Source organism: Asterias amurensis, chromosome 13 (assembly GCF_032118995.1).
Source record: "Asterias amurensis chromosome 13, ASM3211899v1".
Taxonomy (NCBI): domain Eukaryota; kingdom Metazoa; phylum Echinodermata; class Asteroidea; order Forcipulatida; family Asteriidae; genus Asterias; species Asterias amurensis.
In genome coordinates, this window is record NC_092660.1 from 10,625,732 (window position 1) to 10,769,910 (window position 144,179).

At 37.7% G+C, this 144,179-nt stretch overlaps 2 protein-coding genes across 4 annotated transcripts; one reads left to right on the top strand and one right to left on the bottom strand.

Annotated features, from left to right (window-relative positions):
• Positions 1–251: 251 nt before the first annotated feature.
• LOC139945741 (cAMP-dependent protein kinase catalytic subunit alpha-like) lies at positions 252–97,744 on the top strand. 3 transcript variants are annotated; one of them, XM_071943123.1, is made up of 11 exons: positions 252–399; positions 820–907; positions 60,920–60,981; positions 61,950–62,078; positions 63,852–63,950; positions 75,539–75,621; positions 77,778–77,904; positions 80,056–80,151; positions 86,463–86,585; positions 87,973–88,137; positions 90,345–97,744. In XM_071943123.1, exons 1-11 carry the CDS (start codon positions 382–384, stop codon positions 90,468–90,470), a joined length of 1,116 nt encoding a protein of 371 aa, XP_071799224.1. In that variant the 5' UTR covers positions 252–381; the 3' UTR covers positions 90,471–97,744. The 3 variants fall into 3 exon arrangements, with proteins under 3 accessions (XP_071799224.1, XP_071799225.1, XP_071799226.1); XM_071943124.1 differs by lacking the exons at positions 252–399; positions 820–907 and adding exons at positions 35,648–35,854; positions 51,960–51,983; XM_071943125.1 differs by lacking the exons at positions 252–399; positions 820–907 and adding an exon at positions 35,648–35,854.
• A 23,771-nt stretch (positions 97,745–121,515) lies between these two features.
• Positions 121,516–137,606, bottom strand: LOC139945838 (sodium- and chloride-dependent neutral and basic amino acid transporter B(0+)-like). The gene is made up of 12 exons (XM_071943319.1): positions 137,205–137,606; positions 133,818–134,046; positions 131,757–131,888; positions 130,298–130,640; positions 129,863–129,995; positions 129,304–129,438; positions 128,842–128,945; positions 128,212–128,336; positions 127,715–127,827; positions 126,940–127,287; positions 126,459–126,626; positions 121,516–126,158 (listed from the first exon to the last, which is right to left on the bottom strand). Exons 1-12 carry the CDS (start codon positions 137,241–137,243, stop codon positions 125,895–125,897), a joined length of 2,133 nt encoding a protein of 710 aa, XP_071799420.1. The 5' UTR covers positions 137,244–137,606; the 3' UTR covers positions 121,516–125,894.
• Between the last annotated feature and the right edge of the window lie 6,573 nt (positions 137,607–144,179).

Below are 144,179 nucleotides of genomic sequence, written 5' to 3' on the forward strand. Positions count from 1 at the left end.
CAGTATCTTCCTCGTTTCTAAACACTCGTAACCTCTGACTCTGTCATCGAGGTCTGGAGGAAGAAAATTAAAATAGTTTGGGGAAACTGTCGTCGGCATTCAGAGCCGTCTGGGAGTTTGGTTAACCCGGGGAAAGAGTGACTCGGCCAATCATAATCGTTGTTGATCTGGTGTGTACAGGGTATAGGGAAACCGTGCTTAGGCAGGCAGTGCGGTCGGCATGTGGTGGAGATCTGTGTACACGTACTCATGCGTTGGTACATTGATGATCACACAACAATAATAATAGCTCTCTAGCCGTGTCAATTCGTGCGCTATCTTGGATCGTGTGGAGTACGCGCCTTGAATTGGAGTAGTTGGCTATTCATATGTATATCAGCCATGTCGGTTATAGACAAGGTTTGTATGCTTTTCTTTCAAAGTTTATTGGAGGGGAAAGTTGGATGTCAGTCAACTAGTTTTTATGAGGATCCCTTTTGACGTGGTGGTGGTGGCCCCCTTCATTATTGATATACGGGCTGGGTGTGCGCTGGGTGTCGAGTGTGTTTTACACCGAGCGTTCACCGTGATTCTACCCCTGGTGACAGCCCCGCTGTCCCGCTGCGATTTACCCACGGTGTGGTCCGTCTCGGATGTCTTCCACCAGCAGAAAAAAAATATATATATTAAGTGTAGCATCACCAAGCTCGTCTCTTCTTCATCTTGGAGTATAATCAAAGTGATCATTTTCCCTCTCACTCTCACTGGGTGAGCTTCTCCTATCTACGTCTTGGATTTATATAACCCCAAATCGGATATACCTCTTTCTACCTACCTCAGATACGCTTCCGTGTGACGCGGGATTCCGGCAGCGATATGTCCAAGGGGAAATCCAGCAAATCGGGCGGCTCGGATCACGCCGACTTCAGTAAGTTTTTAAAATATTATTTTTGTTGGCATGCTTTAAAATATTTTACTCAGAAAACATCTGTTCTAAATACCACAAAATAAAATAACAAATCAGTAGGGATGTGATTATTTAATACAATGCATTGGTCTAAGTAATTAAACAAAAGAGTTTTGGTCTTTTATTCTAAGAAACAAAAAAACTAAATTAAAAATTATTTGTCTATTTGCATGGATTTTCCTTGGCCTGCTTTGAACGATTTTCAAAACAAATTGAGGTCCAAATCCCACAGAACAAAATAAATATTAAATAATTATGTGCGATTTAAAGTAATACAACTGCATGGGTCAAAATAAAAATAAAAAAAAAACAATTCAATTTCAAACTTATTTTTCAATAAGTCTGTGTGTCTGGCTGTCGCGTGTGCACAAGGCCTACTTCACGGCAATTTCAGAACAGGTGTAGATACTCGAGTAAAATCTTTCATGGATGATTTCGTTATAGTTTGTTATTATTTTGTTCACAGGTATCTTGATCTTGAGTGTATTTTGGGTTTGATGCGAGAGAATATGCTTTGGATTTTATTTCATTCAGCATTTTCATTGATGATGGTTGTGTGATACTCAAACGGTCTTGGAGTTTTGAGAATACGCGGTTAGTGCATGCAACAAACTGAATACGGTTTACCGTTAAACCGGTTTGGATATTATTATAATCATGGAGTAAACCATGCTTGAAGGTTGTTGTTGTTCTTTTGGATTGATGGAGCTTTGGAGAGTACGTGGTTGCATGCATGCAGTTTTGTCTGGTATTGCAAAACCCGATTACGAGTAAGGGATTAATTAAACTGGTTTTAAGATGTTAAATTAATTTGCATCGGGGATAAAGAATATTAATTGTTTATATTATTTACCCATACACCGGTGTGTTAGCGCTGTATACTCAGTACTTTCCCGAGTCCTGTGAACAAATCTCACAGGCATATTACTCGGGTGGGATTCGAACCCCCGACCCTTGCAATTGTTGTATAGCAGAATCTTGTTTTAATAATCATGGAGTAAACAATTATTGAATGTTTATTGTTCTTTTGGCGAATTATTGAATTAAAGGAACTGGACACTATTGGTAATTACTCAAAATAATTTTTAGGACAAACAACTTACTTGGTTACAAGCAGTGGAGAACTGTTGATAGTATAAAACATTGTGATAAACGGCTCCCTCTGAAGTAACGTAGTTTTCGAGAGAGAAGTCATTTTTCCATTACAATAATTATTTGATTTGATTTCGAGAACTTACAATTTGATTTTGAGGTCCCGAAATCAAGCATCTGAAAGCAGACAACTTCGTGTGATAAGGGTGTTCTTTCTTTCAATATTATCTCGCAACTTCGACGACCAATTGAGTTCAAATTTTCACAGGTTGTCATTTATATGCATATGTTGAGATACACCAAGTTAGAAGACTGTCTTTGACAATTAGGCCTTCCGTTAGTGTCCAGTGTCTTTAAATCAAAAGTAAATAAGCCATTATTAGTTGCTTGCGCTTGAGTCAGCTAAACCATGACAGCATCAACTGAGATTCATGGATGTGGTTTGAGGAATAAATTAGGGACCGAAATTGTGTTAAGATAATCCAATTGATTTAAGCCAATGTGATTTTCTTGATTAATATTTGGGCTAAGACTCCAAGAGCAACCTTTAACATATCACCCTCTTTTCAACCTTATCTTGGTTCAAATATATGTTGATGGATGGAACTGATAACCTGCTCATTTAGGTTATCTTACCCCAGTAAAAACATAACTATTACTAGGTTGTCTTATAACCAATAGTGAATGGTTTATCCAATAATATTCATGTCATCAAGTGGTCTAAATCTTTCATCGATGATAGTTTAAACATGGATTGAGAGAAAAATCAAATGGTCCTCATTGGGATTTGAACCCAAGACCCCTACCACTCCGGGCAGATGATAGTTGACATTCCACCCCCCCCCCCCCCCGGGTCAACTGTGAATGTTCCCCCACAAAACCTGTACAACACACGTACATTTTAAATACATTGTATTTAGGCAATAAATTGTGAATTAGTTTGGCAGTATTGGACATTGTAAATGCAGTTACTTTTAATGTCAGAATGTCAGCACGTCACGATGAGATTTCAGTTGTAGAAGAGGAGGTTTGTTGTTGGAAGTTGGAGACCATGGAATGTGGTGTTTACTCTGGAAATGGATTTTGCTCCACTGTTTCAACCCATCATACACCGTACATCCCAATTGTGTAGTATACTTTATTTCAGTGTATGCGATGCATAGTTCATGGGGGGGGGGGTAGTATTTGATTTGTTTTGTGATAATATTCATCAATGGTTGTGTGTGGTGTTCACTTCATTAGAATTATATCAGTGCTTTAGGAAGAGGTAATGCCACGATGTCACTCCAGGATTGCACTTTGAAACCATCGACTAAAGATTAGGGTCAATTGAAACCGCCATTTATTGACTTAATGAAATCCATTGGAGGGGATTGTGTATTGTATATCTGACTGCAATACTGTGGGTCCCAGCTATTAAAGCTCGCGAGTGTCCTAAAGTTTAGATTTGTGGTGATCTTGAGCATAGACAACGTTTTGTGTCTCCGAGGTTTGATAGTTACTACAGTGTATAGTGCCAAAGTTAAAGGAACACGTTGCCTTGGATCGGACGAGTTGGTCTATAAAAAGCGTTTGAAACCGTTCGTTATGAAATGGTTAGAAAGATGTTTTAAAAGTAGAATATAATGATCCACACAAGTATCTCTCAAAATTGCACGGTTTTCTTTTTACGTCGCGAGCTATCACGGTCGGCCATTTATGGGGGTCAAAATTTTGACCCCCATAAATGGCCGACCGTGTCTTTGGACGAGGTAAAAAGAAAACCACGCAATTTCGAGGCATATTTGTGTAGATCATTGTATTCTACTTTTACATCATCTTTCTAACCATATGCATTTTATAATAAACGGTCAAAAACGGTCAAAAAAGACCAACTCGACCGATCCAAGGCAACGTGTTCCTTTAAGTAATACCGTTCTGCAAAATTTAATACAGCTGAGGACCTGTATCGCGTAGGGAAGTGTGAGCAGTCTGGTTCCAATTGCATTGCTTTTTACCGCGGAAATCTGCGCTTATAACGGCACCATACCATAATAAAGCACATAGCTATCGGCATTGATAAAGCACAACGTTCTCTGTAACTGTGTAAGCAGATATTAAAGCCATTGGACCCTTTCGGAACAGAAAAAAAAATAAAAGTTCACAGATTTACAAATAATTTACAGGGTTTACAGAAAGCAATGGTGAAAGACTTCTCTTGAAATATTATTCCATGAAATGCTTTACTTTTTGAGCAAACAGCAAAGCAATATAAATTCTCGTTAACGAGAATTACGGATTTTTTTGAAACACATGTCATAACACGGCGAAACGCGCGGAAACAAGGGTGGGTTTTTCCGTTATTTTCTCCCGACACCGATGACTGATTGAGCCAAAATTTTCACAGGTTTGTTGTTTTATGTATAAGTTGTGATACACGAAGTGTGGGCCTTGGACAATACTGTTTACCGAAAGTGTATAATGGCTTTAATAGAGAACCGTGTCATGTGATTTCCTCCAACTAAACACAAACTTACGAAAAACATTCACTTTTTACGTAATGTGATTTTCTTAAAAAGTGGTTTTGTGTTGCCTTTACATTGAAGTAGCCCTATATTAAACTGACAATTTTTTATTTGTTGTGAATATTTTGCGACCATGGCCATGTCAAGAGACTTTTGATTATTGTCAACTTGATATGTTATATAATGACGGATAACATTGTTTAACCCATTGACATATAGATCTATTACAGAGGAAGGAAACGCCTTCCGATATTCGTTTTCACTTTGTGCAAGGATTCTGCGAAATAATAACAACCACAGCCCATTTGAACCACAGTAGCAAAATTACCTGTTGTACTTCATGGCCAACTGCAAGCATGATAGTGCATTATTTTACCCCAACAAATTAAGGAAGTCAGCACTCGGCAGCACTCGGCAAATGATTTGTTAAAACCCTAAATTACCCCATAATCCAAATAATTCTTGCACCCTTTTTGACCGAGAACCGACAAGACTTTAAAAACGTCCGGGTCAGTTTTTAGCCGGATTAGGATCCTTCTTGGATATGACCCATATCCAGGTCAGTCATGACTCAGAAATGGGTCAAACTGACCCAGACATGGGTCAATATGACACATAACTCAGGGTTACATATCATTTTGAACAACCCTTTTCTGGGACAGCAGCCTGACCCTGAAGTGCCCCTCTGGGACCAGTAATCCAGAATTCAGTTCAGGCACGGAAGTTTTTAAAGTGCTGTATAAGCTATTGGGGCGATAAGTCCATAAGTATAAGCTAATGCGCTTTACATGTACAATAGTTTAGACCCAACAATGATTTAGGTGTCGAGTTAGCATACGGTGTAGGATTTTGTTAGACTTACTTAGAGTTAGAGTGAGTAATGATCAGTGCCAAGGAGCATGTTTACATGGATAGGCGCTATATAAATTTCCATTATTATTATTATTATTTTTGATCCTAAATATCTCAAGGGATTTATAGAGTTAAATGTTGAGAAAAACAAATTGGTAAACATGAGAAAACATTCTCATGCAAGAAGATTATCCGCCACAAGTGGAATTTTTTCTTCTTCAACATATCGTTCAAGTCTAAATTAATATAATGTCAACAAAATCCCTTTCAAAACATCGTTGTTATCTCAAAATGTGATAATGTGATTATTTGAAGTAAAAGGTTGATTATGGAGGCCGGGCATGGATCCGCTCATGTATAATGTATACATAACTTAACTATGCTTACTATCTTACATTTAGGTAACTAAACGGCTTGCTGTTAAATGGGGAGTGTACTAATTCGGTAATTGTTGCAATACCTAGTGTCCGACTGGTATGGGAGCCTCTGGGTTTTTCACGAAGGTACAAAAGGATTACCGTGTCAACGACAACAAGAGACATATGGCATGTCTCGAGCGGTGTCTTGGCCAATTGTTGTGGGTCTCTAAGCTCTTTGACTCCCCACGAAATGTCTGCTGTCCGCATCGAATAGTACAAAGTTACGGCCGCTGCGTTTATGGTTATCATTATTAGAGTTGCCAGTCCCCATTTGTAACTGTTTTAAACTTTGCTGGGACGTTTTTTTCCGCATGAGAAGTCCTTTCTAGAGATCGTCTTTATTTTGAAGCTTTGATTTTCTTAAGTCAACCCTCATTCCAACCACGTTCCCTAACATATACTATCCTAGCCCTAATGTCGGATTGGTAGAGCCAATCAAACCAACCAGTGAAATGACAAATCTGTGCCGGAAAAAAGTGATTTAATAGTCCTTCGTGTGAGTCCGGAGAAAATAGTTGGGGAAAAAATACACGAACAATTTTCAGCATTTTAAACGCATTGATGCGTTGTTTTTTTTCTTCTCGGATTTACATTTTTAGAGAAAAATATTTCACAGGAAAAATTGTTTTGGTATGAACTTCATAATCAGTAAGCTTTCAGACCAAAACTGAATGATGATGTTTTTATCCTCTGCATAATACCTCTATAACTTGCATCTTTTGTCGCTTTCCTTTTTGAAATAACCTGACCAAGTAAAATCGTTACATTACTTACAGTCGATAAAACCAATAGTCACTTCTTTTCAGAACCACCTCTTATTCCTCTCAGAAAAGTACAAATCATTACATTAAAAGAACTGCCGAATCCCCACGCAGAGTACAGCCTATACTAAATTTAACATGTTGTTTTTCTGTGCTTGATATAGTAGAAGTTTTGAATGATGATTCTCTGCTCGTAAAAATATCCAAATGAAAATATGTATGTAATAAATCGGGGCTACTTCTCCGGCTCTCGCTGAGTGTGGCCTGGGTTAGTTCGGTAGCCCTCTTGCCCCCCCCCCCCCCCCCCCCCCAATGATTCTATTCGCTTGACAAGGCCCTATAGCAACATGCACTAATCGATGTCTACGTATTGTCACCAGCTAAACGACTGTGGATAAATGATAATAGACGTCAAAACCCACAATGAAAAGACCTTGGTGTTTGGACAAAGTGTTTGCTTTGACGAGTGGAGAATCAAAAACAGCTCGCATATAAACGGTTTGACTGTTTCAATAAGGGTGGGCTTCCAACAAATGGCCATTGACTGGAAGCGGCCATTTTGTTTGTCACCCTGATGCAGTCTAGTGTTAGGGTGCACCCGACTAAATAATGGAGAAAACGGAGCGTCAAGCTCATTAGTTTTGTCTAGAGGCCTCAAAATATTCGATATTTTGACAGATTTTGAGAGCCCCCTAAAGGGGTTCAATGCACAATCGTGATCTGGGGGTTGTTTAATTCCAACCTTGATGTATTTTGGATGACATAGGTCCGGCCAAATTTGTCCTATAAGCCTTTTTGAGGTATGGCGGACGTGATTGGAGTGTACTGTTTGGTTTGGGTGTATACACACAAATTTTCCCAAACCTTATAGTGATGTAGCATGAGATTTGTATAGTTTTCAAGATTGATGCTCTAGTCTAACGTTTGCAAAATTACAATGGTGTGTTTTAGGGGTGTTTTGACTTTGAGGGGGAATGACTCGACGGGCCCAGTGAAAAGAGAAAATTGAACGGAATTGAACTCGTCTTAAGTCCTATAAGATTAATCCTCAGTTAGGAAGAGTTTGGTGAAATCGACGGCTGGACACTTTGGTAATTGTCAAAGATAAATCTTCTCACTTCGTGTATCCCATCGAAATGCACACAATAACAAACCTGTGAAATTTTGAACTCAAACGGTCGTCGAAGTTGCGAGATAATAATGGGGGGAAAACACCCTTGTCACACGAAGTTGTGTGCCTTCAGACTGACGCTTGATTTCGAGACCTCAAAATCAAGTTCTGAGGTGTCGAAATCACACTTAAATGTTTTAGTGGGAAATAATTTCTTTCCGAAAACTACGTTACTTCAGATGGAGCCGTTTCAATGTTCAATTCTATCAACAGCTCTCCATTTATCGTGAACACGTAAGTTTGTATGCTATTGTTATGTGATCACCAATAGTGCCCAGTGCCTTTGCACCATAAAGTACTTTTGGCTGGTACTAAGCAGTTTGCATTCGCTATACTGTTTCCTCAATTTTTATTAGTACAACGTATTGTACCATTATGTGCGTGAAAATATAAAAACAGCACACCATGACCCTTTTAAAGGCAGTGGACACTATTGGTAATTACTCAAAATAATTATTAGCATAAAACCTTTCTTGGTGACGAGTAATGGGGAGAGGTTGATGGTATAAAACATTGTGGGAAAAGGCTCCCTCTGAAGTGGCATTATAGTTTCTGAGAAAGAAGTAATTTTCCACGAATTTGATTTCGAGACCTCCAATTTAGAACTTGAGGTCTCGAAATCAACCATCTAAACGCACACAACTTCGTGTGACAAGGGTGTTTTCTTCTTGCATTATTATCTCGCAACTTTGAAGACCGATTGAGCTCAAATTTTCATAGGTTAATTATGTTATGCATGTGTTGAGATACACCAACTTTGAAGGCTAGTCTTTGATAGTGTCCACTGCCTTTAAATGCACGCCGAGGGAAATACGTGTATCCTTGATTGGGTATCATAATGGACTAGCATTATCAACATCATGTTTTATCATTACGCGTTGATATACAGTGTCATACTAATATATCACGGTTCCAATCGTGCGTGACTGTTTTGTCCCACGATACGGGAATATTCCTAGCTGTATTAAAGCTTACTCTATGATTAACGGCATTTGACACTATTGGTAATTACTCCAAAAATATATTAGCATAAAACCTTACTTGGTAACAAGCAATAGTGAGCTGTTGACAGTATAAAGCATTGTGAGAAACGGCTCCCTCTGAAGTAATAGTAGTTTTCGAGAAAGAAGGTAGTTTTCCACGAATTTGATTTCGAGAACTCAGATTTAGAAGCTGAGGTCCCGAAATTGAGCATCTGAAAGCACACAACTTCGTGTGACAAGGGTGTTTTTCTTTCATTATACTATCTTGCAACTTTGACGACCATTTGGGTTCAAATTTTCACAGGTTTGTTATTTTGTGCATGTGTTGAGATACCACCAAGTGAGAAGAATGGTCTTTGACAATTACCAGTAGTGTTAATAGTGTCTTTAAAACGGAGTTCCAAACGTGAAACAAAAATAGCCAGATGGCATACCATATTAACATGTTCATATATAATGTATTTTTAATGACGAGCTGTTCTTTGTGACCACACAGTCCAACTGTGGCATCCTTCCACAAATGAGGGCATCAATGTTGTATCAACCGTTAGATTAGAGAGAGGGTATTTGGTGATTACTCCATCAATTAAAGGGAAGGTACACGTTTGGTAATTACTGAAAACAAATATACTTAAAGGAACACGTTGCCTTGGATCAGTCGAGTTGGCCTTTTGAAAAGCGTTCTGTAACTGTTGGGTATAAAATCGATATGGTTAGAAAGATGTTGTAAAAGTAGAATACAATGATCTACACAAATATGACTCGAAATTGCGTGGTTTTGGTTTTACCTCGTTGAATAACACGGTCGGCCATTCATGGGAGGCAAAAATTTGACTCCCATAAATGGCCGACCGTGTTAGTTCGCGACGTAAATGAAAACCGTGCAATTTTGAGTACTACTTGTGTGGATCATTATATTCTACTTTTAAAACATCTTTCTAACCATATGCATTTCATAACAAACGGTTTCAAACGCTTTTTATAGACCAACTCGTCCGGTCCGAGGCAACGTATTCCTTTAAAAACTGACTTGGTATAACGAGCATTGGAGAGCTGTTGATAGTATAAAACATTGTGATAAACAACTACCTCTGAAGTAACGTAATTTTTGAGAAAGAGGTAATTTCTCACGAAATTAATAAAAGACTTCTAGCTAGAAGTATTTTATTCCTATCTGAAAGAACACAAATTCGTCCAACAAGGGTGGTTTTTCTTTCATCATTTTCTCGAACTTCGATGACCGATCGAGTCAAATTTTCACAGGCTTGTGATTTTATGCTGATGATGGGATACACCAAGTGAGGAAACTGGTCTTTGACAATTACCAAACGTGAACCTTCCCTTTAAAGACCACACAAACTTGATAAAGAGCGCTGGAGAGTTGTTGATATTGTAAACAGTATTGTTAGAAACAACACCCACCCTTTGAAGTTACGTTACTTCATAGAAAGGGTTGATATTTCAATACAAAATGTGAATAGGGTGGGAAATGTTTCAGACTTGAAGCCATTCTCAGGCATCTGAAGAAACACAATTTTATGCAACGAGGATGTTTTTTCTTTCATTGTTTTCTTGTATCTTCTATGACCAATTGAGCCTAAATTTCCGCATGCATATATTGGGCTGGGCTGACAATATTAATATCAAAAGTAAACCCTCACCTTGCCTTTAATGTTATTTGTCTCTGGCGTTTCAAAATGTAAGTCAGTGTATGCATTCGACAAACTAGCAACGGGATGTTTGGAATTTAAAGGCGTGCATACATAATTATAAATTAGTTTTTGAACGTTTCCTTGTTTCGTTTTCACTTTGGTAAACCGTCATCTGTTGGCGGGGGTGGTGGGGGGGGGGGGGAGGGGGTCATAAATAGCAACACACTGTAAATCTAAACTCCTATTTACGGGTTTTCTTTTAGTTTTGATGCTGATTCGATCCTCTGCTCAAAATATATATCTAATGTTGTGATCGCCTGCCAATTGCCATCATATCATGCGAGGCCACGTCCTACGCCCTTTGCTTGTAGAGTATGTTCTGTGTTGAAACATAAGTCAGTATTGATGCTCTAAACTCCGCAGGCCTACATTGCGACAATAACATAGTAGCAAGTCTTTAAAGGTACTTGACACGTTTGGTAATTTTACTCTAATGTATTGTGAGCATTTAAAATTACTTGGTAACGAGCAATGGAGAGCTGTTGCGACAATTAACACTGCGAGAAACGGCTTTTTCATTTCATTTTGTCTGAAGTAAACGTAGTTTTTGAGAAAAATTTCGAAAGAGGTAATTTTTCACTCAAATATGAAAAAGACTTCACTCTGACGCTTTTTATTAGGTATCTGAAAGCACACAAATTTGTGCAATTAGTGTAATTGTCTTTCATTGTTCTCTTGCAACTTCGATGAGACAAATTTATCACATGTGTTTAAAAACTGTTATTTTATGCAAACTACCCATTACCAATCGTGTCAAGTGCCATGGTGTATCAATACTTGTTTTAACCGAATCAAAAAGCGTCTGGAATAGAGCTATGCCTATTATACAGAGCTGACAAGTAAGTTTTTTTAAGCTAACTTTTAATAAATTGAGTAAATACCATTAGTGTCCAATGCCTTTAAGACTTACATTCTGTATTGATTATATAAAACAACCACACACTGAATAGTGTGTACAATGCCTTTAATGTACACCGTCACTGGAAACATGGCATAATGCAATCATGGCGCTCGAGCCCCCTGGTGCAATCTGACGTGTTATTGAATGTACCTTAGTTTTCCCCTGGGGACGAGTACCTGCAACATTATCGAAATACAAGTCTGGTACCCTGGCTCACCATACCTTCTTCACACAAGGATATCAATTCATCACCATTTGTTTCATCAATCACAGGCTCTTACTCGCTTTGCATGCCAAACATTACTTGAATTCTGGTATTGGGCTCCATGGAATCTACTGCATAAATATACACGCCGAGTTTGTTTTCCCCGCTGCAAACATTAAAGGAACACGTTGCCTTGGATCGGTCGAGTTGGTCTTTGAAAAGCGTTTGTAACCATTTATTATAAAATGCATATGGCTAGAAAGATGATGCAAAAGTAGAATACAATGATCTACACAAATATGCCTCGAAATTGCGTGGTTTTCCTTTTACCTCGTTGACTAACACGTCGGCATTTATGGGAGTCAAAATTTTGACTCCTATAAATGACCGATCATGTTAGTTCGCACAGTAGAAGGAAAACCACGCAATTTCGAGGCAAACTTGTGTGGATCATTGTATTCTACTTATATAACATCTTTCCAACATATGCATTTTATAAAAAAAACGGTTACAAAGGCTTTTGTTTTGACCAACTCGTCCGATCCATGGCAACGTGTTCCTTTAAAGACGTACATACTATGCGGCAGGCCTAAACTTCGTGCCAAATCATCTCATCAAAAGACAATTAAACTGGTCATTATCTTAAATGGGATTCACAAGTCTGTATATCGCCGTTAGGAGAAATAATGCATGGGTTTTGTAATCAATAATTAAGCGCTGTTTAGACTAGGAGAAATGTACGGGAGGCAAAACAAATTAAAAAGTCGACGTACATTATAAGCATTTTTGAGATATGGCGGACACATTGCTACAACACATTGGGTTTGGATAAATTTGTCTGTATATGGGACCTACTACACCCAAACCAAACAGTGCGTCAAAAGGGATAAAATACATATTTTTTTATCAGATGATCGGTTATGTTATAGAACTTACCGCTCCAAGATTTTCGGCAATATCTGAAAAACTCTGCCCCATTTTGAAACGACTTAGTTTTATGGTTTATTATCTACAATTATAGGATTGGAACAAACAGTTGATTTCAATTACCAATAGCAGCCTACAATCCCGTTAAAGGCACTGCACAAAAAAAATATTACGAGCATTGGAGAGCTGTTGGATAGTGTAAAACATTGTGAGACACAGCTCCCTCTGAAATAATGCAGTTTTTAAACAGAGGTAATTTCTCACTCAAAATGATACAAAAAACTTCAGCTGAAGCCTTCTAATAATTATGCATATGAAACCCCACACATTGTAAAACTAGGGTGTTTTTTCGTTCATTTTTCTCTTGCAACTTCGATGAGCAATTGAGCCCAAATTTTCACAGATTTGTTGTTTCATGCATTATGTTGGGATGCATCGATTGAGAATACAAATAATTTACAGGGTTTACAGAAGGTAATGGTTAAAGACTTCTCTTGAAATATTGTTCCATGAAATGCTTTATTTTTTGAGAAAACATCAAAACAATATCAATTCTCGATAGCGAGAATTACGGATTTATTTTAAATAGCATGTCATGACACGGCGAAACGCGCGAAATCAAGAGTGGGGTTCCCCGTTGTTTTCTCCCGACTCCGATGACTGATTGAGCCTAAATTTTCACAGGTTTGTTATTTTATATATAAGTTGTGATACACGAAGTGTGGGCCTTGAACGATACTGTTTACCAAAAGTGTCAAATGGCTTTAAAATGGTTTTAAAAACTTCAGCTGAAGCCTTTTATCATGTATCTGAAAGCAAACAAATTGTGTAACGAGGGTGTTTTTTCTGACATTGTGCTCTTGCAACTTGAATGACCAATTGAACCCAAATATCCACAGATTTGTTATTTTATGCATGGGATATAAATCTCCAATTCCGAAGGTGTGCAGTACATTTAAGAACTCTTGATGGGTTGTTTCCGTACGATGTCTCATAACGTTTATTCTAGATCATGTCTCTTGACAATGTTCAGCATGTGATAAAAAAAGAAGTTTCTTCAACATTTGCTGTGAAAAGCCTCGGGATGTTACAAGAAAATGACGTGACCTCCCAAAAGTTTCCGGTGACTCAAGTTGACTGTTTCTGTGTACATTTCCTTTCGTTCTCATGGCAGCAATCTCTACATCTGTTAAAGGTGCCAACGGGATGTGTGACTAAATGTAGAAACACTTGTATATTTGTGACTGTACACCTTTCGCCTTCATAACGTCACAAGTACGTCATGCTTACGTCAGCGGTTTTCGATAATATCGTGGGTCTGTTCGTATGTTTTCTATGCGTTTTTGAAAGAGTGGCTTACCATGTGCCGACTCTTGCTCCGGCATTTAGTTAGATCCCGTCCGCCATTTTGAAAGTATGTACCAAAAATGGCGCCCGGTTTCGGCCTGTGCCCACTTTCATAAAACAAAGTTAGTGGGTTAGCACAACACAATAATGCTAGCTAGAGTATGGTTACCAGCCAAAATACCACAACAATCATAATATTACTTGGGTGGGATTCGAACCGAGTTTGCCCTGTAGCTAGAGGCAGGTCGTATACTTTAAAGCGACGTTATCTGGACTCCGAAACTGCAATGTTGCCCAGGCGTACAGCACCTCTCTAATATACGCGCTTCCAAAAGATGGTAATAAGGGCATGGTATTTTGACGTGCACTCGTTGTTTCCCTTTAAAACGCGACCATGCGAGAGGGACGGTATATCCTCCAAAAGCAGCAATTTCGTGGAAACCGAGTTGTGTGACTGGGGGATGAGGCCGCAAACCCTTAATCCGCGACGTGTCTCCCGGGTGCATGACCTCGTTCCCATGGATTTTGCCTTGAGGGGTTTAAGACGCTGAATTTCACGACCAGGTAGGCGCGAAATCGAAAGGCATGATGACATCGCTGAAACTGAAAGGGGCTTACTGAAGGCCTATTTTTTTTTTACCCTTGCGTTTTCTTGGACATGTCCTGGTGAGGTGATTGGCTTAAGGTCATCTTAGAAGCAGGTCAGCTGAAAACCTGTACAGTGCTCCAAAGAACTGAAGAAGCTATTCATCCCATCTCATGTGTTTTATAATATCTACTTTATGCTGTCAGATAATTAAAAAATTAGAGACCGTTTGTTGAAGAGGTCTACTACAGGAGCAGGTTTTTTGAAAAGCAGAACAGCAAAGCGTCGCCTTGATGAATGAATAGGCGGTTGGTGGGCCTAAAACAGGCTTACGTTTTACCATGGAGCTATCCCCCGCACAACAACCAGTTTTGGTTTTTATTTCCATCATAAATTCGAATCCGAGAACTTCGGTTTTGTTGTTGCAAGATATTTCAAGTCGTCAGGTTTACACCGTAGCATACAGAGCAAAGGGGACCTTGCTCTATATAGACCAACTCATTCAATACAAAGATGAAACAATGTCAAATTTGCTAATAAAAAAAATAAAAAATCGAAATTTACAAAACTGAAAGTGCACAGCTTTAACCGATAGATATTAATTCTCCCTGCGAAATCAATTTATTGACACAAGCAGTTCTGTTCGGTCGTAGTTTTATAAGATGTACAGTGACAGACACGTCAGTCGATTAACTTCTATTCTGCGCGACAAGTGCAGCATGCGAGCTCCATTAGTCCCCAAACCAGCGGGAAGCTAGCTTAGGCTATAAATAGAACAAGTATTGGCGGGAAACAGGGCCATAAGAACGAAGTGTAGTTTTCCTTCCCGGCGTTCTATTATAGCATTGGCCTCCTATGATAGGGTGCACGCCATAAGGGTACCACGTTAATACTTTATAGCAGTATTAACGTTACTATTCCGATCAAGCTGAACCAGCAATCGATTGATGTAAAAACCGAATTACCGACGGCCGTTTTCGGTTTGGATGGAATTATAATAGGTATAACTAAAAACCTTGTTAGCGGACGGTTTTAAAGGCACTGGTCGTTGTCAACGACAGGGACGTTCTCACTTGATATATCCCAACATAATATTGTATAAAATAACAAATCTGTACAAATTTGGACTCAATAAAATTGATCATCGAAGTTGCAAGAGAATAATGAAGAAACCCTTGTTGCACAATTTGTGTGTGCTTTCAGATGCCTAAAAAGGCTCCAGAACTAAAGTCCTTTATAATATTTGAGTGAGAAATTACCTCTTTCTCAAAAACTACGTTACTTCATAGGGAGTTGTTTCTCACAAATGTTTTGTGTGCCAAGTAAATAAAAATAATCGTTCTGCGTTCATGATTATCTATTAATTGTACATTGATCCTCTTTCAGAACAACACAAAGTCCAAGCGATAAATGACATAGAGTAATAATATATCTTAATCTGTCCCCACTGATTAACACATTGAGTAATTTGCTCAATTTTGTTTGCGTTTAAAAGTAATTACAAACTTTTATCGAAACAACAAAAGTTTAATGCGATTATGCGCATTGTTGCTGAGAAGTTCAAAGGTCAAAGTCAAATTGTGCGGCTTGTGTGTTTTTTTGAAATAAAATCAAGCGTCTTGCCTTGTATATATAGAAATACTTTAAACATAAATTGCTTCTCTTCTCCTGATGTATAAGTGCGTTGCCATGCAAGGTTTTGAGAAACACTAAGTGAGAAGACTGGTCTTTGACAATTACCAATGGTGTCCAGTGTCTTTAAAAGCCATACGCGCGCCGTTTTATCTAGGTCGAATTGGAGACATACTGCTTTATTTGATAATTTATTTGCCAAGCAAAAAGTGAGTGGGGCACCAGTCGCAACAATGTAAACGTTATGCCCTGATGACTGGTAACCTGACTCTTCTAAGCAAGTTCGTGTGCTTTCAGGCCGTATTGTATAATGCGTGTTTTTCAAAATGTTGACTTTTACCAATGATATCAATAATGAATCATCAATGATTTGTATAAAAACAAATTCTCTAAACAAAATGGCTCTCCAAGTCTTTTCCTGCCTGGATAACGATGGTTATTCAAAATAATAAAAAGGACATTGCACACGGGCCAGCGTTTCTAACACGAAGTGGTGAACACATCTTTCCTCAGGTGTGTAGAAATCGAAGTGGTTAATTCAGTTTTGAAAATGTGGCTTCTGCACATTTTCATGTAGACCTATCAACCGTGACGGTTCCACGTGAGGAACTCTGAAAATTAAAATAATTGAAAATGACATTGCCAGTTGTTATATTACGCCAACAAGAAAGCACTTTGACATGAAACCAATGGGCGAAATGTTACAAATCATAAACTATCCATTTGGAAATAGTGGAGTGAAACTGGGCTTTCTAGGTCGACCCTGGTGTGTGGCGGGTTTTTTTTTCCCCTGGACGAACGTGGGTTATTATCTGCACACGGTCTTCCTGGGGAAAAAACACGCCACACACCGGGCCAGCGTTTCTAACACCGTGTAACGGTTGTTGTTCAGCCGGGTCTGACGCGCTGTCCCTTCGGCGACGTTTCACGCTTCGATTCCCCTTACGAGCGGTCATTTTAGATTATGATGGTGAGGTGTAATAATTCTTAAAGGCAGTGGATATTATCCATATAACTCCTCAAAAAAATTATTAGCATAAAAACTTACTTCGTAACAAACAATGGAGAGCTGTTGATGTGTAAAACATTGTGAGAAACGTCTTCCTCTGAGGTAACGTATAGTTTTGAGAAAGATCTCAATCAAGACTTCAGCTGAAGCCTTTTGTTACGCAACTGAAAGCACTCATATAGTAATGCAACAAGGGTATTTTTCTTTCATCATCCTCTTGCAAACCCAATATTATTGAGCCCAAGTTTTCACAGATTTGTTATTTTGTGCATATTATGTTGAAACGTACCAAGTGAGAATATGCTATTTGACAAGTTAATAACAAAGGTATCCAGTGGCTTTAAAGGCAGTGGACACTATTGGTAATTGTCAAAGACTAGTCTTCTCACTTGGTGCATCTCCACATATGCATAAAATAACAAACCTGTGGAAATTTGAGCTTAATTGGTCGTCGGAGTTGCGAGATAACTATGAAAGAAGAAAACAAAATGTCATACGAAGTTGTGTGCTTTCAAAATATGCTTGATTTCGAGACCTCAAATTCTAAACCTGATGTCTCGAAATCAAATTCGTGGAAAACTGCTTCTTTCTCGAGAACTACGTCACTTCTGAGGGAGCCGTTTCTTACAATGTTTTATACCATCAACTTCACCCCATTACTCCTTACCAAGTGAGGTTTTTTGATAATAATTATTTTGAGTATTTACCAATAGTGTCCACTGCCTTTAAGAAGATACGTCACGACGCGTCGCTTCTCGGTGCACCAGAATGACTCGAGTTATCAAGCGAGGGTAAATTAACACCAAGTACCGTAAATGTTTTATGGTTGAGTAGATAATTATATGGAATGATTCTGATGAATAAAAATAAAAGCCTAATACACTTTCGGTAAAAAAAAAATAACAATAAAAAAAAATGTTCACAGATTTACAAATTACTTACAGGGTTTACAGAAGGTAATGGTGAAAGACTTCTCTTGAAATATTATTCCATGAAATGCTTTACTTTTTGAGAAAACATCAAAACATTTATCAATTCTCGATATCGAGAATTATGGATTTATTTTAAACACATGTCGTGACACGGCGAAACGTGCGGAAACAAGGGTGGGTTTTCCCGTTATTTTCTCCCGACTCCAATGACCGATTGAGCCTAAATTTTCACAGATTGTTATTTTATATGTAGGTTGTGATACACGAAGTGTGGGCCCTTGGACAATACTGCTTACCGAAAGTGTCCAATGGCTTTAAAGAATAACTTACCGTGTACTTCAAAAAGTAATAAATATCAGTAGGATTTGCAACTATGCAAGGTGGAAATACGATATAGGAAGGTTCGCGGTAACACCGTGTAATGACTATCTCTAATGAGTTTCTGAAAAGGACCGTTGGTTTCAACTCACCGGTTCTTTTCAGAACCACCTCATTTAGAGATAGTCATTACATGGTGTTACCGCAAACCTTTCCATATAATAAATTATCACAAATTTACGTGTGAAATTTTATGAGGGGATCCATATTCCGCAATGACTAATATTATGTAGTTAATTATTTACAAGAAAAAAATATTTGAATTCAGATATCACATGGGTTCGTGAGTAGAAGTGGTATGAGGCCTATAATCAAAATATGCAAATTTATTCCAAACCTACAGGAACGGGTTGGCTGACACACTTAGGAGATGTTTAGCTTTTGTAAAATTTGCCGCGCTAATTTTACATGATAACAACAGCTTTATGAAATTGATGGGGTCAAATTAAAATTGTAAAAAAAAAAATCGCCGTCAAAGAATTTGATGAAGTGGTGAACACATTTTTCCTCAGGTGTGTAGAAATCGAAGTGGTAAATTCAATGGCTTTCGCTCATTTTCATGTAGACCAATCAACCGTGACGGTTCCACGTGAGGAACTCTGAAAATTAAAATAATTGAAAATGACATTGCCAGTTGTTATATTACGCCAACAAGAAAGCACGTTGACATGAAACCAATGGGCGAAATGTTACAAATCATAAACTATCCATTTGGAAATAGTGGAGTGAAACTGGGCTTTCTAGGTCGACCCTGGTGTGTGGCGGTTTTTTTTCTTCCCCTGGACGAACGTGGGTTATTATCTGCACACGTTTCTTCCTGGGGAAAAAAACACGCCGCACACCGGGGTCGACCCAGGGAAGCTTCACGAACGCACCCACTGTATAGCCGACACATTACCCCACCTGGATGCTTGTAGCCTCTTTCGCATGCATTGAAGCATTATTGGAGTCACTATAATATAGACGACACGTTAGTATACTTTTTTTTTAACCGTTCGACTGTTTTTAACCCAACAATTATCTCTATACAATAAAAACTAACCTTACAAATTTTCAGCTACATAGTTGTAGCATTTGTGAGAAATCTGGAGTGGGTATGTTTTATCATGTCGACGTTGGACGAATAACCCGTATTGGATTATACAATCTGAGAAACACAAACGTTTTTTCATATTGAATTTTGTGAAGAAACCAAGTTCTTTAGGTAGAAGGGAACTGTTTTCAACAAAATTAAGTATACTTTAACAACAACTGCAGTGCTTCTTTACCTACAGTAATTTTTTATAGTTTTTTGTGTGTGTGTGTTTTTTTTTTTTTTTTTTTTGGGGGGGGGGGAGGGAGTAATATAGAATCATACACGTCTTTAAAACCGCCTCACCACTGAAAGTAATCTGACGTTATGTTAATTACCACTCCCTTCAAACCGACATACCGCAGTGCTTTTGACGTGGATATTGGGTCACTCCCCTCGTGTATATGCTTTATACATTTCAATAGTACTGTTATTTGACTTCACATGACAACCTTATTACGTAGTGGAACTGTAACATTATTGCATTATTTTAAGCATTATTTTTATGTCAGGGTATGGTATAGGTTTCATCTATTGAAGCCACTGGCTGACATGATACCACACTCTCATCGTATTTCAACGCAAAGTAATTGGATGGATCAACCACTCATCAGTTTGAGGGAGTGCAGAGAGTACGACCTGTTCGCAATCAATGGAACACACTTCATACGGTTGCTTCTCGGCTATTAAAGACACTGGGCACTATTGGTAATTGTCAAAGACCAGTGTTCTCACTTGGTGTATATCAACAAAACATATGCATAAAATAACAAAACCTGTGAAAATTTGAGCTCAATTGGTCCTTCGAAGTTGCAAGATAATACTGAAAGAAAAAAACACCATTGCCACACGAAGTTGTGTGCTTTCAGGTGCTTGATTTCGAGACCTCAAATTCTAAACTTGAGGTCTCGAAATCAAATTCGTGGAAAATTACTTCTTTCTCGTAAACTACGTCACTTCAGAGGAACCCGTTTCTCACAATGTTTTTGTACCATCAACCTCTCTCCATTACTCGCTACCAAGTAAGGTTTGATGCTAATAATTATTTTGAGTAATATTACCAATAGTGTCCACTGCCTCAAAATACCGAAACCAAATAATGCTAAGCATAACTTTGCTCAGGAAACACTCACGACCAACGCTACTGTTTTGTAATTTGCCTGGTATACTTCTACTGACCGCGGTTTGTCTGTAAATGTAGGTCTTACTTAGCGAGATTGTATTAGGTATTATGTTTAGTTTCAAAGTGTATACGAATGTGAACGTTATAGCAAAGGGGATCAAGTTGGCTCAGTGGTTTCATACCCTGCCTTTCACCTCTGTGGACCCCTGTTCGAATCCCACCTCATACTGGATCCTTGTATAGGTGGATTGGGTTTTCAGTCCATACCTGTTGTGTGTGTTTTTTTTTCCATTGAGGTTATCCGCCCACATCTGAGCACTTCTCGTTTCCTATTCGTCATGTTCTGGCGCTAATTGTGCTGGTGCTGTTGGATGACGTGTATTTAAAAACATTAACTTGTGGACTTGAGTTTATAAAGGACGTTTATCAAGTTAAAAATAATAACAGAATGACTGGCCCCGACTACCTGTCATCAATGCATAGTTCAATTCACTTAATAATATATAATGCCACATTGAACTATAATCCACGCCATCTTGACCCATTTTCGAAGCTACTTGGGGAATGGGACCCTCTGACGTTTACTGAGTCCAAACTTCATAGTCAGGGGGCCCGTGGATAAATATTTTCACTGAACTACATGCAAGGCCTTCTCTTTACCCCCATAGTGTTTGAGCAAGTTGTTGAGTCAGCAGTCCCCCACGACATCCACTGTAGATTTGTGTTGAGGGATTAAGCAAATAGTGCCGGGAGCGATGTTTGGAAACCCTATTGTACGATGTGGATCGTCTCTCCTGCCCTATTGGACTCTGTTTGCAATACCTTGGGGTTGTTGAAAAGTTCATTATTATGGCAGTCAGAACCAAAACCAACGTGAGATACTTGATATGAAAGTGTATAGACCTTCCTGAAGAATTAACCGAAATTACTAAAACTGTCCAAATTTAACTCAGAATTTGCCCATGCTGCTTTTTGAAGCAGAATCGTAATTATTGCCAAGTGTTTAACCAGTTTCCCCCGTCAGCACTATGAGCCAGAATTGGTCAGGCGCTGACAGGGACCCACAATCCCACTCAATTCTGACTCGGGAAACTTTAGACTGCCCCCTCCAAACCGCCCAAATAAACGGCACTCTCTGACTCTCTGACGCCCCCCCCCCCCCCCCGCCTAACCAAAAAGCACCACAACAATCACAAACAAACAAACAACCAAACAAAAGACACCACAAAACCGCAGTGTATTGCCACTTTTTGTTTTATGCTCGTCTAAAACGCTTTTTTAAAACAGCTTGCGTCCGCATTTCAAAATGCTTGATAGCCTTTATGATAAAACACTCCCTTTCCAAGTAGAAAGATTAGGAGTTATTTTGTATTGATCTTACTATGGGGTTTCCCACATTACTCAGTGGCTTACCCAAATTAATGCTGACAGTAAAAGAGTGTTTGGTTTACTTTTTTTATGATAATGTTCATCTGTCATGTAATTATTGGCTTGTGTTGCAGACGACAACGGTGCCATTTAATCTGGTACCCAGACGTCCGTCCAATCTCAGTGGATATATCATGTTAAGCTCAGTACAAGTGATTTAGTCTGGTCCACTCCTCTGTCTAATGTTTCGCAGTAATTATGATAACGGATGCTAGATCTTTGATTTAATTTCCATGGTCGAGATAATGGTTTGTTTTTGTCGTCTCAGCGTTTACTTTGATCCAGACGGACGTTTCATAACAGAGAAAATCAAAGAACCCTAAACATAAAACAGTCGTGTATAATTTTGCCTGGTTACCAACCGATACACTAGTGTCATAATACATATTCAGTGACTGGTTTTCTGCTCAGAGCGGACGATGTAATCAGATCATCTTCTTAGCATGCAATCCATTTTAGTGATGGCCGCGAGCTCGGGTTAGCATAAGAGGATACACGAACCGCGAACGCCGTCTTTTTGGATGTCACTGACGCACAGCGAATGTGTTTCTTATTGGCGGATGCTCAAAAAAGGAGATCAACAAATACTCTCAATTAAGTTATTTACGTGCATCACTGTTCTGACATCTTGTTTTAACTCTCTGTTAAAAATGGTGAAGCTTTGCAGCAAAAGGTAGCCTTGCCAAAACGTAAGTGTGGGTTGAAGCACTTTCGTTTCTCTTCTGTTCGAAAGAGACATAATGATGATGAGGTCAACAAGATGCGATAGTGAAAGATGAGATAGGCCTACTCTCTGATGCAGAAGTTCACTGCAATATGCCCCATGGCACGCCGCCACCAGTTTTGTCTTGTTTAAAAGTATGATTCGTATGGCAACTCAGCGGTGTTCGACTTTAATGCCCTCCCGGCAGCAATTGTTTATCTGCACTTCGAAGTTGCCATTGTCGTATTGCTTTTCAATGGGGAATCGGTTCAAATAAGAGAATCCTTCGAGAAAAAAAATAGGACCTTTTTTGAGGGTGGCAATTTTTAAGTGCAGAAAAAAATGCCCTCTGGTCTCGGTTTGATATACATTTAAATGGATGGCAGAACAAAAATTGCTTCATCGTGATTGCCTGGATTGCCTAAACCCTAGCGGAGCAACCACACAAAAGTAACGATGAGTTATTCTTTCTGCAGACATTGTCTTTTATAAACTGACCTTTAATCTGACTTGAAAGTTCGGGCTTGACGTTAGATTTGAGGACCTTTTCTTCCATCCTCGTTCTCATCACTCCAAAGGCAATCTGTCGTATCATCACCATCGCGTTTCTTTGTCACACGCAACATCCACTTTATTAGCCGATACCGTTCCGTTCTATTTTTGGCGCGAAAATCTCCAACAGCTCCCGTGTAACATAATTATTTCGATATGACGCCCGGGGCCACTGTGGAGTATATTTTGCGCGGGGAAACGAAACCCAAAGCTAGCGCGTGGTGGATCGAGCGATCGTCTGCCAGTTTCTACTGAACTTTTATTTTTAAGCAAAAGGTGTCACCGCGGCCTCGTGTTGTTCTTGAAGGAAGTGGATCCTACAAGTAATATTTTGAGGCCATCGGATAAAGTGTTGGCAAACACGAACACTGAAGAAGGGTGTTCTCTCTGTGTTGTTTTAGGCCCTACAGACATAGTAACAGAAGGCAGTGTGTTTTGTCCTTCTTCCAGCTCTTTGTGTTAAGACTATACCCAGCACTAACCACTGATAACTTGTCTGTCCTAGTCTTACATTTAAGGACAGACAAATTGTTCTGTACTCATTTAGGAATTTAGTGTTGGCTGGGTTAAAACTCAACAAATCCATCAGAACCCTTCCCCTCCCCCAATGAGATCAACAACTCAACCAAGAGTGAAGGGTTCGATACATCCAAAAGGCCCAATCCATAGTCTGCTTGACACCCAGCCTACCCCCCCCCCCATGAAAATGTATGGTTTATCCACTACATTCATGGATCAAATAGAAATACTGTGGGTGTTCGTGTAGTTCATGTCCATGTAATAAAATCAAGAATTGCGAATTCGCCTGTTGGTTCAGACGTACTGTCCGGATGAGTTCGGAAATTATGGCAGCCTTTGAAAACAAAATGGCGGATGGACTTCGGGTGACATGGTCACGGAAAAATCTTGACTATGAATGTATTGATGTTTTCTGCTGTATGTCTTTTGGTTCTGTAGGTCGTTCTGAAATGCCAATTTAATGTTGCCGCTGCACATCAATCAAATTGCCAAAAAGCATTTATTTCAGACGCGACTATCCACAATATTGGTACAAAATGGGCGCCTTTTACAACTCAAATAGCTGCATTCTGCCGTATTATTGTACGGTTTGTCACCCGATAATTTGGGCTGAATGGAGGTGCCTCAACAGACTTAGAACATCAACTGGCCGGTGCAGGGTGTCTCTCAAGAAGTGGGGATATCTAGACTCTGAAGATGTGACCTGCATTATGAGGAACGGAGCCACAAACCATGGATCACCTCCTGAGATGCCCCCTACTCGAGCAAGAATGCAGAATTGAGGACCTTGCAGAGTATAATGATAATGCAAGGAGTTGGGTTTAGTCCTGGCTGAAACACAACATCTAGTGTGTGGACACGATAAGAAGAAGACTGATAATTTGGGCCTTGTACGTAATTTCAACTGAGTTGTTATAGCATCCGGTATGTGTATTTCAAGTGAGAGTTTACATAATACTTATAATGTTCTTATCACCATGCAGCTTTCTTGACGATGCAGAGGGGAATGTCAAGCGCGAGTTGTATCCATAATTAATAAACTGATTTTAATGGAACACCAAATATTGCACGTTGGTTCTCGTTGTATATCACTTTGGGTTCGTATAATTCTTTCCTCTTAGGTCGAGTTGACCTGCACAGTCCCTCCGTATATCACACTCAAAACCTGTGGAAATTTGATAGGTGGCTTCTTACAGCTCTCCATGGTTAAATATGCATCTGACTTTGTAATGTAAACCCCTAAAGGTCAAAAACACGAGGCAGCCTACCGTTGTGATGACAAAAGTCACGCTACATACAAGTTGTTCTACGGACACTCAAGAGGTGCGTGTGGACCCATCAACCTTCTCAGTTTACTACTTGTGAAAAATTAAGATTTGAAAATTAAGGGGCAGTGTGACCATGGTTTGTTTATGACATGATTGTTAGTTACTCCAATAACTGATCCTTGTATGCGAACAGCGAACAGTCTGCATTGCTGACACCGTGTGCAGTACATTTTATAGGGAGTGTTTCTTGGCTCTTGTCCTTTCTGTTGGAGGTATGATCATGGAGGTAGCTACCTCCATAGACCTTATCGCAAATACCAATGCGCAAGCGCAGACTGTTGAATGAGGTGCATTGTGGGATAGATATGAATCAAATTTGTAACAAGCTAGACCACAGTGCACCTAATTCCAAGCTTTACGCGCGCGCCCCAGTATTTGCGAAAAGGTCTATGGTATGATAGATACTTCACGGAGGCAACGAAGGCGATTTCTTCCACTGCCCTTAGTGCCCTAAAAATTCACCAGTAGTAAGATTACACATTCCTGTTAGGGTGCCCTTTACCAAGCCGAATATGCCTTGGTGCCTTTGCCCTTAAAAAAACAAAACGAGTGGTGGTGCTATAGTTTTTCAGGCGTAATTGTTTGCCATCGTCACAACTTCTCGCTGCTGTAGTTTGGTTTATTCATGGAGGAAGCATGGAGAAAGGAACCCCATGGTTTATTGAATACTGCTGTTAGTTGATTCCAACCGTTGATTGAGGCTTTTGAAAGAAGGTGTTTGGGATAACGTCTGGTCGATTTGTTATTAGGCCTAACTGTCATGTTCTTTTCTGATACGAGTGTTTGCCAAAGAAAACTTCGTTCATTCAAACTGATGATCAAGCAGCAATTAATTTGCCATTGTACTCGTACGGCCACAACAATCAAAGACCATTATTACAATATGCTTTCTCCTCAAGACGAGTTCGGAAATCGATGCTGGTGTACCATACCAACCACCACACACACTCCCGTTAAATCTCAGTATACTGAACAATATAATGACCACTTTCCTCCGTAGGGATCCAATGTGTAATGTTGAAACTTCTACTGGATGGTTTTAATGCATTTGCCATATTTTTGAACCCACGAACCAACAGAACTAAGCTTTAAAACAGATGTAATTTTAGTACATAAAACCACGGAGCACGGATACTTAATAATGCTGGCATAATAGTCACAGGCCAGGGTGAGTCTCGTGGCCTCATCCCCAGAGACCCAATTGCTAAAAATAGACCGCGGTTAGGATATTTTATTACGCCATAAAAAAAACACACAGCTATATGCGTCCTTCTGGATTCAGACTCAAGGATACCTGTGAATTTATACAGGACACATCATGTTCGTTTGTGGTGACGGTTTTTGCTGGTATACCACGCCCTAATTTGGCCTTCACTCAGAAAAACAATACACTATTTTCGCATTCAAAGACATAATTTACAAATTTAATTATCTCTTTGCAAGCATGCACTATGGTATACTAACTCAGACATGGCTACATCGAACAGCTTGATTTCGTATCTTCTCTACTCCAAGTTCAATTTCAAAGTTGTCCAATGATGAATTCAAGCCAAGGTATACATTCGGTGTGTGGAACTGGTATAATGTTTAATCCTAAATGTAAATATTATGTACAATAAAACTAATTATGAGAAAGTTTAATTCTTTTAAAATAGCGTTTTTAGGATATTGCCGAAACTCTGGAGCGGTAAATGTCCACGCTGGCAGAATAATTCGTGGTTGGAATGCACAATCTGAAAAACGTTTCCCAGTTCGAAATGTATTCCCTCTCTGTAAAAGTTATAAAACTACATTCCTCTCCAGTGGAATTTTCTCAAACTGTTATACAATCATCAGCTGCAGTGTTTCTTGTCGTGTCAGTTTTATGGTAAATATCTTTTGGAGTAATTAGAAGAGGTTATATGCTATAGAAACCTTTCCCTTGTTTCGCAAAAGTGGGATCTGACAAATTTCGAGAATGTAGCAAAGTAACACCGTTTAACAAAGACACTTTTATACAAGTTGCGCCGTATCCGTACACACCTTGTGTCTATTGTTAAATTTATGCAATTCAGCTATAAAATAGCTCTACTTTCAATTCATACATCTATTGTCATCTCACCAAAACTAAATTCATACTATGCCATCTCCCCACAATAGCTTGGCCAGGATTGTCGTTAATTCCCAGTAAAATTGCTTTAAATTGCATCCCCATGGAGGAAGTCTATTGTATAAGACAATATTTCCATATTGATTTGGGACCCCCCCCCCCCCCCCAATATAACCGTCTTCTTCCGCAAATATCAACATTGCAAATAATATTTCTTATCTTTAAATAATTACAACAAGTCACCTTCTTCTTTAAAGTTGTACTCTTCTTACGGCGAAATGAACATCCTTCAGACAGAGTGAAGACTTGTTGATTGGGGGTTGATGGAATCTTTTCATACTGCCCAGACAGGCAGATAATAACCCCATGAACTGCAAGGACGTTATAGTCACGATCGAATACCATTGACTCCGAATAACCCCGTGGATGCTTAAAGGCAGTGGACACTATTGGTAATTACTCAAAATAATTATCATCACAAAACCTTTCTTGATTACCAGAATAGGGAGATGTTGATAGTATAAAACATTGTTAGAAACAGCTCCCTATGAAGTGACGTAGTTTTCGAGAAAGAAGTAATTTTCCACGAATCTGACTTCGAGACCTCAGATTTAGAACTTGAGGTCTCGAAATCAAACATCAGAAAGCACACAACTTCGTGTCACAATGGTGTTTTTTTCTTTCATTATTATCTCGCAATTTCTACAACTGATTGAGCTCAAATTTTTCACAGTTTTTTTTTATATGCATAATATGTTGAGATACATCAAGTGAGAAGACTGGTCTTTGACAATTACCAATAGTGTCTAGTGTCTTTAAAGACGAAGAAGAATCAAAGGCAAATGTCATTCGGTACCCAACAGCATTTTGTAACATTTTGTATGGTGTCAACTTCTTGTTCAGGGATACCACCCTATTTGCGTCACATCAGATCCACCACTCGGACACAATTTGCCCATTGGATATTAGTGTTCAAATGAATTAAAGATTGGATAAAATGGCCGCTGGACTGTTCATTACTTTACCATCTCTCTTTTTTTCAAAAATAAAGTCTCTGAGAAAAAAAATACTGCCTGCATGATCTTATTCGTTTCACCGCACCCTTTTTTATTTGATTTCGTCTATTTTTAGTTAGGAAATCCAGTAATACTTTATCTATTTTTGGCATCGGTTTTTTTTTTCCGGGCACGGTACGTTTTGGGGTGACGGTATATCGTGATAATAATCAACGTCAGCAGTTGTGGTTCCCTCGGGGCCTTCTTTCGTATCATGTTTATTGGAAACTAACAATGTTGCCGGGAAAGAACTCGGAGATGTGGCGTTCCTCACCATCAGGAAGCGATTTGTGTGTGTGTTGGAAAACCAGCCACGAATAGAATTATTAAAGGCATCTTTGGTAACTGTTAAAGCCATTGGACCCTTTCGGTACAGGAAGGAAAAAAGTTCACAGATTTACAAACAGGGTTTACAGAAGGTAGTGGTGAAAGACTTCTCTTGAAATATTATTTCATGAAATGCTTTACTTGGGTCCAAGTCAGTTGTTCAGACTTAAATGGTTTTGATACCTAACCGAGTTTCAGGCCGTGGCATGAATCTCTACTCACTGTGAATGAAGATTTATGTAATATTGTTTACATTGTTAAAGGCAGTGGACGCTATTGCTAATCAGTCAAAATAGTTATTAGCATAAAACCTTACTTGGTAACGAGTAATGGGGAGATGTTGATAGTATAAAACATTGTGAGAAACGGCTCCCTCTGAAGTGACATAGTTTTCGAGAAGGAAGTTATTTTCCATGAATTTGATTTCGAAACCTCAAGTTTAGAACTTAAAGTCTCGAAATCAAGCATCTGAAAGCACACAGCTTCGTGTGACAAGGCGATGTTTTCTTTCATTATTATCTCGCAACTTTGACGCGTCGACCGACTGAGCTAAAATTTTCACAGGTTTGTTATGTTATGTATATTATTGAGATATACGACGTGAGAAGACTAGTCTTTGACAATTACCAGTAGTGTCCAGTGCCTTTAAAGTTTGAGCTTCATTATAAATAGTCGTCGCTAGTTTTTTTTTTTTTTTATCACAGAGAGATTTTTTCTGGAGAGTCGCGCAAAAATTAACCGGATATGCCTACAAATACATTGTACATGCTGAAATAATGTTCGTCTCCTGAGACGAAAATGATGTTGTAACCCATTTCTCAAAAGCTACAGCACCCAAGCAAGAAATAAAGGGAGCTTTCAGAAATCATTATAATTATTTATAATTCAAATCGTGTAGGTGAGAGGTAGTCATTACGTGGTGTTACCGCAAACCTGTCCATATATTAATCTGTGGAAATTGTGTTTTGTGTCGTGTCATACAGAAAGTGCCCGTGCACTAGCCCTTTAAAACCACAGCACGTTGTTCGTGAGCAGGAATTAGTTTGGTCAAATCTCTTAATTTCGGTACAGCTCGTCTAGCACAAAATAAATTAATAAAACATGATAAAAATAGTTGTTTTTCAGGACGCTGTCAAATTAAAAGAAAACAAAAAATACTAGAAGTTGAATAACCGTGGGATGGTGACCTTTTTAGGTATTCTCTTTCGAAGGACTCGAGTTACGTAGTTTTTTTTATAATAGTATTTTACGAAAGCGTAAAACTTTTCTAGGCAATGTGTAGGATTGGATTGTGTAAAACTTTAATTGTGGATACAGAAGCGACATTTTGGATGCTGTTGGGAGACTTTGAAACGCTAGGTGGCAGCAGACTTACCAGGTAAATTCCCATTGTTTACGTGGTTCTGGTCGTGTGCACATTACCGAGAACAATGGATTTGACCCGGTATGTCTGCTGCCCCCTACTGTCACCTAGCGTTTCCCATGGGTTGTACCTTATCTTGGTTCAACAGGGGGCAGACATACTAGTTGCAATTTGCCACTCCTAATAACAATTCAATGAAAATTAGCTTAGGATAGCAGAAGTTTACCAATGTCATTAATTTTTTGATTTCATTTATTGTGGTTGTGAGGCCATGGACTCTCAGAAAAGCAAGAACCCAAGAAACCAATGTAGAGAACAGAGGGACAACATTAGGGTTTTCAGTTTTAGTTTTTGGAAGAAAACTCCTAGAGAACGTTCATGGGAATTTCCACACATCAGTTAACCCAATCCACGTAGTGCCCCGTAGACAACATGAGTGGAAGACAATCAAGACATTGACTTTTAAGTGGGACAAAAAAACGAAAACAAGAAGTATTACATGGAAAAACCCACACAGTCAGATAGACTTAAAACCCAATCCACATGCCCCCGGTAGGTTTTGAACCCGACGCCCAAACCGGAAATTGTATCTTTGATTCAAAGAGAGTCGAGCACAGCCACTTTGCCAGCAGAAACAGTGCTATGCAGACTGGTAAGTTCACGCTGTTGCTATGTTGGTCATTATGCTGTATTCAGCGAGTGTATCACTAATCAACTGCTAGACTCATCATTCACTCGCTGAGTGAAGATGGCAAACAGATAACACTATGCATCAGGCGTGTTTGCTGACAACAAGTCGCTAGAAATTTAAATAAACGTCTGGAAATGAGACTATCTCCCAAATAATGTGTTTACGTGATGTTGACACTTTGATTTTTGATCTCCTGTCTGCAAATTAAAAGTTCGCCCGATCGTCATTAGAATTTAAGCTGAAATCATAGAGCAAGGAACTTGTACATCATTTACGATTCAGGGTTGTTGTTTGTCCGAGCTTTATTTAGGTACAGCCTTAATAACTTCAACTCATGTAATTACAATAAAGTTCTTGCTCCCCAAAACAATCATGGAGGGAGATTTTGATCTATCCGCGAACCATGCGACTTTTGAAACCGGTTCCTGTCGGCGTTAGTGCAGTGCAAACTTGACGCATGACTTTCCAAGGAGCTTAAAATTAGCCACTTCACACATGTCAATAATTCGGACTGCCTGGTACTACACAGCCACTCTATCGAAATTCTGTTTGTGATTTTGAATTTAGCATGTTAAGGAGTTGAGAAATGTTGACCATAATAAAAATTGCTGTATCCTTAGAATTCAGGAGCAATATTGAAAGATGTGCATGTACATGGTATGAGCCGTTTAATGGGTTGTGAGGGAAAAGGTACATCAGGCAGGCAAGGCCGATACCGGGTATTATTCACGAGCCTCGAACTGTGATAGCGGCAGCTATCTTGTTTTGAGAACACACGAGGGCGCCCTTCATAATATTTTGTATAGTCAATAATAATAGATCACCGAGTTTCACCGGGAGAGTGCAATTTCTGTCTGCTGCCCAACATGCTAAGCTGAAAACAACAAGCAAACAAATTTAAGCCGTATAGTTTCTTAATTTTAAACAATGTAAAGAGAAAACAGCTTAGCCAATGCTTTACTTTATCGTGTACAGTTACCTAGATCAACTTTGCTATAACAACCACCAACGATGAACCTTGTCTTTATTCAAAAACAGTAACATGCATCACTTTAGTACCAGCTGGGCCCAATTATTTCAAAGAGCTGTTATAGCGTAAAAAGTACAAGCACATAATTAACTACTCTAACAGAATAAGGTTACCAACCAAAATACAATTTCGCATGTACTATCTGTGGCTGGTACCCTGCTTATGTTTGCTAAGCAGAAGTCTATCAGCAGTATAGCCTATTTTCTGTTTATGCAGCTCTCTCAAATTGGGCTCACTATACTTGGTACCTTACATTACCTTACACGCGATCCAATCGATGATGCATTACCAACAACAAACAGACCATGATACACGAACATACACTCACCTCATTAATTATTAGACTAACCTCCCGTGTTCGTCCGCTTTTGGCTCAGTTGCCATATCAACGCATCAATATAGCTGTCTCTGAGAAAGTGTGGATTTAACCTGTTGCATGCGTCGTCAGGTTTAAGACCATAGGTTTATATAGAGGACGAGATGCGTCATTGTGTATGCGGTTCTTGGAAACATGGGGGAGTAATGCAATCGGTTGAAAGGGAAAAATACTACTCTTGATGTTTCCAATGTAATAATTTACATGTTTAGTCATTAACTTTTGCTATTTTAAGCGGGAGACCATAGTGTCTTTCCTTTTTAAAAATATTTTGATGGTTTGGTAATATTATGTTATGTTTGTTCACTAATAAAAAAAAACTGTACTGATGGCTTCCATGGAAAGCAGTTCGTGATAATTTCCCTTTTTTTTGAATCGGTAAATAATGGTGCCAAATATCGCAAGTGACGTAAGTTATTAATTGGCTCAACATTTTTGTCTGAACACATTCAAACAAAAACACAGATCGCCGCCTCCGTATTTACGTCAATGTCATCAGTATACCATCCAAAATGATCGAAGGGGGCGTTAAATTAAAAACGCCTAGAAGTTTGAAAGAATTAGACCTAATGAAAACCAACAACTGTTATTCTATAAAATGAACGGTTCTGGTTGGAGTCCAATGGTTAGATTATTTAAACTCCGTTCACCATGGGGCTCCAAAATCTGTTATGGAATTTTATAAAAATCCATACAAACTGCAATAACGACAATGGCAGTCCTGAGCCAAAAACACATTTCAGTTTCTCAAATTAATACGCAGTTTTGATTAGCGGCATCACTACGAAGTGACCGAACCCCCACCCCCCCCCCCCCACCCTCCCCTAGCCTAAACCCAAGACAAAGGACCCACGGACCGTTATTGAACACACTATTGACAGAAGTAGTTAGTAGGTCCAGCACTCACAATCTACCTTTGTTTTCGTCTAAATATAGCCACCATCTTATTTTGTGAATAATTAAAACGGTCGCATACAGCGGGATTCATGATGATTCGCCACGGTTGGGGACACTTTGTGTGTAATTGTGTCTGATAATAATAGTGCAAGGCTGTTATGACCGTGGGGAAACAATGCTTTGCATATTATTGAAGACGATTTAATAGTAGTGATTGAAACGTTGAGTCACTAAGCACCGTGTATTTTATATTCACATGGTGTTACGCAAGCTTCTCTTGGGTTTACCTTGCGTAGACATAGTTGTTTGGAACCTTTGCGCAACACAGTCTTTGAATTTAAGGTTTGTGTACTGTTATTCTGGCCAAAGACCGGGGCCCAATTTCATGGCTCTGCTTACCGCCGAATTCTGCGCTTACGATCACGATTCCCCGCTTACGTGCAAGTGCCGAATTTCTGCGCTAGCCTTGTAAGCGTAGAATGCCTAGTAACGTGGAGTACGCACACAGAAGTCAAAATTCGCCGCTTACCCGTGAAATACGCATGCCGGTAGCACAGAATTTCCTGCTTCCGTAAGCGCAGATTCCGTGCTTACGGTAAGCAGAGCCATGAAATTGGGCCCAGTATCCTCGTATACCAACACTTTTGCATCAAATAACAATCCTGTGAAAATGTTGGCTCATTGGTTGGGCGAAGTTGCAAGAAAATAAAGAAAGATCAAACGCCCTTGTTGCAAAGAATATTGTGTGCTTTCAGATACGTTTGAGAAAGGAATCATCCTCCTGCATGAAACACTTCAAATTGCTGTGTGAAAATTACCTCTTTCTCTATTGAGAGTCGTTTCTAACAATGTTTTATATTAAAATCGACATCTCTCCAAGTATTTTATGCTCATTAAGATGTGGAGAAATCACCCGAATTACACACGGCTTATAGTAATACCTATTTCATCTTTTTTTATAATGTTTATATATCGTGTTTGTGTTCCCTGTGTACGTGTAGGCCTACTGCTTGTAAAAAAGGGCAATGTTTAATCCTTTCCCATTCTCAGTTTACGGTTTACATTGTGTTCAAATTGGTTTACGAATTAATGAATAATGTTAAAAGGAAGTAAATGTCACTGTCTGACTCATGGAAAACAGTCTAGTCCTCTTGAGTTTGAAAAGACCTATCGTTTATTTTGCCCAAAATGCGATTAAGCTGCAGTCTTTTGTCGAAAATGGAGAGACAAGCAAACAGGCCAACAAGTGCTATAGGCCTACAATGTTTTATTGTCAGGAAATTATTTTTGGCGATACACAGTCGCTATGTATGCCATTGAGCCGATTTTCTCGATTTCGGATTGCCCCACCCATGATATCATCCAGGAGATTTCAAGCAATAAAGGGTTGGATGGGCGTTTTATTATTGCACCACTTGGAATCAGTGGACCAGTGACTTCTACCTCTTCGGTCGAACGCAATTTTGATAGAGCGCCCTCGCTCGACAGAGTGAAGACTGTCCGGGGAAAAGGTAAACTTATGGTCAGCGCCCTCTATCTCTCTGGCCATTATTTTAATGGTGCACCACCCATGCAAATGTACGATTTGCTAATGATAATGTAACAACTTTTACGTCAAAGAAAGGGGCAGTAAAAACAGGTGAGACTTTGACCCTTTGCATGCTCATTAAATCAGTGCACTGCGATTGCAATGACCCGGAAGCAGACCAAAGAGCTGCTTAATAATCTGTTTAAAAAGATTTTATCAAATAATGGCGGGTAAAATTAAAAAACAATTTATCTGAACAACTCAAAGTTTCCCTGTGCATGATTATTGGCACCAACACAGTCCACGTTCTATTTTATAAGCCTGCCAAAATTACAGGTGGCTGATGAAATTTTCTCAGCTCGTTTAAAGTTTAACGTTTTCTGGGTTTAAAGTTAGGCTCTAAGCCTAGAGGTCTTAATATTAATTTTGCACCAGTAGCGCGCGCACGCTCACCTTTGCCGGACTAGGGTATTTATCTCAACATAAATAGTTCAAAGTATCTATTGAACTCGGCTTTCAAGGATAACTTCTTATATATAGCAACTCTTCCCCCTTCACACATAAACAATGCATTTTTTTCAAACACGTCCAGAACTATTCGTCCAGCCAGAAATTCTCGATTTTGAAGACGCTGAACTGCATGCATAGACCCGCAATATTATTTTCCCGCTCAAACGTCTCAACTTTGTAAATTGCAATCGAATCACACAATCTTAAAACCAAATAAATTCTGCCATTGGTAACCATATTTATGCTCTGACGCAAAACTCACACCCAAGAAAAACAAAACAAGTTTTCATCTGCAAAATTGAGACGAATAATCAAATTATTTTGTCTTATTTAGTGCCGCCGATGAAAAGTTTGACCTACATCATGACATGCGCGGACGTAAACTTTCTCTCGTCCGGGAGTTCAATCCCTAGCCCCATAATGCTAAGCTAACATCCGGCGGTTTGTATGAACAGACTCCCCGATTGCCTTCGCGCTGTAAAAAGTAGACTCTAAAACCAAATAATAATTCCTCAAAAGCTGTAAAAATGTCGAATTTTAAGAAATATATTATCTACTGTTCGTATTTATGTGTTGTTTTATGAGAGACATGTGTATAAATTTGTCTGGGAAAGGTAAACTTTACCGCGGAAGGATAATGGAGGGATCTGACTGTAATGCGCTGATGCAGTACACGGTAAATGCATAATACATGTAACATCATGGGGTTTGTCGGCTGACGTTTTGCTAGCGGTCGATACTGTTACTCACAGAATTTATGGGATTATAGCAACGTTGTCTACTCGCACAGGGTGAAACATTTTCGTGGATTTCCCCACCATTAACTTGCTGAAGGATCTGTCTTCCAGCGAACCATAATGGGGAACACTCCTACATCAAAACAAGGGCCGAACCAGGATATAAGTGGTTGGTGTTTTTGTCGTCTGTTGCACTACTGCAGTGCATGTGTGTTGTGTGTTGTCGTAGTTAACGTACGGTGTGCATTTTTAAGCAGTAGACCGCAGTGTCAAAATGTCAGTGTCATTTTATTTTGTCTGTTTCGATAAATATTGTTGAAGGGTCCATGACAGTGCACAATTTTATGTACATGGTGTTTTAACATTATTAATGACCCCCAAAGTCATACCACATCTATGTGTATAGTATAGTGTAAAGCAATTGCCTTAGGTTAGCTGTCATTTTCTTATGTTTTTAATTAAAATAAATATTAATTTTAAATAAAAAATGATTGATGGGTGGTGCTTTGTATGAAATGAATTTTTACAAGTTTCCATCCATGTGGTCATCCATGGTTGGATCGTTGCATGATTTATGCATATGAAGGGAGTCCTTTTATAGCTCCAGATTCTATGAGGATCAACATGTATGTAAACATCCTAAATAAAAACAACAACCAGGTACACAACCAATCAAAACAAAAATTACATTTTTTGGGAAGTAATAATAATATAAATATTTTGTTTCTATCTAAAAATTAACAATGTCTGAATGTGTTGCTTTAGTGTTTAGGTTAGAACATGAATGACACTAGGACCTACTTATGTGACACCTTTGCACTGACTCTTATATGGGATAACTTTCCGTATGGCGCCACCACCTTTTCACTCATTTTTACAAAAAGGGATATATCAATCAGGTAAATTAGATACTATATTATTTTATTTCGAACGAAAAAGTGGTGGCGCCATACGGAAACTTTTCCCTTATATGTTGGTACACGCCAAGAATACCAGCATAAAACATTAGCACTCAGCTCAGGATTGGATAGCGATAGGGCTGCAGAATCGTAACAATTTTACGCTTGGATTCAAACGATCATAATTTATACATCAATAAATTTTTATTAATAAATAAATAACTAAATAAATAGTAATAAAAGTACTACTGTGGGGGTCTACACCAGCTTCATTTTACCTCCTTGTTCGTATACTATCACTAGCTTAGTATCAGTATAAAATAGTTAGGCACCCTAACAAAACTTTTTAATTTTTTTTTTTTTTAGTAGAATACTAACAAAATAGTCAAATAGGAAACAAATTGCTGCACTTTCTTGCCACATAATTATATTTGACCAGATATCTCTTGTCAAATATTATCCTTTCTGGTTTGAAACTTTGAGTTTACATTAATTAAGAATGTTACAAGTAGGGCGGTTTTGTTTTGCAGCCGCAACACAAATAGCTGGTGATAATTATTATTGTGCCTACATGTACCACCTATCAGGGATAGTCCATGTATGTTGCCAACAATCAAAACAGTTGTTTCTATTGATAGACCACCATCATCCTGCCGCCATCTTTGTTGGATTCCCTGTCTTCAACAAATTCAGTGAAAACACACTTTTAGACTCATTAACACCAAAAAGGCACCAGACTATTTTGCCAAAAATTGGATTGGCCACATCATTATAAGTTATAACATAACAACACGGGACCTACAGCTTTAAATCCCATCCGAAGGACGAAGCAGTGGTTAAGTGTGTTGCCACGACTCCCGAACCCACACTCCCTTGAACAGGTCAGAACTTGAGTTCGGTGGCAGTGCTCTCAACCGCTCGGCCACGACACATCCTTGCGGTCCTTGCTCTATATTGTTACGACTACAGCTGGGTCATCGCATCTTTGTGTGTCTAGTATGTAGACCTTAATTCGGATACAACCTTTACAATACACTGATCTTGGTGGGAGAAAAACAAAAATGGCTGTGAACATGATAATGGTCTATTACATTGTTGGAACGCATCTTAACAAAGTAAATTGCCACCTTTGGCATTTTCTGGTAATCTGTATTCTATTTACTGTAGTTGACATTTTGTTAGAATCATGTCATCAAAGGAATGGACAGATCATCTTTAATACACTACATTGCAATGTTTATAATTTTGCAATATTAGGGTTAGTACAATGACCTGAATTAGTAACGCTACTAATGGAATAAGGATTATTTGTGAAGAGAATGGATTCTGGTGACGGCTGAATAGCTGATGCAATGTACAAGAGGCCTTAATCACTTTCTGCTGTCTCAAATTTAACTTGACCTTTAGCAATCGCTCTGCATGTTTTAGCTTTAACCATGACTGCCTGCTTCATTGCTACATGTTGTACATATAGTTTTTGGTTTCAAGCTCCATTGTGTAGCTTTAAGACTGTACATTATAGAATCAGGCTTGCATCATCAACTTTTGTTTGTCTATTTAATTTTCATTTGTCGCATAAAATTTTCCAAAAATGGCAGGATCATGTCAGACCTGTACATGTGCTATAGATCTATTTGCCTTCATCCGTGTTTTTCATCCTTGTCCAGCGTGCTTCAGCTAAACTTCCACAAAATTGGGGTAGAATGCACCATTGTTTGGAAAAATCCTGGGAGGCGTAAATTCTGTCAAGTCAAAATGACAGCCAAGTTGTTTGTCACATTGTCTCATTTTTATATCATGATTTTCATTCAGCGTATGTATTGCCATGCGCTGAAATGTAATGTAGTCAAGTCTTTACTACATGTACTGACAATACATTGTCGAACGTATTGTGTACTTTTAAATTGGGGTATTTGTCTACTTGCCTGTGGTCTTGGTCTCTGCGCCCCAGATGTAGTAGGACTTAATTTTGTTCCAATAGAAATTGATGCATTTCCCCTTACACAGGCTGAAATTTAAGCTCAAGACAGACCTGTCTGCTCCCTCAGGGGAACAACGTTCAAGCAAGGCCTGAATTACCATGCATCCTATCATCGCAGCCGATCAATGCTGACCAATCCACTCATGTCTCTTAACTGTGGTTTCATTAATCAGCTCACTTATCATTAACCATAAGTCCTTGTTTGTCTCATTTTTCATTTACATGTTAATATCCAAACTGAGGGTCGACATTTTGTAAATGTCATGTATTTTATTCATTTTTTGGTAGGTGAATTGTAAGTCACATACAAAGTCACGCATTTTTTTTTTTAAATGTCATTCTTAAAGTATTTTAGTTGTTGCCCTGAGATGAGAAGAAAATTTGATATATAATTTTTTTCAAGATGGCTGTGGCTATTTTATGGAATGTAGTTTACAATATTTTATGTACTATTTCCTCTTCGCTTTTCTCAAATTGTACATTTTTTTACCTATTCACATTTTGAATGCTTGAGTGATTCCTTTTCAAAGTGTTTTTAGGTCTGTGGTAGGGGCCTATATGAAAAAGCCCCACTGCCTTTGTGAACAAAAGTTGTGACAACAGAAGTTTGGGTTATTTATAGGGGGTGGGAAATATTGATTTCAAATGGTTGGTACTTTTCAGTTGAATAATTCCGGTGAAAGCATTCACCTGGTACAATGTATTGTTAATGTTACCTGATATACAAATGGTATAAGGTTGCGAAACGATAAAACAGTTTAGCGTTTGCCATTTTGGCTGGTACGGTGTTGAACGTGTCCTGGTTCCTGAAAGCTAGTGCGCTTGATGATTATAAGTTTGAACTTGTCGTTTCCACTAAAACAGTGATTTCTCAGTTTGAAACATCAGTTTAGACGCTACCCAGTAATAAGGAAGAGAAATTTCGAAAGACCCAGTCGTAATGTAGGCCCTAACTTTGATGTTGTTATTATCCTTGCAAAATGGGCTGCACAGTCAGCACTCGAAAATTACATGTTGTTGTACATAATTGGAATGCATGCTCTACAGATATAAGACCAAAGCCAGTGAATTTTAGCGGAGGAAATAATACTACCTCACTGTTTGACTGTACATGTAAGTTAAAATATTGACTTTATTCTGATAAATTCTTTCTGCTCTATGACTTTTGAAGTAATTACCCATTTTAGCACAAGTGTGATCAATATTTTTGCCATGCTTGTCAATTTAAGGTTGGGTCCTTAATTGGGTAAAGACCAGGCCTTGAACTTCGCTCTTACATGTAAAGGGGCACAGCAGTTTTCTTATTGAATAGTTACTTCTACAATCTACATGTTTTAATGACGAAATTTGCAAAGGGCACTAAAAAGCAAAGGGCAGTACAGCAATTGCTGTTGTTGCTGTGGGTTCATTTAACGCCTGAATGACCCTGAACTTTTGTTTGTATTTTTTATCCAAAAGCATACTCGTTATAAAGATGGTAAATAGTAAGCATCCTGGAATGTTTTTTTCGTCCGGTGTCTTGTTTGAAACTAATGAATGAAAGTTTGTTGAAAATGTTTGAATATCCAACCAAAGATCTCCTAAGGGTGACTGTTTGTTTAAAATTTCTAGGTGTCCATTTGTGAATGCTGCAGCGACAGAGGGTTGGTTATTCCGCCTCACTTCGCTGAATAGATCCAACTGTTCTCAATTAATTCTTTTCCAGTTTTCTCAACAAGAAACTACTGTAGACACTTTATTAAACTTTCACAGGTGACTTTTTCTGGCTTTAAATGATTGAGCATAACAATTGATAAAAAGAAAATGATGACCTGAATCTTGTCTTGGTTCTTGTCTTGTAACAAGTTTTCTGGTCTAGTAGAAATGTTGAGCAACAACAACAAGCCTTGCGGTCTTGTGAATTTTCCCCCAAAATTTGAGCCCTGTGTCCTAGTGGAATCAGTACCTGTACGGGATGTGTAGCCTATCCTACCATGGTTATTAGACACTCAAGCTGTTAAATGTAAACCTTGTTACAAAGTGAGCCAATATGTAACCTTATGTATGCATAATGTCCAAGTAACATGCACGTGTCGTGTGCAATTATAAGGAATACAATACATACTGTTAAATGTATGTTGAACGATTTTTTCTGTCATTCCATTGACATACTGTGTGCCAACACTCTCCAAGCTCGGCCATTTTTATACAGTATCTCTCTGTGTGTGCATTGAATAAACAGAGTTTGACCTTTGGAATGTCAAATGTCTATCTCCTCAACTGACACCCCCATCAGTTGATATAAATAGACGTCATTTAACTGGGAGAGATCTATTTGTGAGATAATGGAGGAAAAACGTTTGAGTGAAGAAATCATTGCCGAGGTTGAAGGGGCGGGCTTGATTTTGAATTTGAAGGAAAAGAAGGAGAATAGGTTCCCATCTGTATTGAAGTTGGAGCTTTGGACTGGAATTGAACTAAATTATATGGGACGGTGCCACATGAAATGGGTGTTCAGGGGGGATGATCACAACATGTGTGTAGACAGATCTATGCATGTCCAGTCAAGGCCTGGAATTACGCAGAGGTCATGGTCTACAAAGCAGCTCAGGGCCCAATATCACGGTGCAGTGCTCCTTATGTGACAAATTTTGTGCTTTTTTAAGTACATATTGTACATCATTGTACAATATGTGCGTTCTCCCTGTAATTTTGTAATCATTGTACAATATGTACGTTCGCCCTGTAATTTTGTTAACCACATGGGCCGAAAATGCAGAATTCTGCAATAAGAAGCAAGCTTTGAGCTATGTTCAAACAAGATTCCTAAACGATCAGTCCATAAACTCTAGAAAAAGGTCATTACCTTCGTGTTGTACATGTAATGGCTTACATTGTCTACTATACTTGTGCGGTGTTTTGTTTGGGGCATAATGTACATTGTACGCAAAGGCCTACTGTACGTGTACATTATGAGAAAGTTAAAATTTGAACTGGAACATTGAATGAGGCCTTGACCAGAGGTATACAGGCAAGGGACTGCATTGCCTGCAAGAACTTTACAACGTGGGAGGTGAATCCAATGATATTTCATGAATATTGGCTGTTCAAAAGTCTTTTGTTCAGTCTACATTTACATCAGTTTAAACACCACGCACAATGAATTTTAATGGACTTTGCTGTGGTTTATGATTGCTTAAACGCATTGTATCCATAAATTTACATGTAAATAAAGATTTTATCAGAGTGATACATACTTGAACATAATGTGAACATGTTTGAGATTTGCCCATAAAAGATTCAACGTCGTGCATTTTTTTTGTAAATATCAAGGTTCTTAAGGAACAATGGCACTACTGAGCTATTAACAGCTTCCGGGTCCTGTTTCACACAATGCTGATATTTTGCAAAATTGAATTCAATGACATTATGAAGAATTTGTCAGAAATTTATTGAAACTGATCAAGAGAGCATTGTGACTACACAATTATAATATGTTTGTTTCATCTAATAACAGCTTAATACTTGGCCATAATTTTTGTATTTATGTTTTTTAACAGCTTCTGGGTCCTGTTTCATACAATGCAATGCTGATATTTTGCAAAACTTAATTCAATGAAATTATGAAGAATTTGTCGGCAATTTTTTGAAACTGAAGTTAATACTTTTTTAAGTACACGTACATCAGAGTATTGTGACTACCTAACTTGACTTAGCCAGAATTTTTGTATTCCACTTGTTTAGAATTTAAAATGTCAGTGCCTCTTAGTGCTGACATGATACTTTACGGAGGTAATGGGAAAAAATTGTCCACATGCCCCAATTAACCATTGCCTTGATGCCCCTTAAAATATTTACACATGTAAGTTACATTTTCCTTCTTGAAGTGTACTTATACAATGCTAGTACCCAAGAGAAATTGCATTGTCAGACCATTCCTTGATGACTAATTAATGACTGCATGTTTGTTGGCCAACTTGGGAAGTTGATGGGAAATTACTTCAACTAATTAAAATTTATTTGGATATTTTAATGTCGCACTCTCAGGGGGTATAATCAAGAAAAGCATTCTGGGGAAACATTGCGCCGGCGACATCATGCACCACTGGGAAGGAGGTTTATTATTATTATGTAGAATTACAATGGTGCCAGTGTTCTCTGACAGGAGCCTGATGGTGTCATCATGAGAAATTATTGTCAGGTTTTGTTTTCTTCATAACTTCATACACATCTTATTCTTAGGCTACCGTATTAAAATGTCGTTAAATTCCTTGTAAGTGGATGTGTTCCCGATTTAGTAACGCTGTACTCAATACTGTTATGCAATCTCGTCTCCACAGTATCAAGAAATGTGATTATAAATTCATTAATGCAGATCATTCCTACTCTGACACCATTACACTCTGCAGAGCCTGACGGAGGGGAACAAAAATCTATATTAATGTGTATAGCCTACACCGGGACTACATGTAGTTAGACGTTAGTGTTGTAGTGGGTTGTAATCTCGATTCAGTATTTCAGCGGGTCGGCAGTTTGGGGTTTGTAAAATGTTTGCGTAGTTTCAAAAACGTCATGGACGACAACTGCACACATTCCTCGGGCACTCCCCTCTCGGATCAGATATTTGGGTTTCTGGCGGACACACTGTACGCATCTGGAGTTGCATCTAGCCTGATTATGCGATATAAAAGTAAGTGGCATTTGATGGAGCAAGGTCTTTCTGACGCTGTGCACGTCATCAGAGATTGCTCTTAGAGGCCCACATCAACACATGATAGGAGATTAGATTGAATGTTGGAGGACAGCCTGCTCGCTGAAATACCTATTGATTTACTTCAATTATACTCTTGTGGATGACACAAATTACAGGCTTAAAGTTGTACATGTACATGGGGCGAATGTATGAGCTGACATTCCCATCCATGTACAGTCCAATGCTGTCCCAATGTACACTTTATGTACTACATGCTGTATGTCAATTCTTGTGTTTGCATTGAGCAAAATTAATTTGCTTGGCTACATCCTTGTGACTTATTTACATTTATTACCAAGAGAGCATACGTTCACAACCATTTTTGTTTATCAAGAATTTTAACACTAAGAATAACCAATGAAAATTTCCTTGTGTGTCGGACGTGAATGATTCATCTCACATTTTATGTGGTCAGCATTGAAAATAATAAGTTTTCTAGATTTAAAGGCTACAAGAAACTTGGCCCAGTACGGATGTAAAAAGTTTCACTGAGTTTGTAAAAACTAACACTTTTTTATTCAGGTATTGGAAATTAATTTTGTGTTAAAGATAACAGTACTTTTGCTACACAGTCAGTCTTTTGAAAATATGCACGGCACACACAGTCTGGATTAAAGAAACAGTCTTGTCTGTCGAGAGAGCTGGCTCTCCTCCTTCAGAAAGAATCTCCATATTGCCCATCCGATATCCAGGAAGTATCCTATGGGAATGCGTAACCTTTCCAGGTTTTAATGTGAACAGGAATCTAGGCCATTCTGTTGGGGGATACGTAGAAGAAGAAAAGCGTGCGGCGTTGTTGTAACCATTACCAGGGTCTCTTTGCCTGTTACCCCCTCAGCGCTTGTTGTGACCCCCAATTGACGCATTAGTGTTTGTGTAGATGAGTTGGGTCGTGAGTCAAGTGTCCCCACTTTATTGTGGGTTTACTTGATGGTACTCAGGGAGTACAATGCACATTTGCAAGTGTTTTTTAAATTCAGTCTCCATGCATGGTTGACTCTTGTATACTTGACTGACATCTCTGAAGTATAGATACTGCACTATGCCTGGTTTCGAAAGAGATGGGCAAAATTTTGGTATTCAGTCAGACCTGTTCAAGAACTAGTACAAAATGGTCAAGCTTTTTGTACAGTCACAGGCAAAGTTTTCATTTTGAGCCACAAACGGTTCACATACTTACCCCTGATCAGGGGATCATCAGACATAATAACTGTATATTATACTGTATATTATTATAGTTATTAATTTTTGCCTTGTCCAAGAAGTGTGAAAAAGCACTCAATAAAATTCAAAGAAAAAAATGAAACATTTGAATATTACTCACAGCAGGAAATGAACTTCATACATTGTACAGGTGGTACACAGTATGTTTAATTTATTTGCTTTGATCGTGCTTGTAACAAAGATAGTGCGGCTAGTCTATGTACTTGCATGTATTGTCAAAGTACAGTATGTGTACTTTAATTAGGTGCAAATGTAAATCAAACATGAATTTATAATGATGTTTTTAATTTGTGGTTTAGTTTCATTTTTCGATGATTATAGAAAATGTGGCTTCTTACGCTCAAATCGATCACCCAATGACGCTTCCAGCACTAATGTGTGAAGTTTGCATCTCCTAAAAAATTTAAGGAGAGCAACTCATTACATAATGTAGCTCTCCTTGTTTCTTAAAGTTTCTTAAAATCAGTATTGCAGTTTCATTATGCAGGGCCAAGTGAAGTACAAAAATAAATATGCAGAAAAGGGATTTTTATTTAGTATGTAGCTCGCTTTCACAAGAAAAGTGTAAAAAAAAATGTGTTCAACTAAACTATCTGCTTTTAAACCATGTAACAAGCAAAGTACAATTTTGCAAGATTTTTTATTTTCTAATCATTTGATTAGTTTTACTTCGCCTAATACCACATTACAGTGTACCACCATTGTAGATAGGTTACCAGTAAATGTTAGTTCAGTGGTGCTCCGCCTGTTGGCATCCGTGGACCTTCAAAAGCATTACTCTCATTTCTTCTGACAGCTGAATGCTATTTTTAGCTGAGAGGTAATGAGGCCAATTTGCCTTGAAGGTTTCAAATGCATTGGGAGATAATGGTAGAGATTTGATATTAGCACTGGTGTGATTATGAGTAATGAAGCACACATGTAAATGAGTTTTTAAGAGTCGTACATGTGTAGGTACGACAAGATGTCCTACATTTGTACATCAGGTTTGTTCATTATTGATCGTGATTTACAAACCATAAATACTCTCAACCCACACCCAAATATTAAAACGTGTTATAAAATGCATACAATTGCGTACATGAACTGTACATTGAAAACCACAATTTAAAATGAAACGTCAAGGAAAAATGTGTAGCACACCACACAGCATAAAGGAATAGAAATATTGTACATGTACGCAAGACCCTATACAATGCTTTTACATGTACATTTTTAACCAGTTCATGTACATTATATGTATACTTGTATTACGTACATGCTTGTACAATGTACATGTACATGGGTACAGTACGTACATGTATATGTTTTTTTTTTTTTTATGAAATACTGTGTTGTTTATTTACTTTTGGATGTTACACGTAAGATACGTAATCTGACTTGTGCTATAATAAATGTATGGTACTGTGTATAAAAGCATTGTCAGTATTGTCTGCTGTGTTGTAGTACTACTGTACTGCATACAAAAAAATGTATCCAGGTTGCATACAAGCACGTACACTTACTTTGCAATATGTACAAGCATACAACATTATATATTCAAAGTAGGAGACATGCTGTATTAGTTATGTGTGCCAGGAGCTAGTAGAATAATGTACAATTCAGATGCCTCAAGTGTTGCGTTCTGGCGATGATTTTACCCGCTCTGTCCGTTACCCATACCCATCACCGTCTCTCACCAGAGAACAGGTTTAATTAATGATCGGCACACTCCATTCTCTCCACACACACATAACACACGCACACACGGTATTGAACAATATTAAAGTATCTCTGCCACAAAAAGATGATGCTGGCTGGTCAAGCATCGACTTCATATTCTACAAAATGTATGTTGAACAAAATCCGAGGGAGCCAAGTATCAATTTAGAATCAGCATACTGTGTGTATTAAATTTATATCACAGGAATATACCTTGGCTCATTTCCAAAGAGTGTGATTGATGGTGCTGTGGTGGTTTAGTTGTGGGTTCCACCAGAAAGCCATTGAATTATTTCAATTCAGGTGAATCAAGAAATGAGTAAAAATGCAAGTGCCATACTTTATTGTACAAGGGTGAGAGGTCTGTCATTTTGTCATGGAGGGTGTACGTGTATGAATTGCATTTTAAAATAGTGTGTGTACATTTTTATTTGCGAGTTGATTTGTTTGTATTTTTATTGTATTTTCAAAGCCAAAAATGTGGGTAATGATGCTGATTTTAAAAATGAATTTTTTACAGTTAATGCCGTTTAAGGTTCCATGATTGAATCAGTTACGCCAAATCGTTTTATCGTTTTTTTTTCTATGTCACCTGCCCTTTATTCGATAGCAGTATTAATTAGAAGGGGGACCTGTTATCAGAATAATCTGAAGAAACAGAAATTAACACTTAACTTTATGATGACTTTATGCCTGATCTTGTTATCACTTTGGTCTGTCGCCATTTTTATGAACATCAAAGTCATTCAGCTAAATAGTAGCTCAACAATGAACAAAGAAGTGTCGGACGCTGATTATGCCTGACCTAAATATAACATGTTACATAAAATTTTGATTTTGGGGGGCCCTCAGAAAATCAGCACAGCTGTTATTGAATAACCTGAATAAATAGTCTATAAAAAGCCTCTTGTAATGTAGGTCAACCCATGGTCCCAATAAATTGTCCTTCTCTTATTCCAAGGGCCTAATACCATGCCTGATGTGCAGTGTTTACTCATAGAGCTAGGTCCTAGCTCTATGGTTTACTGCACCCATATAGATGACACCAGATGTAAGGGTTAATATTTTACCAACATAAATCCATACTACATTTCCATGTACTTGTATGTTCTGATGCTTCTGATACTTCATCACGGACCTCTACAAATGCATTGACATTGACTCTGTGATCAATCATTGATCCATTATCTTCTCCCTCCATCTTCAGACTCTTCCTCTCAGAGCCATCTTCCTTCAAATCCTTCTTCTTCACTGAGATATCAAACCGGTTTATTTGGATTGGCATAATAAATTCACACACACCACACCACCATGAGACAAACTGCAGCTCAGAAATTAACAGCTCCGGGCTAGTATTCTTTAGGACTAGTGTTTTCTTTACCCTAGCGGGTTGGTTGCTGCGTGATTTATTAAAAGAAGATGTTTTTGCAGTTCCGGTTGGCCTGTTGTCATCGCCTTGCATAAATCAGAGAGCTGTCAGTTTGGCTTTGAAATCTTTACTTACTGATATCATATTTATTGTCATGGCAACAGTTTCCACAGAGTGTGCTTCATTGTAACCATACAATGATAGAGAAAGGACTTTGTTATATTAACTGGACACGTTTATCCACTCCCCAGTTGTAATTGTTCGGGTGATTTGGCTCCTAGCATTGTTGATAAGAAAACAGGTGTTTTGTTCTACCCCCCCCCCCATGATTAATAAATGCGTGGAATTTAAATGAGCCTGATTTTAGTATAGAACCGATACTGAACTAAAGTTTAGGAAAAGACGCATAGAAATTCACTTAATTTTTGCGGCGTTCATATAACAACAACAAGAACAGTCTTTGTCAGGAATTTTGTGCTATAAATGTACTGTGTTAGCGTTATAAATAAATCAGATTCCTTACTGTTTTCAGTAAATTTATTCTAGAGTATGTTTAAATGGACAAATGTAGCCATATTCTGTTTGCTGGAATCATCTCTAAACATTTTTGTTACACCTCCATGGTTATAGGGAGTCTGGACTTAAATATTTCCGTTGAAAAACAACCCTCCCAAACCATAGAGGAAGAAACGTTGCACTACATTGGGGCACTTGCATTGGGGGATGAATGAAAGAGGACCTGGAGAAAAACAAGCCTCAGGCTGGGGACAAGGTTGACCATACAGTAGGCCTAAGCGTTGTGGTTTGAATTGGATGAGAAATCTGTACACACTCTATTCCTACCTCCATGCTATATCAAAGCAAAACCTTGGTTAATTGAGACAGTTACTTGTTTATAAAGGCATTCTGCCTGACTGCCCCTGGTAATTGAGGGGGATTATTGCATAGTCTGCAGTGTTTTCATTATGCTAGGGACTGTAATAATGTACAATTTGTGAACGCACACATTGTACTACATACGTACACTGCTGTGTTACTCATACATGTACACCGCAAAATATCTGTCTGTGTTTATGTTGCTTTTTCATTCTAATTTGTTATTGATTTACATTGTCTAAGGTCCTTAAACAAATAATGACTGATACAATGTATTACAAAATACATAAATATGTACACTCATCAGCTTTCTCTTTCTAATACTTCATAATGCATGTTTTCTTAGCTCATTGTACCAATTCATAGATTAACTACAATGATGAAAGCATGCTCATCATGGTACATTTTTCATTATCACGCTTGTGTATGTAATCATTGTACAGTAGACTTAGAAGCTTGCTCCATACATTACTGCAGAGTACTTGCTGTGCCTTCATATCTGAGACAGTAGAAAGTGCATTTAAACAGCAAAAAAAAAATACTGTGTAACCTGTGACATCACAGTCAATTACAAAAAAGCTACACAGCCTGAAGTTTGGTAAGGCATAATTCCTTAACTCATTTGTAGAATGACAGACAATTTTATATTTTATGTTTTTTGTTCATTGTTTAGGGGCACACATTAGTTCAGTTATTACAACTCTTGGTGAATTATTCTTGGTGTACACATATAGTGGACCAATTCCCTTGTGTAGTAAGCAAAATGCTGCATACATGTATCTGGGTTGCTACTCAAAAATCATCATTTGCCAACTCAATATAACGTGTAGCATTGAGTATGTACAAAAAAATAGTTTAAAAAAAAATTGCGTTACAGATCGATGTAGGTCATGTGGTCAAGAATTGTCTTGGATTGCACAAGGTCGCGCTTTGTGGATAATTCAAACTGACAAAAAATATCAATTTTAATATCCAGTGGACTTACACGCTTACTTTTAGTTGATCAACATGTGGGTTATTGATGAAGTTATGTGACTCTGACATTTCAAATTTAGAATTGTAAACTTGTTCAGCAAGTAAGAAGAGCTGGTGGCAAATGTAATATTAATCTGCAGTGTATACCTTTGCCCAAACTTTTTATTTTTGTGTGTTTTTCTTCATTGATAAGAACCTAGGACTTTGTACTTTGGTCTTGAAGGAGCAGAGCTGTTGTTATGAACACTTTTAAATGATAATAATGTTACCACAAGCTGAAGTTCAAGTAGCGCATGCACATGTAGGACTGGAGTAGGACTGGACCCTACACAAATAGATTGCAACTTGTTTTTACTCTTGTCATTGTCAAAGATAGTATTTATACCAAATTATGTATGTTGTGCAGTTTGCTTAAGGTCAAATTAAAACTATATAATAATAATAATTCATATTATGAACTAATAAAAAAGCTACATTAGTAAGGTTTCCTTGGCACACTTGGTTAGAGTAGAATGCATTTCTAATTGCAATATTGAATGTAACTGTTTAGACAAGTTGTTTATTAGTTGCGCTGATGACCCTTCCATTTAAAACAAGCTCAGCTACATTATATAAATATATAAAGAGCGCACAGTGTTCAAATTGCCTTTGCTGCTGTAGGTCTCACATAAATTAAAATCCCCCATTCAAAGTCAAAAAGACTACAAAAACCTCCCACAACACCAAAGAAGTCCATTCTCAAATGAATAGTCGAGACTACTTTCTGTGTGTTGATCCTGGTGGTTATTCAACATGATGTTCAAAATCTTCCAAAGTCGTTCAAATTCTTGCTGAGTTTTTCTTTTCAGTTTACTTTCCTGTTTATAAACTCTAATTGTTTGAAACGTCATCAATGTGCAAAGACTGATAACGTCACAGCCAATTAAAATAGTTGTTGCACTAACTGAGCGCCCATGAAACCTTACTATTAACTCATTAAACGCTCATCTCTTTTGTACCATTTTCAAGCAAGCTGACCAACCGTATGAAACAATTCAACTGCACAGGACGGTGGCAAAACTGTGTCCAGTGGCCGATTTCACAAAGATCTCAATTTGATCGTAACTTCAAATCAATCGTAGTTGCTAAGTAAAGTGTGATGTCACAATACAAATCTCTATGGTGATACTGAAAATTTGTCTTGCGATGAATTTTATTGCTTTGTGAAATCGGCCCCAGGACTGTATTGTCAGATTTCACTTTTTTTTGGGCATACATGTTGTTAACAATTTATTATTTAATTCATAAGTATGGATTATATTCAGTGTTTAGATCAGACAGTAGGAGGGTTTATGTATGTATGACTTGATGGTAAATGTACTGACACTTAATGAAGCTTCAATGTAGTAAGTTGCTCTAAAGATCTGTAGTGAAAAAGTGTTAGACATTTACTGCAATTATTGGCCTAACTTTGCTTCTTTTTAGCATTTTGCGCTCAATAGAATATGCTCTTAATAATTATTAGGGTATGCATTTGTTATTAGTTGAATTTGTAGTGCTGGAAAATTAATCCTACTTTTAAGGCCAGTTTATAGGCGGTCGCGCGATGGAAATCTTGACGCGCGCGGATCATAAAAAAGACAAAGTTTTTAGGGTTCAGTCTTAGGATTGCGCGTAAGATTTCCATCGCGCGCCATCGCGCGACCGACTATAAACCGGCCTTCATGTAAGTAAGCAAACTGAGTAGTTATTTATGGACCAGCTGGTTTTATTGCCTCCTATAATTTGTTTGCTTGTAGCCAATATTTTATGCGGTACTGTTGCTAATGACCATTGTTGCTTTTAAAGAGGGGAGGGACATCACTTGTTGAGACAGTCTTATCTGATCAAATTTACATTTCATTATCTGGAAACTATTTTGTGATATTTGGGGGTCAAATGCGTGTCATAATCTTGAATAGGCAGGCAGGCATGATACTTAATGGAGTCAACTGGGGCAATCGCCTCCTTGCCGTTACTTAAAGCCTGTTTCATACATCTTTGTACATCCTGCAAATGCAATGCAAAATTTGACGTCACATGACTGTTTTCGCAGCGAATGTTTCACAGGAGTTGAGCACAAGTCAACTGCCAATTATTTGTTGCGAATTTGTGGCGCCAAATTTTGTATCGCATTCGCATTCACATGAAGTACATGTATGAACCAGGCTTTAGTCATTGCCTTGGTGCCCCTTGAATTGTTTTAGGAGGATTTCTGTCCATTACTCATTGATGCCTTGCAGTTTTCTCTTTTAAAAATCAAGTATCTGGAATGAATGAGTGAAACGATCAGATTGTCTCCAAGGTGAAAAGCCTCCCTAAATACCCTCCCCTCCCAATTGCAAATGTTCTGTATGCCTCAATAGATCTACCCCGCTTCTGTGCAAGAGAAGAAAAAGAATATTGCCCTCTTTACCCCAGAATAACCCCTCCCAAAACTTTGTTGCACACTAACTGTTACTTTCTTCTTTTGCATGCTCCACCCCTCACGATTTTCAGATGGTTCTATCACGCCAGCATCATGTAGGTGAAATCCACTTGATTCTGTTTTTGTTCTGTATGTTGCCTCAGCCATACAGCATTTTTTAAGGTTCAGGTGTTTTTTGTTTAATTCTTTTGCGTCATGAGTTTCGTTTTGCAATTGTTTTTGCCTGCCATGCTAAGGACATGCTTTGAAATTGTTTACTTTTGTGACCATATCATTTTAAGCATTACGTGTATGGGTGAACGAGAGTATGTGCATTATGTAAACAGGCTTACTTAGAAGAATCTGGGGCCAGTTTGTAAGAGCTGTCAAGCGCTGCAGAATATAAAAAGCTTAGGAAATTAATATTGCTTAGCAACATGTACATAGCAAGTAACCAGTGGTATGTATTACAATGCAGTTTGGCATGGCTGGTAACCTATGTCCGCTCAGCAAGATTTGTTCCTGCTTTATATCAAACTTGTAGCCTATTGTACGCTTTAAGCTCGATGAAATTGACCTTTATTCACAAGTCTTTTTTTTTTTGCACTTACAGAGGCCTGTTAACATTAAGTAATAAACATGTGTCGTGCTTCCACAAGGCTGTCAATGTCATTTAATATTGGGACAATTACAATGTGTGTTGGGCAATTCTTATTTAAACAGTTACCTGAGCGGAATGTTTTCAACAGAAATGGTATTTTTACTTGTTTATGATGCACTTGTTCACCATTTTAATGTAATTTTGATATGTGTACACTTCTGAACTTTCCGTAATTATCGATTAAAAAATCAAACCCCTACCTTAAGGTTTTTTGAAAAACTAAAAACACTTCTGCTGTTAAAAGCGGGCGTCAAAGGACAATGCCGCTGACGTCATTTGTGGGAGTTTGCTTTGTTATACATCCACGCTGCAACAAAGCGGCTTTATCTACTTATGACGTTTTGAGAGTGATTACGTAACAGGGCTTTTCGCAAATCTCGCAGAAAAGCTGTGGATAAGGGCATACAAAATGATTGTTTTTTTTACACAATTGAAACCTATTTATAATCATATGACTCGATTTCCTTATTCATTGAAAACATTTTAAGTGGAATTCAGCAAAGTTTACGGCTTGACATTTTCGTTCAAGCAGGTCTTTAACCATTAAAAGTCTGGGCTATATTGCCTACCCAGTCCCGTTCCAGCTTCTTGAGTGGAATAAAAAGATAGCCACACCATGAGGAAGGTCTCTTACTCCATCTTCGTTTATATAATCGATGTACGCTTTATAGGACCTTTCTTTTCGTTTTATAGAAGCATGCCTTACATGCCTTACGCGATCAAGTAACGCAGCACTCAAATTTCAAGAAAATGTCCATTAGTCCAAAGGTATTGGATCAGGTCAGGACTTTCAATGGACCAGAAATTTATTCTGCAAGACCTTGAATATAGTTTTGAAATAATTTGTTTTCTATAGCTATAGGGCCTACATTTGCTCTAATTTGGAATTGAAGATCTGTTAAAATCTGTTTACAAGTATCAGAAAAACACTAGACTGCAGAACTTGTTTGGTTGTGGGGTTACTTGCCAATTGCTAAAGTTACTGGAATCTAGTCTAGTCTGTATTTTGAGCCTGGTCGTGCTGGTAACCCCTGGAAGTGTGTAATTTAAGTGCAGAGATATGTGGTTGATCTGCTCCACTCTGATCTTGCTACTGTACATGTATGTGTCTAAATGCATTCTGAAATGTAGTGTAAGGGTGACCACTTATAACATGGCCTATTTGAAGTGCATTTGTGCAAAATACTTCCATTCTTCCATACTTCCACGTGTGCTACACATCCTAAAAGGGCTCATATCTAAGAGCTGCCATCTATTCCTGATCCTGCAGAAATTTCCCTGGAAAATACCAATATTTCCATGTTCTGATTGAACAATGTTGTTACTTGTTATATATGGAAACTTATTCCCTATTACATCCTAAATAATATACTAAATATCTCCCAATTTTTGTGCGAAAATCTTCCCGATTGAAAGTTGCAAATGTTGGCAGCTCTGATAAATTTTTAAACAAGCGTGCTCACAAAACAGTTGCTCTTGTGAGCCAATCGGCATTGTTTGTCAATGTCATTGTCTCCATTCCAGGCGGGGGTTAGTGGTGAGAGGAATCAATATTGCACAAGGTTGTCTGATGACCCTCATGAGGAGTTGTTGATGGCCATCTTGGTTGAAAAAAAGATGAGCATTTGTTTAAAAAAAAACATTGCTAAGCCTTGACTTTTGCTCTGGCTTTACACATGTCTTAGGCTTTTTTGGCCATTTTGAATCCCCTTTTGAAGAGTAGCCTTCTTGAAATTGTCCAGTTTTAAACAGGAAGGTACTTCCTTGTAAAGGATTTGGTACATGTAAACTCCTTGTACATGAAGAACTAACTCCTTGCCCATCAGTTCAACTTTATCAATCTGCAAATTTGTTGCCGAGTAAGAAAAATCTTGTTTTAAAACCACATGAAGACCCTGTTCTTGGTGTTGACTGGTTTCCAACCATTCTATTGTAGTAAATCAAATCGGAAGTAAAGATTACAGTAAGTACCGTACAACTCTCATTTCATTTTCTAGAAGAAATACAGCATTCTCCTTGTCCATCTCTTGGGGAACATTAAATATGGTGCAACATTAGTTTTAAATTTAAAACGACTATTGTAATTGATCTTTCTGAAAACCAGTGTTCTGTACTTTGGCCTCGAGTTAAAACCCTTACAGACCTACAGTACATATCATGAACGTACAAAAAGTGTAGGCAGTATGGCTAGAGTGTGGCCCAAATCCTCCCACGTCCTCTTCTCCTAAGGCACTGCTCCTCACCAAAATGTTTCCTAGTCCTACCCTAAGCAATGATAAATGGGCTCCTAGCCTACAAGTCCTTCGGAGTCCTTCACTTTGGCAATTGGATACACAAGGACAAGCCTGGTGCTTCACAAAGGCAACGGAGGCAATTACCAATGGAGGCAATTGCCTCTGTTGCACCTGGTCATCGCCTATATGCACCTGAAAAGTTCTGATAAAATTGTACAATTTCCTCATTGAGGTGCCCTTTACCAAGTAGAAAAAGGCCTTGGTGCCCTAGCCCTTAAAAAAAAGGAAGTATCACATCAGGCCTGGAAGGATTTGGGACTGTTAAGGGTTTTTACTCACCATCATTGGGACATTGCATTGTGCATGTTCAACCATATAGTTATAGGCACTATTGTAACTGAAGATTAGACAGTTTATTTTTAGGAAGATTTTCTGCTTGTATTGGGGAAATATTATGTACCCATGTATGATCATATGTTAGCTTAGTGTATTTTACAGTCATTCTAAGGCTATGGTTTTAATGGATTTTTCTGGGCTTCTCTTTTCACTTTCCTTGCTCGCTAACTTCTTTTAAAGCTTGGTTGCTGGGGCTCTCAACTCATTCAATATCTAAAGAAGTTCTTTATTATTTGTCAGTACTGTTTTGTCGTATTATATTCAAATTTGCTTGTATGGGTTGAACAAAGAAAACAAAACTAGGGTAGGAGTTGAACCTTAACCTCCAGATAAACGTGGCGACACTACCAAATGTGGCCCTAGCAGTCACCCTACATGTGTTTTGTCAATATATTTGTTCAGGGGTGACAGTCATAAAGCCATTCAACCTGTAACTGCCAGCTATAACACCCTTACGAAACAACCAGGGACTGGCAGGACAGGGCTCAAATCCCACTCAAATGATTTTTTTTTTTGTTCAACCCAAAATTGAATTAAAATCTACCCAGTCAGTTTCTCTTGTGGATTAGTACTCATTGTTTGGATATGTCACTTTGTCTCTCTGTATTGTAGGAAACAATTTATGTAGCTTTAATTTTAAGGGTTTATGCTTCAGAAGGCGTATACATGTAATTTGCAGGCCGGAACTTTCCCGAGGCCCTCTTGCTTTGCGCTCTAGTCATAAACACTCCTTGCAAATGTTTCCATAGAGATTTTGATTTTGGCCGGGCCCAATTTCATAAAGCCTGCAAGCATAAAACTTGCTAAGCACAGAGAAATCTTGTGTAACAGTAACTGGTTGCCAGCCACAATACCATTAAGTTTACATTGTTGCAACTGGTACCGCATTCATAAATTTGCTAAGCAGTTATTTGCTGCTTATTTTTTTTTTAAATTGGCCCTGTTCAGCATTGTAAACACAGTGGCAAAACCCCCCTCCTCTTAGCAAAAATGTGACTGGGTTCTTTTCGTGCATTACCCAACACATGGGTAGGGCTTTATGTCCCATCTGAAGGATGAAGTAATAAGTGTCTTGCTTAAGTGTCATGGCCAGGACTCGAACCCACACCCTGCTGATCAGAAACACCAGAGCTTGAGTCCGGTGGCTTAATGGTCTTTGAAGTGAATAAAAAGCAGGGACCGAAGCACAAAAAATGTTTGCGTATTAACTCTTGATTTCATTATACGATACATTTGCTGTATGTGTACATGTGTATGTATACTAGCATTCGAAATTAACCAACATTTGGAATATATCTTTCAGTGGATTGTACACTTACACAACTTCAGGACGTGTGCACATGTGTGTATGAGAATAGGACGTTAATACGCAATAATGATCAACCTGCGTTTATTTGTTGTTATGACAACAGACATTTGTAAGGCATCGAGACATCAGTGGGGCTTCCCATTGACGTGAATAAGGTGTACAACGTCATTAAATGCTGGTTTTTCACTTTTTTGGTTTCCTTCGCGTAAAAAAAATCAATATACATGTATCAAGTCTTTTACATTCTTCAGTTCTTCAAAATGAGAGCTGTTTAATTCTGAGGACAGAGTGGACATTTATTGAAGACATCAAATTGTGTAGCTACATCTTGACAACTTAATTATCTAAGCTAGAATTCTCAGAGAACCAATAACTTAACTATAGTCTTTTTTTTAGACAAATCTAGTGGAAGGAAGAAGAGGGAGGGAACAGACGAGTACCCTCTTCTGGTGTTTATTACATAACATTGTTTTTTGGGGTACACAGGTAACCCAACCAAGATGGCTGCCAAGGCCTTATTGTGCCAAAGATTCCAGGCCTGATACTTCACGGAGGCAACAAAGGCAATTTAAATGCTCCAGTAGAAGTTTACAATTTCTTCATAAGGGCGCCCTTTTCCAAGGAGGAAATGCCTTGGTGCCCAAGTTGCCCTTTCAGAAACGGAGCATACAGGCCTGAGATTCTATTGGCGTTCAGCATTCTCAATACAGCCTGTGTTTGTATGTTGCATTTATATTCATGAATGTATTCCTAGGGATGCATTAAACCCAAGGCTTCATAATAAATACATGTACAGTAAGTGTCAAACTCTGAAATGTCAAAACCAGGGGGTGCCCCAAGGGATGCCCAACGAATTCAGAGAAACTTTATTATATGAAGATGCTTGTACATGTACAGTACATTACGTATGAAGAGCTAAATCTTCAGTGCTTAAATAAATTATTGATGTTGCACAGCTGTCAAGGGGGACATTGGCTACGCCAAACAAGACAGAAACTTTTTTTTTTTAAGCTTAGCAAGATTTTCCTGGGCTTAATAGATTTGTATGTTTATGCAGCTCGCTGGATGTTGAGGATGGATTGTTATAAATGTTTAACAGGGTTTTTTTCAGGGGGGGGGATTTGTTCAAGAAGAGATCTCTGGAGTTTGTTTGCATGTGTTATTATTTATGACTGTACTTAACTGATCAGCATGTGGATTGAATATATTAACGTTTATTTTAAAACCGGCCTTGTCAATTTGGGTCGTCTGGCATCGCCTGTCATTGCCTTCGTGAGCCTGTTACCATTCTTGTGAGTTTACTCTGCATGGTCTGATGAAAATGATGCACACATGTTCACAGAATCACATGTATGTGGTCCGATTGCTCTCTTTGAATGCGTGATATCATATTGACGCCTGCATGTTCAAGCAGCCAAAGGTTGGGCTGGCTGTCGGGTTGGCGTAGCGATATCTTGCCTTGCATTCCACTTCTACATTTCTAGGACCCCGGTTCGAATCCCACCGGGGCCCACTATGTGGATGGGTTTTCAATTGCTTCTTGATTTTGTCTGGGGTTTTCCTTTTCACATAATCTATAAACCGAAACGTCATTGTCTTGTCAGCTCTCCGTGTGGCTCCACTACATGCTGTACATGTAGTTATTAATTTTGCTTTTCTGAGAATCCTTGGCTTCGCAGCCAGAACTACATGTAATAAAACAAATCAATAAAGAAGTAGTGTAAACACTGGTGTATATTTAAGGCTTAAACCCAGTAAACAAACATTCTCTCCTGATTCGTGCCTCAGATCTGTTAAGGTGAAAGTGCAGAATGACATTCTAATCATGGGAGGGATGTTTTGGTAGAGCTACATGTACAAGTCAACAAAAATGTTTAGCCCTGGTTGCAGGGAATTTAAAGGCAGTGGACACTAGTGGCAATTGTCAAAGACTAGCCTTCACAGTTGGTGTACTTCAACATACGCATAAAATAACTAACCTGTGAAAATTTGAGCTCAGTCGGTCATCGAAGTTGCGAGATAATAATGAAAGGAAAAAACACCCTTGTCACACGAAGTTGTGTGCGTTTAGATGGTTGATTTCGAGGCCTCAAGTTCTAAATCTGAGGTCTCGAAATCAAATTCGTGGAAAATTACTTCTTTCTCGAAAACTATGGCACTTCAGAGGGAGCCGTTTCTCACAATGTTTTATACTATCAACCTCTCCCCATTACTCGTCATCAAGAAAGGTTCTATGCTTATAATTATTTTGATTAATTACCAATAGTGTCCACTGCCTTTAAAACTTACAAAAACAGGCTGTCCAAATTTAAAACAAGGTGTCCAAAAGACACCCAGCAGTTGTTAAGACTGGAGCCTGGACGACCTGTGTCAAAAATCAGGTCCTGTCGGTGGGTTACTTGCTCATCGTGGGAATTTAAGGTTAACATGATTGAGGTTGATAGATATTACATACAGTGATTTCATTCACATCACATTGATATCATTGCTGATGCTCTACTTGTTTTCACTATTAAATGCCATATCGCTAATTCCGAGACGGCCAGATTATGACGTTGGTCATCACATTATGTACTGTCGGTTCATACTTGCTTGATAATTAATTTGACATAAGCTCTATAAAAGATGACCTTGTATGTGTGTGTTCCACTCCATTATAATATTCCATCAATCTTTTGGAGCATGTACACTGTGTACATCATTAAGCAACCATTCTTTCACAGTGGCTGCCCCACTTTCACTTCAGTTAATTAAGTCTGTGACGAACTAGAAGTGTCTTATTCGAGGTAAATCATGTAATGTTAGGGACTCCGGGCCATAGAGATGATGATGGCCAGTTCGTACCATCTCTCTCTTTCATGTTCATCGTGCATTGTGAATCAAACAACATGTTTTGCGCCAGGCCTGGAATTTCATATTTTGTGAGAGTGCAAGCCATTTTTAATTTTGAAAAGGGCATTCCCATTGGGAAATCTTTGGGAGATTGTTGAAGGGTTGCCATGGCCAAGACTAGGGCAACAGAGGCAGTGGCCTCGGTGTAATTCCAGGCCTGTTGTACAATTGCTTGCAAAACCTCACTGTCGTGCATGTTGTAAGCATGAATGTTTCTTGAAGACATTTACCTGTGTGCCATTTTTCAAAAATGAAGTGTTTATAATATGTGCGAGCACATTGGCATGAATTACATAAATGTACGTATAAAAAAAAATGTTCAACCAATTTCTTTCATGAATCATTGTCACCATTTCACTTCTGCTCAAAAACAATTAAATTTGTGAGTTTTTTTTTCATTTATTATTGTTTTAAAGGGTAAAACACTAAATAAGAAACAAAATCAGCTTTATTCTGAAGAACACATGAATTAAAGACAGACTGAGGAATGTATTCTCAAGAGAAATAAATATTTGGTGATAAAAAAACTGACTGGATACATGTATTAAAAATAAAGCAACTTCGTTGAAGCCATAAAACATCCTTAACATTCAATGACGTCACATGAGGTAAGCATTGACATCAATGATTTGTGAAAAGCAATGTTTACGCGATGCTTTCCGGTACTTAGGTGGGTTTTTGAACCCTCGCAACATTCATTCTAGAGTATGTCTTCACCACTACATGTAAGTACATGTACGTGCTTGGTGTTGAAAGGCGTGAACCCTGTTAATTACATGCAGCAACAACAAGCGCAAACAATATTATTCTTTATCCACGATAGAATGATCATGTTTAATTAGATCCCTGCTATTAACAAGCCGGGCTCAAAATTAACACTGGAGTGGACTGCAGGCCTTGTGCCACTGATTTTAGCATTGGGCCTGTTTAAACTCGAATTCAAACGCTTGTGTTTTTTAATTAATAATAGGCTACTACAACATTGTGTAGTATTTTGTGATAAAATCTGATAAATTTTTTAATTCTCAAAAAGAATTGCTAAGCAGTATTTGTTCTGCTTAACAGATTAATGAAATTAGGACTTTGTCTACTTGGTGGTCTGGTGGTTGAGACACCATACTCTAGAATGAGGGGTAGGGGTTCAAATCCTACTTGAGGTACGAGTGAGTAGCCTGTATGGATTTTGTATCCTTTCGCATGTCAAGACTCGGAAAGCAAGACTGAGTATACGGTAAGGATCTTTATCATGTTGCCACCGTCTTGGCCTTGTTCCATGTATCAAACGGCAGAAATTGATGCTAATATTCGTCAAACTAAAAATAAACAGACTATTTGCCCTTTAAGCGGTTTGGTTACATTGGTTTGAATGAAAGCAAATCAAGATGGCCGCAGCATGATAAAAGTTTATTATCACAAAGTTTATTGTCACATAAGTGAATACGGGTAATATTTTTCATCGCCAGCATGCTTTAGCCATCCACATTTAAACACGTGTTTGACTCCATTGAAGGTTTTTGATTATATGTACTGATATGTCATACTGCTTGTTCTTGTTCACAGTGAAAAACTTCCTAGCACAAGCAAAAGAAGAATGCCAGAAAAAATGGGACTGCCCAACACAAGTAAGTAAACTTTGTTAAATTAGTTATCTGAATTCTTTTACACATATGTCCATGTCATTGTGTTCATGTGTATCGAACACTCTAGACATGTTAGATAGTGAAGCAGCTCATGTGGAGACCCACTTTTCTCAGAATGATGTCATTGGAGCCCAATTTGATGGCTCTGCTTACTGTAAGCAAAGAATAAGTGTGTGCATAAGCAGGGAATTCTGCGCTTACGTCAAGTGTACGTACATGTATTTCTCGGGTTAGCAGAAAATGTTGCCTTTTGCGCTGGCGTATACTCTGCATTACTCGCATTCTTCGCCTACACACCTAGCGCAGAATCACGGCACTTGCCCTGCAAGCGGAGAAGGGTGATCGCAAGCGCAGAATTTGTGAGGTAAGAAAAGCCAAGAAGTTGGGCCCTGATGTTTTGGATGTTGACACTGGAAGGGTATCGAATACAATGGCTATTATTGACACCATTCAAGTTGAGAATGGAGAGTAATTTTCTCCTGACTCACATGAAGACTACCAATCGAAGAATGCAAACAACAGCTAGATGCCAGTCACAAGCAATGTAAATGGCATGAAATTTGGGCCAGAAACATACTGTAAAATTAGCAAGCTATTTTCAGGCTTAAGCAAATCTCATGCTTAAGCAGCTCCATGAAATTGGGGCCTGCGTCAATAGAATTATGATGTGCCTTCTCTTAATCTTGTTAAGTGCTGTGTTACTTTCTCTGGTTAGTAAGATCGCTCTATAAATGCTTTGAATTTTGTTATCATCAGTTTCATTATCTTTTTTGCTCCTACATTGTTGTCGACTGTATATTACGGACTCTCTGCTTAGTCTTTATCCTCCTTTGTTCTTCCATAACTTTGTCCAACTTTATAAATAGGTAGAACAATTTCTCAAAATTTCAACCAAGAAAGAGCACTTCTAAATTAGACTAAACACTTTGTTCTTCTTTTCTTTCTCACAGAATACAGCGCATCTAGACGACTTCGAACGTTTAAAAACCCTAGGTACCGGCTCTTTTGGTAGGGTCATGTTGGTCAAGCATAAATCAACTGGTAACTTCTTCGCTATGAAAATACTTGATAAACAAAAGGTACGTCTTGGATCTAGTCCCCAAATTCCCTTTTCTCAAATCAAATTCATGATGTGTTCGTGTAGGCTGGTGCCATGAGAACAGTTGCAAAGATAGCAATTTTTCCCCATAATCATCTGAAGTTCTTTAAAAACCTAGAAATAACCCATTGTTGAAAAAAATTGGAAGGAACCCAGAACTTTAGAAACCTGAAAAGAACCCATAGGTTCAAAAACCCGGGAAACCAAGATTTTCAAAATTCTGGATAGAAGCACCCAGAGGATCAAAAACCATGGTAGAACCCAGTGGTTCAAAACCAGGATAGAACCCAGAAGTTCAAAAGCCATGGTAAAACCCAGACATTCAAAAACCTTGAAAAGCCCAGAAGTTCAAGAACCTGTGTACAACCCAGATGTTCAAAAACCTGGGTAGAATACCCAATAAACCATGGTAGAACCCAGCGGTAAAAAAATTATGGTATACACAGAAGTTCAAAGCCACAGTAGAACCCAGACATTCAAAAACCTTGACAAGCCCAGAAGTTTAAAAACCTTAGTAGAACCCAGAGGTTCAAGAACCTGGGTAGAACCTAGAGGTTCAAAACCTGGGTAGAATATCAAATAAACTATGGTAAAAACCCAGAGGTTCAAAAACCATGGTAGAACCTAGCAGTTCAAAAACCATGGTAGAACCCGGAAGTTCAAAACTTGGATAGAACCCAGAGGTTCAAAAACCTGGATGGGACCAGAGATTAAAAACTAGGATACATAGAACCAGCGGTTCAAGACACTGGGTGAAACCCAGGAGTCCAAGAACCTTGGTGGAATCCACAGGTTCAAAAATACATTGGTACTCGTGGAACGCAGAACTGAAATCTTTGTTTAAATCATCTCTTTAATAACGGAAATAACGGGAGTCATTATGAGCACTCAAGCATGACCAAATGCTTGCCTTAATGTGTTGGCTAATGGTAGCCTGGGGTTATTAATGTCTAGTACAGATGGCTTTAGCAAAATTAACAGAGCCTTCTACAGGCAATATGAAATATTTCTGTTCAAGTGAGTCCCTTCAGTGCTTTGCTTATTTTCATAATCTTACAACAGGGTTCTCTCCATACGCCTCTCTTAATATTTATGCATGAAGTACGTCACAATGCTAACTCAAAACGAGGCGATGGGCGCAGCCACTGCAAGTGGTGGCGGAAGTGTGCTCATAGCCTCATTTTGGGTAAGAATTATGACGTCATGCATAAGTATTAAGAGAGGCGTATAGATGCACAAGCAAGCATATTGGGCCAATAAACACGATTGCGTGACGATACGCGCACATTTTGGCTGATACGCCAACAAGGTTTTTGAACCTCTGGGTTCTACATGTTATATGGTCTCTTAACCTGTGGGTTCCATCCAGGGCCCAATTTATTAGAGCTGCAAAGCACAAAACTTTGCTTAGCATGAAATTTCTTCCTTGGAAAAAACAAGATTACCAACCAAACTTGTTACTGGTATTCAGCTGTTGTTTGCTTATCCTGAAAAATCAGGTGGAAATTTGGTTGGTAATGCTGTTTTTATCAAGGAAGAAATTTCATGTTCAGCAAATTTTTGTGCTTGGCAGATAAATTGGGCCCAGGTTTGTGAGCTTCTTGGTTCTATTCAGTTTCTTGAACCTCTGGGTTCTATCGCAGTTTTTGAACCTCTAGGTATGTCCAGGTTTTGACGGTTTTGATTCCAGGGTTTTTGTAACCTCCAAGTACTACCGAAATGTCAAACTCTTTATATTTGTTTTTGACTCCAGGTGGTGAAATTGAAGCAAGTAGAACACACACTGAATGAAAAGAGGATCTTACAATCCATCAGCTTCCCCTTCCTTGTTAGCTTAGAGTTTCACTTCAAGGTAAGCATAATCTGGCTTTGCTGCTGGTTCATCTGTTTGTGCTTAGCAAATTAATTGCCCCTGGTCTTTGCCTTGAGGCTCCTTGAAGTATTCCTTAAAGAATAATGTTCTATTTCTCTTATAAAGATGCTTTTTATCAAACAACTGTCTTGTTTTTTTGCACAACGAAAGCATCAGGGCCTAGTTTCTTAAAGCTACTTAAAGCACAAAGAGTAGCTAAGTACAACAAAAATATGCTTACCAGCTTAAGGTTACCAGCAAAATGACCATGTCATATGCACTATTTTCGACTGGTTTCCTGCAAATGTGTGCTTAGAAGACAATTCAAACAGAATTGTCTGCTTCAGCAGCTCTATAAAATTGGGTCTAGGCCTTAAGCCAAAATCCTTTCAGACGCCAGTAACTCATATATTAAGCTAAATTACAAGTGAGCATTTGGTCATAATACATCCCTGAGAGAGCTTCACAGCCGGGCAAAATTGTGCCAGCTTGGAATTCATTGTAAGGAAATCTAGATGCACCGTCCAAACTCACACATAAATTTGACATTATACATGTACAACAGCTACTGTACGCCACATTTATCATATAGAAAGTATATTACATGCACAGGTTTTAATGCCACAGTTGGTCGGCCGATAGCTCCAGTGTGAAAACGTATGAGCCTGGCATCACGAAATGACTGACCTTAATTAAAATGAGCCTGCTTTTATTGCCATATATTATATGCATTGATTGATGCATCAGTAAGGAACCACGATGGCTAATGTAGCTGCATGTTAACTGTCTCCATTTCGGTGGGGAGAGGGGAGTGCTGTGAAGTACAATGCAAGTTTATGTTAATGATGTGTTGTTGTTTTTGCTGCTGCAGTCTGTTCACATTTATCGACTGTTACTGATGCTACAGACATTCCATTTTGTCCCTAGTACAATAAATTAATGCCAATTATCACATTATATTGTTATATTGTTAGGAGCGTTGAAGCTTAGAAAAGGAGCAAAACTGAGCACTGTCCAATGTCATTACCAATTTTAGCAAGTAACTTGTTTTGTGCTGAGCAATATTTGTTTTGTGCTGAGCAATATTTGTATTATGCTTACCAGCTTTTTAAAATTGGACCTTTAATTAAACTGTGGAAAAGGACTAGGAATGTATTCATAATAAGCACTGAGTACAGTATAGAATGTGCGTACGTACAATGTACATGTACATGTAGGTCGCATGCAGTAGATTTGATTTAATTTAAAACTGGCATATTGCCTCTGTTGACTGCTTAAAGTTCAGGGTTATTGAGCACCCAGTTCTAGCTTGTAGACAAATCAAACAGCACACATTCAGTTATGTTGTAGGGTACATAATGTAGAATGAGCATTATACTTTTTTGTATGGACAAAAATGTACATTTGTAGGGTCAAGTTGCAGTAGCAATGGACGATACCCATTATAGAAAAAACAATCTTGCCTGCCAGCCCTACGGTTGCTAGCAGTCATTCATGTTTGTCATACATTGTAGGATTCAAACTGGCCTGTGTGGTCTAAGAGTTAACATCCTGCTCTATAGAATGAGTGGCTGTAGTGTGGGTTTGAATCCCACTTGATTTGTATAAATACCTGGGTATATTTTGGGTCTGGACTTGACCAAGCACAGAATGTACTAACTCCAGAGTGGCCAACTCTCCCTGATTCTGCAGAAAGTTTGCTGAAAATAAACCAATCTTTCCAGGTTTTGATGAACAAATTTCAAAATCTTCATAACTATGGACACTTTCTCCCAAATGTTGGCAGCTCTGGTTATCACACATCCGTGTCATGATAAAACAAAATAATGTTCTTAATCCTTATTGCAATTATTACATAATAAACACATATGCCAATCCATGATCTTACGTAAGTACATTGTAATTTTCTCCCATTAAAAAACCCCATACTGTAATCCTAGAGGGAAATAGTCTGGCGACTTTAATACTAAAAGAAATTTGGTATTCATGCCTAGCATTGTGTAAGGGGAACATGACTAAGACTGCAGTAGCATAATAGCAGTATTTGAATGACTGTTCACCGTCCTGAATCAATATTACCGTGGGCAGAGGCACTATGGATATCGTGTTGCAGTCTCGCGCATCGTTTTTCAAGATTTTCAGCTGCTTTAGATTGATATTAGTTGTTTTTCTGTTTTATACAATTTTTTTTTGTGGGCGGTTGAGAGTGATAGAACATGATAAAAACTCAAATAAAATGTAGTATGCTCACTCAGGATATGTGTGGGTTTAAACAGGCTATTATTTTGTCCATTAAAACAAAATTTGGAAAGATAATTTAATAACGTGCTATAAAAAAAAAAAAAAAAAAATAAAAAATAAAAAATTAATAATAAGGTGCTGTTTAAGCGTGTTTTCAAATCAGAAAATTCTGCATTTTTAACACATTTATGTGCTAATAGAACATTTGATTGGAACCATTCACTAGATAGAACTTCATGGGTAATTTGTTTGGAACCTGTCTGTGCTAAACACAATTTTTCTGCGCTTAGCAATTAATGCATAATCTGAAAGTTCACTGAATCTATAATCTACATGTACTATAGCCTCCTCTTTGCCAGGGTTTTGACCTTGGTGTACTGTTCCTTTAAAATGTTCCCATACATGTACATGTAACTGTATGTATACATCATTGTCTTCCTGGCCAAAAGTTACCAGCCAAAATGTCACACGTACGATCTGTGACTGGTATCCTGCTTACTCATACATGTATTTTTGCTTAGCAGAAAATAACTAAGCAATATTTACAGCTCCATGAAATGAGGCCCTGCAGTGCAGTGTTCTTCATGTTTACGACTCTTGTTCCCTACCATGGTTTGAAAACCAAACAGCCCTACAATGCAGAGTCACTCCATGGAATCAAATCATGCAATGGATAAAATCTCAAGTTAAACACAGCTGGAGATCAAATTGCCCTGAAGGCAGGAAAGTGCGTCTCATGTACGTGTGTTCCTCCCGTCGGGCGATTCCCAGTTTCCCCCCCAACGTCGCGAGTGAGTGAATATTTCCCCTCCGCATAATAACCTTCTTGCTGTTTTTTCGTGCGCGGGCACAGGTCAGTGCGATCTGTCTAGGTTAAAGTCATGCGGCAGCAACAAGTTAATTCGATTCCGAATGAAAAGAAATGAATACTTAGTACACCTTACGCAGCGTGAAGCGGATACGTGTATCAATTACATTCCTAAGAAATATCTGAAGGGTCAGGAAAAAGAAAACAGAAAAGTGTTGCTTGCCAGGCTAAAAACATGCAACCAGTCAGCTGGAGGGCTGATTTGCGTGTTTGCATGCACTCTTCTTTTTTTCCCCTTCTATTTCGAATTAAAAGTACAAATTTGTTTGTGATTTTTAGTTTTTGCAAACACAAAGTTGCATGTCTACTGGCAAAAATGAAATGTTTGTTGGTTGTTATTGTTTCCCCAGAGCACTACAAAATGTTTTCATTAACCCTAATCCAAATCCAAGTGTCTTTCCTAGACCCCCTTGAATTTCTCCAATGGTAACTGATACACACAAAAATGTTTGGACCAAGATGGGACTGATACAATTCCTGTTGCAGGGATCTGATGATTTATAAGCATTTATTTTTGAAACTACGGCCCTGCACTGGACACTATTGTTGATTAATCAAAATAAATATTTGCATAAAACCTTACTTGGTAACGAGTAATGGAGAGCTGTTGGTAGTATAAAATATTGTGAGAAACGGCTCCCTCTGAAGTAACGTAGTTTTCGAGAAAGAAGTAATTTCCCACAAATTTGATTTTGAGACCTCAGAATTAGATTTTGAGGTCTCGAAAACAAGCATCTGAAAGCACACAACTTCGTGTGGTGTGACAAGGGTGTTTTTTCTTTCGTTATTATCTCGCAACTTCGACAACCAGTTGAGTTCTAATTTTCACAGGTTATTTTGTTCAATTAATCAATATGATCAGAGTGTGTATTTTTTTAAATTTCGAATTATTCTTCCTGCCTGGCAGTGGACATTATCGCTCCAGGTTTTCGGCAAAATCTCAAAAATGCATACATATGCATTTTCACACGTTAGTTTAATGTCTACATTTGTAATAGGGTTGAAACAAACAGTGCTTTCCATTACCAAGCGTATAAAATCCTCTTAAGTATTTGGATATGAAGTTATACACGGATGCCATTTTTTTTATTTATTGTAAAACAGCCTTAACATAACCTCTTCCGTGTTGCCAAGCTGTTGGTGAATTTCACCTGTTACAAACAAACAATAACAATCTCATTCACACATGGCGTCCAATCTTCCATTGAAGGTTATCATAGTAAATAAACAAACATCTTTTTAAATTACGTTCCATTAAATGTTAGAGTACACCCAGAAATAAAAAAAAAGTACAAACTACCTTAGATTTATAATCTTATTTCTCCTGATTTGTATGAACACATGTCAGGTTTGACACATGTACTGTACTTCAAATAACATCTATCAATGAAAAACTGCCTTGCCCTAAGCTTCATCAATAAAAACTGCCTTGCCCTCTATCAATGAAAAACTACTTTGCCCTCTTTCAATGAAAAACTACTTTGCCCTCTATCAATGAAAAACTACTTTGCCCTCTTTCAACGAAAAACTACTTTGCCCTCTTTCAATGAAAAACTGCTTTGCCCTCTTTCAATGAAAAACTAGTTTGCCCTCTATCAATGAAAAAAAACTACTTTGCCCTCTTTCAACGAAAAACTACTTTGCCCTCTTTCAACGAAAAACTACTTTGCCCTCTTTCAATAAAAAACTACTTTGCCCTCTTTCAATGAAAAACTACTTTGCCCTCTTTCAACGAAAAACTACTTTGCCCTCTTTCAATGAAAAACTGCTTTGCCCTCTTTCAATGAAAAACTAGTTTGTCCTCTATCAATGAAAAACTACTTTGCCCTCTTTCAATGAAAAACTACTTTGCCCTCTTTCAATGAAAAACTACTTTGCTCTCTTTCAACGAAAAACTACTCTGCCCTCTTTCAATGAAAAACTACTTTGCCCTCTTTCAACGAAAAACTACTTTGCCCTCTTTCAACGAAAAACTACTTTGCCCTCTTTCAATGAAAAACTACATTGCCTTCTTTCAATGAAAAACTACTTTGCCCTCTTTCAATAAAAAACTACTTTGCCCTCTTTCAATGAAAAACTACTTTGCCCTTTTTTAATGAAAAACTACTTTGCCCTCTTTCAATGAAAAACTACTTTGCCCTCTTTCAATGAAAAACTAGTTTGCCCTCTATCAATAAAAAAAACTACTTTGCCCTCTTTCAACGAAAAACTACTTTGCCCTCTTTCAATAAAAACTACTTGTCCCTCTTTAATGAAAAACTACTTTGCCCTCTTTCAATTAAAAACTACTTTAGCCTCTTTTAATGAAAAACTTCTTTGCCCTCTATCAATAAAAAAACTGCCTTGCCCGAATGCCCTTCTATCAATAAAAAACTGCCTTGCAGTCTACCAATAAAAGACTACTTTGGCCTCTGCCAGTTTTAGAGACACTGGACACTATTGGTAATTGTCTTGTCTTGGTGCAGGTGTATCTCAACATATGCATAAAATGACAAACCTGTAAAATTTGAGCTCAATTGGTCGCTGAAGTTGCGAGATAATACATGTAATAAGGAAAAGAACTCCTGTCACACAAAGTTGTGGGCTTTCAGGTAATCTAATTCTAAGGTCTCAAAATCAAACTCGTGGAAAATTACTTCTTTCTTGAAAACTACGCTTCTTCAGAGGGAGCCGTTTCTCACAATGTGTTATACTATCAACAACTCTCCATTACTCGTTACCAAGTAGGTTTTATTAAATAATTACTTTGAGTAATTACCAATAGTGTCCATTGCCTTTAACGAAAAACTTCCTTGCCCTTTATTAATAAAAAAAAGTACCTTGCCCTTCATTTTACAGCGTTGTACCCTCAAGAATTAATTAGTCGTTCGCCTGATTACCTTGGATATAATTTTAATTGTTCTTCAGGTGTTTTAACAAGCAATTTCACCAGTGGGCTAGTGTGGTTTGTCAAATTTGTTTTTGTTGTTTTTACCTGCAGTGTCAAAGTTCAAAGAACTACTTCAGCAGAAAAATGTTGCTTTTAAAGCCATTGGACCGTTTCTGTACAGAAAAAAAAAAAAAGTTTGCAAATAACTTACAGATTTACAAATAACTTACAGGGATTACAGAAGGTAGTGGTGAAATACTAAGTCTCTTCAAATATTATGCCATGAAATGACTTTTTGAGAAAACAGTAAAACAATATCAGTTCTCGATATCGAGAATTACGGATTTATTTTAAACAGTATGTCATGACACGTATGTCATGACACGGCAAAACGTGCGGAATACAAGGCTGGGTTTACCCGTTATTTTCTCCTGACTCCGACGTCCGATTGAGCCTAAATTATCACAGGTTTGTTATTTATATAGAAGTTGTGATGTCACAAAGTGTGGGCCTGAAAGGGTCCAATGGCTTTAAAACATTTTTTCTGCCAAGCAAAACTAAGCAGGTTACCAGGTAACATGTACACTCGGTACACTGTACATGACACTGTCTTTGGGAATTTTACCCTAAATTTCAGCCTTGTATTCACAATGTACCATTCTCAAAACTCCCCCATTGTTTACAATCAGTTTTTATTAAAGGAACACGTTGCCTTGGATCGGACGAGTTGGTCAAAACAAAAGCGTTTGTAACCGTTTTTTATAAAACGCATTTGGTTAGAAAGATGTTTTAAAAGTAGAATACAATGATCCACACAAGTTTGCCTCGAAATTGCGTGGTTTTCCTTCTACTGTGCGAACTAACATGGTCGGCCATTTATGGGAGTCAAAATTTTGACCCCCATAAATGGCCGACGTGTTAGTCGACGAGGTAAAAGGAAAACCACGCAATTTCGAGGCATGTTTGTGTGGATCATTGTATTCTACTTTTACAACATCTTTCTACCCATATGCATTTTATAAAAAATGGTTACAAACGCTTTTCAAAGACCAACTCGACCGATCCAAGGCAACGTGTTCCTTTAAGTTATTTTTATCTTTCTCAACTTGGAATGAAATTTTTTTTTCAATACAACATAATTTTGTTAGACTTTGAGTACTATTTCTTTGGACATACATTGTCAATGAAAATTGTAGGCATAATCAAGCCAACTACGGTACATGTTGTGTCTTTACAAGTCAACTGCCTCTTTAATTAGGCATGCACAATCAGACAATGGTATACGTAGCTTTACCACAGACGGGCTAAATGTACCTTGCGTAATTTAATTACATCTAAAAGGGTTGCGTCTCTTGGCATTAGATAAAATCTGTTTATTAATGACCAGTCATCTGCCGTGGTAATGACTCGTTTCAGAAACTGTTAAAGGTACACGATGTACCTGTAATGGTTTTGTGCTGTTGACTCTTTAGTCAGTCTGTAATAATCCATTCCATTCCGCTCCCAAGTGATTATCGTTCACACAACATCATCATTATTATGTTGAGAAACAACTAAAAATATGAATATTGTTGGGTTATTTTTTGATATTTTTTCAAAAGTTTTTAACCGACAGTACCATAAAGTACATGTTTAACTTTGATTGATCCATTAATTAATTTGTTTTTGTCTGTCAGTGGTACATGTATGTAAACAATAATTCTAGATCAGGGCCCAATTCATAAAGCTCATTACCGATAAGCACATTTGTTTTGCTTACTGCATGCAGAAAAATCTTGGTGAGCAAAAGTTTTTAAACTTCATCAGCGATCACAAATATTTAGCAGCACATGTGCGCATGTTCACAAAGGCTTTTGCATTGTTGTGTATCTCATATGGTGACAACAACTGCTGGCAGGCTGACATCCTTTTTGCATTGTTTCCCGTTAGCCTTGTTTGAAATAGAAACTTTGCGAATGGTTGCAGAGTAAGCAGAAACTGTCTGCTTAAACAGACTTTATGAAATTTTGCCCTGGTGTCTAACACAGAAACGCTAGACTACCATTCAAAAAGTGTAACCGAGTGATAAGAATCCTGATGTTTCTTAACTAATCTTGAGTTGAACAAAGACAAATTTACTAGACATGCTAGAGCAGGATTTGAAGCAGCGACCTACAGACAATTACGCTGTTCATTCAGAGGTCGCAGGTTCAATCCCACTCTAGGAAATTTGTCTGTGTTCAGCCCCAAATTGAAATTTTCTCAGTCAGTTTCTGTTGCGTGGTTTATTAGGGCCTACTTGATTCTTAAAACTAAACTTTTTTTTAAAAATGCTTCATGCCTGGCGTCAAAACCAAGTGCAGCTTCAATTAATTTATTGAAAAGCATTAACATTCAAATGCAAGGTTCCCCCCCCCCCCCCCCCCGGAAACATACATACCTAGTGATAGCCTGTTTACTACAGTAGGAAAGTCATTGCACATTATTTAAGCGTTACGGTACTAGGGAATAAGACATGGATACATAGATGGGTGAATTTAATCCAATCATCAGACCCAAGTTCTTATTTATGAGAGTGTCCAAGTACGTGCTTTTTGGGACTTGGTACATTTCATACACTCTAAAACACCTGTATGCTCCAGGGACTTTTTGGATTCAGTCAGGTTAATGAAATTAAATTAATTTGAATTCAACCACGGTGTACAGCCTAATTTGTTTGAAATTGGCTTGTAGATTTGACTTGAATTTCCATGAGCAACAAAACTTGCAAGTCCTAACTTGAGCCAGTTTAAATTCTGTGGAAAAAAAAAACACTTTTTGTTTTAAAAAAAATGGATGCGTCATTATTATTCGGATGAAAACATAAAGCATTGTTGTAGGCATTTGTTTTCATCAGTTAATTTCACAGAAAACTCTAATGATTGAAGGATTTATTGTTTGTGACGTAAATTACGGTTCAAAAGAAAGCATACATGTAAGGCCATCAGCATTCAAATATTTGAATGGAAGATTTGTTTCTTACAATGCCCGATGTTTTGACATCAAAAACAGTTTATGCTGTGACTCAGAATGAAGTTCTTTAAACCTTTTACAATGAAACATTAATTTTTGGTGATAAATTGGTCATATATGGACACACTTATTGTTTACTTGTTTTTTTTTGCAACAGTGTCTCCCCAAAAAAAGAAAACTAAGTAAAAATAAATAAATAAAAAACAAAAATCAAATTTCTTTTTAATAAGAAATAAAATATAATGAAAAGGCCTCAATAGCACACTCAATTCTGAAAACTGTGTGGCCGCGCAATCTTAGTTTTAGTTTTACAACTGTTTCTTTTGAAGAGATTTGAACTGGTCAATAGCGACTGGTCAGCGCATGGAAGAGTTGATTTTAGTGTCATTTTATGAAAACAAAGTTAGTCTGATTGTTACTGTCTGTAATCTTGTTTATTCTAACTTTCAGTAGAATGTGATGGTGCGTCAAAATTTGCTCCAACAATGAATCAGCCATCTAAAAAAAGATCTCTTTTGTACAACCTTCCGAGCATCGAAAGTCAAACCTTTGTAATAATTACGTCAAATTTGGCATTGAAACATAAAAACAGAAATAGCACAAATTTATTTCCCCTTCAATCCAACATCGACGCAGTCCCATCCTCTTGCGTAGATAGGGTCCTCATCTATCTAGTATCGCCACGGCAACCTTGTTCCATAGTAACTGTCTCCATACCCAGGGCCCGGCATTGCACATTTCAACGCCTGCTGGAACAAACCCCGTGTCTTTTTTTTTTCTCGGCGTCTTGTTGCATGTCAATAAAGATTTGCATTTCTGTAACAAATCCACAGTCTCCCTAGCTCCCTCATTGTGTGAGTGCACACACACATGCCAGACCACTCAGTCAGTGCATTTTGGAATGGGGCAAATGACGTGTTGCAGTTTATTTAATAATAACCAATTGTGGAAATTCAAGGAGCTTTTAATAGAGTCTCATCCGTGTTTGTTACTCTTAGTCTTTAGTAGTACTGCTCTTACATAACCTTGGACGATTCAATCATCACAGACATCTGGAAAGAAATAATAAATATCCACAAATTAAATAATTATGTTTAAATAGACTGATATTTAAAAGCAGTGGACACTATTGGTAATTACTCAAAATAATCATTAGCATAAAACCTTACTTGGTAACAAGTAATGGGGAGAGGTTGGTTGTATAAAACCATGTGAGAAACGGCTCCCTCTGAAGTGACATAGTTTTCGAGAAAGAAGTAATTTTTCGTGAATTTGATTTAGAATTTGAGGTCTCAAAATCAACCATCTAAACGCACACAACTTCGTGTGACAAGGGTGTTTTTTCTTTCATTATCCCGCAACTTTTTCAAATTTTCACAGGTTTGTTATTTTAGGCATACATGTATGTTGAGTTACACCAAATGAGAAAACTGGTCTTTGACAATTACCAATAATGTCCATGGTATTTAAAAGCAGAGTATACTTTAAAGATCAGTATTCTCACGTGGTGTTTCCCCACAATGTGTATAAAATAACAAATCTGTTGAAATTTGGGCACATTACTCATGGAAATTTCAAAAAAATAACATATAAAAAAACACCAATTGTTGCTCAGAATTGTGTGTTTTCAAAAGCCTGAGATCTAAAGCCTTTTCAGATTGAAATTTGTGTGTGAAAAAAATTACCTCTTTCTGTTAAACTGCATTACTTCAAAGGGTGTTGTTTCTAACAATGCTTTACAATGTACATAATATCAACAAGCTCTCTGCTCTGTTCCATGTACAAGTATTAATAAGGGAATAAAAGGGTAGCGACGAGTTCTTTAACGGCCGTTTCAAACTGGCAGGGTCATTGCCGTGTGATAAAGGCCTGAGACCCCCGTGCCCCTAGCCATTGCCTCAGTGCCTCAGTCATTGCTCAAATTGAAAGTTTCCTTCAAAGAATAGAGGTGCCCTTTATGAAAAATCTGACTTGTTTACAGTACAAGAAGGATGTACTAGGCATGAATATATAATGCCTATAAAAAAGCACTCCTACGCACATAGTTTTAAAGGCAGTGGACCTTTTTGGTAATTACTCAAAATAATTATTAGCATAAAACCTTACTTGGTAAAGAGTAATAGGGAGAGGTTGATGGTATAAAACATTGTGAGAAACGGCTCCCTCTGAAGTGATGTAGTTTTCGAGAAAGAAGTCATTTTCCACAAATTTGATTTCGAGACCTCAGGTTTAGAATTTGTGGTCTCGAAATCAAGCATCTGAAAGCACACAACTTCGTGTGTCTTCAAGGGCGTTTTTTCTTACATTATTATCCCGCAACTTCGACGACCAATTGAGTTCAAATTTTGACAGGTTTGTTATTTTATGCATATGTTGAGATACACCAAGTAAGAAGACTGGTCTTAGACAATTACCAATAGTGTACAATGTCTTTTAACGACACTGTTTTCTGCATATTTTGCCAACAATTTACATGTTAAGACTGTTTTGACTCGTGTGTTTAACACTATACTTCCCTTCTGTTTTTTTTAGTACATTAACATGGACAAGTCTTGTTTTGGGTTATACATATATGCATTGGTTAATTCTTTGATTTCTTGTTTTGTTTATGTATATCAGGACAACTCCAACTTGTACATGGTGCTGCAGTTCATACCTGGCGGAGAAATGTTCTCACACCTAAGAAGGATTGGGCGTTTCAGGTAATACTTTGCACTGATTACTTTAAATACAATGTATTGGACCGTAAGGCAGACTTAGCAGGGGTCATCGGTTCGAAGCCATCCAAAGGTGCCTGTGGATTACCTTGGTGGAATGTTAAAACCTAATTTGCATTGATTACTTAAGGCATCTGCTCTAGAATGCAGTTTCTTTTTTTCATTTTTTTCAAAGGGAATCAGGAAGCACTGAATAAACAGTTTATATCGCACATCGTTGCAAATGGTAAAACCAACCTACTACATGTATGCACTGGTTGGTATGGTATTTGATGTGCTATTTTCCAAATTTGTATGACATTTTTAGCTTTGTACCCTTTTGTGCCTTTGTTATTTTTGTTGTCTGGATCGCCTTAAGATAGTGATTATTTTCGCTTTTTGATTATCCGTAGGCTTGTTCTCTGTGTAGTCATATTTTTATGGCCTATTCTTTGTATACAAAAGTGATTTTTGCCTGGAAATAAATTAATAAATTAATAAATAAATATTTCAGCTCAACAATGCAGGGGTTTTGGGTTCGAATCCCACCCTATACTTGTATGTAGTTGCCTGTAGATTTGTTTCCCCAAGGGACTTTGGAGTAAATAGTGCACATCACATATCGTTGTTTCAATAAGACTGATTTGCCCATTCTAGGTTGCTAGGATATTGGGTTCGAATCCTATTCCAAGCTACCTGGGATTTTTCCCCAGTGAAAAATGCATGCACACATCGGTGTGAGGGTAAAATGTAAGTTGAATGATATGGCAGTACTGATAAACAAGTCTTCTTTAAAAAAACTTGGCTGAAAAATGTGTCCTCCTCTACCCTAACCAACATGGATTTTGAACAATGATAAGATGTCTCATGGATTTGTAACAGTGTTTACAAGATGACACTGAGCGGGCCTTGTTTTGACATTTTTCTCTGTCGGGTAAAAAGAAAGACATCTTGACCCCCTCCGGAAAGAAACCCATTATCAAGTACATCGCTCCTCCATTTCCCATCTTCCTCTCCTCTTAAGACTGATCATCCATAACCTTAGCATATTTACCAACCAGTAGAGCCGGGAGAAAGTGCAAAAAGACGACCCAGGTTTCACGGAAGAGCTGGGTAACGTCGATGGACGAGACGCAATTGTTGTCGCAGTGACCCGATTTCATTATAATCGAAGTGTATTCAACAGGACGGCCTGTTATCTCAGCCAGACCTGTATCTTGCGTGTGTAATATCGATCTTGTTGTTTGTTATCTGAACTACTGGGAAAGGAGAAAAGGGTGTCCATAGCCACAAGGTCTGTTACTGTGGTTACACATTGCTGAAACACAATGGTGTCAGAATTAAACCAATGTCAAGATGCTATCTCCTGGACCATGCCCTAATTTCATAAAACGGTGAATACCGCTCAAGAAATTGATTAACTACTAAGCAAATACCAGTATGGGACCAGTCAAAATCGTATGTACCTGGCTGGTAACCTTTTATTGCTTAGCATTGTTTTGTCTATGCTTAGAAAATGTATGCGCAATTCATAATACAGTGTCCCCTCTACGTTGTGCCTACAATGTAGGAAAACCGAGTTTCATAGAGTAATCATGGGGTAAAGGGAAACAAGATTTTGGTTGTTGCGCTTTGCCCACGGTGTGATGACTCATTTTCATTGTTTGCTCATTTTTCCTAGTTTGCATGCAGATAAAGATGTGAAATTGTACATCTCTGCTGGGTTTAGAGCAAAAGACATGAGGCCAGGGAATATTTGTTCACATTTTTATCGCCATCTTAAGGCCCCGTTGAAACTGCCTAATTGCTGAGTTTCGCGTGTTTGTTTTGATTTTTTTAGTCAACTGCTTTTAGTAGTAAAGGGCTTCCCCTGGGTGAACTGTGACGACCATACTGTTGTGCCTGTACTCGGGGCCCATAAGTCTTGATAATTTTTGCACCGAGAGCCCATACATACATGTATACACATGAACAGTAGGTAATTTCCAAAAGGTTAGTTCAAGTTGTGTAAAGTGTTTTGGGGTTTTGCTCACCATTTTCAGTGGGGGAAATTTGTAGATAATCAAATATAGAGCGAAGCCCTATTACTCTTTATTTTTACATCTGTTTTTTTCTTTTCTTTTAAAACATTTTGTATTCTAATGTTGTTTTTTGATCTGCAGTGAGCCACATGCAAGATTTTATGCAGCCCAAATAGTCCTTGCGTTTGAGTACCTTCATTACCTGGACGTCATATACAGAGATCTTAAGCCGGAAAACATACTTATCGACAGAACGGGATACATCTCGGTAAGCTTCCAAATATCAAGCCTGTGAACTTTTTTTTCCGTTGACTATTTTCTCGTCAATGTTTTGTTGTTTTTCAAACCTGAAGTTTACCATTTGTATGTGTTTATAGTAAAAATATTAACCCCAACAAATTAAGGAGACCGCAAATGTTAGGGCTAGATAGCTCAGTTGGTAGAGCGCCGGCAAGTTAATCTGAAGGTTGCAGGTTCAAGTCCCACTCTAGTCAATATTATTTGCTCAACCAGAAATAAATAATAATAACTGTGTACATTATGAGATTTCTATCATAATTGCCACTCCTGACACTAAATTATCAAATCTGGTTGAGATTGTTATGAATGATTTTATGAGATGAAACAACCATAATACAACTTCTTGAAGGGGATACCAGGCCTGTATGCTTCATTTTTGAAAGGGGCAAGGGCACCAAGGCATTTTCTCCGTGGTAAAGGGCACCCTATGAAAAAATTGCAAAATTCTACTCTCCCAGAGCATTTAAAGGGCACCAAGGCAATGAATAGGGGCAACGGAGGCAATCGCCTTAGTTGCCTCCTTGAAGTATCAGGCCTGGGATACAAGGGTGAGGTTGTGCATATTGTTGCCAGACCATGCCAGAAACACTGGGGCAAACCCCTTCTCTAATGAACAGTGTACCGGATTACTTTATATGCATTACACAACACACATGACACACAGGACCTTTGGCCTCGCATCCAATCTGATGAAGGAGGAAGCAATTAAGGTTGAGTGTCTTCTTGCTCAAGGACGCAAGTACGATGACTGGAACCTGAACCCCCACTCTTTGCCAATCCCATCCTTTTCATTTCATTTCATTTATTATTTCACAGGGTACAAAAGAGTAGTGACAAAGCATTAAAAATACAACTCCATATGTAAAATGATACAATGATTACACACAAGACTGTATAAAGTCAAACCTGTTGACAGTATCCCTGTTGGATTATCAAATGCGAAAGTCCCTGAGAAAATCCTGCAACCCAATATGCTTATGAATTGTCAGTTGTACTTCCATTTGTGAAAACTAAAATGAACAGTGAGATTTTATGTAAACATTTTTTTAGACTGAAGTCAGTTTTATACTTACTGCGAATGCGATACAAATTTGACCACACAGGACCTTTTTTTCGCAGCGAATGTTACGCGGGAGTCCAGCACAAGTCATAATTATATTAAATCTATTTTGGGATGGATGAACAAAGAAAAATTAGCCCCAGTGGGATTCAAGCTTACAGGGTCCGGGTTTACGTGCCTACATTCCACCAAATCATAAATGACCTATCTACATGTAGCCCTAATTAGGCAATGTCCCTATTTTGTCCATATCTTTGGTCGGTGTTGTTCAGTCAGATATTATACAACAGGTATACTGGCACTGAATAGCCAGGGATCAAGCCAAGTTTATTACATAACTTCAGAAGCGATTGGAAGGGGATCACTTCACACCTCTTTTTCACCTCAACCGTCTCTAGTCTGAGGAATACAGACTTGTTAGTACTGTTCGAACTTTTACTTCCTGCGAATGCAAAGCGATTTTTGACGTCACATGGCTGTTTTTGCTGTGAATAATTCGTTTCGAATTTGTTACGTCAAAATTTGTATCGCATCCGCTGGAAGAATGAACCAGGCTTTAAGCAGTCGCTTTTAAACTAAGGAAGTCATTTTACCAAAACCATCATATTCAACCTACAATAGTTTAACACTGGTACCGTAGTTACACTTAGAAATTAACCCGACGACAGTTACACTTAAACTAACGTTTGTTTTCAGAACCACCCCAACTCATTTAGAGATTCTCATTCCGTGGTGTTACTGCAAACCTTTCTATATTTCATATTTCCACCATGCAAAGTTTCAAACCATACTTAACCCTACCACTGTCTGATTATTCAATATCATCCACCGTGTTTCTTCTGAATGATTGATAAACTATGCCAGCATGCAATGATGGTATCATGTGGTGAATGCACAGTGTAAACAATTAATTCTGTACGCAATTATGCCAACACCATACTTATAACCCTTTGCTGCTGTTGCAGCTAATCGATTTTGAACAGTTGGCCAACTCGCTAGAAAGTATTACAAAGAGTACACGTGTAAGAGGGATAACATTAATGTACTTTCTATTTATAGGTAACAGATTTTGGTTTTGCCAAGAGGGTGAAGGGTCGCACGTGGACGTTGTGCGGGACGCCGGAATATCTGGCACCAGAAATTATCCTCAGCAAGGTAAGGATCAAGCCATTTTCCACTTATGTATCCTACCGTTTGTAACTAAACATTCGCTTTGAGTAACTGTACCCTGTACTGCTTTTGAAGGGGCATCAAGGTCAGACAAGGGCCCAATTTCATAGAGTTGCTAAGCACAAAAATTTACTCAGCATGAAATGTTTGCCTCAATAAAAACGGTATTACAAACCAAATTTCAATGGAATTTCAGGATTTAAGCAAACAACAGCTGAATACCAGTAACAACCAATATGCAACAAATGGAAATTTGGTTGGTTATTCTGTTTTTATGAAGGAATAAATTTCATGCTAAGCAAATTTTTGTGCTTATAGTAGCTCTATGAAATTGGGCCCAGGGCAACAGAAGCCATGGCCTCCGCGTCCTCCTTGTAAATTCCTTTTTCTGATCCTTTGTTCTTTTAAAGCCATTGGACCCTTTCGGTACAGAAAAAAAAAAAAAAAAGTTCACAGATTTACAAATAATTTAGAGGGTTTACAGAAGGTAATGGTGAAAGACTTCTCTTGAAATATTAGTCCATAAATTCACGTTAGCGAGAATTACGGATTTATTTTAAACACATGTCATGACACGGCGAAACGCGCGGAAACAAGAGTTGGTTTTCCCGTTTTTTTCTCCCGACTCTGATGACCGATTGAGCCTAAATTTTCATAGGTTTGTTGTTTTATATATTAGTTGTGATACTTGAAGTGTGGGACTTGGACAATACTGTTTACCGAAAGTGTGTAATGGCTTTAAGGGCAAGGTAGTTTTTCTGAAGTATTTACACAGGGCACATTTATTATGAGGGAAATGTAGCTTTGTACAGTAAGTCCCTTTTGACATTTCAAAGGGCAAGAAGGCAATGATCTACGGCATGGAGGCAATTGTCTCGGCTACCTCAGTGGAAGCCAAAATACCATTATACATGCTCCATTTGTAACTGGTATCCTGCAAATTATTACTAAGCACATATAACTCAAAGCAAAGTGGTCTGCTGATTAAAGGCAGTGGACACTATTGGTAATTACTAAAAATAATTAACTGCATAAACCTCGCTTGGTAACGAGTAATGGGGAGAGGTTGATAGTATAAAACATTCTGAGAAACGGCTCCCTCTGAAGTGACGTAGTTTGTGAGAAAGAGGTAATTTTCCACGAATTTGATTTCGAGACCTCAAATTTAGAATTTGACGCCTCGAAATCAAGCATCTGAAAGCACACAACTTCGTGTGACAAGGGTGTTTTTTCTTTCATAGTTATCTCTCAACTCCGACGACCAATCGAGCTCAAACTTTCACAGGTTTGTTATTTTATGCATGTTGAGATACACCAAGTGAGAAGACTGGTCTTTGACAATTACCAATAGTGTCAACTGTCTTTAAGCAGCTCTATGAAATTTAAGTAACTAGTCTGTCCGTTTAGCAATTGTGGGAAACTAGTCAAAATCAATCCATTGTTATTATTATTATTTTTTAATTGAGCCCTGTTTACAAGTCAGCTTATGAGTCATTGGAACATCTACAAGTGGGCCCTTTCCCTCGACGACTTTCTGAGTAACCATGAAAATCGCACTCTGCCTTCATTAAATTGTTATTGCCAATTAAGTGGTAAGGGACGTGTGCCATGTAAACGAACATGTTCAGATTTTAGCATAGAGGTAGAACCTCCATGATTTAAGTGGCGTACATGTATAAGACGTCATTAACATTGTAGACCGTGTAATCTTAAGTTCTCCTTCCCGTTCTCTCAAAACAAGTAAACAATTCACGGCATTGGGGAAGACAAATCGCTTTCAGACTTGATTGTTATGTTTTTTCACGGACATTCTTAGAATGTTTAAATGAATAAGTTTACAGAGAAATCTTGTCATTAGATTCTAATTAGTTTGATCGTATGCCTTCTTGTCCTATTAAGCAAACCTGTATTTGTTAGACTTGTTACATGTACGTACATGTATGTTGAAGAGGCACTGTCAACATGATCAAAACAGGCCTTTGGCTGTACATGAAATTACGAACTCTCATCCAGTTAACTGCACGCGAGCCTCGCACCCTTACTCTGAATCATGACAATGTGTAACTATAGAGGGGGTATGTGCGCATGGAGTATCAGGGTGAGAGTTCATAATTTTATGTACAGCCACAGGCTTGCCTTGATCATGACAACACAGTCCCTTCAAAACTTTGCATGTTTTTGTAGACCAGAAATTAAAAAATTAATATCTAGTGGTTTACAAAGGTCATTAAGCCCAGTTCATACTTTGCGTGAATTGTGAAAGGCGAAGCAAATTTTCTCTGCGTCAAAGTTGGAAAACAGCACGAACATGTACTTGATTGTTTGCTTAACGTAATATTCTTCGCATTCGCTTTAGACATCTGCTCTACATGTAGTACGGGATGGGTTCAAATCTCACCAAAGTAGTTTACCTGTGCAGTGGGGGGGGGGGGGGGGGTAGGCGTTTGTTTAACTTCCTTTTTCTTCCTTGCAAACCTCGGAATGCATTAATCACACATCAGAGTTTGGGTTGAAACATACAAAATATTTTTTATGCCTGTTTCAATTAGCCTTTCTCATGCAAACACCATTTATTTGTGCACTAGGCAGAAACACAATGCATCATGCTGCCTTCAACCCCAACGCAAAAGATGCAATGTTCCTGCATTTTGCCAACCAGTGGTGTTAGCGCGCTTGCGTAATGTGCAATTTTACATACATCATGGGAAAGGTCAATTATTGAAGATATCACTTCTATTGTTTGACAATTTTTGCAGACAACCTTTGAGACAGTTCAGGTTTACAGCAAAATTATAAATGCAGCACAGGTGAAAAATCTAGTTTGTTTTGCGGCGGTGCAAAGGTTTACGTGAAATTAGCACACGCAGAAATAAATGTTCTTTAAACATGAAGCGAAGAAAACAATTTAGCTGGGATTATTCTTTCTAGCCAAATAGGGCAGAACATCAAGGTTAGCAGGATATTTTTAGCTTTGATGGAAGTAAGTTGCCTTGAAAATTAGCTGTAAACAACTAGAAATTTAAGAAAATTGGCTGATTTTAGTTGGAGGAATTGTACTTGTTGTTGAACCCGATTAGTGAAATTGGCACAGTTCATGAATTGCAAATTGTGTTTCGATTCACTGAAAATTTGTGAATAATAATATTTTTTGACTATGACATCGGTACCAGTTGATGTAAACAAAACAAAATTATTATAAAATGCAAGATGCAAAAGACCATTTGTCAGTACTGTGATTTAAAGCCATTGAACACTTTTGTAAACAGTATTGTCCAAAGGCCCACACTTCGTGTATCACACACATATAAAAAATAACAAACCTGTGGAAATTTAGGCTCAATGGGTCATCGGAGTCGGGAGAAAATAATGGGGAAAACCCACCCTTGTTTCTGCGCGTTTCGCGGTGTCATGACATGTGTAAACCCGTAATTCTCGACAACGAGAATTGATCATTGTTTTAATGTTTTCTCGAAAAGTAAAGCACTTCATTGAATAATATTTCAAGAGAAGTTTTTCACCATTACGTTCTGTAAACCCTGTAAGTTATTTGTAAATCTGTGAACTTTTTTTTTTTTTCCTGTGACCAAAGTGTATTATGGCTTTAAAGCAATGTTTTCCCAGTTGATGCCTTTAGTATATTTCTTTTACACAAGTGGACTTGATTTAGAAATTAAAAAAAAACATGACAATCAAAAATAGGATTTTAAAAAAACAATGGGGGGGTGCTACCTGTACATGTATCTCATATGGCTCAGAGTTCTTTGTTGTCATTGTTGTTGTTTTTTAATATACTGAAAAGCAATATCCACTAAGAAAATCCAGTCTTAATTTGTTTTGTATAAAACAGAAATGTTACAGGTTGCAAGTTTTTCTGGAAATAATTGTTTATTTCCACAAATTTATTAGGACAAATTGTATGGTTCTTTTGACAAATATTGACAATATCTCTATCCAGATTGTAAATGATGTTCAACCTTTCTAACTGGTTTAAACATTTTTAGGAAATGTAGTAACAAAAACAATTTTTGGAAAACATTCATTGTAAAAGGTCACAAGTGAATAGTTATGTACAGTCATGTAAAACAGAGCTCAAATAGACAAAATAGAGAACAAACACAAATCCATTTGTTGTTGTTGAAAGACTAAATCTGATTTGCATTGAAAATGACAGATTATATATATTTATTACTGAGCGGTGGTGAGGGGGAATAAAGTAGTTCAGGCTCATTCGGAGAAAGAGCCTGCAATCTCTATTGTGGAGCTCTACTACCCTGTGATGACCCTTTACGTACAATGTACGTAGATACTAGGGCTACATGATGGGTAGATAGTGACGGTATACAGATCTATCTTCTGATCACAGTGGAGTCCTCCCAGGCCTTAGTGTACACCAGAGTCTCTTGTTTTGATAGCATAATGTGCCTGTATCAGTGTATGGCAGTCCCAGGGCCTTTTTGTTTGTGTGCTTGCATGTGTATGGAGAGGGGAGGGTCTGTGTTATCTTAGATTGATACATTGTTGTTATTGACCTGCTGTTGTAGTCTGAACGTTTGACCCCTTCCCTGTCTAAATTTAGAATCATGATTTTATGATTTTGGGTATATAAGATAGGTTGGGGTACTTTAAAAAAGTAATAATTTTATTGGAAACATCAAGAGAAAAATATATAGAGTACTCCAGATTGGACAGCTTTTAAAACCAAGATGAACACCATGTAGGAAATATTTTGAAGACCATTCAATGTCCAGAACTGCCCCACATTCTGAAAAAAACCGAGGGAGAACCCTTTCCGTGACATTATGCTATTTCATAATTTCTGAGAACTACCTAATTGTTGCGTGGGCATCACATTTGCTTTCTCTAGAGCATACATTGTACACCACATATTTTATTATAGTAAAACATCCTGTTTAAATGTAGAAATGTCAATCAACATAATTTACTGTAATAGAGTGAATTAGGCTGTTAGTGCATGTACATACTGTAATTGCCAGGGATTGTGAATATTTTGGGGTGTCTTAACTGTTAAAACCGAAAACTGTTTTGGCAGAGTGAGGACGTTCTGCTTTCAAGTGCAAAACCAATAGGGGCGTCACTAACACAAATTAAGCAACGGGATAAGTCCTTGATTTAATGGCTGGACAAATGTGTGTACAATGAACATTGTATAGTGTACTTGTAGCATGAACAGTCTTGACATGTAATATTGCACTCATGATAAATACGTACTTGAAATACATTTGAAATGATGTGAAGCTTTTTCCCGTGGAATTTAAGTTTAAATTAAATTTAACCAGAGTGGATGTTACCTTGTACTGTTTGGGTAGATAACGAGGGGAAAAATGTAATATTTTCCACCAAATATTTGATAAGAATCTAATTTGCTGGGTATTAAGCAAACAGCTGCGTTTCCAATTGACATTCATTAAAATTCACTGGTGATATGACTATTACTGTATTCTAATTATGTACATGTACAAACATACTTGTGAAAAACATTAGCCCAAGTAATTATCACAGTGGTAGAGCCAGGGTTACACAAATAGCGAACAAACACCATTGAGGTAATTAGGTTCTGGAAACCACTTCCTGTATTCTCGTAGATTGTTGGACAACATGTCTTAAACCTAATGTATGTGACCATTTAATATCAGACATATCTCCGATGTAGAGCTGCAGGGCATTGTGTAGTGCTTGCACCCAGGACATTGTCCTTAAAGACAAGGGGGCATTCCCCTGGTGTTTAGTAAGCTTTGCACATGCCCTATACCAGCATAAAGCGTGACTGTATGTGATGGGATGCATTATTATTTGAACGGGTATCATGCAATGAGTACATGTACTTACAGCATTTTCAAAAATTGGGGGTTTGATTTAAATTAGCATTGTATTGCCGTAGTCATCTCTGTTACACGCACATACACTGTACACGTGTAGTAGTAATCAAGCCTTGAATTTCGTTTCTGAAGGACACCTGTAATTTTCCTCTCATAAGTGGGACTCTCCATGAAGAAAATGGTATCTTATAGTGGAGGGCACCACATCAAAAGCACGCTGTGGGTGCCATGGGTTATTTTGAGGCCTGAGTGATCTCACAGGGCCGATGTTTCGTTTTTGAAAGGGCAAGGACATTGAGGCTTTTCCCTCCTTGTTAAAGGGCACCTCTATGACGCAAGTGTAAAGTTAAACATTTCAAGGGGCACCAAAGCAATGACCAAGGGTAAATTGTCTCTGTGAAGTATGAAGCCTGATCTCATGGTTAGTTTTGTTCTTTTTGCATCTTTTCTCTTGCGCAGGGTTACAACAAGGCAGTTGACTGGTGGGCCATGGGCGTCTTAATCTATGAAATGGCAGCAGGCTACCCTCCGTTCTTCGCCGATCAGCCTATCCAGATCTATGAGAAAATCGTCTCAGGAAAAGTAAGAAGATTTTAAGAAGCTTCAACAAGACTGCAATCTTAATAGAAGCATACATTCAACTTTCAGCTGATCAGGGGCAAATGTCATGGTTCTGCTTGCTTTAAAGGGTCTATGTAACTTTTGTAGGACAAAAAACACAATGTCCACAGATTTACACTAAACTTATACAGTTTGAAGATAATGATAGTAGAAAGCTTCCCTGAAAATATTACGTGCTGAGGTGCTGTAGTTTTTGGGAAATGAGTAAAACAATGTCATGAAAATTATTTTAATCATTTACAAACAAATTTTCATGACATTGTTTTACTCATTTCTCAAAAACTACAGCACCTCAGTAAGTAATATTTGAAGGGAAGCTTTCCACTATCATTATCTTCAAACCCTGTAAGTTTAATGTAAATCTATGGACATTTTGAAAATGTACCCAAATCCTATAAGCAAATAATCTCTGCTCACAAATGAAGGGAATTCCGCACTTATGTCAAGCGTATGTTACGGGTTAGCTCAAGCATATTTCACCGGTTAGCAGGGAATTTTTTTTTCCATTTACCATCGCACAAGAAGGTCATGGTGAGAAATTCATCTGTGCCTTTTCAGTATTGTGGGGATAAGAAATTTCAGTCTTTAATCTGATTTCAAACTTGTTAAAGGCACTGGGGTCGATTTCACAAAGAGTTAGGACTAGTCCTAACTTAGGACTAGTCCTAGGAGATATGAAAAACGTATGGCTAGTCCTAAGTTAGGACGAGTTAAACTTGAGATAAGACTAGTCTTAACCCTTTGTGAAATCCACTCCTGGACACCTTTGGTAATTGTCGAAGACCAGTATTCTCCCTTGTTGTATCCCAAAATGCACAAAATAACTAAATTGCAAATTTAGACCCAATTGATCATCAAAGTTGCAAGGGAATAATGAAAGAAAAGTACCCTTGTTGCACAAATTTGATGCCTCAAAAAGGCTTCATTATCTAAGTGAGAAAGTACCTCTTTCTCACAATGTTTCTCACAATGTTTTATACTATCAACACTCTCCATTACTCATTACTAAGTAAGGTTTTATGCTAACAATTATTTTGAGTAATTCCCAATAGTGTCCAGTGCCTTTAAAGTCTGCCCGGTAAACAAAAAGTGTGTGGGGGGGGGGGGCTAGGTAACAGCAGACTAACCAGGTAAATCCATCGTTCTCAGAACTAGGTAAAAATCGACATTTACCTGGTAAGTCTGTTGCCACCTAGGGTTCCAAAGTTTCCCATTGCCATCATTTCAATGTGCCTCCTGAGATCTAGATCCAAGTTTTAGATTTTATTTTTCAACACCCTGATTATTTGGAATGAATCAACCCAAATTAAATTTCTGTCTCATTGATTTTCATTTCTTTCTTTCTTAGGTCCGATTCCCGTCGCATTTCAGCGCGGACCTGAAGGACTTGCTGCGCAATCTACTCCAGGTAGACCTCACTAAACGCTTTGGCAACCTCAAAAATGGCATCTCAGACATCAAGAATGCAAGGTGGTTTGGCAGTACGGACTGGATCGCAATCTACCAGAAGAAGGTTGGCAATATTTTGAGGTTTTCTTTACAAGTTGTTTGATACGATTCTGCCTCTACCAAAATTCAGAATTTGAGCACCATATATGACCCTTATACCCTAGACCCCCTGTCGATCTCAATCCTTCTCTATCATATCACCAACATGTTTGGACATGGCCAAAATTGCACTGCCTTGCTCAGTGATAAGCAATAGATTTTGGGTCTACAGTCCTCAATCGTTCAAAATTGGTCAACCTCATAAGAGCATTTTTTAGGGTAAAGCCCGGTTCATATATCCTGCGAATGCAAAAGCGGTATAAATGTTGATGTCACAAATTCGCAACAAATAGTTCGCATCAGTTAAAATGTGCTCAACTCCTGGGCAATACTCTCAGCTAAAACTTCCCCTGTGACGTCAAATACATTCGCATTCACAGGAAGTATGAACTGGGCTGTAGGGTTAAGGATGATACATCAACAGTTACTAAAAGCTCTGTTTCATCTGCCGAACGTGGGTCTCATCAGAAAGTTTTGATTTCTAGATGCATTAGAGCCATGGATATTCTGTAGAAAGTTCCCTGAAAATCAACCAATCTTTCCCTGTTCTGATGAACAAATTTGAAAGTCTCCATGATTATGGAAACTTTCACCCTATTATGTTGAATATAATTCTAAACATCTCCTAGACTGTTGTACAAAACCTCCCTGGCAGCTCTGTAGATAATCTTCTTGATGCATTTGTTACTTTCCTGCCTGTCTTGCTCCCGTGTAAGCGGAACTTCTTTTTTTTTTTACATTCTTCCGAGGTATTTGAACAAAATATCACTTCAGACAGAAGATAAGAACCAAGGCTACTCCGAACTTACCCTTTTAACCTCTGGACAGAAATCCTCTTCATACAGCGTATATTTCACCACAAGTAAAGAGAATTGTGGTTGAACGATAAATATCACACAGCGTCATAGTTTGCGCCCAAGCTACCCCGAGCAAATTTTTAAATCATGCAAGGAAACAAATTAAGCTAACAAAAATTGACATGCGCCCAACAGTACAATGTTTGTTCGCTGATTACTTAAAGTTGACAGGCATTTTGAGGAAAACTTTCTGAATCAAATTCTCCAGCAATTACTAATTTACTAACCATGGGGGTCTGAACGGGATGAAAAGGTACATTTAAAGGCAGTGGACACTAATTGGTAATTACTCAAAATATTTATCATCATAAAACCTTTCTTGAGTACAAGTAATGGGGAGAGATGGATGGTATAAAACATTGTGAGAAACGGCTCCCTCTGAAGTGACGTAGTTTTCGAGAAAGAGGTAATTTTCCACGAATTTGATTTCGAGACCTCAAGTTTAGAATTCGAGGTCTCGAAATCAAGCATCAGAAAGCACACAAATCTGTGTGACAAGGTTTTTTTTTCTTTCATTGTTATCTCGCAAATTCGACGACCGATTGAGCTCAAATTTTCACAGGTTTGTTATTTTATGCATATGTTGAGATACACCAACTGTGAAGACTAGTCTTTGACAATTACCAATAGTGTCCACTGTCTTTAAGCCCATATGACCTAATATGGATGTCTGCTGGAGACCCCCTGCTGCGCGTGGCGCCTGTATCCGCTACAAAGGGACCGAATATTGGCTGGTTCAAACTGTTCTTCATTTTGCTCGATATCATCAGTGATTGTCTACATGTACAACTGGCACAAATGTACCCCAAGGCCCAATTTCATAGAGCTGCTTAACGGTAAGCAATTTGTTTTTCTAACTGTAGCAGAAAAATTTACTAAGGTGTTAACATATTTCACAAGTTAAGTGAGAAAATTAGGCGGCCATCTTGCGCGTTTACAATGGATTTGTATTGTTTTGTCATGAATTTTTGTGCAGTAAGAACCGGAAGGTTAGCATGCTGTTTTGTGTGCCTAAGGAGCAGCGCAATGAAATGGAAATCATACAGTAAGCACAAAATCAGCCGTTAAGCAGCTTGATGAAATGCCTTGGTACAACAGCTACATTAAGGAGTTAATGTAGATTTTGTACGAGACCTTGATTATAGGGGTGCCATCATTGTCATGTTTCTAATATGTGGATTAACACGAGTTGCCAGACTGATTTATATGTGGAATTGTTTAAAGTTTGTTTATTTTTCTGGCTCAAAGAGTAGTTATACCCTCCTGGAAACAAATGAAGTAACACCATTCATTTTTTTTTTTTTTTCATTTGCAGGTTGAAGCACCCTTTGTACCCAAAGTCAAGAGTGCAAGCGATCCGAGTAACTTTGACGACTATGAAGAGGAAGCCCTCCGTATCTCATCCTCAGAAAAATGTGCCAAGGAATTTGCCGACTTCTAACTTGGGCCCCCTTCCATACCCTACTCCTGTCTTATCAACACCTCCCTGCCCTTACAAATCCCACTGCTGAGTTAAAAAGTCGTCCAGCGTTTGATTCAGAAGGTACCCGGACTGGATCTGGACTGCCGAGCCTCTCCCTATATTAAAGGAGCACACCAAACCCTACAAGAAATGCCCAAATTCATCAACAGACACGGCCATAAGCCTCTGACAGGTCAGTAGTGCCTTTAAAGTGTCTGAACAGCAATCGGCGGGCCGGCTGGAAGTCTTTCATGTGGAGACACGGGAGTTCCGTTCACCTCCCAACAACGCCCCCTCAATCACAAGCAGTTGTGTCGGGTCTTAGACCTTAAGGGTTCTAGACCTGTAGGGTCCTAGACCTATAGGGTCCTAGACCTATAGGGCCCTAGACCTATAGGGTCCTAGACCTCTAGGGTCTTAGACCTCTAGGGTCCTAGGCCTATAGGGTCCTAGGCCTATAGGATCCTAGACCTATAGGGTCCTAGACCAATTGGGTCCTAGACTTATAGGGTCCTAGTCCTATAGGGTCCTAGACCTATAGGGTCCTAGACCTATAGGGTCCTAGACCTATAGGGTCCTGAGCCTATAGGGTCCTGAGCCTATAGGGTCCTAGGCCTATAGGGTCCTAGGCCTATAGGGTCCTAGGCCTATAGGGTCCTAGGCCTATTGGATCCTAGGCCTATTGGGTCCTAGACCTATACACCAATCCAGGCGGGCCCCGATTTGCTGCGGTGTCTTTAGTGCCTAGATTATGCACAAAAAGATTGGTCTGTAGGGTCCGAGTCCTATAGCAAGTGTTGAAAACTCGATACAGCTCTGGGGTATCAATTATTGGTAATGAACACAGTCAACAAATTTTACGTAATGCATTTGAAAGCTATGGGATGTTTTAAGGCGGAGGCAGGTTTGTTTTTTTCTATCGGAGAAGTAAGATTTCTGAAATTGTTTACATTGATTACCTAAAATTTACTTAACTCGGTCAAGAATCGCTGAATCTCTGGTTGAGCTCCAAATCTGTTTTCCGATTGCGGTACTTACTGGATGATTTTGATCGAGAACATTTGATGATTAATTGAGTTGTCCGTGTGTCGTGTGTCAATCCTCGGAACGACGCGCAAGGCACTAGTGCACCAAAATGCTTTCTTTTCAAACCGTTTGGAATATGTTCCTCCACTTTGTAATTTCTGAAAATTTGACCTCTACGTTAACTGCCTTCCCTCTCCAGAGAAAAAAAAAAAAGTAAGAAAATTAATAGAGAGTGAGTGAATTGTACATAGGTCTGCCTGCCAGGTTTATAATTAAATGTTTGTTGAGAAATTATTAAGTGCGAGTCGATAATTATGTTGATAGTGCTTTATCATCGTTAACTGTTCATTGGAGTTCATCGTTCTTATTAAATTATGATTCTTAAAATGAAAAGAGGACAAACGAGTTGAATGAAACCGATCCGTTTGGGTTTGTGTCGGGAAACAAACAAAATGATAGGGAGAGATTTCACATTTTTATTTGTGTGGGCGTTTCTGTTATTGTTTTTATTGTTTGATTTTATGACGTTATAAACAAGGTGCAATAAATGATATTGTACCATAACAGCATGTTTGTTCCATTACAAGTGTCAAACAGAACGAGAAGTTATTTCTTACTCTGGCCTAAATATTTCCTCTTGGGTTTTGTTTATAAATAAAAAACCAACTTTGTCATTTTCTCCGAGTCCTTTTACAAACGTATCATATTGGAACCGTCGATTAAAGATGTTCTACAGTCACACATATTCATGGTGTAAGCCGACAAACATAGTTAGTAGTTCAGACCACGAGTTATAAGGACACCTACAATTTGCCCCAGTTTTGATCATGAATAAAGACAATCGTAACTTTTCTGCCCAAAAGAGCCCAATTTTGTTACGTTGGCCTTTTGGTTGGTAACATTAAGCTCTATATATTGACTAGCGCGCTAGCTCTTGATTCTCCAAGCGTTTGTTATAGACTCCAGGATTGCTTGTGCATTATTGAGGAACGATGTAATGGTTCTTAGAAAGTACAAATGGCCAGCGACAGTCGTACAAGCTTTTACGTAGGTTTGTTTACAAACATGGATGCACCCACACGTGAAGGGCAAGTTAGTGCTCTAGTCATTATATGGGCTCACGACTATTTACTTGTTTGGGCTAATCAGGGACTGGCTCAGCTTAGCAAAGTTGTATGGACTGAGAAATTTGGGCCCATGCTGTTGACATTTCTCAAGGTAAAAGTACTTTCATGTTAACTATTGCTCAAAACCATTTTGTCCCTTTCTGTGTTGACCCCACCTATTATCAAAATGAATTACTATTGCGAACCCTACACCAACTTCAGACCAAATGCACAGCTTGCTTTATAGCAATTGCACACTTCGCACATTGTTTTAAAGTCAAGAACATTTAACCAATGCAACAGAGAGTAAAGTTTTTAAGCAAATTTGTATGAGCCCACCAAGTATAATGCTATATTTTACTGGTGCGAATTCTCACAATCAACATTGTTAAATTGTTCTTAATCCAAACATATTTTAATACCCAAGCAATTTTCTTTGGGGATGTTTTGAAGAGAACATTTTACTCACCACTCCCCCGATTATCCTTTTCAACAAAAACAGGTTCCATTTAGTTTACAGTTTTCTGTCCAGGTTCTGTTTACCTCTGGGACCCAATTTCATAGAGACTAATGCTTCAAAATTTGCTGCTTAGCATAAAGGAGCAGGATACCAGTCACAAATTATACATTTGGAATGTTAATTTGGCTGGTTTCCTTCTTCATGTAAGCATAATTTTTTTGTGCTTACCTCTAATTTGTTCTACGAAATTGGACCCTGGTCATGCTGGTCCAACTTGCCAATATTGGTTATCCATGTAGTTGGGTGTCAACAATTATTGACAATCTTAAAGTACACATTTTTATAAAATCTTAAACTTTGATGTTCGGGATGGCTTTTTTCTCTCCATCTACTGTAAAGACAACTAAAAGCTAGTTTTAATATTATTAGATGACTCTCTTCTCATATCATAAACTTTGGAAAATCGGATGAAGAAAAAATGCTGAATAATGAAAGTGTGTTGCAGAGTGTATTGTATTCAATATCCAAAGCATGCTGGCCAGTTGATGAGCTATGCATTTAACAAATATAAATAAGGCATTTACTCTACTTTCTTCAGTACAATCAACTGACCAACCATGTCCACCCATGTTGACGTGGGGTTTGATGGCCTGTTTTAGTTTATCCCATTACAATGGCTTTCATTTTATCTTGAATGACTTGAACAAGTACCCAGAATTAAACTTAAGAGGTAACGAATGTAAACTTCTCAAAGATATAGGTTTTAAGAATGAAAGATCAATGTCTCAAGGCAAAGGTTCAAACGTTTATTTGTGACCTTTGTCTTTTTTAGATTGTGTGTTCTCTGCTAGCGAAGGTAAACCTTGTTTAATTGCCAGTGCATGTATTTAAAACCTTCCCCACGCGCCTACAGCAAATCACCTCTATGTTTTAGACTGAGGCGACATTTAGCCTGCATAATAATAGGATTCACCATTTTTTTTAAATTACATTTTTGATTCGATCTATTATATCAGTGCCATTTTTTTTCATTTTATTTTTCTCCATGTTTTAAAATATCCATGTTTTACGGTTTAATTTTATAATAATGACTTGCTCAGAAGCACTTGTCATGAAGCATTGCATTTTATTGTATCTTGTTGTGTTATTTTGCAGAGCATTTTACTGTTAATGGTTTTAAGCAATTCCATTGTTGACTTCTTCATAAGTGAAAGCAGATAAAAAATTTTTTTTTTTTTAAAGTAATTGATAGTCAAAAAGGTTTGAACTAAACATCGCCTCAGTCTAAAGAAGTTTGTTTTTAACACCCCCTCTGATTCTCTGTGAAAGGGCTCAAGACATTAAAGTAAGGGCATTTCATATACTGTAAATAAAACTTTTAACAAAGAGGTATTGTAATGTTTATTCAGATCGCGTTTGTGAATCTTGTAATTTTTGGGGGTTTTAATAGCATCGGAACCGTTAACAGGGCTCAAATTGTACATAACGGATGATCTTTATTTAGCTGATCGCAACGGTTCCATGTGTAAGATGTTTTTTTAACGATTGGTGTAGACGCTCTGATGAAAAACTGGTTGTGGAACATCTCTGACATGTTTTGGGTGCCTTTTTGGGATGTAGGGAAACCTATAGAAGTTGGGGCTAAATTTCATAAAGCTGTTTTAAAGGAAGATGTGTGTAAGCAAAACATTAGAGGGGTACTGGATACAAAAAAGTGAAGCACTTGAATTGTACCTGGCTTTCTTGTTTTTGCTGAACAAGATTTTAATTTGCTTAGCAATTTCATTTTGTTACCTTGCCAGCTTTAAGGAATCCTGCCACAGTGTCAGCAGTGCCAAAAGATAAGTAGTTACGTCAGAAACCAAAACAAGTATTTCATGTTTGTGAGTCTTTGGGGGCGTTTGAAACTTTAGCTTCCTAGATGGCTACAATCTCTGCCCTTGTTGGGTATGTATTCGCTCGAACACACACAGAGCTCCAATATGGGACCATGGCCAAAACCATCTTGTTTGACACCCTGCCTGATCATAGGCAAACCGTACACTCAAAAAAGAAAGGGGCCAGGATACCCTCCCTAGTCTCACTTTCAACACAAGGGGGGAAGTAGAGCATGATTAATGTGTTTTTGTTTTTGTGTTAATCAAAACAGCATTAGTCGTTATCGAGTTCATACTGTGAAATTGTTTTCTTGTTATTTGTTAATTTATCATAAAATGGTCATGACAAAGAGCTTAGGACTGATGCAAGGGACTGCGGGGGGCTTCCCTCGAAACTTTCTTGTCTATCAGATGTTGGCTGGAACATGCTTAACACGAGTTTACACCAGCTAGCTCTGCAAAATATGTGACTGAGTAAAGGGGGCATATGTGTCCCCCCGCCAAATTTGGTTTTGTTAGCGTGGGTCGGACAAATACTTTTTATTGACAAAGTTTTCTGCAAAGGCAGGGTGGGAGATTACGTTGCAGTTTGAAATAGTACAAATTCCATAGTTTCACTTACCCTAACATCCATTGAATGTACCTTGCCATTTCTACCAGCAATCTTCTGCAAACTTAAACTCAAAAACCAAAGCTCGCATAAAGTTGTGTTGTATCAGACAGTAATACCAAGCAAGGTTGTTTTGGCCATGTGGTATGGTGTCAAGCAAAACCGCGGGTGGATGTTGGTGGATTTTGGGTTTGGGGGAACCCGGTTGTAGAAAATCTCTGTTAACACTTTGAAAAGTTCAAAATTCAGTATTTGTTATTATGAGGAGTTTCAATATTTGTAAAGGACTATTATCTAGATTTGTTTTCTCGAATTGCCAGGTAGATGCAGATGTTATTTGTCTTCAATCGAGGGTGTCGAATCTTATTGACATGATGTAAATAATTTTGAAATTTATTCATGTTTGTGGGTCTGAGATCAAGTTGGTTTTCTTTTCCTCAGGACACCACTTTTTTCTAGCTGTTTGAAAAACGTTACAATTACTGCTTATTACGAAAAAAAATATTATATACAAAAAAAAATATTACAAGACGAGGAACTGCATTATATGTTTCATTTGTAAATTTATAAATGTAGAAAATGAACTTGAATATATGCGTACCAACCGTAAATGTGTAGCTTGTGTAAAAATAAATATATAAAGTTTGCTTGTTATGAATACTGTAAGATAAATTCATGGCAGAATTCTTCACAAATTGAGTAACTGTTTTGGGTTTTTATCTAGTGTTGCTTAAAATTTCTGACGTTTAGCTACCATGAAGTTTACGTACAGTGGTTGTACCTCATTGTAGTTCGAAAACTGTATTTTAAAAAGAATCGAAAAGTTGCATATTAGTAATAGTGAACTCTATTTTCATCATTGTATGCTCAAGTGTAGTTTCTAATGTTTCAAGTTATTTTCTGTTCCAACTATCAATGACTGTGTTTTAAAACAAATGAATAAAGACAAACTGGCAAAGGCTTACTATTTTTTTCTGATCTGGACCCAAAGTCCAGGAATTGCTAAGCACAGAAATCTTGCTTAGTAGATACAGATTACCAGCCAACATGCTATGTTTTACTGCTTGTGACTGGGTTCCCTTCCAAGACTTTCTGCTTAGCATTTCTTTCTACAAGAGCCTTTGACAGTTCGTCCAGATTCTGACCCAATGCAATCTTGGCCCAAGTAACTGAAGCCGATAAACACCGTACATGCTTAGCACAGGAAAATCTTGTTGAGCAGAAACATTTCACCAGCAAAAATACAATTTTATGTATACTCTTTGTGACTGGTTCCCATGAAGATTAACATGTAGATTTGCCGATCAACAGTTTCAGTTTCATGAATTGAGATCCTGATGGTAAGGCTACAGCTTTATCATGATTGGTGGCTACAGCTATGGCTAACTACAGTTGCTAAGGGTATTGCCAAAGACGTCCTATGCTTCAATGCATGATGGCTTGAGGATGAAGCTGTAGCCACTAATGCCAACACAACCTATAAGGCTGTTGACTTTGACTTTTATTGCCAAATCTGCAGCCTTGATTTCTGGCACTGCCTAAAATAAACCAATAAACCTTTTAGGGTCATCTTCTTGTTCCTTGACTCCTAGTTGTACAATCTTAATGGTATCCAAAGAGGTACCAGCCTGTTTTCATGGCATTCCTGCTTTCATTTCGTGACTTATGTAAGAAGTGAACAGAAGTGGGTTAAACCAATTTTGAGCCTACTTTGTTCAGAGTCTGAACTGAGCTTGGATGAGTGTTATTTGTACATGTACTTCAACATTAATGTCACTCGGAACATTTTCACCAGTAATTTTTTAATGTCATTTGGTTTGCGTACTTTTCACTTCAGAAATGAATTTGATTTAAACTACAGCTTGAAATAATTTTCAAAGCGTCGTTCAAAAGACAACAAGGTATGATTCTTGTTTTCTGAAATCAAAATTGCATTCGTTTTCTTCTCTCACTTAAAATAGAAAACTATAAATTGCTGGTGAAAAACTAAAAACCCTCATTTTTAGCCAACAACAGAGGGGGGTATTGTTACTGTGTCAACCGTTTTGTTACCTTTTAGGTACAGTCAGTTCAATTTTACAGTGTAGCGCTGCAAGTTCGTGTTCAGTGGATGCCTTCTTTACAAAAATATTTGAGGAATCCAAAGGTGTTAAATAAAAGTCTATGACTGATAACCATGATTTGTTGCCTTGTTTTTTATTTGGCTTGGCCGTGTTTGTGATTAAAAAAAAAGTTGTATATTATATCTTTGAGAGGAAAATCGGTCTAGTACCCTACTGTGATTGTAGTCAATTTCAGCCGTATTTTGACAAAAATGCTTACCCCCTTGTAATTGTATTGAATTTCTACCATATTGTTTAACAAATATCTAAAGCTTACCCCTTGTGAACTTATCCAATTCTAGCAAATTTTGTACAAATATGTAAGAATTCCCTTGTGATTTTATTCAAATTCAGCCATATTGTGACCAAAATGCAAAGCTTACCCCTTGTGATTTTATTAGGTTTGAGCCATAATTAAACCAAAATACGAGGCTTTACCCCTTGTGATTTTATCAAATTTCAGCCAATTTAGTACATATTTTATTTGGCTTGGCTTTGTTTGCGATTTAAAAAAAGTGTATTATATCTTTGATTGTAAATTTAGTCTATTACCCCCTTGTGATTTTATTCATTTTCAGACTGATTTCGACCAAAATCTAAGGCTTACCACTTGTGATTTTATTTGGTTTCAGCTAGACATGTGTTTTGACAAAAATGCAAGGCTTAAACCTTTCAAAGTATGAAAGGCTTACCCCTTGTGATTTTATTCAATTTCAGCAACATTTCGACCAACCCCTTGTGATTTTAATATGTAATGCTTACCCTTGTGATTGTATTGAATTTCAGCCATATTTCGACCAAAATGCAAAGCTTACCACCCCCTTGTGATTTTTACCTTTTTGCAGCATGATTTCGACCAAAATCAAAGGCTTATTCCGTTGTGATTTATTCGATTTCAGTAATATTAAAAAATAAAATGCAAGGCTTTAGGCTTACCCTTTGCAATTTTTTTGATTTAAGCCATAATGTCAACCAAAATTCAATTTTATCCAGTTTATATGGATAAAATATGTAAGGCTACCCCTTGTGATTTTATTCAATATAAGCCATATTTCGACCAAAATGCAAAGCTCACCCCAGGTGATTTTATCAAATTTCAGCAATTTTTGTCATATTTCTGCCATATTTCGACAAAGTGCATGTTTAAGGGCACAAGGTTTATTGTGCACATTTTTGAGCAGAATGTGTAAGAAGTACATGAGGCTATATTTTAGTGCACATTTGAGAGCATAATTTGGCACATTTTAGGTCAAAATTTGATCAAGTACATAAGGCTGAATCAGGCAAAATGTGACAAGTACACACAAGGCCTTGTGCAATTTGATAAGTACACAAAGCACATTTTAGAGCAAAGTTTGACAAGTACACAAGGCCTTGTGATCATTTTAGGGCAAAATTTGACAAGAACATGCCCTATGGACATTTTAGGGCAAAATTTTGTGAACATTTTCAGGCAAAAGCGCAAAATTTGACAAGTACATAAGGCTATAGCCTTGTGACAATTTCAGGCAAAATTTGACAAGTACACAAGGCTATAGCCTTGTGAACATTTTAGCACAAAATTTGACAAGTACACAAGACTATAGCCTTGTGAACATTTTAGTGCAAAATTTGACAAGTACACAAGACTGAAGCCTTGTGAACATTTTCAGGCAAAAGCGCAACATTTGACAAGTACACAAGGCTATAGCCTTGTGAACATTTTAGCGCAAAATTTGACAAGTACACAAGGCTATAGCCTTGTGAACATTTTAGCACAAAATTTGACAAGTACACAAGACTATAGCCTTGTGAACATTTTAGCGCAAAATTTGACAAGAACACAAGACTTGTGAACATATAGCCTTGTGTACTTGTCAAATTTTGCGCTTTTGCCTGAAAATGTTCACAAGGCTATAGCCTTGTGTACTTTTGCGCCTTGTGTACTTGTCAAATTTTGCGCTTTTGCCTGAAAATGTTCACAAGGCTATAGTCTTGTGTACTTGTCAAATTTTGCGCTTTTGCCTGAAAATGTTCACAAGGCTATAGCCTTGTGTACTTTTGCGCCTTGTGTACTTGTCAAATTTTGCGCTTTTGCCTGAAAATGTTCACAAGGCTATAGTCTTGTGTACTTGTCAAATTTTGCGCTTTTACCTGGAAATGTTCTTGTGTACCTGTCAAATTTTGCGCTAAAATGTTCACAAGGCTATAGTCTTGTGTACTTGTCAAATTTTGCTCTAAAATGTTCACAAGGCTATAGTCTTGTGTACTTGTCAAATTTTGCCTGAAAATGTTCACAAGACTATAGCCTTGTGAACATTTTCAGGCAAAAGCGCAAAATTTGACAAGTACACAAGGCGCAAAAGTACACAAGGCTATAGCCTTGTGAACATTTTCAGGCAAAAGTGCAAAATTTGACAAGTACACAAGGCTATAGCCTTGTGACAATTTCAGGCAAAATTTGACAAGTACACAAGACTATAGCCTTGTGACAATTTCAGGCAAAATTTGATAAGTACACAAGACTATAGCCTTGTGAACATTTTCAGGCAAAAGCGCAAAATTTGACAAGTACACAAGGCTATAGCCTTGTGAACATTTTCAGGCAAAAGCGCAAAATTTGACAAGTACACCAGGCTATAGCCTTGTGACAATTTCAGGCAAAATTTGACAAGCGCAAAATTTGACAAGTACACAAGGCTATAACCTTGTGAACATTTTCAGGCAAAAGCGCAAAATTTGACAAGTACACAAGGCTATAGCCTTGTGAACATTTAAGCGCAAAAATTGACAAGTAAACAAGACTATAGACTTGTGAACATTTTAGCGCAAAATTTGACATGTACACAAGACTATAGCCTTGTGAACATTTTAGCACAAAATTTGACAAGTACACAAGACTGAAGCCTTGTGAACATTTTCAGGCAAAATTTGACAAGCGCAAAATTTGACAAGTACACAAGGCTATAACCTTGTGAACATTTTCAGGCAAAAGCGCAAAATTTGACAAGTACACAAGGCTATAACCTTGTGAACATTTCCAGGCAAAAGCGCAACATTTGACAAGTACACAAGGCTATAGCCTTGTGAACATTTTAGCGCAAAATTTGACAGGTACACAAGGCTATAACCTTGTGAACATTTTCAGGCAAAAGCGCAAAATTTGACAAGTACACAAGGCTATAGCCTTGTGAACATTTAAGCGCAAAAATTGACAAGTAAACAAGACTATAGCCTTGTGAACATTTAAGCGCAAAAATTGACAAGTAAACAAGACTATAGCCTTGTGAACATTTTAGCACAAAATTTGACAAGTACACAAGACTGAAGCCTTGTGAACATTTTCAGGCAAAATTTGACAAGTACACAAGGCTATAACCTTGTGAACATTTTCAGGCAAAAGCGCAAAATTTGACAAGTACACAAGGCCTTGTAAACATTTTAGCACAAAATTTGACAAGTACACAAGACTGAAGCCTTGTGAACATTTTCAGGCAAAAGCGCAACATTTGACAAGTACACAAGGCTATAGCCTTGTGAACATTTTAGCGCAAAATTTGACAAGTACACAATATAGCCTTGTGACAATTTCAGGCAAAATTTGACAAGTAAACAAGACTGAAGCCTTGTGAACATTTTCAGGCAAAAGCGCAACATTTGACAAGTACACAAGGCTATAGCCTTGTGAACATTTTAGCGCAAAATTTGACAGTACACAAGACTATAGCCTTGTGAACATTTTAGCGCAAAATTTGACAGGTACACAAGAACATTTCCAGGCAAAAACTGAAAATTTGACAAGTACACAAGACTATAGCCTTGTGAACATTTTAGCGCAAAATTTGACAGGTACACAAGGCTATAGCCTTGTGAACATTTTCAGGCAAAATTTGACAAGCGCAAAATTTGACAAGTACACAAGGCTATAACCTTGTGAACATTTTCAGGCAAAAGCGCAAAATTTGACAAGTACACAAGGCTATAGCCTTGTAAACATTTTCAGGCAAAAGCGCAAAATTTGACAAGTACACAAGGCTATAGCCTTGTGACAATTTCAGGCAAAATTTGACAAGTACACAAGGCTATAGCCTTGTGAACATTTTAGCACAAAATTTGACAAGTACACAAGACTGAAGCCTTGTGAACAATTTCAGGCAAAAGCGCAACATTTGACAAGTACACAAGGCTATAGCCTTGTGAACATTTTAGCGCAAAATTTGACAAGTACACAATATAGCCTTGTGACAATTTCAGGCAAAATTTGACAAGTAAACAAGACTGAAGCCTTGTGAACATTTTCAGGCAAAAGCGCAACATTTGACAAGTACACAAGGCTATAGCCGTGTGAACATTTTAGCGCAAAATTTGACAAGTACACAAGCCTTGTGAACATTTTCAGGCAAAAGCGCAAAATTTGACAAGTACACAAGGCTATAGCCTTGTGACAATTTCAGGCAAAATTTGATAAGTACACAAGACTATAGCCTTGTGAACATTTTAGCGCAAAATTTGACAGGTACACAAGAACATTTCCAGGCAAAAGCGCAAAATTTGACAAGTACACAAGACTATAGCCTTGTGAACATTTTAGCGCAAAATTTGACAGGTACACAAGACTATAGCCTTGTGAACATTTTAGCGCAAAATTTGACAGGTACACAAGGCTATAGCCTTGTGAACATTTTCAGGCAAAATTTGACAAGCGCAAAATTTGACAAGTACACAAGGCTATAACCTTGTGAACATTTTCAGGCAAAAGCGCAAAATTTGACAAGTACACAAGGCTATAGCCTTGTAAACATTTTCAGGCAAAAGCGCAAAATTTGACAAGTACACAAGGCTATAGCCTTGTGACAATTTCAGGCAAAATTTGACAAGTACACAAGACTATAGCCTTGTGAACATTTTAGTGCAAAATTTGACAAGTACACAAGACTGAAGCCTTGTGAACATTTTCAGGCAAAAGCGCAACATTTGACAAGTACACAAGGCTATAGCCTTGTGACAATTTCAGGCAAAATTTGATAAGTACACAAGACTTTAGCCTTGTGAACATTTTAGCGCAAAATTTGACAGGTACACAAGAACATTTCCAGGCAAAAGCGCAAAATTTGACAAGTACACAAGGCTATAGCCTTGTGAACATTTTAGTGCAAAATTTGACAAGTACACAAGACTGAAGCCTTGTGAACATTTTCAGGCAAAAGCGCAACATTTGACAAGTACACAAGGCTATAGCCTTGTGAACATTTTAGCGCAAAATTTGACAGGTACACAAGGCTATAGCCTTGTGAGCTTTTTCAGGCAAAAGCGCAAAATTTGACAAGTACACAAGGCTATAGCCTTGTGACAATTTCAGGCAAAATTTGACAAGTACACAAGGCTATAGCCTTGTGAACATTTTAGCACAAAATTTGACAAGTACACAAGACTATAGCCTTGTGAACATTTTCAGGCAAAATTTGACAAGTACACAAGGCTATAGCCTTGTGAACATTTTAGTGCAAAATTTGACAAGTACACAGTACTATAGCCTTGTGAACATTTTAGTGCAAAGTTTGACAAGTACACAAGGCTATAGCCTTGTGAACATTTTAGCACAAAATTTGACAAGTACACAAGACTATAGCCTTGTGAACATTTTAGCGCAAAATTTGACAGGTACACAAGAACATTTCCAGGCAAAAGCGCAAAATTTGACAAGTACACAAGGCTATAGCCTTGTGAACATTTTAGTGCAACATTTGACAAGTACACAAGACTGAAGCCTTGTGAACATTTTCAGGCAAAAGCGCAACATTTGACAAGTACACAAGGCTATAGCCTTGTGAACATTTTAGCGCAAAATTTGACAGGTACACAAGGCTATAGCCTTGTGAGCTTTTTCAGGCAAAAGCGCAAAATTTGACAAGTACACAAGGCTATAGCCTTGTGACAATTTCAGGCAAAATTTGACAAGTACACAAGGCTATAGCCTTGTGAACATTTTAGCACAAAATTTGACAAGTACACAGGACTATAGCCTTGTGAACATTTTCAGGCAAAATTTGACAAGTACACAAGGCTTATAGCCTTGTGAACATTTTAGTGCAAAATTTGACAAGTACACAGTACTATAGCCTTGTGAACATTTTAGTGCAAAGTTTGACAAGTACACAAGGCTATAGCCTTGTGAACATTTTAGCACAAAATTTGACAAGTACACAAGACTATAGCCTTGTGAACATTTTAGTGCAAAATTTGACAAGTACACTAGCCTTGTGAACGGTTTAGCGCAAAATTTGACAAGTACACAATATAGCCTTGTGACAATTTCAGGCAAAATTTGACAAGTACACAAGACTATAGCCTTACTAACATTTTAGTGCAAAATTTGACAAGTAATACAAGGCTATAGCCTGTGAACATTTTAGCGCAAAATTTGACAAGTACACAAGACTATAGCCTTGTGAACATTTTCAGGCAAAAGCCCAAAATTTGACAAGTACACAAGACTATAGCCTTGTGAACATTTTCAGGCAAAACCGCAAAAATTGACAAGTACACAAGGCTATAGCCTTGTGAACATTTTAGTGCAAAAATTGACAAGTACACAAGACTATAGCCTTGTGAACATTTTCAGGCAGAAGCGCAAAATTTGACAAGTACACAAGGCTATAGCCTTGTGAACATTTTCAGGCAAAAGCGCAAAATTTGACAAGTACACAAGGCTATAGCCTTGTGACAATTTCAGGCAAAATTTGATAAGTACACAAGACTATAGCCTTGTGAACATTTTAGCGCAAAATTTGACAGGTACACGAGAACATTTCCAGGCAAAAGCGCAAAATTTGACAAGTACACAAGGCTATAGCCTTGTGAACATTTTCAGGCAAAATTTGACAAGCGCAAAATTTGACAAGTACACAAGGCTATAACCTTGTGAACATTTTCAGGCAAAAGCGCAAAATTTGACAAGTACACAAGGCTATAGCCTTGTGAACATTTTAGCACAAAATTTGACAAGTACACAAGACTATAGCCTTGTGAACATTTTAGTGCAAAATTTGACAAGTACACAAGACTGAAGCCTTGTGAACATTTTCAGGCAAAAGCGCAACATTTGACAAGTACACAAGGCTATAGCCTTGTGAACATTTTAGCGCAAAATTTGACAGGTACACAAGGCTATAGCCTTGTGAGCTTTTTCAGGCAAAAGCGCAAAATTTGACAAGTACACAAGGCTATAGCCTTGTGACAATTTCAGGCAAAATTTGACAAGTACACAAGGCTATAGCCTTGTGAACATTTTAGTGCAAAATTTGACAAGTACACAGTACTATAGCCTTGTGAACATTTTAGTGCAAAGTTTGACAAGTACACAAGGCTATAGCCTTGTGAACATTTTAGCACAAAATTTGACAAGTACACAAGACTATAGCCTTGTGAACATTTTAGCGCAAAATTTGACAGGTACACAAGAACATTTCCAGGCAAAAGCGCAAAATTTGACAAGTACACAAGGCTATAGCCTTGTGAACATTTTAGTGCAACATTTGACAAGTACACAAGACTGAAGCCTTGTGAACATTTTCAGGCAAAAGCGCAACATTTGACAAGTACACAAGGCTATAGCCTTGTGAACATTTTAGCGCAAAATTTGACAGGTACACAAGGCTATAGCCTTGTGAGCTTTTTCAGGCAAAAGCGCAAAATTTGACAAGTACACAAGGCTATAGCCTTGTGACAATTTCAGGCAAAATTTGACAAGTACACAAGGCTATAGCCTTGTGAACATTTTAGCACAAAATTTGACAAGTACACAGGACTATAGCCTTGTGAACATTTTCAGGCAAAATTTGACAAGTACACAAGGCTTATAGCCTTGTGAACATTTTAGTGCAAAATTTGACAAGTACACAGTACTATAGCCTTGTGAACATTTTAGTGCAAAGTTTGACAAGTACACAAGGCTATAGCCTTGTGAACATTTTAGCACAAAATTTGACAAGTACACAAGACTATAGCCTTGTGAACATTTTAGTGCAAAATTTGACAAGTACACTAGCCTTGTGAACGGTTTAGCGCAAAATTTGACAAGTACACAATATAGCCTTGTGACAATTTCAGGCAAAATTTGACAAGTACACAAGACTATAGCCTTACTAACATTTTAGTGCAAAATTTGACAAGTAATACAAGGCTATAGCCTGTGAACATTTTAGCGCAAAATTTGACAAGTACACAAGACTATAGCCTTGTGAACATTTTCAGGCAAAAGCCCAAAATTTGACAAGTACACAAGACTATAGCCTTGTGAACATTTTCAGGCAAAACCGCAAAAATTGACAAGTACACAAGGCTATAGCCTTGTGAACATTTTAGTGCAAAAATTGACAAGTACACAAGACTATAGCCTTGTGAACATTTTCAGGCAGAAGCGCAAAATTTGACAAGTACACAAGGCTATAGCCTTGTGAACATTTTCAGGCAAAAGCGCAAAATTTGACAAGTACACAAGGCTATAGCCTTGTGACAATTTCAGGCAAAATTTGATAAGTACACAAGACTATAGCCTTGTGAACATTTTAGCGCAAAATTTGACAGGTACACGAGAACATTTCCAGGCAAAAGCGCAAAATTTGACAAGTACACAAGGCTATAGCCTTGTGAACATTTTCAGGCAAAATTTGACAAGCGCAAAATTTGACAAGTACACAAGGCTATAACCTTGTGAACATTTTCAGGCAAAAGCGCAAAATTTGACAAGTACACAAGGCTATAGCCTTGTGAACATTTTAGCACAAAATTTGACAAGTACACAAGACTATAGCCTTGTGAACATTTTAGTGCAAAATTTGACAAGTACACAAGACTGAAGCCTTGTGAACATTTTCAGGCAAAAGCGCAACATTTGACAAGTACACAAGGCTATAGCCTTGTGAACATTTTAGCGCAAAATTTGACAGGTACACAAGGCTATAGCCTTGTGAGCTTTTTCAGGCAAAAGCGCAAAATTTGACAAGTACACAAGGCTATAGCCTTGTGACAATTTCAGGCAAAATTTGACAAGTACACAAGGCTATAGCCTTGTGAACATTTTAGCACAAAATTTGACAAGTACACAAGACTATAGCCTTGTGAACATTTTCAGGCAAAATTTGACAAGTACACAAGGCTATAGCCTTGTGAACATTTTAGTGCAAAATTTGACAAGTACACAGTACTATAGCCTTGTGAACATTTTAGTGCAAAGTTTGACAAGTACACAAGGCTATAGCAAAATTTGAACATTTTAGCACAAAATTTGACAAGTACACAAGACTATAGCCTTGTGAACATTTTAGTGCAAAATTTGACAAGTACACAAGACTGAAGCCTTGTGAACATTTTCAGGCAAAAGCGCAACATTTGACAAGTACACAAGGCTATAGCCTTGTGAACATTTTAGCGCAAAATTTGACAAGTACACAAGGCTATAGCCTTGTGACAATTTCTGGCAAAATTTGACAAGTACACAAGACTATAGCCTTGTGAACATTTTAGTGCAAAATTTGACAAGTAATACAAGGCTATAGCCTTGTGAACATTTTAGCGCAAAATTTGACAAGTACACAAGACTATAGCCTTGTGAACATTTTCAGGCAGAAGCGCAAAATTTGACAAGTACACAAGGCTATAGCCTTGTGAACATTTTCAGGCAAAAGCGCAAAATTTGACAAGTACACAAGGCTATAGCCTTGTGACAATTTCAGGCAAAATTTGATAAGTACACAAGACTATAGCCTTGTGAACATTTTAGCGCAAAATTTGACAGGTACACAAGAACATTTCCAGGCAAAAGCGCAAAATTTGACAAGTACACAAGACTGAAGCCTTGTGAACATTTTCAGGCAAAAGCGCAACATTTGACAAGTACACAAGGCTATAGCCTTGTGAACATTTTAGCGCAAAATTTGACAGGTACACAAGGCTATAGCCTTGTGAGCTTTTTCAGGCAAAAGCGCAAAATTTGACAAGTACACAAGGCTATAGCCTTGTGACAATTTCAGGCAAAATTTGACAAGTACACAAGGCTATAGCCTTGTGAACATTTTAGTGCAAAATTTGACAAGTACACAGTACTATAGCCTTGTGAACATTTTAGTGCAAAGTTTGACAAGTACACAAGGCTATAGCAAAATTTGAACATTTTAGCACAAAATTTGACAAGTACACAAGACTATAGCCTTGTGAACATTTTAGTGCAAAATTTGACAAGTACACAAGACTGAAGCCTTGTGAACATTTTCAGGCAAAAGCGCAACATTTGACAAGTACACAAGGCTATAGCCTTGTGACAATTTCTGGCAAAATTTGACAAGTACACAAGACTATAGCCTTGTGAACATTTTAGTGCAAAATTTGACAAGTAATACAAGGCTATAGCCTTGTGAACATTTTAGCGCAAAATTTGACAAGTACACAAGACTATAGCCTTGTGAACATTTTCAGGCAAAAGCCCAAAATTTGACAAGTACACAAGACTATAGCCTTGTGAACATTTTCAGGCAAAACCGCAAAATTTGACAAGTACACAATATAGCCTTGTGACAATTTCAGGCAAAATTTGACAAGTACACAAGACTATAGCCTTACTAACATTTTAGTGCAAAATTTGACAAGTAATACAAGGCTATAGCCTTGCAAAAGCCTTGTGAACATTTTAGTGCAAAAATTGACAAGTACACAAGACTATAGCCTTGTGAACATTTTCAGGCAGAAGCGCAAAATTTGACAAGTACACAAGGCTATAGCCTTGTGAACATTTTCAGGCAAAAGCGCAAAATTTGACAAGTACACAAGGCTATAGCCTTGTGACAATTTCAGGCAAAATTTGATAAGTACACAAGACTATAGCCTTGTGAACATTTTAGCGCAAAATTTGACAGGTACGCAAGAACATTTCCAGGCAAAAGCGCAAAATTTGACAAGTACACAAGACTATAGCCTTGTGAACATTTTCAGGCAAAAGCGCAAAATTTGACAAGTACACAAGGCTATAGCCTTGTGAGGCTTGTGAGCCTTGTGAGGCTATAGCCTTGTGACAAATTCAGGCAAAATTTGATAAGTACACAAGACTATAGCCTTGTGAACATTTTCGCGCAAAACTTGACAGGTACACAAGAACATTTCCAGGCAAAAGCGCAAAATTTGACAAGTACACAAGACTATAGCCTTCTGAACATTTTCAGGCAAAAACGCAAAATTTGACAAGTACACAAGGCTATAGCCTTGTGAACATTTTCAGGCAAAAGCGCAAAATTTGACAAGTACACAAGGCTATAGCCTTGTGACAATTTCAGGCAAAATTTGATAAGTACACAAGACTATAGCCTTGTGAACATTTTAGCGCAAAATTTGACAGGTACACAAGAACATTTCCAGGCAAAAGCGCAAAATTTGACAAGTACACAAGACTATAGCCTTGTGAACATTTTAGCGCAAAATTTGACAGGTACACAAGAACATTTCCAGGCAAAAGCGCAAAATTTGACAAGTACACAAGACTATAGCCTTCTGAACGTTTTCAGGCAAAATTTGACAAGCGCAGAATTTGACAAGTATACAAGACTGAAGCCTTGTGAACATTTTAGCGCAAAATTTGACAAGTACACAATATAGCCTTGTGACAATTTCAGGCAAAATTTGACAAGTACACAAGACTATAGCCTTGTGAACATTTTAGTGCAAAATTTGACAAGTACAACAAGACAAGAAAATTTGACAAATACAACAAGACTATAGCCTTGTGAACATTTTAGGGCAAAATTTGACAAGTACACAAGACTTTAGCCTTGTGTACATTTTGGCACAAAATTTGATTAGGACACAAGACTATTTTGAGTAATTACCAATAGTGTCCAGTGGCTTTAAGTTAGTAGGTTCTTGCTACACACACATAACATGACTCGATACAATACCAATTATTAGTGCTTGGTCTCAGTCCCTGCTGGTAGATCATCACAGGTGAAGATTTCAGTGCAAAGACCAGTTCATCAACTTCAGAAGAAACACAACAGTACTCCGATCACTAGAAAGGAAGAAAGAAGTTGTTAGTAATGACCGAGAATTAAAGTTCATTCGACTCCATGCAGGCGTTGATGATAAACCATCAGGGTGGGTTCAAATCCCGGTCATGACACGTGTGTCCACAAGCAAGACATTTATATGTATCTACTTCTTGTGCGCAATGAAGAGCAGATATGATGCTTGTGTTTGATATAGCTCAGTGTGTTACATATTTGGCAGCACAGGCTGTATATGGAGCTGATTAGTTGAAAGAATGAAATAACTTACTCAGCGATAAGGTGAATCAATGTGTTTGTGAAGTGCAATGACTTTTTCTGGAAACGCTCTATACATGTAAGGACCATTATTATACTATTGTTTTGTTGTTACTAGTGTCACATTCGGTTAAGCTGAGATAAGCCACTTGTTACCTTAATATATTTTTTTACAAAACTGTCATCAGTGTGCCAGGGCTCCGACCAATACATCCGCTTCAGAAAGAACAGGTTGAACACTGATGTAGAAAATAACTCAATGGGGAATTTTGGGACGCTAGGTGGCAGCAGAATTACCGGGTAAATCCATTGTTCTTTGTTATGCGTGCATGCTCAGAACAACGTAAACAATGGAAATTTACCTGGTAAGTCTGCCGCCACCTAGCGTTCCAAAGTCTCCCATTGGTTGCAGCCTGTGGAGGGAAATGTTATTTTTCTTTCACTTACCAGATATTTGTATGGTAACCTGATACTTGACCTTTTACTGAACTTTGACCTTGCTGACCTCACTCACCAGGGACATCCAATTGAGAATGTTTCCCCCAATCTGCTCAAAGCCTTCTCTCACTTTCAAGGGAAAATACAATCTTCAGAGGAAAACACAAACTGCTTGGGAAAAAACTACAAACAAAGTTTAGCATTATTAGATCTCATCAAGTCAAACTGGAATTTGTTATGAGACAACCTTAAAGACATTGGACACCTTTGGTAATTGTCAAAGACCAGTGTTCTGACTTGGTGTATCTCAATTACATATGCATAAAATAACAAACCTGTAAAATAACAAACCTGTGAAAGTTTGAACTCAATTCAAAGTTGCGAGAGATAAATGGAAGAAAGAAAAAAAAACCTTGTCACACAAGTCGTGTGCTTTCAGATGCATGAATTCGAGACCTCAGCTGTGATCTCAAATTCAATTCAAATATTTTTGTGGAAAATTACTTCTTTCTCAAAAACTATGTTACTTTAGAAGGAGCCGATTTTCACAATGTGTTCTATTTTCAACAGCTCTCCATTGCCTGTACCAAGTAAGTTTTCGGACAATTATTTTTATTAATTTCTAATAAGCTTAATTTCTAATAGTGTCTGGTGACTTTAACAACCTTTACCTCAGGGCCTAGAGTTCCAGTGCACTGCAACTTACTGTAGAAGAAGAAGAAAAGAAAAAAACATTGTTAGCTGAGCTGCTTGGAAAATAATTGCGGTTAGGTAGGAGCTGTGGAGAAAATTAGAGTTGGTTATCTTTCAGTTACCAAACTGATCCTCTACTTAACCCTTTGGTGTACTGATCAATTTTTTAAAAAGCAAAAAATGAACATGTTCAACCGTGTTTTTCTCACAAAAATTCAAGAGCACCCCCTGTTGAACATCAGACCAAATGTTATTATTATTATTATTAAAAATCCAACCTAGCAGCTGAATTGGGTTTAGGTTTACAATTATATAAAAATACATTCAAACATCAAAAGCCAGCAAATATACAATAAGAGATTATAAAAATAGAGTAGATTTGAATGTAAAATTTAAAAATAATAATAATAAAACTTTTATAAAGTGCCTTATGCAACGCCCCAAAGCGCTGTACACATTCAAATATAAAAAACAGCAACGTATTAAAATACAAATAGAAAACACTCATAAAAAACTACATTAAGCAGATAAGCAAAAGTAAATACTAATAAAAAATAGGAATTTAAAAAGAGACGCTATAAAAATACAAGAGGGGAGAGGTTACTAGCACGATTCACCCTCGGCCAAGATCCTCAGCAACTGGCTATTATTATTTACAATTAAAACGATACAGCTAGGCTTAACATTATAAAAACATCCAAAGAATATGCAAAAGAATTATTGTTTAAAAAGAAGATCATCATAGACGATATACAAAAGATAATCAAAATAAGATAAACAATACAAATATTTACACCATGAAACATTTACACCATGGAAATTAAATGAAAGCTCAACAATCAGTCTAAACAATGTAATGAGGGCGCTATGTTTGGGGTTGTAGTTTTTAAGTTATGAATGTTTATAAAAGACCAATTGATGCGTTTTTGGTGATCGCTAGCGACCACCTAGTCCAACAAAGGGTTCAACTACGCTACAACCATCTGACCTCTCTGACCTCGGGTCATGAATCAAGCTCATAATAATAATAATAATAATAATAATAATAATAATAATGCATTTATAATGCGCCATCTATCTAGTGTACAAGACCCTATTCCGAGGCGCAGAACAAAAAACAATACATACAACAAAAAAGAAACGTAGAACATAATAAAAAATTATACAATGAATAATCTACTGTCAAGACATGTAATGAGCTAAGTGTAAGAGGATTTAAAGGAATGACTTGGTCATCATGGACTCAAGTTCTGCCTTCAACCTTCAACCCAAGAATTGGTAGGGTTAGATCTAGGTGCCTAGACTAACATTATTCTAGGCCTTTACTATCTTACCATTCATACTTACCTAGGTACCCTAGCTGGCATCGTCTTTCTCTTGGCTGATCTCTGCTTCTTCAAGAAGAAGGCCACTTTTTCTCATTTTTCTCCCACTCTGTTTCTTGCGTCACAAGCAGAAAACACGGCACACACCGATTATTGCTTCGCCAAACATCGCAATCCCATTCGTAGGAAGTATGCACCAGGCTTTACTTTTTTACTTTTTCTCCCATTTTTGTCTTTCTTTCCCTATAGTATTTAGTCGCAGCGCTAACAAATTGACTTATTTTGGGAATTTATTCACAATTACAACAATTTAAAGGACTTGCCTTTTGTTTCGATAAAAATCAGCTACATTCAGAAATAATCTAGTTCTGATTTTTGGAATAGGTAAATACTAATTTAGCATGTCTAAATTTGGTATTTAACACTCCTAAATCAAAACATTAATTATAAATTGAATGTCGATTGGACAGGAATATTTTAATGGATATTTTGATTGCAGGCTATGTGAGATTTCTGGTAGAAAAGCAAATGGTAGTGGGTCTTATTTTACTTCAATATAGAGCGAGATCTTAGGCCTACAGCTGATTCAAATGTGTCTTTTATTGAAATTTTAATTCCTTTGAATTTTTAAGAATTTGCTTAAAATTAATAGAAGTTAAAAAATCAGCTGCATTCAAAATTGATTTAATGCTGATATTTAGAATAATTAAAAAATAATTTAGCTTGTCTAAATTATGTATTTAACACCCCTATATCATAACATTTTATCATCAATTAAATGAATGCAGACTGGACAGGAGTAAGTTAATTGTGTGAAATTAATTTCTGGGAAAGGCATTCTTATGTGCCCAGATTTAGGTCAAGACTATACAAAGCACATTAGCACAGAATATAATGATTGTGTATTCTTAGGGGTGCATAAACCCATGTTTTATGATTTGCTTGTTTAACTCCTGAAAATTAAACCTTTTTAGATGGATTTACATGAAGTAGTTATTTATTAAAGCGTACTGGTGTTTGGCAACCACTATTATGCTTGAATAACATGATCATGACAATTATAAATAAGTAACATGACAACTGACGATTTGAAGTTTCAGCCCCCGATGGAAATTTCCAGAAAGATTAAGAGTCTCCTAACTAAAAAGCATCATTGGCTTCGACCAATATGCAAATCAAGAACAAGCCTGAGACAGTGTGACGTCACCTTGAAAGCTATATACATGTCAGGGACAACATCAACAAGTTTCAGGAACATCTTGTAGTGGGCTCATGGCGTTACAACAGGGGTGGGACTCTGCAAGAGAACGGGTTAGATCTTTGCTACCTTTTGCAGACTTCTGACTTGTGTCTCTGTCTTGTCTCCTTTGACAAACTTGCAAAATCCGACCTCCTTTATTTTTGTGTCAATTTATTTTTTTTTGGGGGGGGGGGGTTCCTTTCTAGAAAAGGTAATTAGTGCACAGACTTTAGATTTAACTGTCATCGCAAATCAGGCTTCCAGTGACAACCCAGACACTAGTCTGTAATTTAGGAAGCACTTAAAGAAACATGAACTCAAAAGATCTCTTGTTTTCTGATGGTAGACCATCAAGGCCAATCAAGGCCAGTTTGAATCAAGGCCAGTATTAGTTTCCTGGGTGTGGGATAATAAAGTTCTTATCTTATCTTGTCTTATCTTATATTTTTTACTTTTTCTTCTGATGAGGTTTCTTGAATGTTCTATTTGATGAGGTTTGGCGCAGTTGCTCAAGAGATTTTTTTTTTAAGAAAATGAAGACAAGGTTTCATAAAGGAAGCGAATCGCACCAGCTTCCTTGAAAAGTGGAGGTCGGATAAAGCAATTTGCCCCTACCTTGATCCATTGGCGACTCTACGTCAAGATCCATAGACAAATAACACACACAAACACCTTCCGCACACAATCCATAGATAACTCATTCTGGCTGATTCTTGCACAAACCTGTATAAGTATAAAAAATAGTTGGAAGACGTTAAGAAAATAGATAAAAACCAGTTTACAAACTAAATTATCCACAAGTCATTATTTGATATGAATGCAGCAATATTTGTACAAAAAAATGCAGTCAATCAGTTTTCACCGCTGTTTAACCAGATTTCCCAAAAGCTTTTGATTGAACTGATTATAGACCTTTATCACGGTGTGGTCATCTTGATTTTATTCCATTCCAACTCATGGTAACCAAACTGAGGCTGGACGAAATAATAGGCTGGTGCCATGCGCAATGAATGTTAGCATTCATATCGACTGTTATTGGAAACAGGGAACATGACCAAGATGGTGACAGCGTGATAAAGGTCTATAGATTTACCGGGTGAGTCACCTATGCGTCCCCAAAAGTCCACCATAGGCCTCTCTTAATATTTATGCATGAGGTTCGTCACAATTCTACCCAAAATCAAGGCGATGGGCGCAGCCACTGCAAGTGGTGGTGGACATGGGCCCATAACCTCATTTTGGGTAAGAATTATGACGACATGCATAAATATTAAGAGAGGCATATTCAAGTGTTCACTTGTGACCGATCAAATCATCGTGTCAGACATTATTCAAAATGTAACTCACAAAATGGCTTATTACAAACATTTCACAGTAGTCTACTTGATCCATCTCACTAACTTACCTTTTTGAAGATGACGTTTGAGGCAGCCTTGAATCAACAGACGGCTGAACTGACTGTAGCTCTAGCACACCACACTATGAGAAAAAAAGGAAAAATAAGTTATAAACTAATTTACTTGAAGTCATCAATATTTTAAACACAAAATGTGAGATTGGTTGAACTGGTAGTCTAAACCTCCAGAAAAATGTTTCCACTTAAAATTCTGTCAAAGTATAGAAGAAATTCATGAAGCCCTTCCCCAACCCAAAGTTCAATTTATTTCTGTATTCAAACTAAGCTCCCGTACAACTTGTACACAATTCTGCAAAAACAAAGTTCTTATGATTTTCACAAAAATTTTTACAACAAAACTCAAGTAAATTTTAAAAGGTTGGTTAAAAATTGATGGAAGTCAAAACATTTATTCTTTCATAAACCAACGATATATATGTACCTGAAATTGAGTACTTGAAATTTGTTTTACCAGACAAGACAATTATTTGTTTAAATCATCTGATTTTACAAAATACCAATCTTTTCATTAGACATGATACAACCATATGAATGCTATTTTGTATTATATCTTTATTATCCGCTTATTTCTATACTAAAGTTTGTACTTCAGTTTTTATCTGTAAAACAAACTTCTGTAAATGTAAGTGAAAATTAAACAAACTAAAATCAATTGAATCAAAGTGTATTTTGATTTTGTTACCAAGTTAAACTAAATACTGAGGAATATCAAACAAAAAGCTTCTGACTTGCCCCTGAACAAATATAAAGAAACAATAGCGAGATCGCCAACATAGGGCGTGTTAGCTCTGTGAGCACCGATGTCCAAGGGAAATCTGTCCCCACAGTTCTGTCTCTGAATGACAGATTAAAATGGGCTGGAGGAGTAGGATTCAAAAGAGGGCGCTATCAGAAGAAGTTTGTACAGAGTTTGCCATATGGGGGGACAGAATCTCTGGTGACAGAATCTTCTGCCACACCTGGGCCCAATTTCATAGCACAAAAACTTGCTTAGCATGAAATTTCTTCCTTGATAAAAACAGGATTACCAACCAAATTTCAACGTGGTTTTCAGGATAATCAAACGACAGCTGAATACCAGTACCAAGCAATATGCAAAAAAACGGAAATTTGGTTGGTAATCCTGTTTTTATCCAGGAAGAAATTTCATGCTAAGCAAATTTTTGTGCTTAGCAGCTCTATGAAATTGGGCCCAGCTTGTTAATCCAGAGGTTGTTGGTTCAAATCCCTCTCTGGTAGTTTTTCTCTCTCTTTTTTCAAGCCCAAGTCATTACTTTAAATTCCTACCCTCTATAAAATATTCAGTTATAACAAACTTACCTTATAAATAATATTGACAGACTGGGCTGTGTGACAGTCTGCTTGGTGCATGGGATGTCATCTTGGCCCAGCACAAGCAACAAGCCTGTGTGAAAATTAAAAATGAATGACAGTAGTATAAATTTGATTTAATTCACTGCTCTCCTGACGAAGAACATCTGATGGGGAAAGTGTTGGTTATCATAAATCTCAAAACAGCAGTAAAATTAAGATATTAGATTTTTGTACAAAGAGGCATGGGTTTGAAGTGACTTGGGTCTGAAGTGACTTGGGTAAAAAGTGACTTGGGTATGAAGTGTCTTGGGTACAAAGTGACTTGGGTCCGAAGTGGCTTGGGTACGAAGTAATTTGGGTACGAAGTAACTTGGGTCGAAGTGACTTGGGTCCAAATTGACTTGGGTATGAAGTGTCTTGGGTACGAAGTGACTTGGGTACGAAGTGACTTGGGTACAAGACTAAGGTACAAAGTGACTTGGACCCAAGTCACTTCGTACAAAGTGACTTGGGTCCGAAGTGACTTGGGAACGAAGTGACTTGAGAACGAAGTGACTTGGGATCGAAGTGACTTGGGAACGAAGTGACTTGGGTACAAATTGACTTGGGTACAAAGTGACTTGGGTACAAAGTGACTTGGGTCTGAAGTGACTTGGGTCTGAAGTGACTTGGGTCTGAAGTGACTTGGGTCTGAAGTGACTTGGGTCTGAAGTGACTTGGGTCTGAAGTGACTTGGGTCTGAAGTGACTTGGGTATGAAGTGACTTGGGTATGAAGTGACTTGAGTATGAAGTGACTTGGGTCTGAAGTGACTTGGGTATGAAGTGACTTGGGTCTGAAGTGACTTGAGTATGAAGTGACTTGGGTTACGAAGTGACTTGGGTCCGAATTGACTCGGGTACAAAGTGACTAGGGTACAAAGTGACTTGGGTACGAAGTGTCTTGGGTACAAAGTGACTTGGGTCTGAAGTGACTTGGGTCTAAAGTGACTTGGGTCTGAAGTGACTTGGGTCTGAAGTGACTTGGGTCTGAAGTGACTTGGGTACGAAGTGACTTGGGTCTGAAGTGACTTGGGTACGAAGTGACTTGGGTCTGAAGTGACTTGGGTCTGAAGTGACTTGGGTCGAAGTGACTTGGGTACGAAGTGACTTGGGCACGAAGCTTGGATGCAAAGTGACTTTGGTTCGAATTGACTTTGGTACAAATGGGTCTGAAGTGACTTGGGTACAAAGTGACAAGATTCTTCAAATCTTATTGTATCACTCAGGTCTATGACTGTCAGGAAGATGTATTGTAGGGTTATGACTATTAGTTCTTGTAGAAGAAGTAAATAAACTAAACTTATGCTGAATTTTAATTGGACAGTCACACCCATCAACCAATATGAACAAGAATTGTAGAGGGTCTTAGGGCTTCAACTTACGCTAAATTGCACTGGAATACACAAAGTTGCAACTCCACATGCACATCATACAGTCACCAAACGATTTGGGGAGTCACAGAAGCCTTGTGATGCCCAGCTCTGCACAAGAATACTTGATGTCATCTATCCAGCATTTCTTTTAGAATGTAAGATTGGCACACTCTTAATTGTAGGTGCTAAAGTCTTCTCAGTGGGATGATATCTTGGAGTGCCAGTACAAGGTTTGAGCCTGGGTGGAGAAAAATGATAGACATTCTTTAGTTTGTTTAATAGAATGATGGAACTTTCATCAGAGCTCAGTAAAGTACTGAGTAAACAGTGCTAACTTGGAACTGCACACACTAAAAAAACACTGACTTTCAGGGAATATTTGCTTATGGACAACTTTTGGCTTACACAGCTAGCACAGTGATTAAGCGCTTGCACAGTAAGTGGAGAATGGCGATCATAAACGTAGAATTGAGCGATAAGCAGTGGACTGAAATTGGGCTCAGCGGAAAAAATGCATCAATGGTTATCATTAATTTTGGTTTTTACCCATACACCGATGTGTGTTAGCACTGTATACTCAGTACTTCCCCGAGTCCTGTGAAAAAATATCACAGGCATGTTACTCGGGTGGGATTCGAACCCACGACCCTTGCAATTCTAGAGCAGTGTCTTACACATCAGTGTACGGGTAAAAACCAAAATTAATATTCTTTATCCCCGATGCAAATTTAACATCTATTAAATGGTTATCATGTAAACAAAAACATAGGCCTTTTTCAAACTTTTTTGGCTTCCGCTTTGGATTTGGCTCGGCAGTTTTTTCTGCTTAATTAAGCCGCTCTATGAAATTTGGCCCAGCTAGTCCAAACTCCCTTGCCCCCCACCCCGATCCACCATATGCATATTTAATATTCATAAATTCCTTGCGACATTGTGTTACACTTTTCAGGGAATGAACTCTGAGGCAGTATTTACCTTGAAAACAATCTTTTTTCCCTCACATCTCATGTGTGAGGTAGTTGAGAACCCCTTACATTGTCAGTCACATCTTACAAATCATCAGCAGGTCTTCACATCCTCGCTGCACACAAAGAAAAAGTATTAAAATATTATATTAATACTCAGGAAACAATTATTTTTTGAAGCAAGTGGAGTTTGTGTAGTCAGTGGCATAGCAATATATTTTCATAATAGTAGGGGTGGGAGGGGGAGTGGAGGGGGCGGAGGCAGTGGCGGTACAGGCGGGGCAAACAGCGACTGTGGGGTGCAGGGGTTAACAGGTGCATGTAAAGGGGATAGGGGGGCAGGAATCTTAGCTGGTGAACCAAATTAGAGTCAATACTAACAAGTTTTCTGACTTGGAATCTGATTCACTGACCATCATGATGTGAAGATGGGATGGGGCAAGCTTGGGGACCGGGAGCTTAGGGCTTTTTAGAGGGGGAATGCTAATTGTGAGGGCGAGATAGGGCCAATGCTAATCAATCAGGATAACTTTCCGTATGGCGCCACCACTTTTTCACTCATTTTTACAAAAAGGGATATATCAATCAGGTAAATAAGTCCCTATATTATTTTATATCGAATGAAAAAGTGGTGGCGCCATACGGAAACTTTTCCATCAATCAGACTCAGAGCCAATCACTGAAATCATTGTCTCAACAAATTAATAAAAGCACAAAAAGCATTTTGAGCAGGTATTTTTTTCTTTAAAAATGACTGTGCGTATATAACTGTAGTCACACTTAGCCGAATTACACCTTGGCATTGACCCAATAACAAAGGCTCTGTATTCATTTTTGGAAATCAATTGTACGAAAATGCAAATGTAGCAAAATAAGTACAGATCAACAGTAACTGGTGCTAGATTGGTGGCATGCACGTGTTTTCAAGCTTGCCGCCGCACCCAACGGTTTAACCCTTCCGTTTGCTTCATTTTGACCGTTTTAAAGCCTCATATTCACCACTTGGGACTCCTTCAGGGGATGCTAGAAGTAATTGTCAACTCACCTTACTCTTTTTTTAAGGGTTTCGTCAGGCAAATTGGATGTAAAAATGTGGAACTTGACGGAGGAAAGAAACATCGAGTCTTTCCACTGCAGCCATCTTTGCGTGAGGGCGCTACAATGCTAGAGCCAGAGCCGCGTGACCTTTAGACTGGTTTCAAGTCCCGTTCTCGTGCGAGAGGTCCCGAGAATGTGGTCCCGAGAATGGGACCACGGCGCCGCACAGAAGACCCTCACGCCGCAGGATTGGGGCTTGAGTCAAGTCTATGTGGCCCTTTCTTATTGTTGGTCAACAAACCGCACTAGCGAAGTTAGAGCACTGACATTGCTGTTAACATTTTCTGCAAATTTGTCAATGTCATCCCTTGATGAACATCCCCATTATTATTTTTAAGAATGGAAACAACCCAGATCGCCGGGGGAAAAAATAGCTGCTAATTTAAAACCTTTTCTTTTCTCAAACCTAAAAGAATGTGTAACTTTGGGGCGGTGACTTTCAAGTGAAGTGAAGAGTTTGGATTATTTTCCTAGCGAGGTAGGGAAACTGCAAAGTCTCTGAATACGCAAAGAATTTTATATAGTGCGTCCTGCTAAAAAGGCATCGAAACATCGCCATGATCGAGAGCAAAACTAACAATTTACAAACAAAAGACAATTTTTTGATATTAGTAAAACAAAAACTGGGATGGTGTGTTAAGAGATCATGTCCCCCTCATCGGCAAACTAGCGCCAGGTTAATCTGTTTTTATGAACTCACAGTTAAAAAAATAACGTTTTTGGGGATCATGAAATTGTAGGTTTTGTAATAATCAGAATCTATCACAACCTTGTGGTTCTGTGTTCCTTTTGAGGAGATTAGGTAAATTTGGAAGCCTCATGAAAACAGGCCGTTGTCAGATGCAATTGTGTCCGCCGTGCAATACTGTCCGCTCCGGACACTTTTACGTGTCCGGGGCTATGCAAAAACCGTCCGGCGGACATGTACATGACTGTACATGTATGTGCGCGCGTAAAAGCGAGCGTGCATGCACTGAACCCACGTACGTGTATGCAGCATGAATATTCACGTATTTTATGATTGCAGCGAATACCCAACGGCAGAACATTTCCCTTGTCATTCATGACATGCACTTTAGCTTGTAAAATTAATGGTGAACGTGTTCCGTCGACCAAGGGCGTTTAATTTACTGCAAGGACGGTTTTGCATATGCAAATGTGTCCGGGCGGACACAATTGCGTTATGCAGCAGCGTCCGGGTGGACACGATTGCATATGCAAAACCGTCCGGCGGACATTATTGCGTATGCAATACTGTCCTCCGGATAGTACTGCATAGAGGACCTAATTGCATGCGACACCGTAATTCGGTTTGGGAAAAAGGCACATTTTCGGGGGTTTTCGGGGGTAATCTGAGATTTTTTGGGGTTGTACTTTTTTAAACATTTAGCAATTATGTGAGTTTAGCGAACCCTTGAATCAGTCTCATCACAAGTCAAATTAATTTCCCGGCGTGGGGGGGGGGGGGCAGAATCTCCAGGGAATAGATTTCCATAGAAAGGCGGAGTGAAGTACATGTATATCGTGTGTGGAGCTTTCAAGGCCGTACATTGTATTGTATTTTTTTGCAGTGCACAATTTACCTAGTGAAGATAGCTTCACTACGCTTGACCAATACTATAATAATGATAAAAGAAATCAAACAAACAAATTAACTGCAGTTCTCTTTCAACTTTATTTTTAAAAACTCAATTACACTTCTCATCAGTTAAAAATTTAGGTTTTGCAATACTAAATATCATACGTGCCGGGCACTCTTAGTCTCTTACTGTCTATGGGTTTACAGTTCAACAACAACTTGTAGGCCTACTTATTAAGGGTATAACATAGACAACTTCCGACCCTTGGTCCAATGTCAAAATCTAAACAACTTTATAATAACCTTTTCTTATTTTTTGTTTTACTTCATTATCTCTCAAGATTTTCTTGTGGTTACACCGAGCGTATGTTAATATATCAGTAAGATTGTTAAAGCAAGGGGACTCAGCTCGTGTTATAATGTAGTGATTATACGATTCAATACATAAAGGTCTATGCAATGACAAGGTTTGCTTTGTGGGTGTTTTACAAGTCTACATTAAATTTTGCTGTCTTATAATTTCACAGGGAATACATTTTGTAATGTTTTTATAAGTAAGATTACATTTTTGGAGAACTGCATTTCTCAAATGTCGATCGTGGCCTTATTTAAAAAGAAGTACGAACAACTATAGAATTGTTTTGTTGATTTTTTTTTTTTTTTTTTGCTTTTTGTTTTATCCTTTTTTGAAAAAATATTTCTATAAAGTGAGCTCATGCAATAGTGCACACAGTTTATGTACAGTTAATTTTCGTCTCAAATGCGTGCGGATTTATCAGCATGTTGGTCATAGCGTGAATCGCAACGGGCGGCCATTTTAATTTCATCGCCCGTTGCTGTTTCCGTCTGGTCTCCCTCTGTGCAATGTTGGCTTAACTGTTACTGATCACAATGGAGCCAGACTAAAAATCCACTTTGCATTGAGTTCGTTTGCGAGCACGTCCCTAATAATAAAATACACATTCTCTAAATCGTTAGTCACTAATACTATTACACTATACATGTGTACACCGATTCATGATTTCACCAAGGCCTTTCTGAAGCAAACAAAAAAACAGCATTCAAAATGTATGTATGTTATTTTTTGTTTAAATCAGCCTCTTGTTTAAGTATTGCTTAAAATGGCTACGGTCTTTTACAAGCCAATGGCTTTTACATGGATATCAGTACATAATGTAAGTTCTAAATCTAAGTTGAGAATGGTTCTATATAATTGGAACCATACACACCATACACAGACCCTGGGTGTTAATTGTGGAACTTCAACAGTGTTCCACAAAATTTCAAATCATGAAATTCAATTTAGGGCAAGGAATGCTCAAATCTGCAGTTGCTAAAATAAATTGCAAATATTGTTACTCGTGTAGAACTTGTTCGATTTCTTTTACATACATGAGTACATTTGAAACTTTCGGGCAAGATACAAGCGGTTTCGACCAACGTATCTTTCAAAGGCTAAACATTGTTTAACCTTTGAAGAAAGACTCTGCTAGGATAATATGCTAGAGGATTTTGCTTTTATAGCACAGGTTATTTGGATTGGTAAGCAGTTTGCAACAATATTCCTTCTTTTAGACAAGTTGTTCGCCATAATATGGCGGTTTGCTATGGGAATGATGCTCTCACTAACATCTAAAGGTAAGTATAACACACAGCACATTTAGGTTTTATACAAGTTATTTGCTCATTCAGTAAAAATTACCTTTTTTCAAAAACACATTACGTAGTTTTTTTTTTCAGAAATTAAAAAAGGACGTTTCACGAACTGCAATAATGAAAATGACTTCATCTTTTTCTTGGTTATTGGAATTCAGATTCATGCATGATAAAGTCTCATGGAAAACATAAGTTTACAAAATATAATGATGACAAATTTGTTATAAATAAATATAAGCGATGATCTTACTGTACATATTAACATGAAATAAACTTAGTACGTGATTAAACTTAAATTAAATAAATGAGACAATACAGAAACAATAAACTACCCAAAGTTCACGGTGTATCATTATTTCAGAAGTCATTCCAAAAAATAATTTCGTTTTTTTGTTTTCAGTATAGTTTTTTAAATTGAACGACTTTGTAAGAATTTCGACATGACTTATCTACCACAGCCTAGATGCAGACGGTAGGGTAACAAAATACCCATTATATGTTTTTGACTGGTTTAGTATTTTGAAATGTTGTCTTTATCAAATACCCCAATTTTTAAACCCTCGAATTGAAATCATACAATTTAAAATATACACCGTGACGAAAATAAGCACACCAAAATATCTACTTTAACATCTAAAATTGGAAAAAAAAATATACGAATGAAACTGAAAAGATACTGAAAATAAAACTAGGAAACTATTTCGATGTAATGTGCATTGATTCGTGCAATAAAGCAGTTTGACTGTTTGCACAATAAAGAATAGGCCTTAAACGGTGTTTCAGTTTTACTCTTCACATTGGCATTGGGCGCAATTAATTCCAGGTATATTTTGAGTTATTTATACGCAAAAAATGGTTGCGTTTCAAACATTTGAAGCAGGGGCTACACATTGTATTCATGATTAAAGCTGTTGGACACTATTATTCGCTGTCCTTTTCTGAGGAGGCAAATCTCTAAAAATGTTAGACAATTTTGAAGGTCGAAAAATTGTTGACACAAATTGTGTGTGTTTATTTGACTGTTGCGAAGATGCGTTGCGAATTTGAAACGTCAAAATGTGTATATCGCATGAAATATGAACTGGGATTGCAGTCTCCAAGTGTTATGTAATACTGTTATTTTCTAAAGAATTTGTTCACCATGATTGCACAAGAAACTATTAAATACACCTGTATATATTAATAATAATACGATGTTATAATAACAGTTACCACATGTATTGCAAATGTTTATAAAGACATTGTACTTTAATTGGCAAAACATTTTTAAAAGCACTTATTGGTAAGCTGATATATCACACACTGTTTACAATTGGTAAGGGTTTGCAGAGTACCAGTTAGGGAGTGTTTTTTAATGAACGCACACAGATCTGTTTGTTTTGGGTGGGCACCAGTTCTGATGTTTGATCAGATCAAATTAAATGATAATTAATATTAACCAGCTTGCTTTTATAAGTGGTGGTTTGTTTTTTATGAAAGAAGTTTTACTTTTATACCATATTCTTCAATTTCAGACTACTTTTAACTTCTCATACTATTGCCACACTGATTTTGTTTCACTATTTTGATATTAGATCCTGTCTCATCAAGGAGAGGGTGATGTTTTTTCTAAATTTGGTCAGAAAGAAGATTTCCAGTAGTTTCAACTCTCCAAAAACTCACTTCTGTATGACGTGTATAACCCTTCCTCTAAATGATTCCCCCATAGTTTTATTCACATTACAGATATCCTAGTTAATAGTTAACAATTAAAATACTGATAACATACTTGGCACCAGGCCTGACTAAGAGATATTATAAATGACAAAATCAACACCTCGGTTTTTTTAAAAAATACTCGCTCCAGAGATACCCTTTTAACATGTTCAACATGTAAGCGAGTGAGTTTAGCAGTGTCACAATAACTCAACGTGCAGTCAAAACCACAGTTGTAGGTATTTCTTTCCTATGGGAATGACCTTTGCCCTTATGACCTCACTTTCATTTCCCCAGAATAAATTCCCAAAATGGCGGCACTGCTAAACCAAGTCACTTTGGTTTATATCAATAAACATAATGCCAAATCAGCTTCAAATACAATTTGATATTGGCATGCCGTATTTACAAAAATGTTCCAACTTGATGAAAGGGACGTGTACACCACCGGTATAAATTTGATTATTATTATGGGGGAATAGCCATCTCTCTTTGTTTGTTTTATGCGCCTCGGAATAAGTTTAGTCTTAGATAGATGGCGCTTTATAAGTTTTAATAATTATTATTATTATTATTATTATTTAAGATGATTGTACTCGTATACAATGAGCAAGGGATATTAGTTTGGAATGAGTTTTGAGGTATAATAATGCGTTTCAGAAAGTTTACTTTTTTCATCAATCTGTGTTCTTCAAAGGTGGTGGTACATGTATCTATTTTTGCCAAATACTGATGTTATTTCCCCAACATGTATTTCCTGTTTTAACCACTGGTTTACAGCCCCTTTAAAACTTGGCATAAGGTATGGATGGAACATTTTGCCACTGGCATAAACCCTGAGATAAAACCTCACAGTTTTAATTCTGGAGGATCCTGCCTCAACTTGGAGGTTACATTTCTCCTCCATGTTCTCTTTGAGGAAATGCATCATGTGCGATGAAAATCATGGAAGGACACCTTCATGCTGGCATTAGTCCTGAGATCGAAACAGAAACTCAAAGAGGGCATTTCTCCTTGGGCCAAGGCCCGCATGAATGCCCCATTGAATTTCAGTTTGTGACTCTTGCATCGCAATGATCACTCAAGCATTTTGCAGTAGGGAAAGTTATACAGCGTTACCATTGTAACCTTGTAGCGTAACAGCTCCGGCGCCCTCTGTTGGTGGCGGTGCACAGGCCCCACGAACCTCCAGTGGTAAACTGACACCATTTTCGCAGGGCATGTATTTGGTAATTCTGCCAGCATCGACTCCATCCATGGTACCGCCCATGATTGTGCCGTTTCGCTGGTGAACTCTAGTTGCTTCCTCGCGGTGGTGTTGGAGAGCTGGTCCCCAGTCAGCGGTTGGGGTGATCAATGCACGAAGTCTCTGTAGACAAAAACAAACAGTTTAAACATTAATCGAGGAAAATAACCACATTCAGTTAGTTATTTGCTTTCTACAAAAAGATATGTAGAGTATTTTGCACCCAAAGCATACTCAAAATGCTTTCTGTGTTTTACGAAACAGTGAACAAGCGTCTCTGGTAGGATTCGAACTCATGATCTGCGTTTCAGGCAACAGCTAGCCCACTTAGTCTATGCATGGTGACAAGACAAGCCATCTCAATTCCAGGAGGGAACCACAACCTAGTTAAAAACAGTTAGATTCAGCATAACCAAAACTTACATCTGTGACAGTTCCTTCAGCTCGGATGAACTCCCAGACCATGACGATGGGGATAAAGATGAGGGTAGAGCTGATCATCAGCCATCCAATAGCGTGAGCCCATGGGGGGAATTCGTAGTCCTTAGCGGTGGGGTTGGTCCAGGAAATCCAGTTGAACATCAAGACAAACTGAAATATTAACAAATGTATTGAAGTTAAAGTTAATGCATGAGAATATAACAGCATTGAAGGACATTTTTATGACACGGTCACTGCAAAAGTTTGTTCCAAAATTGATTTGCCAGCATGCAAACTCCTTATTAAAAAGTTATGAACTATAAAATTTAAGACAAAAAATCTTTCAACTGTTATCAATTTATAGTAATTATAAAAGTGTGTTTTGATTTGAAACAAGTTTGAGGAAGTTATACGAACACATGAACAGGTATACTAGTGTAAAAGAAAAACAAAGGGATTTTCAGAGAAAATTTGAAAAACTTACAGCAAGTACACATGGAGTAATGCAACACCAGTTGAGTGGCCACCACTTGAAGAAGATAGAATCCACAACTTTGTCACCGAGCATTGTTCGGATGTCATTGGTGAATCGTTTAGCGCCGTAACACCATCCCAAAGCTATGCATTCACAAAGACCGAAGATCAACAAGGCAAAGTCTGCAGCGTATTTATCCATCAGCCACACCCAGTAGTTACCCGCCTGTGTCACAGTGTTGAGTCCAAGCAGAAAGCAAACACCACAGTATCCAGCAACGACGAAGGTCTTCTTTCCCTTCAACTTCTCAGGGAACTGGTCCATGACAGCAGTAACTACAGTCTCCACAATGCAAAACTGGGGGTAAAAAAAAATTACAAAAATATTTGTATGAATAATTGAGTTTATGAGTAATGATCACAACAACATCAAAATGGCTGAAAAGTGACTGAATTGGCTGAATTGCTTAAGAAAAGCAGAAATGAGCAGGTAACCAGTCATCAATTGTACTTGTGACATGGTAGTTTGGCTGGTAACCATATTCTGGTAACTGTAATTTTGTTATGCTTAGCAAACTGTTATTTTGCTGTTTTTTACCATTATTGAAAGTGTTGTTTTTCTAACATAGAAGCATTGTTAAAGAAGACTTCAACTTGAGTTACCAGTTGCTGTGCAGTATTACTCTTGTTAAACCTGGATTTTACTGGAAATCACCTGAAGTGTTTTGTGTACTATAAAATGACTTTTTAGGAAGAGAATGAATATTTGAAGAATGTAAACTTACTTGGCTGTCAAGTCCGAGAGTCAACAACATGAAAAAGAACAAGAAGGACCAGACTGGGGCAGCAGGGAAATGAAGAACAGCCTCGGGGTACACGATAAAGGCAAGACCAAAAGCTGTAGAAAAAAAAATAACAATAAAATACATTCATTAACAAATGCAAAAAATAAATAATCTAATTCAATCCTCAATAATATTTCTTTCTTATGGTAAAGTATTTTCAACCATACTGCGGTACTGTTGAAATTGGATTTTTCTGTAGACATGTGCAAGTCAGTTTTTAACTGTCAGACATGTTTCAATAAACCATTATTGTTTTGGATATGAATTGAAAATTATGGTGCTTTACAACAAGTGCAAACAATGAAAACAGAACCCTTCATTTTTGTTCTGTTTTCATTGTTTGAACTTCTTGTAAAAATATTTAATCATACTAAAGTGTACAATAGGCATAAGAGTGAATTAACAAAACAAAAATTAATAAACATAACTCTACTTACTTTCATCGATAACATTTTCCACAGGTTTATCCAATTCATGAGACATGTTTCCAAGGATAGAGAAGATCACAAATCCGGCAAGAATACTGGTTCCACAGTTTAAAACCGGCACGAGAATTGCATCTCTGTACAAGAGAAAAAATTAATTTCTTAGCAAAAATATTTCCTCACAGTAAAAATCAGTACAAATTGTACTATGTAAAAACATTTTTAAAAAACAAATTTGTTGTGTTGATTTGGTTTCTTCCAAAACTTATGTTCCATCGGCTACAGTCAAAATGACAAAAAAACAGTCTTAGAGCAGCACTTGATAGTTCAAGTTTAATGGAGATTGTTTTTAAGTCATTACTATCAATGATAATCCACAAAAACAACCAATCTACTTTTTGTATCGAGTTCAGAGTCCCACCTGGGTTCGAGTCCCACCCGAGTAATGTGTACTTGATTTTTTTCACGGAACTCGGGTGAGTACTGAGTATACAGTGCCAACACACATCGGTGTATATGGGTAAAAAACATAATTAATATTCTTTATCCCTGATGCAAATTTAACATCTATTAAATATTTTATGAACGATTGTAAAATTCCTCTTGAAATGTGTTTTTATCAGAAGAAGTTAAACTCTTTACCTTAGGCAATTGTTCTTGAACCTGTTGTAGGAAGACAACGTGATAAGACCACCCCATGACGCACTGAGAGAATAGAAGATCTGGACAGCAGCATCTTTCCATACCTGCATATTGAAAATGGAACAAACCTTATGAATATGCACTACTTTACTTCTACAGCACTTCTAATTGGTTAACACTGCTCAAAATGAATATTCATAGTCTGTTACCTGTAATTATTCACGCGTCACCGCTCCACGGTTTCTAAGGTATGATATAGTGATTCATTGTATGAGGGTCACAACTCGACGGTTTCCAAGTATACCGTTCCCAAATTCCAATAGTTAAACAGTGACTCACTGCATGGAAGGCTACGGTCACAATCACGTGAAAGTTAAAACAGTTTCTAAAAAGTAATTTTCCATTATTTGTTTATGATTTGAGCTTAAACTTGTTAACCAGAAGTTGAATAATCTTGTTTACCTTTGCTTCACCGAGATGATTCCATCTTGGGGTAACGAAGTACTCCACTCCCTTCCAGTATCCCTCCAATGTGATACCACGGAAAAGTAAAATCACCAAGACTATGTATGGGAAAGTGGCGGTGAAGTAAACAACCTACAAAAAATTAAGAAAATATAATTAGTTGTTGTACACTGCTAACCTAAAGGACATGGTTGTAAGTGCAAACAACTTTGAGTGGAATTACGTTTGGTGATCGATATAGAGTCTTTCTCTCTTTCATTATTTTTGTTGCAACCTAACAGATCATCACAATAATTACCTTTTACTTAACTTAATTTCATTTTTGAATCCAAAGACGTGTTTTTCCATCCAGCAGAAATGTTTGATTTTTCTTGGATTACAATTCAAACAGTTTTATTCAACGCCATGCTTTGGGGAACTAACTCCAATCAGTATTTGTTACTACAAAATCGATTGGTGTTTCTTGACAACTGAAGACTAGGACTAATGAATTATTTAGATGGGACAGAATATTTTCAAGAAGGAAACTGATAAAAAAAACAGTTTTTTAATCTACCTTTCCGGAAGACTTGATGCCTTTGACAAGGCAGCCGAAGACCAACAACCAAGCCAGAGCCAAACACAAAGCCAACTGCCAAATGATGTAACCGGATTTACCGATATCCCCGGAGTCGTGCAACATACCATTCCTACAAAAAGAAAAGAAAATAAGTTTGTTTGGGTTTTTCTTCCTTTTGAATATTAATTCTGAAGAAAGTTGGTTGAAAACTTGGTCCAAGATAAGATGGTTCTTGGAAGTATTAAAGCATCACTTTGCAACAAATAAAAGCAATAATTTTAAGTTAGAGAGAGATTATAACAAATAATGAATAAATTATGGTTCTTTAATTATCAAAATATCACTTGAATGCATATTCGTTACCACTTAAATCAATTTCTTTATATTAAGAACAGGAATTATTGGGTTTTTTTAAATGAAAAAATTATTTACTTGTAGAATTCTTCTGTCGGGCGCACTCTCAAGGCCTTCAGAGGGTCAACATAGCTCGACAAATCAGTCGAGTTCCCATCCACGGTGATGTTATACATGTCCATCTCCACACTGGTCAGATTTGCCACGGGAACGCATGTGTTGTTGAAGGTAATGATTCCACCACTTGAAATGCAGTCTTTGTACAGGTCACTGCAGAAGGCCGTGTTCCACTCATGATCGCAACCTGCCCATGGTAGGCTGGTCGTGAGGGACATGAACATGTAGTAGAGTGTGTAGGTGATGACCACATTGTAGTATATGCCGACCCATGCTGACACTATCACCATACCGATACCCACACCTGAGTTGAAATTAAGAATATTATAGATTCATTAGAACAAAATCTCAAAATTAACTTTGAAGTTAATACAATTTTTTTAATTATATCTTCCTTTTGGCATGACACTATCGCCATGCAAAGAATACAATGACCTGATTTCAAACTAAGAGTAGATTCATAAGAAAAATCTCGCTATGAATTTTACAATAATTAGTTTTTTTATTCCAATTTCCTGTCAGCACAATCTTCAATAGTGAAATCCATATTGAGCTATATATAGCTATACTAGGATGGTGCAGAAAAGACGTCACAGGCAAAGTGCTTAAGAAATGAAGAGTGAAGTTAAGGTGGCGACAAGACAAAAAAGACTAAGAGCACAGCATGGTTTATTCTGCCTATAACAGTTTCATAGAGATGGAACTCAAAATAACGCATCATTCCATCTGAAGGTGTTTGTAAATGTTTAAGTATCTACACTTGTGCTTTCAGATGTTATATTTTCTATATGTATTATTTATTTTATTTGGCTATTGACGTAGGTTTGTATTTATTGTTAATAGTAATCTTTTGCATGCGGCAGTGTTTAAAGATGTTATTTGTCTAGCCAATTATTTTAACGACCTTGTAAATTTCTTCATCTGAAACGAACGAAGTACGCATCAATGAGCACTGTTCAATAAACTTGTTGTGAGCAAAATGGAAAAATAGGGTGTAGACCTTAACAAAAAGGTTCTTAGGAAGCGGTGTGGCAGGCAAAACAAAATATCAATTTATTTTTTTCCGTTCCACACGACTGACGAAAACATTGCCATCACAAAAGAAAGAAGTGAAATGGATCTTACCTAAAAAAAAGAAACGGTATTGTTTATTTGTATATTTGTGGTTGTCAATGAGAACTAATCTCTTTTTACAGAAGTTTGCAACACTTTGGTGCCCCCAAAAATTGTTCCGCTTTGTGCGTTGCTGTAAAAGGAAAACAGCACGTACACTTTGACTTTGAAACTTTGAGACGTGACCGTGGATGTCAACAATTAAAAATTGTCTGCGAGACGGCAGTGACATTCAGGGCAACAAACTACAATACACAATTTGGACTGATTTCGGAAACAAAGAATTAGTTTGTTTTAAATTAATTACCTCTGAACATTGGAACAGAGTTCCAACACCGAATAGGTCCGCTGCTGCTATACTGGCCAAAAGCCAACTCCATGAAGAAAAGGGGAAGTCCGGCAAACAATAACATGACCAGATAAGGAATCAAGAAGGCACCTGGAAAGAAATGATAAAACAAAGATGATTAAGTGGCAAGTGTTAAATTTACGATTCAAACAAACATGACACTCGCCGCGAGTCTTCTCGTGGGACTTGATGGTACACCATCCGAGGGGACCGAAGGGGACTAATATAAAGTTGCGGGGAAATCTTTCTGAGAGAAAAACATTTTAGAGTGCACCAAATCAAATAAGCAAAACAAATTGAGATTAATTTTTTTGTAACTGATGGAAAGTGTTAAATAATGTTGAATGTTGTTGAGATCATGTGTCACTGGCAGGAAATCCCTGCAAATTCCTAAATCTGCTCAACAGTGATTTGGAACATTTCCAATGAGGATCCAGGATTGGAATCAGATATCAATATCAAATTGGTTTCGAATTTTGATTTTTGAGGAAACTGTGTTACAGGGAAATTCCCTTTGAGAGCCCCATCTGTCTGTGCTGATAGAAGAAAATATAAACAAAGGATGAGCAGAGCAATTTTTGTATACATAAACGTGTCAATGGAAGCACAAAATGTACAAAGCACAAACAAAATTGTGCTTACCATTATTTTGTGACTGGTATTTTGCTCTTTTGTTCTTGGCAAAAATCATAAAGAAGTTTTTTTTTTTTTTTTTTTTCATCGCAACGATTTCTTTAATAATCTAATTTTCTTGAATCATAGGTAGGAAGATATTTTTGATCTTAATAATTTGAGTGATTTAAGTTTTCTAATCCAAATAACATTCCTTTGCCTATTTTTGGACGGGAATGTATACTATGAGTGACTGTTGCAGATTTGAACAGCTTATCTGAAGAATTACCCTCCCGAAGACCCCCTTTTATGTAAATATAAGATGGCCTGACAAAAAAACCAAGGCACAGACATGACGTCAATGCATTGTGTCTTGTTTTGACGGAGATTTGCTCTCGAGACACGGACGTCTTTTGAGGCAAGAACTATATCACCATGGCAACGGACTTTTCCCGAAGCAAAGGCATGCAGCGGCGGGGTCGACATTTGGCGGTACACAAATTATCATCAAGAAGAAATCCATCCTTACGGAGCAATACGTTTGAATAAAATAATATGCAGTGGAAATTTCCATCAGCTCGTGCGCGCGCAGTGCGGCGATAATGGCAAGCACCGCAGGCATCCTGCCAAGAGCAGCATTTTGCTAATCTATTCAGTTAATGCATATTCATGAACTATATACACTTCATGATTTATCACAACCCGAGTCTGAAATTACTAGCTGAAATCCGATGTATAAAACCACATCCAATGAAATATATCAAGTTTTTTTTGTGCATCGACGTACAAAGTGCTGTGTGTCGGAATGATACATAGACATGTCCGCTCGTGTTTTGTACCACTTAAAAAATCACTATAGGAGTGAATTTTAAGTCCGTCTGTTTGCGACGTTCTTGATTAAGAAATAATTTAGTGGTTGATGTAAATACACGCGTGTGCGTCACTGGGGGATCGATTGCCCAAACTAGAGGGCAAACTGAAACATTTATTAAGAGGTGAGAAAACACGAGGCTTGAGGCAAAACAAAAAGACAGCTTCTGTAAGGAGGGCTACAAGACGTGCTGGAATTTCATCACTTGTGAATAAATTGACTATAAAGCGACATTTTCAGCACGGAATTTCAAATCGGATTTGTGACAAAAATTTCCTGTTTAAAAGTTATTGTAATGTGGGTTTCATGTAATTATAAACGCTTATAGTTGTCGTATAAACTGTTTGTTTGCTTGTATTTTGGAGAAATCTAATCGCAAACTGAACCCGTGTGCAAAAACAGCCCCCGCAACATTCACGAAAAAGGGGAACGGGTGTATAGTCGAGAGACTTTGTTCACGCGCCTTTTTGCAACATAACAAATCTGATTGGTCAATCCGTATGATTGAGAGTATATTGACGGTTTCTATAACTCACCTCCCCCGTTGCTATAGCAAAGGTACGGGAATCTCCAGACGTTTCCAAGCCCGACGGCATACCCGATGCAAGACAACAAGAATTCCATGTGATTCGACCAATTACCGCGCTCTTCGTTTTCGTCGCCCTTGGTCTTGACTGTCATGACGGGGAGTGGGGATGGGGGTCCACTCCCGGGGGCAGGGTACATCGCAAAGCCTGGATCACCCTGCGGCAGTGGTTGGAAACTCTGTAGTGGAAGAGAAAATGAAAGTTATAAAAACAATGATTTTACAATTATAGACCTGTGTTGTGTGTGTTTAACTTGGAGATAAAAAAAACATGTTTTTCCCAAGTTAGGGAAAGGTAATAGTTAAACATGGATCTAGTTTTATGGTCATGTTATCATTGCAATTTAAAACGTCTAAAATAACTGGATTGGAGATAGGCTTACAACAATACTGCTCTAAAGTCGCAAACCATAGTTTTGTTCAACAAAGGCGAAGTTGTGGATTTAAACCATACTTTTTTTTAAAGAAAGACTGCACTCCATGTATTTCTAGAATCCCCGTGTTGTTTTTACTTATTGAAGACTTCTTTACACATCAATGAAGGTCTTCATTATTCATCACATCGAATACTAAGAACTTCTGAACGGTTATCATTCTTAACATGCCACAGAGTTAACCCTGACATATTTTGTTCAGCCTGTACACTGACTGATGGACATTCTAACATATCATTGCTTGCCCATCTGCTGATTGTCCGAGCATAGAGCTGTAAACTGAGCATGCTGGTCCTTGCTCTATGCCCGAACATTCCTATGGAGGATACAACCTTATAAGTTATGCGGTAGGCTATGTTTCAAGTCACCGTGTACAATGCACTTCGATATCCAACATTGCATTGAGCCAATAAGTAATGTATTCCTGTTTCTAAACATTGAATATTGAGAAGTAGAAGTGGCATTTTCAACTTTTCGTTTTCAAACGCGTTGTGCGGAGACTACGAAATGACTCATTGATGATGCGTTGCCCGTCAGCAACGTGAGGGGTATTCATTAAGTATTCTGACATGCGCACTGAGTGAAGCTCAATAAAGCATTTAGATTGTTTTCTCAACTAGTGTTTTGCTATTTTTAGACGTGTCTCGTCATGTGATTAGTGATTATGTTTAATTATTGACTAGAATTGACATCATGGAAAAATTAGCAAACCATATCTTAAGATAAAGAAGAGTTTTTAGGAAAATAATATGACTTTTACACATGGCGACCAAAATGCCTTCAAAATGCAGGAATAGGATGAGCACGCACGAACTGACCTCATGCTTGTCGTGCATGTGTAGCTTTCCAAGCCAGTGGAAGGCTTCTGGAAAAAAATATTAAAATTCCTGCCAAGGTTTGATCGAAAGGACAGAGGCCGGAAAATCGCTCCCCGCCCGAACCGTCTTGCGAAGAGCTACGTTTTGTACAACTTGAAAGGGACATGTTTATATGTTTGAATTAAAGATGGCAAATGTTTTGTAATAGAACAGCTATTTTCGAAAACTGAAAGCCCATCTCCAATTACTTGTACTTTGTTACATGTTGACATGTACGTTTTGATGAAGGAAGTAGAAATGCTATATCACACAGTAACTTTCACTTTGGGTTTCGTTCAGTGTAATTTTAGAACCGGCCTATCCCCTTTCTATTTTTTTTTTATACTGCGGGCATCTTTCCCTGCCAGTGTAAAACAATGTTTTGCTCTGTGACAGATGACGTCAACATAATGTATCAAATTCTGTGTCTACAAATTTTCTAATTTTTGTTAATTAACTTGCCACCTTAGACTGCATTTAATCGTAGGGCAAGGAAATATGATACAATTTATTTAAATATATCCTTTGTAACCACTGTGTCCCTGTTAACCCCTTCTTTTCCTGGCATTGCTGTCGCTATTGTATCTTTCCCCTCTGTTCCTTTATCATTTTAAATACTTGACTTGCATTGTTTTGTTTGATTCACAGTGAAGTATAAGGAATGAATAATAATAAAAAATAATTCACTTTTTTTACAAGGCAATTCTGTTTCAAAATTAATTGTAAGAAAATTCCTGACAATATGTTGCAGTGTTCCTGTTGGATGACTGTACACAAAGTAATCCTTTGATATTTAACCCCGGTTAAAGACTGATAACAAAAGAGATTTTTACATCCTGGACAGGCGCTGAGTTTCAGTTTCCTTGAAAAGGGGGTATGGAATGTTGCGGTTGAGGGGCACTTGTATTTAATAGCAGACCAGGCTTTTGATATACCTGGTACCTCCCACGACCACTTTAAAAGCTTTTTTCCCTCCAAAAAAATCCTTCGTAAAAAGTATCGACCATGACGGCCACACACGCAGAGGATTCTGCAGTGTTCGGTTGGCTTTTATAATATTTATTCAATGTTAGTCTGAACTAAAGTTTAGCTAAAAAGGTTCACATAAGACATAGAAACTGATGGGTTTGTTTTTCCATTGCAATTAATGTAAACATAAGACAGATTGAACTGAACATTTCCAAAATATTTTGTTTTTCTCTCTCTCTGGTTCAAGCTGTCTGTGTAATTTGCTACACTGTCAATCTGAGTATGTGACTATAATATATTTTAGTCATATTTTAGTTGACAAGAAAAAATAATTAGCAGCATTTTAAAAGCAAAACGTTTGTATTAACTGACCAGTGACTAATGTCCACTATTTCTTTGTGGAGGTGGATTTATGAATGGGTTTATGCGGGCTTTGTTGAGAACAAGGACCAATTGCTCACTGTTTGGGGACATGGTCCACTTCTTAAGCCCTCCCACTGCGTTACGTAACTCCATTGACCGATAAAAGACAAGAATGTTTGAGCATTATACACATCAATGGCGCGAAAAAAACGCGGTTTGCTTACATTCCTAAAATACCACTCCTTGCTTGACTGGGGGTCGTTGCCACGTCTAAGCCACACCCCACAAAGTGTACACAAATTGTCAATAAATACAGTGAAAACGTAAATAAAGACTTGCAAATCTAAAATCAGTATAATTGTATAGAATATAAACAATCTCAAATAATCTGATGGTCAAATCAATGGGTGGACATTCTATATGATTTTTCCTCCATGGTCAAAATGAGCGAATTAAACGAGTATTCTTTAATTCCAACTAAAAGTTTTAAAAATTGCATTGAGTATTAACCAAAATTAGTTAACCAAATCATTACTATCATATTTATAAATGACAGAAATAGACTAGACGCTGTATTCCGTTCAATAAACTTAGATTGAATGTTTCAACTATGACCCAGCAATTTGTAAACAAAGACAGAAAATATGTAAACAAATCATGTTCGAATCATAACAGTCAAAATGCAATTAGTTTAACAAATGTGTAACAACTTACCAATCCATGTATGTTCTTTTCATTGGTGCCTTCGGCCATGTTGAAAAGTGAGGACAACTTTGAGTGGCGAAGTTTTACCAAAAACTAGCAGAAAATCAGATGATTTCACGTCTACCAAAAATGCCGGTTTTCTCTTTTGTCAGCCTGTTGTAGTTGTAGATTCACACACACAACACCAAACACGTGCAAGCTTGTAGAACGGTAGTAAATTGCGAGACAGTCCAAAAACACTCAACTAGACTTTTAAGTTTGTTTCTCTTACCGAAATTAATAACAACTAATAGAGTCAATCTACAAGGAAATAATCCTGTAAATTTCTGTAAAAATTTGCAAGCGAGAGAGAAGCAATTCTAACGTGTTTCCTGATCCGCGCCAAAACGTATTATGAAGTGCAGGCTGTTCATTCATGAAACGTGGGAGTGTAGATATGCTAATGATTTACGTCACGAGTTTTCGACGAATCACTCAGTCTAAAACGCCCACACTGACCTTTGCACTGACTCACGGCGCCCGCTCATTGGACCAAGTCATCAATTGGCTTCTCTCATGCAAATTAAGCCGGTGTAAATAAAGACACATGCGCTTTTTGTATAGACGTCAACGAATGGAAATTTCCCAAGCCTTTCCCAGTACTTTTCCACTCATTTATATCCTGCGGTTTCCGTTGGCACTGGGCGCAAAAATCTTCACGCTCGGAATTTTGTTAGGTTTTCGAGTTCTTCAAAAAGCAGTTAGGTGTTCTTAAATTATCCAAAGAATGTACATAAAATTATCCTACGCTCAATTTGAAAATAATAATGAGCCCGTTTTGGCTAGACCATGGCTAGACAGTGTTCCTATGTAGTGAGACACGGGGTTATATTGCATGTGCTTATTAAATCTGGCATCGAGAACGTAGAAGCAGTGCAAAGAACATGTCAAATACTTTCCATTCATTTCAATCAAGAATTGATCTTACAATGGTTAGCATAATATACTTAAATAAAAAGCCCTTCAGTATAAAATAAGTAATAATAATATTGAATTATCGCAATACGAATTTGAAATTATTTGTTTTGTTTGCCATAAGCCTAAACATGTTATCCAGTTGTAATATTTTATAGCCCTGTGTAAATTAGTATTTTTACTGCTAGTTGTAATGATTTATAGCCATGTGTAAATCAGTATTTTTACTGCTCTTCTTGTTCGCGGCCATGTTATCACCCACACAGACTTACCTATCTTTTCACGACTTGCTTGTATTATAATCATGGCAAAATTTCAATAAGTGTAGTATCTTTCATAATATCAAGTGCCGGGATCCTTGAAGGAAGGCAAAACCTCCTCAGGCTCTGGCGGGCTTTATATTTTTCACCGAGCTCGGAAAAGTACTGAGGTGAAATAATCAGTGTCATCGGATAAGGTGGGCAAAAAACAAATAATTTTCTTATCCCCGCTGCTGAAATTAACATCTATTATTTAAATGAATTTGCATCGGATTAGGTGGGCAAACAACAAATAATTTTCTTTATCCCCGATGCTGAAATTAGCATCTATTATTTAAATGAATTTGATTTGTGTTTTTAATGTGAGTCCCTCTACCGCTATTACTATTAGTATAAACACGGGTGAAGGAAAACCATGTACGTATAGACATGAAGGAATAAATGGAGTACATTATTTACATTACAGAAGAAGACATAGACCCCTATATGTGTAAGCCTGTAAGGACGTGAAACCTGCGCCGTGTGATATTTTATTTCAACACGAGCATCAAGGTTTAATTGTGTTTCTCTATACTATAGGCTAGAAAAACAACCCAAAACAGATCTCTGTCTATATATAGGACTATAGTCTTTCATGGAGTATTTTATGAGTAGAATATTATTTTTTTAATCCAAAGAAGACGCAAAAAAAAGAGCACGAGTAATGACCTTTTCCCCCTCTTTTTCTTTGGATAACAACGGGATAACATCGTGTTGCTGTCTAATCAATCAAGCATACAAAGCATTCTTCTTCTATTTTTTTTCTGACTTCTATTCGAGGCTAAATAAAAATGTTTCGTCAAATCATAATTTTGTTAAATGTATAACTTTTTTGACTTTGTTTAAATAAATAAAAATGATGATTCAAAAGCACCTGGCTTCTGAAGGTCAATGCGAAAAATTATAATCGAAAAAGCCGGCACTCTGGATTATAATTTATACAGGTCGTCATTGTTTCATAACCTTGACATTGTAGGTGGCTTGCACTTTTTTTTTCATAGGCATTTGTACACAAAGGAGATATTATAATTAATAAAAAAAAAACATTGGAGCGATGAAAAAAGAAGGTCGTATGATACGCAATGATTTTTTGTCAAACTATCCTACAGCAACCATAAGCCTACACTCATGTTGTTGTTTTTTGTTTTGTTTTTCTTTGGGGGGGAGGGGGGTTGAGTTTGTTGTTATGTTGTTGTTTTGTATGTTTTTTTTAATGATTTTCAATTGTCAATTGAACTCTTCAAACCTACACAGGGGTATATAATTATAAATACGAAGCTGTCAACAGCCAATCTCTCTCACGCATTGGTATAACGTCTATAAATGCACAAATAAAACAAAAACATATATGATTCAATGTCTTTGTGGACTCGGAACCTTGTGATTGCAAGTCCTGCATTCAGTCTAACCACTGTAAGATGTCATAATTTACATTATGCCCCAATGAAAAGAAATCAATTAGTCATAACAGGCATTAAAGTTAATTCTGGAGTAGGACAATTACATGCTGCTGTCATAATATGTTTTCTTTTACAATGGCCCGGTTCGTTCGAACTTCCTTGATCACTTCATATACGTTCCAAATTTAAAAACATGCAATTAGCAATTCAATTTAGTCGCTCTCTGCATTCTGTGTATTGTTTCCCCGCGGGTCCTCGGCAATAAAAAAAAACCCCTTAATGCGTAGTGCCTCATGTTTATCGAAACTTCTCGGCCAACTTTCCCCCAGGAGAGTCTCATGCCTTTATCCATTAACTCCAGACCTTTCATTTATAGTAAACGAAAAAGGAAATAATATTTTGTTCCAAGAAGCAGAACAATAATAATATTGTTTATAGCATAATCATAACAAACCATTTATTAATTTATTAACTACAAGGCCCAACGTTGACCGTTAAATTGGTTAGGTAAAAACATCTAAACAATTTTGCGTTGAAATTGTATTTGTGTGTTTTTACATTATTTTCTTATGGTTGTTTAAAGTAATATGCAATTTTGTTTTATGAAGGCCAAAGCATGATTGTATTTTCCTGACAGTAATAGTTATTCCAAATATTATATTTCTATATCTCTATTATATATCAGACCATTGAGATATCTCAGACATGTCATAACCAACTACGGAAATCTGCAGGGACAATCCTTGGAAATCTACTTGACCACTCGTTACCACGAAGGTCCGGCGTGATCAGACTACTCATGGCCAGAGGGGAAATTAACAATAATAATAGTCACCTGCTGCTCCCTATCAATCCAATATAAGTGTTAAAGGCCTTACTACACAGCAGTCGTCTGGTGGTCAACACGTTTATGATTTGATTTTCACACTGTCCTTAAAGGCAGTGGACACTATTGGGAATTACTCAAAATAATTATTAGCATAAAACCTTACTTTGTAACAAGTAGTGGGGAGAGGTTGATAGTATAAAACATTGTGAGAAACAGCTCCCTCTTAAGTGACTTAGTTTGCAAGAAAGATGTAATTGTCCACAATTTTGATTTCGAGACCTCAAGTTTAGAATTTGAGGTCTCGAAATCAAGCATCTAAAAGCACACAACTTTGTGTGACAAGGGTGTTTTTTTTTTCTTTCATAGTTATCTCGCAACTCCGACGACCAATCGAGCTCAAATTTTTACAGGTTTGTTATTGTATGCATATGTTGATATACACCAAGTGAGAAGACAGGTCTTTGACAATTACCAATAGTATCCACTGTCTTTAAACTAGTGTGTTTATTTTGCAAATAAACAACAAACTAACGGTGAACATTGTTTATAATATTAATAATGGCACTCAGACTATCGCGATGCCTCGTGTAATGCAGTCAACGTACATTGATTTGTTTCCGTATATTAAAGTATTGCAATTAAAATTGATAACATTAAAGAGACAGTGAACGTTTGTATAATCACTCACAGACATTGACCGATTGTATAATCACTCACATGAGTGTGTTCTTGTTCCTGATTAAATAATTGCAATTAAAATTGACAAATATTAAACAGACAAGGAGCATTAATGTATAGACTACACTACTCACACATTCTGTATACTCTATCAAGCTGTTTCAGCTTGGAGCATGGAGGTATGTGTAATAAGTATTTGCGTTCAGTTTGTGAATAATAACTGAGGTTATTCTGAACAGCAATGCTTCTTCCAATTCTCCAATATTGACAATAACAATGTCTCTGACCTTTTCCATAATCCCATGTTGTGTTTTATCTTTTCTGGCAAATGCAAAACATCCGGTTTGTCTGTGTGTTATGTAATGCAGTAGTAACAGCAGCATAATCCATTGAACATGATGATAACACGATGTTTGTTGTGCAGGAGTTTTATTAATAAACCCAAAAGCCAATTTGTAAACATAAAAACACGAATAATTTTCTAGGAACAGTGCCACTGTTGTCGGCCAAGATCAATAAACAAAGAAATAATAACACATTGGGCCTATACGAACGCGTGAGCCAGCTGTGCTTTAAAACCGCAATCAGCCCCCTTTACTAGATGGACGTTTAGGGGTGCTACAACCTGATTTTTGAGCGGGCTTCAGTCGCTTGTTGCTGCGGTCGTCACAGTGTGTGATACATTGGGGTTATGAGATGGTTTCTCTTAATATTTAAACCAATAATAAATACAAAAATAATCGGTGTCAGGAAACTCAGCTCGTTTTGGTTCCATTCTATGTTTCTGGTGCTTCTGATCAGCAAAGTGTGGGTTCGAATCCCAAGCCGTGACACTTGTGTCCTTAAGCAAGACACTTGACCATTGCTTCGTCCTTCGGATGGGACGTAAAGCCGTTGGTCCCTTGTGTTGTGTAACGCATGTAAAAGAACACAGTGCATTTATTGAAATGAGAAGGGTTTCGCCCCGGTGTTCCTGGCTGTGGCTGCTGTATGCGCCGTAGCACCTTGTAAACACTCATAAGGCGCTAAATAATTGGGTCTTAGAATTCATCACTTCAATAACCTATCTTTCTGAAAGTTTGTATACACTCAGCGCCTTGAGTACCTTGTTTGGTAGATACGTGCGCTGTATAAGACTTCGTTTTTATTATTTACTATTATTAAAATTCTCGCTGTAAATTATAAGAGTAAAGTATTTTAATACTAATTGTTTACCCGACGATTTACAAGACCAATGGATACCACGCTTTGGGTGAGAACATCATGCTATTTTCAATGACAATGAATGTTTCAGTGAGACTTCTCTCATATTGGGTGCGTTCGTTTAGCTTCCCTGGGTCGACCCCGGTGTGTGGCGGTTTTTTTTCCAGGACGAGAGTGTGCAGATAATTACCCACGTTCGTCCTGGTAAAAAAACGCCCTGCAACTTCCACTCCACAAAACGTCACGAGTCGAGCACCATGATTAATTTGTAATTATGAATTTCCCGCGAGAATAATGCCGAGTAAAACCACGGCCCACGACATGGCGTTCAGTCAACCTGTATACATCAGCTCGCTGCGGCGGAAGCCATGATGTAGCGCTTCCTTGTATCAATTCCTTCTCATTTCTGTGAATTTGACCAAAGTCTGTAAACAGTATTAATTACATTTAAGGTGAACTCTGCTAGCCTATATTTTCACATCCACCTGTGTGGTAAAAACACTGCACAGGTGGGGCCTAAAAATGAAAACATATTGTTTAATTTTAGTTTAAAAAAATCATTAGAAAAACACAATATTCTGTCTGGGTGTGACTAGTGTGACAGATTTCCCACTGAAAATACGTCATATTCGATGATTTTGTTAAACCAAATTGTAGGACAAGGTATTTGCTTCCTGCTGAAAATGGAGCATAATTGTTTACTATTTTCTTATGACCTACGCATCGGATATGGCAAAATTTTTATAAGCTTGTTGAAAAAAGGGGCGGAAAACATGGAAGGGTGAATGACATTGACTAACACTCAACAAGACATTTGACTCTATTTTGTTTGTGTCATATGTTGCTGATGTGAGCTATGCATTGTTCGATACTGCAATTAGTCAACCAACTATCCGTTGATGGCGAGTTTGTATTGTGGGAAAAAATAATCTGCAGTGTTATGATATCAACATTCATTCTATTTATAGATAATAATTGAAAGACAAGCGTGAAATGTAGACCTTGTAATGTAGAAAATGCATGTTTTTCTCAGCATGATTTCATAATAAGGCATGAGAGCGACGATGATTCGCAAACCTTTTTTTGTTTGTGTATCTCTGCCCGTAGGCTAGGTTCAGAAAATATTATGAAATATGTCCACTCTTCATATTTTGAAATTAATAGTGATTCGCACACGGGTAAAGTTGTTTGATCTCTGGCCGCTTTTGGTATATTCAAAAAAAGACTTCATAATAAATGGCATGAAAGCGTTGCTGATTCGCAAACGGGGTAGTTGTTTGTATCTCTGCCCGTTTGTGGTACAGATTCAGAAAAGACTTCGTAATGGCATGAAAGCAATGATTCGCAAACGTATACATGTAGGGCCTATGTTTGTAACTTTGCCGCCCGTTTGTGGTAGATTCAGAAAGGACTAAACGAACTTATCTTTTGTCGCGGTTCCGGCGACCCAGGGACTTTGTGACCTGGACAAAGGAAGCTATTTGGCAACAGTGGACAAAGTCACTGAGGCTTTTTTCCAGGAAATGGAGCTTTGTTGAATATAATTGTAGGGTGTGGTGGTATAGTTTTTGTCTGTGTTTGGGTCATTTTAATCATTTTGGGCGAGAAATTACATTTGAAT

What these genes read in the sequence shown, in the direction of transcription:
- LOC139945741 (XM_071943123.1), top strand. An exon ending in CTCGGATCACGCCGACTTCA is followed by an intron (nt 908 to 60,919) that starts GTAAGTTTTTAA and finishes TCTTGTTCACAG; the next exon opens with TGAAAAACTTCCTAGCACAA. An exon ending in AAATACTTGATAAACAAAAG is followed by an intron (nt 62,079 to 63,851) that starts GTACGTCTTGGA and finishes TTTTGACTCCAG; the next exon opens with GTGGTGAAATTGAAGCAAGT.
- LOC139945838 (XM_071943319.1), bottom strand. Translation starts at nt 137,243, where the DNA reads ATGGCCGAAGGCACCAATGAAAAGAACATACATGGATTG. An exon ending in GCATCAAGTCTTCCGGAAAG is followed by an intron (nt 129,439 to 129,862) that starts GTAGATTAAAAA and finishes AATTTTTTGTAG; the next exon opens with GTTGTTTACTTCACCGCCAC. An exon ending in TTACTCCATGTGTACTTGCT is followed by an intron (nt 126,627 to 126,939) that starts GTAAGTTTTTCA and finishes TTAATATTTCAG; the next exon opens with TTTGTCTTGATGTTCAACTG.